Consider the following 144,179-nt stretch of genomic DNA (forward strand, 5'->3'; position numbering starts at 1 on the left):
CAAAAGGTGCCTTCAAAGTCTTCAGATGAATGTCCTCATGACACCACCTGTGAAGAATAGGAACACCAGATCAAATTCTTCATACGGACCAAATTCCTCACGTGGATCAAATTCCTCAAAAGGATCAAAGTCCTCATATGAATATCATCGTGCTAACAACTCTGTTTGCAGGGAAGAGCTAAAGGCTATGAATATGAGCATTATTCTTCTAACCATTATGTTCATAAGTCCTCGAAGAATTTCTCTGCTTATTCATATGCTTATCCTAACTCCTCTTATGTGAAATGAAATGGACTGGCTTCTATGCCACCTTTCTCGTATGGAGCTCGCAGAGTGATGAACTCTTTGCCGCCCCTTCAGATGTGGGTGGTGAAGAAAAAGAATTAATCTGTTCTGCAGGGTCAGGTCTCCAGACGTGCTCAAACGTCTGAAGAATTTGCTGGAGACCTGAAAAGTGCCTGAAAGGACGCAGGCTAATCATGAAGAAATGAACTCTCATTTCTCACGTCCTCATACTGCTTTATCTGTTCTATTACTTGATGAAATTGATCTGATGAATTGATGTCATTTTCTTCACTGATGAAGTATATGAGTTCGTAAGCTGCACTAATTCATCTGCAGGATGATCAACCCAAAGCCACTGAGTGGGTCCTCGATAATGGATGTACAAATCACATGACTGGTGACAAGAATCTATTGATGGATGCTCCCTTATCACCATCGCATCTGAAGCATATCATCTTCGCTGACAAAGGCAAAAGTCAGGTGTTGGGTCTAGGTAAGGTTGCGATCACAAAGGATCGACGCATGGACAAAGTCGTCGAGTCCTTAGGATACAACCTCATGTCTGTCTCAATGCTTTGTGATCTTGATATGGTTGTTGTCTTTGGCAGGTATCGTTGTGTTGTGGTCATGGAAGCTGACAATTCCAAAGTCTTCGAAGGCTTTAGGAGAGGAGACTTGTATATTGTTGATTTCTCTACAGGACCACAACCAGCCGTGTGCCTACTTGCAAAAGCTTCAGAAGGCTGGCTATGGCATCGACGACTTGGTCATGCAGGCATGAGGAATTTGCACAAGCTTGCAAAGAAGAAGCATGTCATTGGCATTGAGAATGTCAAATTCCTCAAGGATCACTTATGCGGAGCCTGTGAAGCTGGAAAGATGACTAAGGCTAAGCATCCAGCGAAGACTATCATGACTACTACTCGTCCATTTGAATTGCTTCATATGGATCTCTTCGGTCCTAACCATTATTCTGCAGTTTCAAATGATGCATCTCAATATGGCTTTGTTATTGTTGATGATTACTCTCGATACACATGGGTACACATTGTTACTTACAAACATGAAGTGCAGGAAGTCTTCAAACGATTTTCCTCGAGGGCTTCAACCAACTTTGGTGTGAAGATCAAGCACATCAGAAGTGACAATGGAACTGAGTTCAAGAATTCTGGTCTTGATGACTATCTTGATGAACTTGGTATTACTCATGAGTTATCTGCTCCTTATACTCCTCAGCGGAATGGCGTCGTGGAGCGCAAGAATAGGACTCTTGCTGAGATGGCTTGCACTATGCTTGATGAATACAAAACGCCTCATCGTTTCTGGATTGATGCAATTGATACTGCGTGCCACATCATCAACAGAGTATATCTTCACAAATTCTTCAAGAAGGCTGCCTATGAACTCCTCACTGACAAGAAACCCAATGTGAGTTATTTTAAAGTCTTCAGTGCTAAATGCTGGATTAGAGATCCTCATCACAACTCAAAATTTGCACTGAAAGCACATGAAGGTTTTATGCTTGGTTACGGAAAGGACTCGCACACCTACAGAGTCTTCAACAACGTTCTTCACAAGGTTGTTGAAACTGTAGATGTGCGATTCGATGAAACTAATGGCTCGCAAAGAAAGCACCTACCTTCTGTGATAGATGAACCAGCACCTGAGGAAACTATCAAGTTCAAGGCTACTGAGGATGTCATTCCTACCGAAGAATCTGCTGAAGAATTCATTCCAGAACGTGAAGAACGTCGAGCTAATGCACCTGAAGAAAATGCTGAAGAAAATGGCGCTCAAGAAAATGCTGATCAAATTCCTCGACGACAGCCAGCTCATCCTCGCGTTGCCAACGAAGTGCAGATTGAGAAAATCATCAGCGACATCAACATTCCAGGTCCTCTCACACGCTCAAGAGCTTCACATTTGTCTAACTTTTGTGGGCACTTTGCTTTTGTCTCTATCACACAGCCCACTAAGGTAGATGAAGCATTTATGGAGCCCGAGTGGATTCAAGCTATGCAAGAAGAATTACATCAATTCGAGCTCAACAACGTCTGGGAACTGGTCAAACGTCCAGATCCTCGCAAGCACAATATCATTGGCACAAAGTGGATCTACCGCAACAAGCAAGATGAAAATGGCCTTGTGGTGAGGAATAAGGCACGGCTTGTAGCTCAAGGCTACACACAGGTTGAAGGAATTGATTTCGATGAAACTTTTGCACCTGTTGCTAGACTTGAGGCTATTCGCATATTACTTGCTTATGCTAACCATCATGATATCACTTTATATCAAATGGATGTGAAAAGTGCATTCCTCAATGGTAAGCTTGAGGAAGAAGTATATGTTGCTCAACCCCCAGGTTTTGAAGATCCAAAGCATCCTGACAAAGTCTTCAGACTCAATAAGGCCCTCTATGGCCTCAAGCAGGCCCCTCGGGCGTGGTATGATACTTTGAAGGAATTCCTCATGAAGAAAGGCTTCAAACCCGGTTCACTCGACCCTACTCTTTTCACTAAATCTTATGATGGTGAACTGTTTGTGTGCCAAATATATGTTGATGATATTATCTTTGGCTGTACTGACCAACGTTATAGTGATGAATTTGCCTATATGATGAGTGAAGAATATCAAATGTCTATGATGGGAGAATTGAAATTCTTCTTAGGTCTTCAAATTCGTCAACAACGCAATGGCATATTCATATCTCAGGAGAAATACCTCAAGGATGTACTGAGGAAATTCGGCATGCAAGATTGCAAAGGCGTCAAAATTCCTATGCCCACAAATGGCCATCTGTGCACTGATGAAAATGGTATTGACTTCGATCATAAGGTATACCGCTCCATGATTGGTTCTTTATTGTACTTATGTGCATCTAGGCCAGATATAATGCTTAGTGTTTGCATGTGTGCCCGATTTCAAGCTACACCGAAGGAATCACGCCATAAGGCTGTGAAGCATATTCTTCGATATCTAGCTCACACACCAACACTTGGATTATGGTACCCCAAGGGCTCGGCTTTTGATCTCATTGGATATTCAGACTCTGACTATGCTGGTGATCGTGTGGACCGCAAGTCAACATCTGGTACATGTCATTTCCTCGGACGATCTTTGGTCTGTTGGTCCTCAAGAAACAGAACTGCGCATCACTGTCTACTGCTGAAGCTGAGTACATTGTTGCTGGTTCTTGCTGTGCTCAATTGCTATGGATGAAGCAAACTCTCAAGGACTATGGCGTCAACGTGAAGAATGAGCCTCTCTTCTGTGACAATGAGAGTGCCATCAAGATTGCTCACAACCAAGTTCAGCACTCGAAGACCAAGCACATTCAGATTCTTCATCATTTTCTTCGTGATCATGTGTTGAAGGGCGACATTTCTATTGAGCATGTGAAGACTGAAGAACAACTAGCCGATATCTTCATAAAGCCCTTGGATGAGAAGAGATTTAGCAAGTTGCGGTGTGAGCTAAATATCTTAGACTCTTCGAATGTTCTTTGAATAGGACACTCATCCTAACACTTATGCAAGATTGATGACTTAGATGTGCAACACATGAAGAAACGTTTTTCTTCAATCAATGAAGAATAACACTCTAAGTGTGAATAAATTAACGAAGAATTTGATTCTCAGAACCCTACGACAATTGTACGCGGTGTCTCAAATCATCATTCTTATACGGTGGGTCACGCCACCACCAAAAGTTGAAAATCTTCAATTTGAGTTTTTCCTCAGTTTTTTTTTGAAATTCCTCAGTTGTTCATGTTCTTCAACTTTGCATTATCTTCACTGTTTCCGTCGTTTTTCTTCATTGGCAATATAAATATATGAGTTTATGTCCTCTACAGCATTCACTTACGGCTAATTCTTCAAGTTGTTTTTCTTTGCTAAGTGAATGTGATCGGACCCTTCCCCCTCTATGCTATACTCAACCTAATCTATTCACAAATTCTTCATGTGCGTTCTATTTGAAACTCGTTCAAATCTTCACTGTGTCCTTGTCAGCTGAAGAATTTGCGAATGGAACTTTTAACTTATCTTATCCAAAAATTTCGGCTTTGCTGCTCAAACCGTTCTGCATCCCACGAAATACTTATCTATTCACCCACGATCTCACACGATCTCCACTTCTCAGTACGTGGGTGACACATGTCAAGTGAATGAGAAGGGTCAGGGGCATGTTCGTCCAAATTCTTCGGGCGAACAGTTTTTCACCATGGCTATAAATACCCCTCCCCTTCCTCACTTCTCTTTTACTCCGCTCGACCTCACTCCAGCTCAAGCTTCTCAAACCCTAGCGCCGCAGCTACTTCATCGTCGCCGGTGAGGAAGAGCTTCACTACCTTGACCTTGTCACCGTCGTACTCGCGCCGGCCGCGGATTTCTTCCCTCCGCCGCCGCCGTAGCTGTCTTCCTCAGCCGAGTTAGGGCGTGGAAGATCTGCACTGACGAACTTCACATCTCCACTTCCCAGTTCGTCGTGTTCTTCGTCCAGGGTAATTAAAAGTTACTTTTACTGCCCTCTTTGATTCAAATGATTTCTACAAAATCCTCAAAGGTGTTTTTCTTCAAATCTTCACACACTAAACACCTCACATGTCGTCTGTTCTTGATTCATTTCTCTAAGTTATATTTTTCTTCAAGATTCCTCAATTGTGTGGATTTCTGATCTGTACAACTCTGAAACCTAAGACAAAGAATGCTTAGTGAAATTCTTCAAGACTCATCTGGTCAAATTCCTCAAACTTGTTCTTTTTACAAAACCTTCTGAGAACGCATATGACCTCTCCAAATTCCTCGCAACTATACTCTGTTCACAGGTACTCATGTCCGCTGCTGAATCACTAGGTTCTCATGAACTTAACTCATTTGCAACGTTCCTCGAAGAAAAGTTGCATACCTCTTCAGAAAATTCCATTGTTCAAATTCCTCATCTGAAGAAAATGGCTGATGGAAATAAGCCACAAAAAGGAGGAAAGAGGCCTGAGGTCAATACTGCTTTTGAAATCCCTGATGACATATATGCGGATTACTGCACTCCTGATGAGGACAAGTTTGGAAAAGAGGACAAAAATCAGCGCAAGGTGCGCATCCAGAGGATAGAGAGGAGATGGGCAAGAGAGTGGAGGGAGTACAGATATGTCACTCCCAAGTACATGAAGAAATTCGCACTCAATCCTCCATGACCAAGACCTCCATTGGCACCTGGCCAAGTAGCTGATCCCACCAGCCTCAAGCACGGTGAGGATTATCCTGATGAATGGGCCAAGCGCCAGGCCAAGTTGGCTAGACAAGCCAGAGAAGCAGTGAGGAAATTCAACGAAGACTCTCCTGCTGCTGCCACTGCTGAGGCCTCTGCTAGCAAGCCGAAGAAGGCCATGGCAAAGAAGCCTGCGCATAAGCCAAGTGCTTCACCCTCAATGCCCTCACGGCCAGATTCCTCAGCAATGCCCTCACGGCCAGATTCCTCAAAGCCCCCATGGCCAACTCCTCAAACTGCTCCTGCTCCTCCAAAGTCCTCAGCTCCTCCGCCAAAGTCTTCGGCTGCTCTAACCAAATCCTCTGCACCAGTGCATCTCGCCACGTGCCAAAGGACCACAGGCATATCTATTGCCTCAGGAGCCTCTGCAAGTTCCTCAGCTGCTCCAAGTTCCTCAGCTGTCCCCTCTCTGCTGAAGAAGAAGACCACTGCTGGACGAGGTCCTCGACCAAGTCCTCACAAGAAGCAGGTTGCCTTCCAAGTGCCCTGTGATGATGATGAGGCTGATGATGAAGAACTAGCCGAAATCATCAGAGACAGACAAGTCAAGGCCGCTAGAGCCAAAGGAAGCAATGTGCCACTGCTTCTGGATCCGAAGCTGATCCTAGACTTCATCGATCTCTGGCACAAGGATCCCAACACACCTTTGCCTGAGATGAACCTCATACCTGGTCAAAGTCATGTTTTGACTGCCTTCATTGAAGAAGAGAAATGGAAATTTGAGAAGGCAAGGCAGCTGAAGAAAGCTCAGTACAGGAAGGAGTGCTTCCTGAAGAAAAAACGTTGTCTCTATGACAACTGAAGAACTAGTAAAGATCCAGGCAGAAATCAAAGGCCTCAACGATGACTTCAATGCTTACTACGATGATTGGCAAGGAGCCAAGGTCAGGTTTGTAAAACTGACTGAGAAATTCACTTCAAAGGTTGCAGCTCCATCGCAACCAGAAATTCCTCAAGCCGAAGCATCTGCTCAACCAACTAAAGAGCATGCCAGCACCGCTGATGAAAATTAGGCTGCTGAAGAAAATGTGAGTTCCAGGGCTGATGACTGCATTCCAGCCGCTGAAGAAATTGCCAGGGCATCCACTAGTGGCGTGCCTGAAGAAAATGAAGAAGTCAGGGCAACTGCATCAGTTGTGCCTGAAGAAACTCAACCAAATTCCTCTGCTCCTCCTGCGCCTACCCCAACTCCGATTCTTCCATCTGCATCAGATGTGAAGAAGACCAAGGCTGTAGAGCGTGCAGCTGTAAGGAAAAGGAAAGCATCAGCTTCATCAGATTCTTCAGCTCCGAAGAAGATGAAGAAATTGACCAGCTCATTTGAAAATCCAATTGATGCTCTTCCTGTTTCCAGCATGCCATCAAAGGAAATCGTCCCTTTTGATGAAGAATATGTGATCCCTAGCGGATCCGATGAAGACATTCCCTCTGCTGCTTCCTCAGAGCAGATGGATGAAGCAATTGAAGTGGATGCAATCCCTTCAACTCCAATTGTCTCCTCGCCTATGCCTCAGTTCACTACTGAAGAGGCTGGCGTTGAGGAATTGGATGAACAAAACTCTGACATGGACATTGGGAGTACTACTCCATTGATGAATGATGAGTTTTGGGATAGTCAGCATCCCAACTCCCCTCTGTTCACGCCATTGCAACAAATCCCTCAGTCCCCAGCACAAACTGTTCCAATGGGCTCTGAAGAAAATCAACCCACTGCATTTGTTCATGAAGAAATTCCAGCCACTAGTGCTGAAGAAACTGCTGCTGCTGAATCATTGAAGACACAGACTGCCACTGAAGAGGAACCAGAAATTCCTCAGCCTGAAGAACCTGAGATTGCGATTCCTGAGGTTGTGATGCAACTGACTGACACTCCTCAACCCAAGCCAAAGGATCCATTCTCAAGGAAGCAAAAATTCAAAACTGATGATTTCTTCGGCGAGCATGTATTCTTCACTGACTACAACCCCTATGACTCTGCTCGCATTAGGAAGAGGCGTTTCTGGACTGCAAGCCAGGCCAATTTCTATTCCTCAGTGATGTTCAACAAAGACAAAGTCTTCGATCATGAGCACATTCCTCACGTGGACATGGAATCTCTGCCGTGCTTCATGCCAGTCCTTAGTGTTCTTCACGACGCTGGACTGTTAAATTTCTGCACTGACATCTGTGATTGGAATGAAGAACTCATTCTTCAATTCTATGCAACGCTGCACATCACCGGAGACTCTGAAGATGTGAATTCATGGGTGTTGGACTGGATGACCGAAAACACTCACTACAAAGCACCAACTACTGAATTGCTTCGTGCTTTGCCTCTCAGTCCTCCCCTTGAAGCTGCTCGTTACATGTACCACGAGCCTGAGATTACAGATCATTATATGCAAGTGCTGATGAAGCCATTGAAGCCAGGTCAGGCCCCACGAACCAAATTCCTCGTGAAGGAATTGCTATATGTGCCTAAAACTGTCTATCGCATTCTGACGAAGACATTGAGTCCTATCAAGGGCCACGACTCGAATGAAGAAGAAGTCGTTGGCATCATGAAGAATCTGCTTTTCAATATCATGCATGGCGTTCCCGTCAACTTCCATGATTTCTTCATGAGGACTCTAGCCAATGTCACAATGTCACCGTTTGAGTTGAAGCCTTATGCTCCGTGGATTATGAGATTCATCAGAACAAGGTCTTCCCTCAACTACAAAGCTAATACACTGAACCATTGCAGCTACTTGCTCCCGATTGAAGTCCTCAAACGGACATTTTCCTCAGATGACAAGGGCAAGGCTTCTGCTGTTGTTGATGAAGGCATTCGTCCATTGGATGGTCAATTCCGCAAAGCTGCATCCTACTCCACCAATGACGACTCTGCCACACATGACTCTGCCGCCAACGCACCCAAGCAAAAAACTCAAGGCACAACACCCAGGGTGATGACTGATCGTGAGCTTCTCCTCAGTCTTCACCAGAAGGTTGATCGCAATCACAAATGGGTTAAGCGCCAGTTTGGTTCAATTCTTCACAACATGACTGCTACCCACAATGCAGTGAAGAAAAACCATTACTACCTCCATGAAACCTTCAACCGTACCTGGGTTGTTCTGTCCCACATTTATAGCGCAGAAGATCTGAAGAAAATGGGTCTCAAGGAAGATTTTGACTAGTCTGCTCCTCCACCGAAGAAATACAAGAAGGTCAAGGTTCCTTCCTTGGTGGCCAGTTCCTATTCTTCATCGCGCGACACCGACAAGCATGAAGACTTGGACGACACTGCGGCAGGCCCTACATCAACAATCGACCCCAACAACGCTGGCGCTCCTTCATCAACTTGATATTCTTCAGGGGCGTTAGTCCTCAATTTCGATCCTTTTGGTCATTCGATGACAAAGGGGGAGAAATTTGAGGTAGTCTTCAAACGGTCTATCCTATATGGGCGTTTCTGCTAAGTTACAACTCTCGTTCTTCTGATGACTTTGCTGGATCGAGTTGTAAACTTAAACTCTATGTGGATCCAACACAGATGACCATCCTCCGAGGACTTTGAGCGAAAATCATCAAGTGAGGAAAACCCAAACCCAAACACCTACAAACCCAAAGTGATTGAGCATCACTGAAGAGATTGATCCTACGTGGATCCAACGCGTGTTACATTTGAAGACTGTGCTTCTTCCAGAAGGTTAGGCGTCATGGTCTAGAGCATCCAAGAGGAATTGTGGATCGCCGAGTGACCGAGTTTGTGAAGGTTCGGAAGTCACCTGAAGACTTACCACGAGTGACTGGACGAGGTCTGTGTGACCTTAGCTCAAGGAGAATATGGTGAGGACTGTGTGTCCTCAGGTTTAAATACCTAGCCGCTCCAACCAGATGTACAACTGAGACAGCAGTTGGAACTGGTCTACCAAATCATTGTCTTCACCAAGCTTACTGGTTCTATTTCCTCAACTCTTTCATTTCCTCATAACTATGTTGTGCACTTTTTCATATCTGTGTTTGAAGACTTTGGCTGAAGAGTTTCTCAATTTCCTCAGATCAATTTCTTCAGTCTATTTGTCTTCATCCTGTGTTATCATGTGTTTACGCTTTCTGTACTCTGTGCTTGTCTTCATTTCATCATGATGACCATGCTTGTGTTCTTCTATGTTTACTTTTGAGTACTTATTCAGCTGCAAGTAGTTCTTCGCTAAGGAATTTCCTCACCTGCAAATTCCTCCCAGTGAAGAATTCATAAAAATCGCCTATTCACCCCCCCTCTAGTCGATATAACGCACTTTCAGGGATATATATAATTTTGTGCAAATTGAAGAAGAGAGTCTCCCAGAAGCTTGGGGGAGACTTCTCCAATTACTTAATGCTTTGCCTGATCATCCTCTCAAGAAAAATGAAATACTTGATATCTTTTATAATTGACTAACCGATGCTTCCAGAGACCACCTGGATAGTTGTGCTGGTTGTGTTTTCAGGGAAAGAACTGTTGATCAAGCTGAAATTCTATTGAATAATATGTTGACCAATGAAAATAATTGGACACTTCCTGAGCCAATTCCTAAGCCAACTCCGAAGAAAAGAGGTATTCTATTTCTTAGTCCTGAAGATATGCAAGAGGCGAAGAAATCTATGAAGGAAAAAGGTATTAAAGCTGAAGATGTTAAGAATTTACCTCCTGTTGAAGAAATACATGGTCTTGATTTACCGCCTATTGAAGAAACACATGGTCTTGATAACCCGACACAGGTAGTAAAGGTAAACTCTCTCTATAGATATGATAAAGCTGAAATCCCTCCTACTAAGTTTGCTAGCCAACGTTTGGATGAGTTTGATAACTTTATGGTTAAGCAAGAAGATTTTAATGCTTATTTTGGTAGACAATTGAAACACAATGCTTATATGATTGAACACTTGGGTGATTATATGTCTAGAGTTAAAGGTGAACTTAGACTCATTAGTAAACATGCTTCTATGGTTACCACTCAAGTAGAACAAGTACTTAAAGCTCAGAATGATTTGCTCAATGAATTGAATAGTAAGAATAATGACTTTGCTGTTAGAGTTGCAACTAGAGGGGGTAAAGTGACTCAGGAACCTTTGTATCCTGAGGTCCACCCTAAGAGAATTGAGCAAGATTCTCAGAGAACTAATGTAGATGCACCTAGTCCTTCTAAAAAGAAGAAAAAGAAAAATGATAGGACTTTGCATGCTTCTAGTGAACCTGTTGTTGACACACCTGAGAATCCCAATGATATTTCTATTTCTGATGCTGAAACACAATCTGGTAATGAACATGAACCTAGTGATAATGTTAATGATGATGTTCATGTTGATGCTCAACCTAGTAATGACAACGATGTAGAGATTGAACCTACTATTGATCTTGATAACCCACAATCAAAGAATCAACGTTATGATAAGAGAGACTTTGTTGCTAGGAAGCACGGTAAAGAAAGAGAACCATGGGTTTAGAAACCCATGCCTTTTCCTCCCAAACCATCCAAGAAAAAGGATGATGAGGATTTTGAGCGCTTTGCTGAAATGATTAGACCTATCTTTTTGCGTATGCGTTTGACTGATATGCTCAAAATGATCCTTATGCTAAGTATATGAAATATATTGTTACAAATAAGAGAAAGATACCGGAAGCTAAAATTTCCACCATGCTTGCTAATTATACTTTTAAGGGTGGAATACCAAAGAAGTTAGGAGATCTAGGAGTACCCACTATACCATGCTACATTAAAAGAAATTATGTTAGAACTGCTTTATGTGATCTTGGAGCCGGTGTTAGTGTTATGCCTCTCTCTTTATATCGTAGACTTGATTTGAATAAGTTGACACCTACTGAAATATCTTTGCAAATGGCTGATAAATCAACTGCTATACCTGTCGGTATTTGTGAGGATGTGCCTGTTGTGGTTGCAAATGTTACTATTTTAATGGACTTTGTTATTCTTGATATTCCCGAGGACGATAGTATGTCTATTATTCTTGGAAGACCCTTTTTGAATACTGCAGGGGCTATTATTGATTGCAACAAAGGCAATGTCACTTTTCATGTTAATGGTAATGAGCATACGGTACACTTTCGGAGAAACAACCTCAAGTTCATAGTATCAACTCCATTGGAAAAATTCCATCGATTATTATTGGAGGTTTTGAATTTCCTCTACCTACTGTCAAGAATAAATATGATATTCTTATTATTGGGGATGTGTATATCCCCGTTGAGGTAACATAGTGTTATTCGAAATTTCTCCGGTTCCATGTTATTCGGAATGAGTTTGTTAACAAGACTTGATCAACCTTGTTAGTGGATTCCTTTTGATGAGCATGAGATGGATGAAGTTAGAAAGCACAACCTTCTGTACCCTTCTTTTACTTTCTGTTATTTAGTTGAAATAAAGCAAAAATAGTATTTTCTATCAGTTTCCTGAATTATCCGTGCAATAAAAAATACCCCAAAAATAAAAGTTCTCCAAATGCCCCGAAATTGAAATATGATTTTTTCTGGAATATTTGAGAATATCTGGCACTGAGAACACATCATGGGGAGCAAGCACCTGGCCACGAGGGTCCAGGACGCGCCCACCCCCCTGGGCGCGCCCCCTGCCTCATGGGCCCACGATGGCTCACCTCCACTTATTCCAGCCACCACACACTCCTTCGTCCTCCCAAAAAAATCACCAACCAGCTCAAGCACGAGTTCTTGCTCATTTTGCTGCGATTTTCGATCTCCTTGCTCAAAGCTCCACTCACAAAACTACTTTGGGGGATTGTTCCTTGGTATGTGACTCCTCCAATGGTTCAATTAGTTTTTGTTCTAGTGCTTTATTCATTGCAAAATTTTGCTGCTTAGGTGACCCTATTCTTGAGCTTGCATGTCAAATTTATATGGTCCCAAGTAGTTCTAATGCATGATATAGTCTCTAGGCACATGTGGGAGTAGTTGCTATCAAATTTTGTTGAGCTTGGTTCACTTTTATTTGAAGTTACTAAAATTTTCAGAAATTTTCACAGGAAGAAATATGTTTAGGAAAATGTATCAAGGTGGTCCTTCAAGGAAGCGAGGACCCAGGCCTGCAATACGCGATGCAGACGATGAACCACTGAGGGAAGCTCAAGTGCGGGCTTGTGAATGGCTTTCAGAGGACTTTATGGATCGAGCGGGAATCAAGGAAGAATTTAACGCATATGTGCGTAACGCTGATCTTGAGAGCTTCGAGGTAGATAAGTGCCGTCAGTACCACTTTCTCACTGATTCCTTTGTGACAAGGTTTGAATTTTCATCATCACGAAATTCTCAAACTATCCTATTTGATCTTTATGAAAATTCTTATACCATGGACTTAGAGGATTTTAATACTGCCTGCAAACTTCCACAATGGGGTAGCCCTAGTGAACCTCGCAAATCTGAATTTAGAGATTTTCTTGCTAGTATAACAGTGGGGGAATCTAGAGATATAACACAAGCTACCATAGGGAGCATTCGTTTTCTTGCTATACATTATTTTGCTCTCTTCATAGGTAGGTGCATCAATGGTAAGGATGAAGCATGTCACATGTGTGTCCCTGATCTCAGTGTTCTCAGGAGTGCTGTATTAGGAGATAAACATTATAATTTGGGAGCCATTATTGCACGTAGGTTGCATAATAATAGAATAAATAGAGATTTCTTTGGTGGAATTTATGCAACCCGTTTAGCTAATTTTCTTGATATACCCATACGTGAGTATGATGTTGAGTTGCCTCCTGTTTATTTAGATTATGAGGCTATGGTTCGTCATCAGTTTGTTGAGAGGAACGATCAGTTCCTCCAGTACCGACTAATCTTTGACAGACGACGCACCTATCACGTCGCTCTCCCTGCTCCTACTTTCTTTGACTTTCAGGCAAAAGGGAGACATGTTATAACCAGGGAGGAGGCGGACGAGTACGAGAGGAGGCGGACGATTACGAGAGGAGGGCTGAGACAACTCGCCTCCAAGCTGCAGCCCACGATGCAATAGCCGCTGCATCTCAGTACGACCCCAGCTACAACTTCGGATATCCGCCAGGCCAGTCGTGGCAATAGACCAACTTAGGCCAAAAGCCTAAGTTTGGGGGAGTACGTATTTCCCACCGACATTACATTCATATTCACACACTCATGCTAGTTGTCGGTGCTCATACTTTTTCATTGTACTATCCATGCTAGTTTATTTTCCTTTGTCTCGCTTTCTTCTTGTGTGTTTGAAAACCCTTAAGAAAAACAAAAAAATTAGTTGTAGCTTTTAGCTAGTTTACCTTTCTTGCTTGTAGTAGTATTAATTAAAAAGAAAACCCAAAAAGATTTCTTGTTCTTCTTTTGCTTGTTGGGAGCTTTCCCGTGTAAATAGTTTTACTTCTTTTCTTTCGGGGTCGATAGGAGAAGACCATAATAAAAATGTTGAAGTGGCTCTTATATGCATTGTTGTTGATTTAACCAAGATCCCATATTATATTGTCTTCTCCTTTGTATTGAATGCTCGTAGATTCCAGCTTAGTCCAATGCGCGTGCATTATTATTATTATACACATCATTCGGTCGTGCAAGTGAAAGGGAATAATGACGATTTATGATGGACTGATTGAGATGAGAGAAGCCGGTATGAACTCGACCTCTCTTGTTTTTTGTAAATATGATTAGTTCATCGTTCCTGATTCAGCCTATTATGAATAAACATGTTTGCAATGATAATTAGAGATTATAGTTGCTTATGCCATGATTAATTAGCTAGGAGTTTATAATGGTTTACCTTGCATGCCAACATGCTATTAAAAGGGTTGTGATGTGGTATGATAGGGTGGTATCCTCCTTTGAATGATTCAAGTGACTTGACTTGGCACATGTTCACGCATGTAGTTGAAACAAAATCAACATAGCCTTCACGATATTTATGTTCATGGTGGATTATATCCTACTCATGCTTGCACTCAATGTTTATTAATTTTAATGCATGTTCATGACTGTTGTCGCTCTCTAGTTGGTCGCTTCCCAGTCTTTTGCTAGCCTTCACTTGTACTAAGCGGGAATACTGCTTGTGCATCCAATCCCTTAAACCCCAAAGTTATCCCATATGAGTCCACTATACCTTCCTATATGTGGTATCTACCTGCCGTTCCAAGTAAATTTGTATGTGTCAAACTCCAAACCTTCAAATGAAATTCTGTTTTGTATGCTCGAATAGCTCATGTATCAACTAGGGCTGTCTGTATCTTCCATGCTAGGCGGGTTATTCTCAAGAGGAGTGGACTCCGCTCCTCACTCACGAGAAAATGGCTGGTCACCAGGATGCCTAGTCCCATGCTTTATGCAAACCAAATCAAAATAATTGCAAACCAAACTCCCCCGGGGACTCTTGTTAGTTGGAGGCACTCGTTGTTTCGAGCAAGCCATGGATTGATGCTTGTTGGTGGAGGGGGAGTATAAACTTTACCATTCTGTTTGGGAACCGCCTATAATGTGTGTAGCATGGAAGATATCGCCATCTCTTGGTTGTTATGTTGACAATGAAAGTATGCCGCTCAAAATATTATTTATCTCTATTTCAAAAATCGAGCTCTGGCACCTCTACAAATCCCTGCTTCCCTCTGGGAAGGGCCTATCTATTTACTTTTATGTTGAGTCATCACCCTCTTATTAAAAAGCACCAGCTGGAGAGCACCGCTGTCATTTGCATCCATTACTGTTAATTTATATTGGGTATGACTATGACTGGATCTCTTTTACCATGAATTACAATGTTTAGTCAGTCCTTGATCTTTAAAGGTGCTCTGCATTTATGTTTTGCGGTCTTAGAAAGGGCTAGCGAGATACCATCTTGTTATATCATATCATGATTGTTTTGAGAAAGTGTTGCCATCCGAGATTTATTATTATTGCTCGCTAATTGATTATGCCACTGGCATGAGTAAACATGAGACCTAAGTGTTATTGTGAATATGGTTAGTTCATAATCTTTGCTGAAAACTTGAATGCTGGCTTTACATATTTACAACAACAAGAGCAAACCGAGTTTGTAAAAGTTTTTCTTTATCACTTTCAGTTTATCAACTGAATTGCTTGAGGACAAGCAAAGGTTTAAGCTTTGGGGAGTTGATACGTCTCCATCGTATCTACTTTTCCAAACACTTTTGCCCTTGTTTTGGACTCTAACTTGCATGATTTGAATGGAACTAACCCGGACTGACGCTGTTTTCAGCAGAATTGCCATGGTGTTATTTTTGTGCAAAAACAAAAGTTCTCGGAATGACCTGAAACTTCACAGAGATTACTTTTGGGAATAATAAAAAATCAAGGCCAGGGGGCCCACACCCTATCCACGAGGGTGGGAGGCGCGCCTGCCCCCCTGGGCACGCCCCCTGCCTCGTGGGCCCCCTGGAGCTCCACCGACCTCAACTCCAACTCTATATATTCACGTTCGGGGAGAAAAAAAATTAGAGAGAAGGATTCATCGCGTTTTACGATACGGAGCCGCCGCCAAGCCCTAAACTCTCTCGGGAGGGCTGATCTGGAGTCCGTTTGGGGCTCCAGAGAGGGGAATCCGTCACCATCGTCATCATCAACCATCCTCCATCACCAATTTCATGATGCTCACCGCCGTGCGTGAGTAATTCCATCGTAGGCTTGCTGGACGGTGATGGGTTCGATGAGATTTATCATTTAATCGAGTTAGATTTGTTAGGGTTTGATCCCTAGTATCCACTATGTTCTGAGATTGATGTTGCTATGACTTTGCTATGCTTAATGCTTGTCACTAGGGCCCGAGTGCCATGATTTCAGATCTGAACCTATTATGTTTTCATGAATATATGTGAGTTCTTGATCCTATCTTGCAAGTCTATAGTCACCTACTATGTGTTATGATCCGGCAACCCCGAAGTGACAATAATCGGGACCACTCCCGGTGATGACCGTAGTTTGAGGAGTTCCTGTATTCACTATGTGTTAATGCTTTGGTCCGGTACTCTATTAAAAGGAGGCCTTAATATCCCTTAGTTTCCATTAGGACCCCGCTGCCACGGGAGGGTAGGACAAAAGATGTCATGCAAGTTCTTTTCCATAAGCACGCATGACTATATTCGGAATACATGCCTACATTACATTGATGAATTGGAGCTAGTTTTGTGGCACCCTATGTTATAACCGTTGCATGAATAATCACATCCGGCATAATTTTCCATCACCGATCCAATGCCTACGAGCTTTTCACATATTGTTCTTCGCTTATTTACTTTTCCGTTGCAACTGTTACAATCACTACAAAACCCAAAAATATTACTTTTGCTACCGTTACTGTTACTTCCATACTACTTTGCTACTAAATACTTTGTTGCAGATACTAAGTTATCCAGGTGTGGTTGAATTGACAACTCAACTGCTAATACTTGAGAATATTCTTTGGCTCCCCTTATGTCGAATCAATAAATTTGGGTTGAACACTCTACCCTCGAAAACTGTTGCGATCCCCTATACTTGTGGGTTATCAGCAGACTCCTGCTCCAACTCAGCCACGTCAACCGTCTCCGCCACCTCAGCAATCGCAGAAGAGAGCCGCCGCAGCTATGGTGCGTAGCGGTACGAGTCGAGGTAGTATAGGAGGTACATGCGGAGGCAAGCGATATAAATATGGTCCAAGCCTCACTCCTCTTCCTCAGAGGCCTTACGACATGACCGTGGAGCAAAACGCAGCCATGGTGCAGGCCCAAGTGGACGCCCATTTTGGACCGAAACCGACACTGCCACCAAGGGAGAAAGTGCCTGAGGAAAAGATTGACCACTTCATTCGTATGGCTAGACCACCAGCTCCCAAGCCTGTTGACTCAGACTATGAGCGCCAAATCAGGAAGGCACATCGAGCACGACTACAGAAGGAAGCGAGCTCGAGCCAACAAGCAGCTGGCAAAAAATTCGGGAAAACCGTTCCCCAGCTGGGAGAACAGGCGGCGCAGTCGATCCCCCCGCTTGTTGTGCCAACAACACATGAGAGTACGAGCGCCCTATATTATTGTGGGCAAACCGTTCCCCAGCTGAACAATCTGGTAATAACCGAGGAGCATATAAGCCAGGCTAAAATGCTCAATATCAGTGTTGGACAACTCCTCGAGATCGAGCCCATGTCTCCGCTTAGAGAGGAGGAAATAAAACGGAAATATGTCCGGGGCCAACATTTGGTCGAGCCCGAGGAGGTCAAGAACCTCCCAACGAGAATGTATGAATTGCATCAGTGGTACATGAACATTACCAAGAGTTCCAATCGAGAATCCCTCATGGTGAAAGTCAAGGAAGAGCATTACTTCCATAAGCTAGCTCTGTCCGTTGAGTATTCAGAACTATTTCAGTTATTCAATCAAGATGCACTCGACAAATCTATCGTCAGTTGCTATTGTCTGTAAGTGATTTCTTTCTGTAATTTAAGTCTCAAGCTAGCTTTAGTGCTCATTGATCGATCATTACCTGTAATTATCCTCACTATATTCTTTTCTGTGGTATTATGCAGGATGAAGATGTATGAAATGAAAAAAGCTGGACGCTATGGCATTGGGTTCATTGATCCAAATATCGTTAATGAATACACATGGACATTGGAATGGTATAAACAAGATGTAGAGAATAAAATGCTAGAGTTCTTGAAGCGTCTCAATACCAATGAAGATATACTACTTCCTTACAACTTCATGTGAGTCACACTGTCTTGTACTACAAATTCTGTTTTTGCTTACTAGCTAGCTAGATGTTAATAATTAAGTGTATAGGGTTTAGGGTAGTTGATTAGTGTTATGCACATGCCCGCTTAATTAAGACATGCAAACGTGTGCGCATGTAGTTACCACTGGATCTTGTTAGACATTAAAGTTGAAGAAGGAAAAGTTGAAGTACTGGACTCACTACTTAAAAAAGAAAGTGACTACACCATCGTGAAGGGGATAGTCAACAGGTAATTTCAATCATTATTAACTATATCTCGGCCTATTTAGTTCGTCATTTTCTGATATGAACTATTTAATAACCCCTTTATTAATTTTCTTTGCCGGCGGGCAGGGCTTGGGCAAAGTTCATCAAGGTGACTCCAGGAAAATGGGCAGAAAAACTGTTTTGGTATCGACCCAAGGTAAGTAATTAAGTAGTACTAGCTAGCTAGCTACCATCTCTTTAATTCTTGTTTCAATACCATTAATTAATTATCATGCTTGATTAATTATTACCTGATTAAATTCAATTCTCGTAATGGCCCTGAAGCAGACGCCGGGGACTGATGTGTGTGCATTCTACGTTTGCGAGAACATTCGCATGATGGCGTCCGAAAGGAGAAGATCTGATAGACAGCAATGGGTACGTTTGACAGAACACTATTCACAATTTTTACATGATTATCGATATCTGGTCACACAACTAATACACATGCATGCATATTGATCTCCTTCTTAACAGTTCCATGACGTGCGGGGGAAGCTCCTACCAACGGAGTGCATACGAGCACTTCAAGAGGAAATAGCGGGATTTTTACTCGACCAGTTCATAGATCCCAAATGAGAATACTATTACCCGCTACCGCCCCCATGAACCACTTGTCATCGTGCTCCGAAGGCACCAAGGCAACATGTAGGAGAAATTGTATATATACCTAATTGTGTGTGTATATATATATACATGCATGTGTATGTGTGAATAATGGTGGTTGTGAGACATTCGATGATATATTTATATATATATATATATGCATAACGTGTACAATATGTAGTATCGTAAAATACCAACAAACAAAAAAATATTAAATGGAAAAAACAAAATTAAAGGAAAAATAAAAAATAAAACCAAAACCCCTCAAATATTGTAGTACCGGTTGGTGTCACCAACCGGTACTAAAGGGCTCCCCGCCCCCGGCGCTGGCTTGTGCCACGTGGGTGCACTTTAGTGCCAGTTCGAGCACTAGTAGAAAACAGGGCTTTCGTTCGGGCCTGGCCAGCCCATTAGCCCGGTTCCGCACGAACCGGGACCCATGGGGTGCATTAGTCCCGGTTCGTGAGCCCAGGGGGCCGGCCGGGCCACGTGGGCCACTGGTCCCGGTTCGTCTGGACCTTTTGGTCCCGGTTCAACGCACTAACCGGGACCAATGCGCCTCGCCCCTGGCCCATGACCATTAGTCCCGGTTTGTGCCACAAACCGGGACTAAAGGGTTGGTCCTCGTTGCGGCCAGAGTTTAGTCCCACCTCGCCAACCGAAGGGCGCTCACACCGGTTTATAAGCCCGTCCCTCTCTGCCTTGTTGAGCTCCTCTCAAAATGAAAATAGATGCCCTTATACAGGGAATTTGACCTAAATTCATAGTGAGTTTCTCTGAAATTCATAGAAATTTATTATGAATTTAGGTTGAATTTTCTCTATAGGCGCATCTATGCTCATTTTTTTATGTTGGGGTTGGCGATCTTTACAGACTTTTTATGTGTTGAATATGCACCATTCAAAATCAGTCTCTGCTTTGAATGGTGCATTTTGAACACACAAAAAGTCAGGAGTTCAAATAAGTTTTAAAAAATGAAATCCCTTTGTAACAGACGAGTTTCCGTATGAAGTCCTGATACTTTGAAAGAGATTGTCCGTTTTGTACACGAAGTGCATCCAGTTTTTGCCGGGACCCTCTCAACTTTCTTGCACATGCTATGTGGATGAAATGACGATACCATGCCAACTTTCAACCTTTTCAGAGTTCATTTGAAATGCTTTTCAATTTTAGGGTCTTATAGCTCGAAATAATTAGTAAATGCATGAAAATAACAAATGAAGTCAGAAAGGATTGAAAAATGATGATGTGGCTTTGAATGGTGCATTTTGAACACACAAAAAGTCAGGAGTTCAAATAAGTTTGAAAAAATGAAATCCCTTTGTAACAGACGAGTTTCCGTATGAAATCCTGATACTTTGAAAGAGATTGTCCGTTTTGTACACGAAGTGGATCTAGTTTTCGCCGGGACCCTCTCAACTTTCTTGCACATGCTATGTGGATGAAATGATGATACCCTGCCAACTTTCAACCTTTTCAGAGTTCATTTGAAATGCTTTTCAATTTTAGGGACTTATAGCTCAAAATAATTAGTAAATGCATGAAAAATAACAAATGAAGTCAGAAAGGATTGAAAAATGATGATGTGGCTTTGAATGGTGCATTTTGAACACACAAAAAGTCAGGAGTTCAAATAAGTTTTAAAAAAATGAAATCCCTTTGTAACAGACGTGTTTCCATATGAAATCCTGATACTTTGAAAGAGATTGTCCGTTTTGTACACGAAGTGCGTCCAGTTTTTGCCGGGACCCTCTCAACTTTCTTGCACATGCTATGTGGATGAAATGATGATACCATGCCAACTTTCAACCTTTTCAGAGTTCATTTGAAATGCTTTTCAATTTTAGGGTCTTATAGCTCAAAATAATTACTAAATGCATGATAAATAACAAATGAAGTCAGAAAGGATTGAAAAATGATGATGTGGCATTGAATGGTGCATTTTGAACACACAAAAAGTCAGGAGTTCAAATAATTTTAAAAAAATGAAATCCCTTTGTAACAGACGAGTTTCCGTATGAAATATTGATACTTTGAAAGAGATTGTCCGTTTTGTACACGAAGTGCATCCAGTTTTTGCCGGGACCCTCTCAACTTTCTTGCACGTGCTATGTGGATGAAATGATGATACCATGCCAACTTTCAACCTTTTCAGAGTTCATTTGAAATGCTTTTCAATTTTAGGGTCTTATAGCTCAAAATAATTACTAAATGCATGAAAAATAACAAATGAAGTCAGAAAGGATTGAAAAATGATGATGTGGCTTTTAATGGTGCATTTTGAACACATAAAAAGTCAGGAGTTCAAATAAGTTTAAAAAAATGAAATCCCTTTGTAACAGACGTGTTTCCGTATGAAGTCCTGATACTTTGAAAGAGATTGTCCGTTTTGTACACGAAGTGCATCCAGTTTTTGCCGGGACCCTCTCAACTTTCTTGCACATGCTATGTGGATGAAATGACGATACCATGCCAACTTTCAACCTTTTCAGAGTTCATTTGAAATGCTTTTCAATTTTAGGGTCTTATAGCTCGAAATAATTAGTAAATGCATGAAAATAACAAATGAAGTCAGAAAGGATTGAAAAATGATGATGTGGCTTTGAATGGTGCATTTTGAACACACAAAAAGTCAGGAGTTCAAATAAGTTTGAAAAAATGAAATCCCTTTGTAACAGACGAGTTTCCGTATGAAATCCTGATACTTTGAAAGAGATTGTCCGTTTTGTACACGAAGTGGATCCAGTTTTTGCCGGGACCCTCTCAACTTTCTTGCACATGCTATGTGGATGAAATGATGATACCCTGCCAACTTTCAACCTTTTCAGAGTTCATTTGAAATGCTTTTCAATTTTAGGGTCTTATAGCTCAAAATAATTACTAAATGCATGATAAATAACAAATGAAGTCAGAAAGGATTGAAAAATGATGATGTGGCTTTGAATGGTGCATTTTGAACACACAAAAAGTCAGGAGTTCAAATAATTTTTAAAAAAATGAAATCCCTTTGTAACAGACGAGTTTCCGTATGAAATATTGATACTTTGAAAGAGATTGTCCGTTTTGTACACGAAGTGCATCCAGTTTTTGCCGGGACCCTCTCAACTTTCTTGCACGTGCTATGTGGATGAAATGATGATACCATGCCAACTTTCAACCTTTTCAGAGTTCATTTGAAATGCTTTTCAATTTTAGGGTCTTATAGCTCAAAATAATTAGTAAATGCATGCAAAATAACAAATGAAGTCAGAAAGGATTGAAAAATGATGATGTGGCTTTTATTGGTGCATTTTGAACACATAAAAAGTCAGGAGTTCAAATAAGTTTAAAAAAATGAAATCCCTTTGTAACACACGTGTTTCCGTATGAAGTCCTGATACTTTGAAAGAGATTGTCCGTTTTGTACACGAAGTGCATCCAGTTTTTGCCGGGACCCTCTCAACTTTCTTGCACATGCGATGTGGATAAAATGATGATACCATGCCAACTTTCAACCTTTTCAGAGTTCATTTGAAATGCTTTTCAATTTTAGGGTCTTATAGCTCGAAATAATTAGTAAATGCATGAAAAATAACAAATGAAGTCAGAAAGGATTGAAAAATGATGATGTGGCTTTGAATGGTGCATTTTGAACACACAAAAAGTCAGGAGTTCAAATAAGTTTGAAAAAATGAAATCCCTTTGTAACAGACGAGTTTCCGTATGAAATCCTGATACTTTGAAAGAGATTGTCCGTTTTGTACACGAAGTGGATCCAGTTTTTGCCAGGACCCTCTCAACTTTCTTGCACATGCTATGTGGATGAAATGATGATACCATGCCAACTTTCAACCTTTTCAGAGTTCATTTGAAATGCTTTTCAATTTTAGGGTCTTATAGCTCAAAATAATTAGTAAATGCATGAAAAATAACAAATAAAGTCAGAAAGGATTGAAAAATGATGATGTGGCTTTAAATGGTGCATTTTGAACACACAAAAATTCAGGAGTTCAAATAAGTTTGAAAAAATGAAATCCCTTTGTAACAGACGAGTTTCCGTATGAAATCCTGATACTTTGAAAGAGATTGTCCGTTTTGTACACGAAGTGCATCCAGTTTTTGTCGGAACCCTCTCAACTTTCTTGCCCATGCTATGTGGATGAAATGATGATGCCATGCCAACTTTCAACCTTTTCAGAGTTCATTTGAAATGCTTTTCAATTTTAGGGTCTTATAGCTCAAAATAATTACTAAATGCATGATAAATAACAAATGAAGTCAGAAAGGATTGAAAAATGATGATGTAGCTTTGAATGGTGCATTTTGAACACACAAAAAGTCAGGAGTTCAAATAATTTTAAAAAAAATGAAATCCCTTTGTAACAGACGAGTTTCCGTATGAAATATTGATACTTTGAAAGAGATTGTCCGTTTTGTACACGAAGTGCATCCAGTTTTTGCCGGGACCCTCTCAACTTTCTTGCACATACTATGTGGATGAAATGATGATACCATGCCAACTTTCAACCTTTTCAGAGTTCATTTGAAATGCTTTTCAATTTTAGGGTCTTATAGCTCAAAATAATTAGTAAATGCATGAAAAATAACAAATGAAGTCAGAAAGGATTGAAAAATGATGATGTGGCTTTTAATGGTGCATTTTGAACACATAAAAAGTCAGGAGTTCAAATAAGTTTTAAAAAATGAAATCCCTTTGTAACAGACGTGTTTCCGTATGAAGTCCTGATACTTTGAAAGAGATTGTCCGTTTTGTACACGAAGTGCATCCAGTTTTTGTCGGGACCCTCTCAACTTTCTTGCACATGCGATGTGGATAAAATGATGATACCATGCCAACTTTCAACCTTTTCAGAGTTCATTTGAAATGCTTTTCAATTTTAGGGTCTTATAGCTCGAAATAATTAGTAAATGCATGAAAAATAACAAATGAAGTCAGAAAGGATTGAAAAATGATGATGTGGCTTTGAATGGTGCATTTTGAACACACAAAAAGTCAGGAGTTCAAATAAGTTTGAAAAAATGAAATCCCTTTGTAACAGACGAGTTTCCGTATGAAATCCTGATACTTTGAAAGAGATTGTCCGTTTTGTACACGAAGTGGATCCAGTTTTTGCCGGGACCCTCTCAACTTTCTTGCACATGCTATGTGGATGAAATGATGATACCATGCCAACTTTCAACCTTTTCAGAGTTCATTTGAAATGCTTTTCAATTTTAGGGTCTTATAGCTCAAAATAATTAGTAAATGCATGAAAAATAACAAATAAAGTCAGAAAGGATTGAAAAATGATGATGTGGCTTTAAATGGTGCATTTTGAACACACAAAAATTCAGGAGTTCAAATAAGTTTGAAAAAATGAAATCCCTTTGTAACAGACGAGTTTCCGTATGAAATCCTGATACTTTGAAAGAGATTGTCCGTTTTGTACACGAAGTGCATCCAGTTTTTGTCGGAACCCTCTCAACTTTCTTGCACATGCTATGTGGATGAAATGATGATGCCATGCCAACTTTCAACCTTTTTAGAGTTCATTTGAAATGCTTTTCAATTTTAGGGTCTTATAGCTCAAAATAATTACTAAATGCATGAAAAATAACAAATAAAATAAATAAGTAATTAGAAACAAAATAAAATAAAATAAATAAGTATTTTGTTGTAAGTAGAAACAAAATAAAATAAATAAAGCAAAAAAAGAAAACAAAAACTAGGAAAAATAAAAAATGCCACCTACTTGGCCACCATAGCCTGAATACGACTAGAAACCCATCCATGGGCCAGGATTCAGGCCCGCAGAAGGCCCAGCAGGCCCACAGGCATAGCAGTGCAAGATTAGGCCCGGAGGCCTGCAGTTCAGAGGAGTTCAATGAAGCTGGCGGAGCAGGGCTTATAAACAGGTCACGTCGCTCCTCGGCTAGCGAGGTGGGACTAAACATCCCACCGCACCGCGGCTTTGGCAGGCGCAGGACATTGGTCCTGGTTGGTGCCACGATCCGGGACCAATGCCCCCCTTTGGTCCCGGTTGGTGGCACCAACCGGAACCAATGCCCAACCTTTAGTCCCGGTTGGTGCCACCAACCGGGGCCAAAGCCCTCTGCTTCCTGCCCTTTGGGCTGCTGAAAAGAGGCCTTTGGTCCCGGTTAGTGGTACCAACCGGGACCAAAGAGGGGCATTTGTCCCGGTCCGTGACAAGAACCGGGACTAAAGCTTCATGTATATAAGGCACACTTGTGAAAATTTTGGTTTGCATCTTGTAGTTCGCCCCCGACGACGCGCGCGGAGAGGACACCGCCAGGCTGCCGGACGCCGTCGCCGTCGCCCCCGCCCCGGAGCCCACGCCGACGCCGTGGCCGTCCGCCGCCCCCGCCGTCGCCGTCTCCCCCGCCCCGGAGCCCACGCCGACGCCGTCCGCCGCCCACGCCGTCGCCGTCCGCCGCCAATGCCGTCGTCGTCGCCCGTGCCCTGCTCCGCGCGCCCGCCCGGATCCTCTGCACGCCGACGCCGTCCGCCGCCCCCACCGTCGCCGCCCCCGCCGTCGCCCTAGCCGTCCGGCCCCGCTGTGAGCCGCCGCCACCCCGATCCTTTTTTTCATTTTTTTTTTGTATATGTACTTTTCCATGTATATATACTAGTAAGCGTTTAATAAAATTAGTTAGATTAGTTGAATTAGATGTTTTCCATGTATTTTAGATTAGTTGAATTAGATGTTTTTTTGTCAATTTATGTATATATATGTGCATATTTAGAAAAAAAATTGTGTTGAACTAGTTAAATAAGTTTATTTTTAGTAAGTGCTTAGTAGTTGAACTAGTTGATTTAATAAAACTACTTTATTTTACTATAGAAGTAGTTTATTTTAGTAAGTACTACTTTATTTTATTTATAGTAAGTGCTTAATTAGTAGTTGAACTAGTTGATTTAATAAAACTACTTTATTTTACTATATATAGAAGTAGTTTATTTTTAGTAAGAACTACTTTATTTTATTTATTTATAGTAAGTGCTTAGTAGTTGAACTAGTTGAACTACTTTATTTTAGCAAGAAAATTAATAGAACTAGTTTATTTTTTTAGTTCAAGCAATTAATCCCGCATCGACGTTGACGATGCCTATCCCGCATCCTCGTCGTCGACTCGGCAGAGGAGGCCGGCTTGATCAGAGGGGCCATGTCCGGGACTGGTGAAAGATCGTGGATGTCGCCTAGAGGGGGGGGTGAATAGGCGCTTTAAAATAATTATGGTTTAGGCTTGAACAAATGCGGAATAAACCTAGCGGTTAATTTGACAAACACAAAACCTACAACAACTAGGCTCACCTATGTGCACCAACAACTTATGCTAAGCAAGATAAACAACTAAGTGATAGCAAGATATATGACAAGAAACAATATGGCTATCACAAAGTAAAGTGCGTAAGTAAAGGGTTCGGGTAAGAGATAACCGAGGCACGCGGAGACGACGATGTATCCCGAAGTTCACACCCTTGCGGATGCTAATCTCCGTTTGGAGCGGTGTGGAGGCACAATGCTCCCCAAGAAGCCACTAGGGCCACCGTAATCTCCTCACGCCCTCGCACAATGCAAGATGCCGTGATTCCACTAAGGGACCCTTGAGGGCGGTCACCGAACCCGTACAAATGGCAACCCTTGGGGGCGGTCACCGAACCCGTACACTTTGGCAACCCTTGGGGGCGGTCACCGGTACCCGTCAAATTGCTCGGGGCGATCTCCACAACCTAATTGGAGACCCCGACGCTTGCCCGGAGCTTTACACCACAATGATTGAGCTCCGAACACCACCAACCGTCTAGGGTGCCCAAGCACCCAAGAGGAACAAGCTCAAGGGCACCAAGCACCCAAGAGTAATAAGCTTCTCAACTTGTAACTTCCACGTATCACCGTGGAGAACTCAAACCGATGCACCAAATGCAATGGCAAGGGCACACGGAGTGCCCAAGTCCTTCTCTCTCAAATCCCACCGAAGCAACTAATGCTAGGGAGGAAAAAGAGAGGAAGAACAAGAAGGAGAACACCAAGAACTCCAAGATCTAGATCCAAGGGGTTCCCCTCACAAAGAGGAGAAAGTGATTGGTGGAAATGTGGATCTAGATCTCCTCTCTCTTTTCCCTCAAAAACTAGCAAGAATCCATGGAGGGATTGAGAGTTAGCAAGCTCGAAGAAGGTCAACAATGGGGGAAGAACACGAGCTCAAAGGATAAGGTTCAATGGGGAAGAAGACCCCCTTTTATAGAAGGGGAAAAATCCAACCGTTATGTGCTCAGCCCGCACACGAGCGGTACTACCGCTCTGGCGGAAGAAGCAGGCAAAAGGAGCAACCAAACATGAACCTTGGGGCGGTAGTACCGCTTATAAGCGGTACTACCGCGCACCCCAGCGGTACTACCGCTGGAGGAGCAGAACACGGGACAAAAATGCAGTAGCGGTACTACCGCCCGACCGGAGCGGTACTACCGCTTATAGGCGGTACTACCGCCCATCAGGGCGGTACTACCGCTTATAGGTGGAACTGCCGCGCCTTACTGCCGTGCAACTACTGCAAAACTCGACACGAAAAATGCAAGACCCAAAATCGAGGCGGTACCAGCGCGGAACCGTAGCCGTACTACCGCTTATGGCCATAGGCGGTACTACCGCTTTGGACAGCGGTACTACCGCTTGGGGCGATAAGCGGTACTGCCGCTCTGGCCGCGGTACTACCGCTAGGAAGCCAAAACTGCCATAACTTCTGCATATGAGCTCCGAATTGAGCAAACTCAAGCTTGTTGGATTGAGAAAGACGAGTAGCATCAAAACAGCAAAACTCCTCTATTTGTTGGCAGGGAAGGTATGCCAACAAATAGAGGAGTGAAACCTCCAACCGAGAAGAACCGGCATAACCTCCAACATCGAAAACATCATAGAAGATGCGATTGAACTCCGTTTTCGATGAACTCGAGCTTGTCATCAAGATGACCATAAGCTCCAAAACTCACAAAGAGAAGAACCAAACAAGAACCAACAAAGATGATGCAAGGATGCAATGGTTTGAGCTCTCTATGAACGATACGATCAAGCTACTCATTGAGAGCCCCCCTTGATAGTACGGCAATCGATCCTATAACCCGGTCTCCCAACTACCATCATGAGACCGGTAAAATAGAAAACCTATCAAGAGCAAACCTTTGCCTTGCACATGGTCCACTTGAGCTAGATGATGACGATCTTGACTCCCTCAAGTTGGACCACCTTTCTTGGTTGTGTTGGCTCGATGAAGACTAGTTGATTGCTCCCCCATACTCCACTATGGGTGAGCCACTCTTCCGCACATCTTCACCAGTCCATTGTCACCACAATGGACGGCAAGCTTCAAGCATTTGATCTCGTCATGATGCTTCACTTGAACTTGCGCACCGCAACCTAACCTCACAAAGAACTCTCACGAAGATCATGGGTTAGTACACAAAGCGTAATCGACAATGCTTACCACACCATGGGATCGCTTGATCCCTCTCGGTACATCTTGTGCGCTTTGTGTGTTGATCAACTTGATTCACTCTTGATTTAGTCTTGATCAACCTTGACTCTTTCCAACTCTCTTCATTTGGATGATGTCTTGAAGGTAAACATGAATGATCACACAATCTTCTTCTTCAAGACATGCTTGCAATAAGCTCTACTCTCACATGACCAATCTTTGGATAATTCCTTAATAACACCTTGGTCACCACATAAACTCCTTGAAACCAACACATGGAATTCAAGAAAAGCCTATGGACAAATCCTTCAAATATAACTCAAGGCAACCATTAGTCCATAGAGATTGTCATCAATTACCAAAACCAAACATGGGGGCACCGCATGTTCTTTCAACTGGGCTCCGCCGGGCTGATTTTGGGAGGTGCTACCTTCCGATGGGCGTAGGTTGGTGAGGAGCCAGCCCGTCGTTGACCCGATCCTTGTTTGGTGGCGGTCGCGTGGGCCACTGACGGTGCCGAGGCTTCCGGACACCGCAGAGATGGTACGTCACCGTGTCAGCGAGGAGGACCAGCACGTCCGTCGCTACATGGTTGCGTTGGAGGGCAGGTTCGACAATACCTGGCAGGTTCTTCAGGGATCTCACTGGAGCTATGATCCTGTGATGGTTCCGTCCCTTTGGGTGTCCACCACCCGCGCCGATACCTGTCGGGCGCTACTGTTCTAGATGTACTAGCGATGCTATATGTATGATAGTATTCGAGGTGTATTAGTGATAATATTCGACAATGTACGGACGCATGAAGATGATGTAGTTTTGCTTATAATTGAATGCATCCTAATTTGAATACTACTTTATTTTGTGATTTGATTTTGCTTATTGAATGCTCAAAGTGGAAAACTACTCCTACTTTGAATGCTAAAATTGGAGAGCACTATGCAAGGCGTATGCATATGATTAGTTGATAGCTTATAGGGTTTTTGTTTTCGCAGAAATCTAGGAGCCCCCGGCCCCTCCATCATCCCCGATGTCGTCCCTGTCACCGCCCCCTCCGATATCGAGGTGAGACTAGCCAAATCCTCTTTTAGAAAGATAATTAAACGATATTTCGGGTTGACTGTAAGTCTATCGAGTCTCCACCATATATGAGAGGACGAAGAATCCCGACTGTTGTCGTGGGGGTAGCTTCTCCTTCGTTCCCGCGTGCTAGACAATTTGGTGTAATGCACTCGAGAACGAAAGGAGGAGCTACCATACCATCACCGACGGTCGCAAATGTTAGAGAGGAATCAGTGAGGGAGAGTTCCACCATATATATATGAGAGGATGAAGAATCCCGACATTTGTCGTGGGGGTCGCTTCTCCTTTGTTCCCGTGTGCTAGACATTTTGGTGTAATGCACTCGGGGACAAATGGAGGAGTGACCATCACCAACGGTCGAATGTATACACCACGTGAGCTGAGAGTTTTCAAGAAAAGACTCGACAAACCGATAGTCAACCCGTGATGAATAATAATGATCTAACTTAGGTTTTTAGTACATATATTTAATTGTAGACGTTTAATATTTGAATTATGAACATAGGAAATGTCGTACTCGGACGACGAAAGTTTCCCGGAGTGCGACTGGTGCCACGACGACCGAGGTCAGTGCGACAGGCCTCACCTGGACGAAGATCGGCGCTTCAGTGTTAAGCTGGAGGAGACCTTCGATGTTGAAACGGTACGCAACGATGACAAGTGTTATTTTTTCATAATTAAGCATGACTTCAACTATTTCAACGTGTACTTTTCATCAATTCGGCTAGCTTATCACATGCCAGGCAAGACGCTACGTCTTGGAGAGGATGGGTTTTGAAGACCATGAAAGTATGGAAACAAAGAAAATTCACCTAAGGACCCATCATGATATAGGTTTTGAAGTAAATCTGTATAATTCTGAGAGCGTAACCCATTTTGGTTGCAAAAATTGGGAAGCATTTTGCAAGATGTATGGTTTTGATGAGGGTATGCTTGTCACCATGGATCTTGATGATCCTGACATCGAGCAAGACAATATGGACATTTGGGTCCTTGTTGATACGCCTCCAATTCTATCGCTATGTGAGTTTCTCAAACATAGTTATTAGCTAATTTATATTGTTCATTTCAAAATAGTTGACAGCTTATTTTCATTGACAGTTTATTTTGATTGTTCAAACAATGTGCGGAACATGGTAGACAGAACCTACTACACCGATGGCTCTGAGTTAACTTATAAGGAGAAAACTCATCTGGTCGGATTTTGTACTGATCTTGAGAATTACAATATCTATTGTAAAACTCCTCCACATTATGGTCAATACGTGCCACTAGTGCACGTGTTGAACTACGGTAACTACTATGAAGATACCCTGGTAAGATTTCTTACTATTACGACATCCGTGCATCTTTTGCATACTTCTAAAACTAGTACATCATTGCTAACTATGAAGTTATTACTATGTTTTCCAACAGATAATCCCAGAGGATTGTGTGCCTCATTTGATGTATCAAAATGGTAGGCTTGATGTTTTGAACATACAACCAGGTCATCCTACGAATCTCAACTGTCCATACCGGATTTCTAAAAGAAGTGAAGACATGCAAATCAAAGAATGGAAAAAATGTATGGACAGTCGCAAGGAGGTTCTTGGAAGCAAAAGGAAGCGAAGCGCAAGAATTGGAGACAGGATGATCTCCATTCTCCATAATGGAGAGTCAGGGTCTATATTGTTTTATGTTATTTACCTTAAAGAGGGTATTTCGGTCCTACCTAATACCGATGATCATGTGCTAAGAACAATTAAGTAGGGTTGGTTCGATGACTATGAGGATGATGATCGTATGACTGGTTATTAATAACGGGTAGAAGTTGTATGATGATGATTAGTAGGACTTGTTATTATATATGATGATGCATGATGCGCGCATGAAGAGTTATTATATATCAGCGGGTGAAATGAACATGGATTGGATTGAAGTGAAGGCAACATGCATGTGGTGCATGTCGAAAGTAGTACAATCCAAACTTGATCAAGTTAGGATTAGTATTACTTTCGACATGCACCACATGTTGCCTTCACTTCAATCTAAGCCATGTTTAGGCATAGCAGTACGTAGCGTTGGTAAACCAAGCACGGAGATATAAGAGAGGACACTTCTCTCTAATAGCTACCTAATAACAACCTAAATTAACCCCCAAAACCCCTAAATCAGCCCCTTTCAAAAAAAACCTCAGCTCCAGCCAGATGCTGACGCGTGGATGCCTATTAGTCCCGGTTGGTGTCACCAACCGGGACCAAAGGCCCCCCGGCCTGGGCTGGCCGCAGCGGCCACGTGGAGGCCCATCTGTCCCGGTGTGTAAGAACCGGGACTAAAGGGTTAGGGCATTAGTAACGATCCTTTAGTCCCGGTTCAAAAACCGGGACAAAAGGCTCTTACCAACCGGCACAATAGGCCTTTTTTCTACTAGTGGAGCCGAACCGGTACTAAAGGAGTCGACTTTTAGTCCCCACTCTTTAGTGCCGGTTGCGGAACCGGCACTAAAGGCCCTTACGAACAGGTGATAAATTCCGGTTTTGCACTAGTGCCCGGGAAAGGGATTCGAGACCCACTGATTAAGATGGGTTTAAAGCCCACTGGTATAAATACCAGAGTATTTTTTTAGCAATGTATAAATACCGGAGTAGGGAGTGGACCCATCAAACTAATTTGGTGGTCACGTACGCGCATCGGTTGCAGGCCCCAAGTAACTGGGTGTTTGCTAGAGTAGCATTAGATTTCACTTAGACGCTGACTGCGCGTCCATAGGATGAGGCCACTCGATGGCGCCGTCGCGCTCTCACTTCATCAGCGGGTCGGTGTTTATTATGCCACCCCACACATGAGTGGTATCCGCGTCCAACCACTGCAACAAGCAGCAGCTAACCACAGAAAGCTCATCTACCAGAGAAAGTTCCAGCTGTTCCGAAACTATACGTGGACAAGTCGCCTGAAGAGTACGTATAAACTGCAGGTTTCAGCAAGCTCCAGCAGGTAGTCAGTCTGCATGCCATAATGGTGCCATGCAACCGCGGGAGATGACGCCGCGCCAACCTTGCCGGCTTCCCTAGCTAGTAGCTAGGCATATATATACAGTTAATCACAAGGCACTGTGTTGTGTGTTCTCATTTCTGCCACCGACGCCTCCCGTGATCGGCTAATGGCTCGCTCGGTCCCTGGCCGGCTAGCTCTCTTCTGCGTCTTGGCCTCCTGCATTGCGCTCGCGGCCGGCACCACCGTCGCCACCCGTCCGAGCCGGCGGGGCCTCGGCGTAAGCGACAGCCACGACGGAGCGGTCGCAGTCGGGGTTGGCGGTGGCGGCGGATACGATGACAGCTTGATGCCCCGGCCGGCGCCGTCGTCCGAGCCGAGGGCGTGCCAGTTCGAGAACGAGCGGCTCTACAGGGCGTACCTGGTGATCCAGAAGTTCAGGAAGACGGTGATCTGCGACCCCAAGGGCGTCACCGCCACCTGGGCCGGCACCGACCTCTGCGGCTCCTACAAGGGCTTCTTCTGCGGGCGGCCCATCAACGTCAGCGACCGGACCGTCGCGTCCGTCGACCTCAACGGCTTCAACCTGCGGTCCGACTCGCTGCAGGGCTTCGTGGACGGCCTGCCGGACCTGGCGCTGTTCCACGCCAACTCCAACAACTTCGGCGGCGCCGTGCCCAACCTCCGGGGGCTGCAGTACTTCTACGAGCTGGACCTGAGCAACAACAAGCTGGCGCCGGCCCCGTTCCCGACGGACGTGCTGGGGCTCACCAACTGCACCTTCATCGACATCCGGTTCAACAGCTTCTTCGGCGAGCTGCCGGCGGGGCTCTTCAGCTCCTTCCCGGAGGTGGAGGCCATCTTCGTCAACAACAACCACTTCTCCGGCCAGCTCCCGGACAACCTCGGGGACTCGCCCGTCAACTATCTCTCCCTCGCCAACAACGACTTCACGGGGCCCATCCCCTCCTCCATCGGCCGCGCCGCTGACACGCTCCTGGAGGTGCTCTTCCTCAACAACAGCCTCAGCGGCTGCCTCCCCTACGAGATCGGCCTGCTCGCCAGGGCCACGGTCATCGACGCCGGCACCAACCACCTCACCGGCACCATCCCGCTGTCGTACGCGTGCCTGCGGAGCGTGGAGCAGCTCAACCTGGCGGACAACCTGCTGTACGGCGTGGTGCACGACTCGCTCTGCCGGCTCGCCTACGACGGCCGCCTCGCCAACCTCACGCTCTCCGGCAACTACTTCACGTGGCTGGGGCCCTGCTGCTGGGACCTGATCAGGGAGGGGAAGCTCAACGTCGACCGCAACTGCATCCTGTGGGCGCCCAACCAGCGGTCCTTCCAGGAGTGCGCCGAGTTCTTCCACGACAACTGGGCCAGGATGACGTGCCCCGTCAGCAAGTACGTGCCGTGCCACCCCAAGTGGTACGGCGTGGACGCGGCCAGGGAGGAGGCCGCGGCGGCGGAGGAGTACAAGTACCGGACCTACTCGGCGTTGCACCCGTAAGGGCCAGCCCTGCCGGCGAGGGCAGCCCCACGTACGCGGCCGGTACACTTGTTAAAGAGGGCGAAAGCACTGCGCGTCTCGTGAGCTTACCCGCACGACGCAGCTACTTGGTCGTTGCGACTGCTGGTCTCTGTCCCACATTGTTGTTGTTTGTACTTTCTAGTGTTCCCTTTCTCATCGACTATTACGGTCCGCTTAATTCAGGTGCTTGCATGCCCGGCATGTCTGGCTAGGTACGTACGTGGTCACAAGTGACTGTTTTTTTCCTCCTCTCAACGAATCATAATGATGTAATAATTCAGATCATTTTGTAGCAAGATAAAAGATTTTGTCATTTTCACTGATTAAGAAAGTAGTTCAAGACAAAGGCCGCTTTGAGGCGGTAAATTATTAGTAGTGCTCATACGGCATTAAATTGCGCAAATGCTTAGCACCCGCGCGCCCGTAAGGAAACTTCCGCTTTGATCTTGTCACGATGACGATCGTTGGGGCGAAGGCATTGCAGAAAACCTTCGTGTTGCGTTCCTTCCAAATTTCCCAAGAGATTAGTGCCTCTTTGATTCGTAGGATTCTAATCTTTTGGGATTGGCATGACATGTCCATCTCAATCCTACAGGATTTTGGTTTGTTTGATTGCATCATAGGAGAAACAAAGGATTCTCATAAAGAGGTTTGAATGGATGCTAGAAATCCTATGGGAAGTAGTATAATGAAATCCTTAGAAAATATTCCTACAGGATTCAATTGAAGGAAATATGCCCTAGAGGCAATAATAAAGTATTATTTATTTCCTTGTATCATGATAAATGTTTATTATTCATGCTAGAATTGTATTAACCGGAAACATAATACATGTGTGAATATATAGACAAACAGAGTGTCACTAGTATGCCTCTACTTGACTAGCTCGTTAATCAAAGATGGTTATGTTTCGTAGCCATAGACATAAGTTGTCATTTGATTAACGAGATCACCTCATTAGGAGAATGACGTGATTGACTTGACCCATTCCGTTAGCTTAGCACTCGATCGTTTAGTATGTTGCTATTGCTTTCTTCATGACTTATACATGTTCCTATGACTATGAGATTATGCAACTCCCGTTTACCGGAGGAACACTTTGTGTGCTACCAAACGTCACAACGTAAATGGGTGATTATAAAGGTGCTCTACAGGTGTCTCCAAAGGTACTTGTTGGGTTGGCGTATTTCGAGATTAGGATTTGTCACTCCAATTGTCGGAGAGGTATCTCTGGGCCCACTCGGTAATGCACATCACTATAAGCCTTGCAAGCATTGTGACTAATGAGTTAGTTGCGGGATGATGTGTTACGGAACGAGTAAAGAGATTTGCCGGTAACGATATTGAACTAGGTATCAAGATACCGACGATCAAATCTCGGGCAAGTAACATACCGGTGACAAAGGGAACAACGTATGTTGTTATGCGGTATGACCGATAAAGATCTTCGTAGAATATGTGGGAGCCAATATGGGCATCCAGGTCCCGCTATTGGTTATTGACCGGAGACGTGTCTCGGTCATGTCTACATAGTTCTCGAACCCATAGGGTCCGCACGCTTAACGTTACGATGACAGTTTTATTGAGTTTTGATGTACCGAAGGAGTTCGGAGTCCCGGATGAGATCGGGGATATGACGGGGAGTCTCGAAATGGTCGAGACGTAAAGATCGATATATTGGACGACTATATTCGGACTTCGGAAAGGTTCCGAGTGATTCGGGTATTTTTCGGAGTACCAGAGAGTTTCGGGAATTCGTATTGGGCCTTAATGGGCCATACGGGAAAGGAGAGAAAGGCCTCAAAAGGTGGCCGCACCCCTCCCCATGGTCTGGTCCGAATTGGACTAGGGAAGGGGGGCGCACCCTTCCTTCTTTCTCCTTCCCCCTTCCCTTCTCCTACTCCCACAAGGAAAGGAGGAGTCCTACTCCCGGTGGGAGTAGGACTCCCCCCTATGGCGCGCCTCTCCCCTTGGCCGGCTGCCTCCCCCTTGCTCCTTTATATACGGGGGCAGGGGGGCACCCCAGAGACACAACAATTGATCCTTGAGATCTCTTAGCCGTGTGAGGTGCCCCCCTCCACCGTATTACACCTCGATAATACCGTTGCGGAGCTTAGGCGAAGCCCTGCGTCGGTGGAACATCATCATCGTCACCACGCCGTCGTGCTGACGAAACTCTCCCTCAACACTCGGCTGGATCGGAGTTCGAGGGACGTCATCGAGCTGAACGTGTGTAGAACTCAGAGGTGCCGTGCGTTCGGTACTTGATCGGTCGGATCGTGAAGACGTACGACTACATCAACCGCGTTGTGATAACGCTTCCGCTGTCGGTTTACGAGGGTACGTGGACAACACTCTCCCCTCTCGTTGCTATGCATCACCATGATCTTGCGTGTGCGTAGGAAATTTTTGAAATTACTACGTTCCCCAACAGTGGCATCCGAGCCTGGTTTTATGCGTTGATGTTATGCACGAGTAGAACACAAGTGAGTTGTGGGCGATATAAGTCATACTGCTTACCAGCATGTCATACTTTGGTTCAGCGGCATTGTGAGATGAATCGGCCCGGACCGACATTACGCGTACGCTTACGCGAGACTGGTTTCACCGTTGCGAGCACTCGTTGCTTAAAGGTGACCGGCGGGTGTCTGTCTCTCTCACTTTAGTTGAACCGAGTGTGGCTACGCCCGGTCCTTGCGAAGGTTAAAACAGCACCAACTTGACAAACTATCGTTGTGGTTTTGATGCGTAGGTAAGAACGGTTCTTGCTAAGCCCGTAGCAGCCACGTAAAATATGCAACAACAAAGTAGAGGACGTCTAACTTGTTTTTGCAGGGCATGTTGTGATGTGATATGGTCAAGACATGATGTGATATAATGTGTTGTATGAGATGATCATGTTTTGTAACCGAGTTATCGGCAACTGGCAGGAGCCATATGGTTGTCGCTTTATTGTATGAGATGCAATCGCCATGTAATAGTTTTACTTTATCACTAAGCGGTAGCGATAGTCGTAAAAGCAATAAGTTGGCGAGACGACAACGATGCTACGATGGAGATCAAGGTGTCGCGCCGGTGACGATGGTGATCATGACGGTGCTTCGGAGATGGAGATCACAAGCACGGTGCTTCGGAGATGGAGATCACAAGCACAAGATGATGATGGCCATATCATATCACTTATATTGATTGCATGTGATGTTAATCCTTTATGAATCTTATCTTGCTTTGTTTGACGGTAGCATTATAAGATGATCCTTCACTAAATTATCAAAGTATAAGTGTTCTCCCTGAGTATGCACCGTTGCGAAAGTTCTTCGTGCTGAGACACCACGTGATGATCGGGTGTGATAGGCTCTACGTTCAAATACAACGGGTGCAAAACAGTTGCACACGCGGAATACTCAGGTTAAACTTGACGAGCCTAGCATATAACAGATATGGCCTCGGAACACGGAGACCGAAAGGTCGAGCGTGAATCATATAGTAGATATGATCAACATAGTGATGTTCACCATTGAAACTACTCCATCTCACGTGATGATCGGACATGGTTTAGTTGATATGGATCACGTGATCACTTAGAGGATTAGAGGGATGTCTATCTAAGTGGGAGTTCTTAAGTAATATGATTAATTGAACTTGAATTTATCATGAACTTAGTACCTGATAGTATTTTGCTTGTCTATGTTAATTGTAGATAGATGGCCCGTGCTGTTGTTCCGTTGAATTTTAATGCGTTTCTTGAGAAAGCAAAGTTGAAAGATGATGGTAGCAATTACACGGACTGGGTCCGTAACTTGAGGATTATCCTCATTGCTGCACAGAAGAATTACGTCCTGGAAGCACCACTGGGTGCCAGGCCTGCTGCAGGAGCAACACCAGATGTTATGAACGTCTGGCAAAGAAAAGCTGATGACTACTCGATAGTTCAGTGTGCGATGCTTTACGGCTTAGAACCGGGTCTTCAACGACGTTTTGAACGTCATGGAGCATATGAGATGTTCCAGGAGTTGAAGTTAATATTTCAAGCAAATGCCCGAATTGAGAGATATGAAGTCTCCAATAAGTTCTTCAGCTGCAAGATGGAAGAGAATAGTTCTGTCAGTGAGCATATACTCAAAATGTCTGGGTATAACAATCACTTAATTCAACTGGGAGTTAATCTTCCGAATGATAGCGTATTGACAGAATTCTTCAATCACTGCCACCAAGCTACAAGAGCTTCGTGATGAACTATAATATGCAAGGGATGAGTAAGACAATTCCCGAGCTCTTCGCAATGCTAAAGGCTGCGGAGGTAGAAATCAAAAAGGAGCATCAAGTGTTGATGGTCAATAAGACCACCAGTTTCAAGAAAAAGGGTAAAGGGAAGAAGAAAGGGAACTTCAAGAAGAACAGCAAACAAGTTGCTGCTCAGGAGAAGAAACCCAAGTCTGGACCTAAGCCTGAAACTGAGTGCTTCTACTGCAAGCAAACTGGTCACTGGAAGCGGAACTGCCCAAAGTATTTGGCGGATAAGAAGGATGGCAAGGTGAACAAAGGTATATGTGATATACATGTTATTGATGTGTACCTTACTAATGCTCGCAGTAGCACCTGGGTATTTGATACCGGTTCTGTTGCTAATATTTGCAACTCGAAACAGGGGCTACGGATTAAGTGAAGATTGGCTAAGGACGAGGTGACGATGCGCGTGGGAAATGGTTCCAAAGTCGATGTGATCGCGGTCGGCACGCTACCTCTACATCTACCTTCGGGATTAGTTTTAGACCTAAATAATTGTTATTTGGTGCCAGCGTTGAGCATGAACATTATATCTGGATCTTGTTTGATGCGAGACGGTTATTCATTTAAATCAGAGAATAATGGTTGTTCTATTTATATGAGTAATGATAGTGCAACTTATTTGTGGCACTGCCGTTTAGGTCATATCGGTGTAAAGCGCATGAAGAAACTCCATACTGATGGACTTTTGGAACCACTTGATTATGAATCACTTGGTACTTGCGAACCGTGCCTCATGGGCAAGATGACTAAAACACCGTTCTCCGGAACTATGGAGAGAGCAACAGATTTTTTGGAAATCATACATACAGATGTATGTGGTCCGATGAATGTTGAGGCTCGTGGCGGATATCGTTATTTTCTCACCTTCACAGATGATTTAAGCAGATATGGGTATATCTACTTAATGAAACATAAGTCTGAAACATTTGAAAAGTTCAAAGAATTTCAGAGTGAAGTTGAAAATTATCGTAACAAGAAAATAAAGTTTCTACGATCAGATCGTGGAGGAGAATATTTGAGTTACGAGTTTGGTCTACATTTGAAACAATGCGGAATAGTTTCGCAACTCACGCCACCCGGAACACCACAGCGTAATGGTGTGTCCGAACGTCGTAATCGCACTTTACTAGATATGGTGCGATCTATGATGTCTCTTACTGATTTACCGCTATCGTTTTGGGGTTATGCTTTAGAGACGGCTGCATTCACGTTAAATAGGGCACCATCAAAATCCGTTGAGACGACGCCTTATGAACTGTGGTTTGGCAAGAAACCAAAGTTGTCGTTTCTTAAAGTTTGGGGCTGCGATGCTTATGTGAAGAAACTTCAACCTGATAAGCTCGAACCCAAATCGGAGAAATGTGTCTTCATAGGATACCCAAAGGAGACTGTTGGGTATACCTTCTATCACAGATCCGAAGGCAAAACTTTTGTTGCTAAATTCGGAAATTTTCTAGAGAAGGAGTTTCTCTCGAAAGAAGTGAGTGGGAGGAAAGTAGAACTTGATGAGGTAACTATACCTGCTCCCTTATTGGAAAGTAGTTCATCACAGAAACCAGTTTCTGAGACACCTACACCAATTAGTGAGGAAGTTAATGATGATGATCATGAAACTTCAGATCAAGTTATTACTGAACCTCGTAGATCAACCAGAGTAAGATCCGCACCAGAGTGGTACGGTAATCCTGTTCTGGAAGTTATGTTACTAGACCATGACGAACCTACGAACTATGAAGAAGCGATGGTGAGCCCAGATTCCGCAAAATGGCTTGAGGCCATGAAATCTGAGATGGGATCCATGTATGAGAACAAAGTATGGACTTTGGTTGACTTGCCCAATGATCGGCAAGCCATTGAAAATAAATGGATCTTCAAGAAGAAGACTGACGCTGATGGTAATGTTACTGTCTATAAAGCTCGACTTGTTGCGAAAGGTTTTCGACAAGTTCAAGGGATTGACTACGATGAGACCTTCTCACCCGTAGCGATGCTTAAGTCTGTCCGAATCATGTTAGCAATTGCCGCATTTTATGATTATGAAATTTGGCAAATGGATGTCAAAACTGCATTCCTGAATGGATTTCTGGAAGAAGAGTTGTATATGATGCAACCAGAAGGTTTTGTCGATCCAAAGGGAGCTAACAAAGTGTGCAAGCTCCAGCGATCCATTTATGGACTGGTGCAAGCCTCTCGGAGTTGGAATAAACGCTTTGATAGTGTGATCAAAGCATTTGGTTTTATACAGACTTTTGGAGAAGCCTGTATTTACAAGAAAGTGAGTGGGAGCTCTGTAGCATTTCTGATATTATATGTGGATGACATATTACTGATTGGAAATGATATAGAATTTCTGGATAGCATAAAGGGATACTTGAATAAGAGTTTTTCAATGAAAGACCTCGGTGAAGCTGCGTATATATTGGGCATCAAGATCTATAGAGATAGATCAAGACGCTTAATTGGACTTTCACAAAGCACATACCTTGACAAAGTTTTGAAGAAGTTCAAAATGGATCAAGCAAAGAAAGGATTCTTGCCTGTGTTGCAAGGTGTGAAGTTGAGTAAGACTCAATGCCCGACCACTGCAGAAGATAGAGAGAAGATGAAAGATGTCCCCTATGCTTCAGCCATAGGCTCTATCATGTATGCAATGCTGTGTACCAGACCTGATGTATGCCTTGCTATAAGTCTAGCAGGAAGGTACCAAAGTAATCCAGGAGTGGATCACTGGACAGCGGTCAAGAACATCCTGAAATACCTGAAAAGGACTAAGGATATGTTTCTCGTATATGGAGGTGACAAAGAGCTCATCGTAAATGGTTACGTTGATGCAAGCTTTGACACTGATCCGGACGATTCTAAATCGCAAACCGGATACGTATTTACATTGAACGGTGGAGCTGTCAGTTGGTGCAGTTCTAAACAAAGCGTCGTGGCGGGATCTACATGTGAAGCGGAGTACATAGCTGCTTCGGAAGCAGCAAATGAAGGAGTCTGGATGAAGGAGTTCATATCCGATCTAGGTGTCATACCTAGTGCATCGGGTCCTATGAAAATCTTTTGTGACAATACTGGTGCAATTGCCTTGGCAAAGGAATCCAGATTTCACAAGAGAACCAAGCACATCAAAAGACGCTTCAATTCCATCCGGGATTTAGTCCAGGTGGGAGACATAGAAATTTGCAAGATACATACGGATCTGAATGTTGCAGACCCGTTGACTAAGCCTCTTCCACGAGCAAAACATGATCAGCACCAAGGCTCCATGGGTGTAAGAATCATTACTGTGTAATCTAGATTATTGACTCTAGTGCAAGTGGGAGACTGAAGGAAATATGCCCTAGAGGCAATAATAAAGTATTATTTATTTCCTTGTATCATGATAAATGTTTATTATTCATGCTAGAATTGTATTAACCGGAAACATAATACATGTGTGAATATATAGACAAACAGAGTGTCACTAGTATGCCTCTACTTGACTAGCTCGTTAATCAAAGATGGTTATGTTTCCTAGCCATAGACATAAGTTGTCATTTGATTAACGAGATCACCTCATTAGGAGAATGACGTGATTGACTTGACCCATTCCGTTAGCTTAGCACTCGATCGTTTAGTATGTTGCTATTGCTTTCTTCATGACTTATACATGTTCCTATGACTATGAGATTATGCAACTCCCGTTTACCGGAGGAACACTTTGTGTGCTACCAAACGTCACAACGTAAATGGGTGATTATAAAGGTGCTCTACAGGTGTCTCCAAAGGTACTTGTTGGGTTGGCGTATTTCGAGATTAGGATTTGTCACTCCAATTGTCGGAGAGGTATCTCTGGGCCCACTCGGTAATGCACATCACTATAAGCCTTGCAAGCATTGTGACTAATGAGTTAGTTGCGGGATGATGTGTTACGGAACGAGTAAAGAGACTTGCCGGTAACGAGATTGAACTAGGTATCGAGATACCGACGATCAAATCTCGGGCAAGTAACATACCGGTGACAAAGGGAACAACGTATGTTGTTATGCGGTCTGACCGATAAAGATCTTCGTAGAATATGTGGGAGCCAATATGGGCATCCAGGTCCCGCTATTGGTTATTGACCGGAGACGTGTCTCGGTCATGTCTACATAGTTCTCGAACCCGTAGGGTCCGCACGCTTAACGTTACGATGACAGTTTTATTGAGTTTTGATGTACCGAAGGAGTTCGGAGTCCCGGATGAGATCGGGGATATGACGAGGAGTCTCGAAATGGTCGAGACGTAAAGATCGATATATTGGACGACTATATTCGGACTTCGAAAAGGTTCCGAGTGATTCGGGTATTTTTCGGAGTACCAGAGAGTTACGGGAATTCGTATTGGGCCTTAATGGGCCATACGGGAAAGGAGAGAAAGGCCTCAAAAGGTGGCCGCACCCCTCCCCATGGTCTGGTCCGAATTGGACTAGGGAAGGGGGGCGCACCCTTCCTTCTTTCTCCTTCCCCTTCCCTTCTCCTACTCCCACAAGGAAAGGAGGAGTCCTACTCCCGGTGGGAGTAGGACTCCCCCCTATGGCGCGCCTCTCTCCTTGGCCGGCTGCCTCCCCCTTGCTCCTTTATATACGGGGGCAGGGGGGCACCCCAGAGACACAACAATTGATCCTTGAGATCTCTTAGCCGTGTGCGGTGCCCCCCTCCACCATATTACACCTCGATAATACCGTTGCGGAGCTTAGGCGAAGCCCTGCGTCGGTGGAACATCATCATCGTCACCACGCCGTCGTGCTGACGAAACTCCCCCTCAACACTCGGCTGGATCGGAGTTCGAGGGACGTCATCGAGCTGAACGTGTGTAGAACTCGGAGGTGCCGTGCGTTCGGTACTTGATCGGTCGGATCGTGAAGACGTACGACTACATCAACCGCGTTGTGATAACGCTTCCGCTGCCGGTCTACGAGGGTACGTGGACAACACTCTCCTCTCTCGTTGCTATGCATCACCATGATCTTGCGTGTGCGTAGAATTTTTTTGAAATTACTACGTTCCCCAACATCAATCATGTGAATCAAACAACCAACATAGAAAAAATACCTAGGGGTTTTAATCCTCCAAAGTTCCTACGAAAATCCTTTGAATCATTAACAAAAGGGAGCACCTTACCATGTTAAGATCTTCTGAGAACGGTACTGGTCCACCACTCCCTAACCGAGCCTAGCCGATGGGGTCCTGGACTACGGGGTACCACAATGTCGTCTCCTATCCAGGAGTGCTGGGCTAAGGACCCCCCGCGGCGGTTAATTACTGGGCCTCTTCGGGCAGCCCATGACGTATACAAGGAAGATTCCACAAGACTTGTCACACAAGATGAGGACTATTCTAAATCATAGGCCTCTGGTACACTATATAAACCGAGGTGAGGCTAGTCAATAGAACATAATTTTTAGATAAGAGACATTCACGTACAATCGAATAAATCATCATGTACATTGTACCCCATCCAGAATCAATACAACAGAAGCAGGACGTTAGGATTTACCTCTTCGAGCGGGCCCGAACATGGGAAAAAATCGTTTCCCTCTTTGTCCTTTTATCATCTAGCCAAGATCACCAGCTTGGGACCCCTTACCCGAGATCCCCCGGATTCAACCCCGACATTGGTGGCCCATACAGGTCCCTCTAGTACTCATCGTGGCCCATACAGCTCCGGTACGATCTACGCCCTGGAACGGATCTTCGTCACCAACTCGGCTGGCCACCTCGGCCAGGCTGAGGACTATGCTCAGGTCGTATTTGTAAGAGATCGGTGGGCATCTCCATCAACATAAACTTCAATATCAACCGAGATCATGGAAAAAATGCATCCATGGAGCCCCGGGGCTCAACGTCAACATTGCCCTCACGCAGTTTCTTGACAGCAGATTCGTTTCGGCTCTCCCCGCCTTCTCGAGTATCGCTTTGACGATTGCTTTGGTGTAATTGTGTGGAACTGAGCCTACAACGACCCTATAAAATTTCATCGCGTTTTGATGGAGGAATCTCCGACAATCGCTGATATACCGAAGCCCTGTCGGATCTGGACAGGAATTTGCACGAGTTTGGGGCGAAGAGTCCAGCACTCAACTCAGATATCTTTTGGAAGATCCAACCGTTCTGCGGAATTCCTATGTCGACAACCCTTCAAAATTTCAGCTCGATCGGACGGTTCAAACTCCACCGACCATCCGAGGAGTGCATCAATTCTATAATAGGTTTCTACGCGAAAACGAATCCGGCCAGTGTTTATCCTTTTTTATGAACGTTTACCGGACATCCTTTTTTGAGGATTTTTTTATAAGGTATTGTGCTTTGTTCTCAAACACGTGCTTTCAAATTTGAAGACTTTCCCGAGGTGATCTTCATCGCCGCACCGATGTCAAACGGTCCGACCTTGTTGCTCCACGGATGCTGGCCTACGCCAACATCTACTGTGTCGTCGCTCCATCGAGCCGACATCAACCACATCGCATCTCCACCTCGGATTGCTGACTAGGAGTTCAACATCGCCAAGACCACATCGGCGCCCCATCGATTGAGCAGGCAGGGAGCGCCGGCATCTCCGCACCACCAAGCCGGCATCGACCGCGTCACAAATTCTAACCTGCGTCGGCATCGCCTCGCCGTCGCCTCATCGAGCCGCGTCCACCTCGCTGACCTATTTCAACATGTCAGATGACGTGGGGGCTCCGATGTCACCTCACAGACCTGCTCCGTCACCTCGTCGGACCGGTGGCTTCACCATCGCTTCATCAACCTACTCCGGGGACTTCGGCATCGCCCTGCCGACCTACTGCATCACCTCGAATGGGCTGAAGGCTTTGCTTCACCTCATCGACAGTGCTATGAAGCCACTGTGTCAAGCCGAGCTCTTCACCCGGCCACCTCGGGACCAACTTGGGGGCTGGGACCTTGTCCCGCCGCAAGCTCGGACTGCGTGATCGACGCCTAGAACATAAACCAGCTAAGTCACTTTCATGCTTAAAGTTTTTCAAAAAAATATTTTTTCGGTTCGTCCAAGCATTATATGTGTTAAACAAAAGCGTTGTTTGTTAAAAACAACTTTCTTTACCCAAGTTAGCTGGGGCGCTTAAATTAGTATGTGTTGTTTTTTAAGTGTTTTCTTCTTAGTCATTGCAAAGTCTTTTTTTAGTACTCCTTTTTTCAGCTCGAAGAATGATCAACTAACTGGGATGCCTTGCTTCTCTATGTGACACTCGAGTTTAGTTTGCTAAATTGGCCTAAGAACCACTCTTTATGCGCCTTCGGGGCAAGGAGATTGAAGCCGAAGGCTGGCCCACTCGAAGCCTAGACATCGTGTTGGGGAACGTAGCAGAAATTCAAAATTTTCTACGCATCACCAAGATCAATCTATGGAGTAATCTAGCAACGAGGGGAAGGGGAGTGCATCTACATACCCTTGTAGATCGTGATGCGGAAGCGTTGCAAGAACGCGGATGAAGGAGTCGTACTCATAGCGATTCAGATCGCGGTTGATTCCGATCTAAGCGCCGAACCACGGCGCCTCCGCGTTCAACACACGTGCAGCCCGGTGACGTCTCCCATGCCTTGATCCAGCAAGGAGAGAGGGAGAGGTTGGGGAAGACTCCGTCCAGCAGCAGCACGACGGCGTGGTGGTGATGGAGGAGCGTGGCAATCCTGCAGGGCTTCGCCAAGCACCGCGGGAGAGGAGGAGGACATGGAAGAGGGGGGAGGGCTGCGCCAGAACTTGGGTGCGGCTGCCCTCCCACCCCCCACATATATATAGGGGCAAGGGAGAGGGGGGGCGGCCCCCTCAGATCCAATCTGAGGAGGGGGCGGCGGCCAGGGGGGTTGCCTTGCCCCCCAAGGTAAGGGGGGCGCCTCCCCTTAGGGTTCCCCCAAACCCCCAGGCGCATGGGCCCTGGGAGGGAAGGCGCCCAGCCCACTAAGGGGCTGGTCCCTATCCACATACAGCCCATAGGGCCCTTCGGTGCTGGTGGCCCCTCCCGGTGGACCCCCGGAACCCTCCGGTGGTCCCGGTACATTACCGGTGACGCCCGAAACTCTTCCGGTGGCCAAAACGGGACTTCCCATATATAAATCTTTACCTCCGGACCATTCCGGAACTCCTCGTGACGTCCGGGATCTCATCCGGGACTCCGAACAACATTCGGTAACCACGTATATCTATTCCCTATAACCCTAGCGTCATCGAACCTTAAGTGTGTAGACCCTACGGGTTCGGGAACCATGCAGACATGACCGAGACGTTCTCCGGCCAATAACCAACAGCGGGATCTGGATACCCATGTTGGTTCCCACATGTTCCACGATGATCTCATCGGATGAACCACGATGTCGGGGATTCAATCAATCCCGTATACAATTCCCTTTGTCTACCGGTATGGTACTTGCCCGAGATTCGATCGTCGGTATCCTGATACCTTGTTCAATCTTGTTACCGGCAAGTCTCTTTACTCGTTCTGTAACACATCATCCAGTGATCAACTCCTTGGTCACTTTGTGCACATAATGATGATGTCCTACCGAGTGGGCCCAGAGATACCTCTCCGTTTACACGGAGTGACAAATCCCAGTCTCGATTCGTGCCAACCCAACAGACACTTTCGGAGATACCTGTAGTGCACCTTTATAGCCACCCAGTTACGTTGTGACGTTTGGTACACCCAAAGCATTCCTACGGTATCCGGGAGTTGCACAATCTTATGGTCTAAGGAAATGATACTTGACATTAGAAAAGCTCTTAGCAAACGAACTACACGATCTTGTGCTAGGCTTAGGATTGGGTCTTGTCCATCACATCATTCTCCTAATGATGTGATCCCGTTATCAACGACATCCAATGTCCATGGCCAGGAAACCATAACCATCTATTGATCAACGAGCTAGTCAACTAGAGGCTTACTAGGGACATGGTGTTGTCTATGTATCCACACATGTATCTAAGTTTTCTATCAATACAATTTTAGCATGGATAATAAACGATTATCATGAACAAGGAAATATAATAATAACCAATTTATTATTGCCTCTAGGGCATATTTCCAACACATCGGATGTATCATGTTAAAGCACGACAAAAGCATAAATTAATTTTAAGACCAAATTTATATTGGCACCAAGAAACTTAATTTAATTCAGACGTAAAGTTTTTACGAATGTATTTTGGTTTCCCGAGTTTATGACACATTTAACCTATTGCATGGTTTTCTTCCAGGAGGCCGGACATCCTCTTGATCGAGGTGTCATGCGTAATGGTTATGCTCGGGAAAATCTTTTTCAACCCTCATCTTCCTTGCCAAGTTGTACCTCGGTGTCGACAAAATGCACACGACGGTTGAACTTGTTTCCAAGGAAATACGATCCTAAGGTCGGCCATGGGGCCCAACCCAAGTCTCGGGGGCTACTACATTGATGATTCAATGAGGAAAATTCAAAGTGCAAAATTGTTTGTGAGGAGATTACGATCCTCAGGTTGGTCAGCCACACACAACCTGAGTTTCGGGGCCTACGGCACACCGCGTTCTTTTCCTAAAGTATGCTACCAAGCAAAGACTTGATCCTCAGGCCAATTTCGTGAATCAACCTAAGTCTCAGTGGCTACTTGGATTAAACGTTTTATGTTATCCTTCATGTGCATCTCGGATTTTAGGCCGGCGCGCACCTTAACGGCTACTAGTTATACATTTCGGTAGAGAATAAATTGTAGTCGGCTCAGCGGAAAACTTTTTTCCACCAAGGGCGACATCTTCAACTCAAGACCGAGGTGGTGCACTACTTCGGAGGTAGTCCGGTGCTGGAGATTGACTGCAAGAAAATAACAAGACATTTGATAAAGGCTGAGAACTTAAAGGGGCTCCTCAGAGGTCCGACATGTGAACTCTACGGATATACCTCGGCGATCCTCGAGATCAGAGATGACAAGATTTGTTGAACCAAATTTCAAGACCGCGACCGAAGACGAAGAATAGGTCGGAAGAACCGACAAGGGCCCCCAACTTGAAGACCGGTTCAGGGGCTACTGACAGTGTCCTACATTAGGGGGTACTCACCATGTCGCCTCCTGGCCAGGAGAGATGGGCCGAGGACCTCCGTGGCAGTTAATTACTGGGCTCTTCGGGCAACCCATGGCGTATATAAGGAAGATTCCACAAGACTTGACGCACAAGGCGAGGACTCTTCTAAATCCTAGGTCTCTGATACATTATATAAGTCGAGGCCAGGCTAGTCAATATAACATATGTTTTACTCCCTCCGTTCCGAATTACTTGTCGTAGAAATGGATGTATCTAGAACTAAAAAATGTCTAGATACATCCATTGCTACGACAAGTAATTCCGAACGGAGGGAGTAGATAAGAGACATTCACATATGATCTCGAGGTAGACCATCATGTACTTTTTACCCCATCCATCAATACAACAGAAGCAGGACGTAGGGTTTTACCTCTTCGACTGGGCCCGAACCTGGGTAAGACGTCGCGTGTCCCTCTTTATCCTGTTACCATCTAGCTAAGATCACCAGCTCAGGACCTTCGTCTCCGCTGGCTTTGGTTTCAGTGGGTTTGATCCTTCCAAGCCCTGGATTGGGTTGGGGTCTCCGTGTGATGACGATGACCGGGTCTTGCTTGCGGTGGTGCGGCCGCCTCTAAAGTGTGTTGGGGATGGTAATTATGCAAAAAATTGGAATCTCCATGGCTTCATGGGAGGAGGACGAGGGACATGACACCCAAGGTTTTTGAGCTTTCCCGCAAGAAAGGTTGCACGGTCAATAAAAGCGTTACAAAAGAACTATTGGATCCCCATGATTGACATCCACCATGGCATCTCCATTGACCACATTAGGGAATTCACTACTCTTTGGGAAATGTTGGCCGACATTGCCCTTGTGCCCCAGTTCCAATGATAGCATCTCATGGAAGTTCGCGACCAACGGAGTATACACAAAGTCCTTGGCATACAAGGCGCAATTTGAGTTGAGGGCTCAACGCCATGCTTGTGGTCAAAATCGTTTCAAAGGATTGTGCTCCCCTGATGTGCAAACTTCGCTTGGTTTGTGATCCACAATAGAGAGTTCAGATGACCGGTAGACTTCACCGTAGGGGTTGGCCTAATTGCAGTTTAATAAGCCCCTTTGCAAACATGTTCAAGAATCGGTAACCCATCTTCTTCATCAGTATTGGTACACCACTAGAGTGTGGAATAAGATCAAATCTTGGCTTGGGTGTGATGCCATCATGACTTACGTGTGGACTAACATGGCTAGTGTCGGGGTTGAATCCGGCGGATCTCGGGTAGGGGGGCAGCAGCGAATTTTTTAAGGCTGAGCAACTCGAGGGCCCCACATAATTCAGATCATGAAAGGTACGGCCTCGCCTTTGAGAAATACTCTTCATAACTTTTTTTGAAACTGTACCGTTCATAACTAGATGACTTACTAGTAACGTGTAGTCACAATTTTAAAACTTTGGCTGCAAAGCGATACAAAAAATTTGGATTGGCAAAATGAAGTACCATTTTATGATGAGAAATATTTTGACAATATAAACTGCTATGATGTCTATCACATTCTCTATTTACAAGTGCCCATGTATAAACTCTTTGTGGGTGTATCATTTTGATCCGACGTTTGAGTCAGCAAAATTCCCAATTTTCGGGAAACTAAGGGTGCATGGGTAGTTTTGTGCTATTTACACTGATAATCGAGGCCGCAGCCCTCCCTGAATCCTATTCACAGAAACCCCTTGTCATGAGACCTGCTGGACTTTAATTTCCACATCAGCAAGAGAGCATCAGGTAGATATATCCCCTGTACTTTGTCCATCGGTGATCAGTGTTCTCGAGCCAGAAATGGAGACATTTTGGTCCAACATGATTTGCCTTTTCATGAAGAGGGCGTAGAGAAGCTCGTTCCAGACATCAGGGACTCCAGGCAGGCACCAGTGGCTGCAATCCTCTACCTCTTTAACTTCTGATGTCTTGTTGGTAAGGGCTTGCCTTGAACTCAAAGGACTTCTGAACACTGAGAGGTGGCCGTCTTTTCGTTGGGCCGTCATCCGGGTCACGTTCAGTATATCCAACCCAGGCAGCTTGGGCCTGTGATGGCTCCCTAGAATATCCCTCACGGGTTTCAGCATGTCGGCCCATAGCTCCAGCGATTTGAGCGGTGTCATGTCTGGAAGTGTCTCTTGCTGACAAAACCCTCCAGAATTCCAGTCACCACCGCTGCAGAAAAATTGACAGTGGTCGATCATGGAGAGTGAGGATCATTTTGCAATTTAATCAAGTGCCACAACGAACAACTTATTAAAACTAGCTATGTTTGTTGTCAAAGGAAAAAAAAACTAGCTGTCTTGCTAGGGTACAGACCTGAAGTGCGTAGGAGAATAGGTACGGAAGATGGCCTGGGTCTTGTTTGCATTAACATTTTTCTGAAGCCAGTCGAACAGTGTTTTTATTGATCTTCTGTAAGCATCGCTGACGCTCATATCCATCTTCACCTCATTCCCTTCTTGGAAATACGCACCCCTGGTGTATAAATGTAAACCTGGTTTCAGAAAGATGACGGGTGCAATTATGATGAACTAACAATTCTGATTAACAAAAGCAGAATTACAAAGAAATGTTTATCAGTCGGCACAAAAAACACAGGTGAGCCATAATGAGTCTTCCTCGCAAGAAAAAGAAAAGAAATTAATAACAGATTGAACCTGTGGTATGTTATTGTCAACGTGATAGATACAGTGAAACTAATGAGGACACTATTAAATTAATCTTGATCACACGGAGATGGTTATTTCTCTAGGCATACTAAACAAGAAAATAGCTACTAGTACATAGAAAGGGCCAGATGAGAGTGTCGCTAACAACTAATTTGAATGAACAAAGAATATAAGTTTCAGTAAACAGGGAAAAGCTATTAATAATCCAACATAAATATGCAGATATATATGCTAACTTGCTCACCATCCAATTGTTTTGTCTTTTGTCCACCAATGCCCAGAGTTGAAGATTAACAGATCAGCATCCCTCCACTTACGCCGGCCAGACATCCAATCCATGGAATCCACCCTGACCGTACTCTTAACAAACTTGGGGGCTCCAGCCGGTCCATGACCTTGCGGGACTAGAAAAGGGGACCTGTAATACTCGACGGTGCAATTGTAGTCTTTAAACTTGAATATGAAGAATCCATCATGCTTTGTGATGGGTCTGCCATTGATCTCATAGATGGAGCTTTTGTCTGGAACAGCAGTAGAGAGCATACAAAGCAGAGACTCCCATTGGTTCCTTCCAATCGAATCGCCAACGAATACTACTCTTTTGTTTCGTAGCCTCTCTAGCATACCCTTAGCATCAAACCTAAGAAATCACAGAAATACAGATTATGACATAGAAAATGACGTAAGTTGTGCGAGAATACTTGAATAAAGTGTGGATATTCAGATAATCCCTAGGCACAAAACCACAAACATCAGATATTCAGATAGACATGGTTATATTGGCAGTGACAGGAAGCCCATTTGCTATTCTAAAACAAAGGGAAGTCCCGTTGCTCAAAGCTTATCTTCTCAGTAATAACTAGTGCTAGAATTCATTTCTAAAAAAATTAGTGGTACAATCTCTCGAGTAGATTTAACTTATCAACATCAACCGACTATAAACCTTTCAGTTTCAATACAGAGTTGCTTCGGCACAAACTTACGACCGAATCAATTTGATTTTATTTGGCCTGGTGCGTAACTAAATGAGTAAGTAAAACTGTAAAATGTCTCCAAAAAAAGTAAAATTGTAAAAGACGACGCGCGAGAAAAGGGGTCAACCGACCGACCTGGGGAGATCGCAGCACGACGGCTGCCACCGCCATCTGGTGTAGGAGGCGTCGGGGCGGCCGTTCTCCGAGCACCGGAACCCGCCGTCGAGGAACGGGCAGTCCTTGGACGCGTAGAGCGGGTAGCTGTCGTCCCGCACCCACTCCCCGTCGAAGAAGTCGCACTCCCGCGCCACCGCACCGGGCGCCGACGCGGAGGCCCCGCAGCCCCAGAGCTTCCTGGGCGCCGACAGGGCGGACCCGACGGCCGTCGAGCAGCGGGGCGACGCGGGGCAGGCGAGCAGCAGCAGCGCGGCGGCCGCGGAGGCCAGCGTCGCGGCGAGGACCAGCGCCATCCCGGCCTTCTCCAGCGGCCTCGTGGCAGCCAGCCGCGCCAGCCGCTTCACCGACGGCCCTAGCATGCCGCCGCGCCCGGCCGGCGCTTAATTCGCTTCCTGGTCGAGGTCGTCGACGATCGAGCAGCGGGCTAGCTTTCGCAAGCGTATGCCTGTGAGAACAGACATGGAGGATGCAGCGGGGGAAGGTTGGGTTGTGATCGGGACGGGAATCGAGCATACGTGTCCCCGACTAGCTTCGATCGACAAGCGATGCGTGTGATCATCGTTCGAGGCCCATGTATCGCGTACGCGCCGCGATCGTGGGGTCTACCTGAAAAAGGGCGTCGTTGATCAGCCCTTAAAGCGTGATTTTGAAGCTTCGAGTAAAAATCATGTACACATCTCAATTGCAAACAAAAAAGGTAAAATCCTCTGTTTTGACATTCTTGATTGGGATTACCTCGTTTAACCAAATTTGTGCCATTTTTACTTTTCTGTATTTATCATCGCATTCCGTCGGGCCGATCTCACTCCACGGGTTTTTCTCATCAACTGGTTTCTCCATATGCTATTCTCCTACCGTGGATGGCTTTCTCGGTTAAATTTTGCTACACAAGGGCATCTTCGACATGGGCGCCTAAAACGGACACATTATTTGTCTGCATACTGGTCCGAACCATTTCACGGACACTCGTGCAGAAGACGGTCATCCAACCATGTACGTATACATTTCAAACTAGATTTAAACAAACCGGACGACTTCGTGCAAACCCGATGAGTTTTATCTAAACCAGACCAAATACATAATATTTTTGGCATATTTAATTAAACAAAAGTGTCCGGAACTTAATCTAGTCTAAATCTTCGCCGGCGGCCATGAGCCCAAAAAAACATCCAACCTCCAAGTTCTTGTTCTTCCCCTTGTGTCCATGTCCAGTGGTCGCGATCCCCGAGAAGTGAAGGTGCAGTCGCCGGCGAGGAAGAGTAGAACATGGGACGCAGGCTGACCCATATGGGACACGAGGCGGCGACGTCTTACATGCCCTACTCCTCCTTGTCGGAATCCGCGACCTGGCCGTCACCGATGGAGGTGAGTTCGACGATGGACGTGGACGAACCGGCATTGTCATCGAAGCGGCGCCAACGAGGACCAGTTGCTGGCGTGAATGATGTGCAGCTGGCGGTGCTAGCGTTCGTGGCCGGCTGCAATGCCAGCGCCGCCTGCGCGTCCAACCGCTAGAGTATTAAGTCCTCGCTCATGTGAAGGGGGTAGTGGAATGCAACCTCCCCCACCCTATACCGCCCTACCGGGTTTTTTTAGAAAAGGAGGAGTACCCCCGGCCTCTGCATCTGGGCGATGCATGCAGCCATTTTATTAATTATTCTCAGTGACCTTACAAAGCATTACATCGGTAAGCCTGAAGCCACCATCTAGGAGACACATGTCGCTACTCCTATCCCCTTGATGCAAGGGTCCCGAATGTCCGAGCCTAATACCAAACCGACATCGCACCAAAGCCTAACATCTAATGCCGGATGCCCCATCCCAGCCACATGCCGGGAATGGGTCACGCACCGGTCCGGCGCACTCACCGAGGCTACCGCCGCCGTAATCCACCTAACCATCTTCAGAGCAGGTACTGACGCAAAGACCTTGCCAGGTCAGCTGTCGATGCCACCATGGCGCCAGACAGCGCCACCTCCCTGCGCGAGGCCATCACGCCACGTCCAGCGTCGAGACCCCGCTGCTCCATGCCGCCGAGACCCGTCGTCGACGCGAGAGAAGGCACGCCACACCACCTCACGCCTCTTCCATCCGGCGCCGCTCCACAAACGATGCCCCCAATAGGGAACACGACACCGCAGCACCGCCATCGTCCGATCCGGTGATCTTAGGATTTCTCCCTGAGCGGCACGAGCAGGTTGACGATAGTTGCTTGACGATACCTTCATCAAGGTAACGACGTAGACGCCGCCATCGCCCGCCATGACCGGAGTCGGCTCGGTTTTCACCGGCGACTATGTCTCCCCAACTCGCCGCCGGTGCTAATAGTGGGATCCAAGATCCGTCACTACCAGTCTGGCCAACCGCCTTCGGTGGAGAAGGCAGCCACCACCACCATGCCCGAGCCAAGAGATCCAAACGTCCTCGTGCCGCGATTACCCAGGGGGATCTCCTCTTGCTGTTGTCGAGACGAGGCACATCCGCAGTGGATCTCGATCTAAACCCCTCGGACCCAAATCAGATCTCATCGCAGCCAAAATCTCATCCGCCAACGGCCGCCGGAGATCTCTTGACCACCGCCAACCCGCTGGACACTGCCGTTGTAGGAGGAGGGGGATGGACGCCGCTGCCCCCACGCGTTACCACCGGCCGAGGACTGCGCCGCCGCCGCCGCCTCACCACAGGGGCTTCGCTCTGCGGCGTCCTTAGCGACGACGGCGGTAGTGGGAGGCGATGGAGGGGGAGGGCTGAGGGCAATGTGGATGGCGACTCCCCAGGGGCGGCGCGGCGCCGCCGCCTCAGGGGAGAGAGGTCGGGATCTCGAGCAAATGATGAATTGACACTTGGCGCAGGAGGGTGGCTGGCAACAGCCAACAGGTTGTCAATCGCACTAGATTTACTAGTTGCAACAAGCTGTGAGTAGATAATGATATATGAAGTACTTTTGCATTTTATAAATAAGTAATAGTTGAAAGTAGAAGTGCCAGTAAACGAGAGTTTCAAGGTTTGCTTATGCAGGAAATTGGACCGGGTTTCATAGGTTCGCTGGCAGCGTCTCTTATAAATGTGCGCATAATAAACATAAACATGTGAAACTAGACAATCATACAGTCATGACATGTTATTTTCATAAACTGAGATCATACTATATGCCGGTATGTTCGTAAATCCTCTAGACAGACACACGCCAAAATGTATGGCCAATATTGATCGTAGCCCCCACGTGCACAATATGAGTTTCTCTACTCCTAATGAAGCAGTTGGTAGTCTCCGCCGGTCAATTTTCGTCCCACCAGAGACGGTTTTTTTCCGTCCTCGATCCCACCTCCCGCATCCCATCGAGAAAAAAGGTAGGCTCCCACGATGTCCAGTGCTAAACCCTCCGGTTGATTGAAAAAAAATCGTTCTGAAAAAATCTACGAAAATTAACCTACGAAAATTAGCCAGACGTTACCCATGCGTTGCGATTTGCGAACGAGCGAGCGAAGCCTTTGCCCTCGAGCGACGCCACACTAGATCCTTCGCCCTCGCAGCCGCCGCCGATCCCCTCCCTCAAACGCCGCCGCCCCCGTCACGGCCGCCCCCGCCACCTCCCGTCGCGAGCAGGCGGGAGGAGCCCTGCCCGGCCTCCTCCTTCCCCTCACCTTCTCTCCCTCTCCCAAGGGAGGGAAGGGAATGGAAGGGATCCGGCGGCAAGGGGAGGCAGCGGCCAGAACCGCAGCCGCACCGGCGGGCCGCCGTCCCTCGAGATCGTCCATGGAGGTCCGACCCGGCTACAACCATGGACTGAGACGCCCGAATCCCTAGCTACCCGTGGAGGTCCGACGCCTCAACCTCCAAGGAAAGGACGCGCGCCGGCTGCAGGCCATCTCCGGCGACCTCCGACCATGGTGCGCGCGCCTCCTTCCCTTGTCTTGTCGGTTTCTTCATGCCCCTCCTTGTGATTCCTTTCCTTTCCTTTCCTTTGTTTTCTGTGCAGGTTGCTCGGATCTGGACCAGCTGCTGCTCCTACTGCTTCAGGTGGACGAGGACGAGCCCTCCCTCATTGCTGCTGCGGCTGCCTACTCCCTCCTCCTACCATTTGGCCTGGTGTGGTGAGCTCCACCCCCTTCCCTGCACATCTCATCTTTTGATTGCAAATGGTCTGGACACAACTTGGTGGTGTTTGCTAATGTGCACGTATCCATCCAGTTTGAACATGTGTGCAATCAAATTGTTGTATATTGTGTTGTTTGATTCTTGCTTGCTTGCTTGAGCAGAGGAAAATCGTGTATAGATAGGCACAATCATTGTTCTTTATTTTTAACAGCCCAAAGTCATTCTTCTGCACCACATAATTCTAATTGCTCGCTTGTATGGATTTCAAGTAATCTCTCTAGCATCCTTATTCTAACAAGTGGTTTGGTGCATGTTATTTATTAATGAACTTGATCAAAACTTCTTTATTTTAAGTACATTTGTACTTCCAGTTTATTCATCCAATTAGATTTGCAAACAACTTGCTTTTCTAGCATGGTCATCCCGGCTTCAGAAAGTACATCAACTTATGCAACATCTGTACCTACTACAGATCTTACGAGTATTGATCAGCTTTTCGAAACAGTATATCATTGTCAGAATCAATATTTAGCATGTGAAGTCATTTTTGTTCTTTGTTCTATAGAGCATAATCAATATTTTGTGTGTGCGCTAGAGTGGTGGAGTTAATGAGCCGGGATGAAGTTCGAGAAGTTGCATTACGCCGTGTAAATATTAATGAGCTGTGGAAGACAAGTGCACCGGTAAGTGTTTGAAATTCTAAGTGTGTTGGTGGAGGTGGAAGGGGGGATTGTGAGTTGGATATGTCATTAACAGAGGTGGTGAACTTGGATTGGTCATGCAGATATAGTTGTTAGAGAAATAAGAAGATGATGTAGAGTGATTTATGGGTAAGTAATATAGCGAATAGATTTGCACGGGAAGTCAAGTATATGCCGAGACTCGAGCAGGTTCATTGTTATTGTTGTTCTTGCGTGTCAAAGCTTTTGGCTAGATCTGTAGGTATACATATGAGTCGATGCTTAATTTTTGTCACGTTTCTTACTTACCACTGTTATTTCTAGCAGACCTAACCTGATATAGTAGTTAATTTTGGCACTAGACACAACAACTTTGACATTGATAATTTCCTCATATTTTTAGTAGGACAATAAACTTGTCTAGCATTTCATAGTTGCAGGCTCTGAAAACAAATGTATCTGCCCCCTAAATGATTAAACGTGTGGTTTCTGAATTATGCATGCTGACATGCATTGGTAATCATTATTCAATGGTATTCCTTTTCACTGAAATAAGAACCATGTAATGCTTATGATTTAATCTGGTTATCTAGACAACTAAATGGGTTAATGTTATGCTTAGTATCTTTTGGCAAATGTAATGCAGGGAAGTAAACCACTGTCTTTTGATAGGGATTTCTGGAGGTAACATGCCTCTGATTGTATGCACTGAATTTCAGATGCTATCTTGCGTACGACTGAGCAGTCTCGCATATACTTCAACCCAGACATCAACGCAACAAATAACTTGATTATAAGGTACAATCATGATTACCAATGCCTAGCTATTTTTTGATCTTGACTAACACAAAGGGTATAATGTGTAGTTTCAGGGAGCCGTGTAGTTTCATGGAGCCCCGTCGCTTTCTCATAGAATTTGTTCAGATATAAATTTGCCTATTGCCAACAATACATGATATTATAATTATAATATTGCAGGAACAAATGTCATGTGAAGCAAATAATTTCCTTAGAAAAAAGTAAGCTCCGTTTGCACTATTAATTAGCTTCCTGAGTTATTTTGCTCGACAAGAGAAATGGACTTGTTTTTTCTATAGCCTAATTGAATAGTAAGAGTCTCTCCTACTTTCACTGCTAAGAAAACAAATAAACCTACATACGGACATGCACCTCAATCTCTTGTTTCGAAGTTAAACTGTTTGTAGATACTTTTTGATGTACCTTTCGAACCCATAAACTTAATGTTGTGCTTGTAGTGTTGGTTCTGGGTTTAGAATCAATTAAATATGTGGATTGATGTCCCACCAACCAAAAACCAGAATTTCTTCTTTGATATTCTGCTGGTTTAGAAAATGTACATTCTGGTTGGGGATTTCCATCGAGAGTGAATGTATAATCCAGCCAACCAACCCAAGATGTGTTTACCAGCACCATCACGATGATCTTTCTCAGCCTTCTCGGCCCAATCAGTCTTCTAATATTCATCTCATGGTAGGCATGCTCTGCAAAAATGCAGCAACGGCATTTTTTTGTCATGTATGTTAAACTTGTGCTATGAACTGTTAGCATATTGGCCCTCCTTTGCTTCGACTTTACTTAGGATATTTACTCCAAGGATAGGAAAATCACATACAATTTTCCGCATTTACCCCGCCGAATTAATTGCCTAACTGTTTAATGATTTTTTAGGAGGGCCAAGAAAAAGACGCAAAAGCATAGCTTGCTCCTTGATTCCAGTTTCTGCAGCCACCATTGATAAGCATGGACTGAGCAAATGAGTATCAAAAGGAAGTGAAGGAAGCTTCGTCCTCTGGGTTGCTTGCGATGTAGTTCTCCAGCAGCTTCAGCGCCAAGGTAAGACTTCATCAATTTCGCAAACTGGGATAACACCCATTATTTTCACTTATTTTGAATTGATAGATCCTGTAATGGCATGGATAATTGTGATGATGCCATACACAGAAATATACTGCATTTCTGGACATCTAGAAATCTTGTTGCTGGTAGATACCATTGCTGTCTGAAATTAAAATTTCCTTGAACATGTGACCATGAGGCTCCAAGATAAAAATAAAATGAAAGTGAATGTTATTATATTATTCAAGGTGGATGATATTAGAAATTTTATTAGTTGTCGAAGGTGAAGCCGCATGGGTGATGTAGCCGGTTGGCCGTAGTGCAGAGTTATAATATATGTTGTATATTACTTTTCTTCTTCTACGATTACTGGTCTATTTCGACAAATGAAATTAGTTATTATAAATCTATTTTGACCAATGAAATGAATATATGTTTGTGATCTTGTTCCCACGCACGACTTGTAGTTGTAAACTTATGCATTTGGGGCTATTAAAGGGAGGCAATTGACGTGCATTTCAAGAGGAGTTATTCTGTGGCAACCCACAGGTATTTAGCTAGATCATCTTACTTGGATACTAATATATATTATTGTTGTCTTCACCTAGTTCTTGTTTTGGTGCCTTCAAAATCATCTTAATCGGATACTGATATCACTTATGCAAGAGTCATGTCTGATCATTAAAAGAATTGGCCACGGATCCCCACGGACGCCGCCGCCGCTGCGGATCCCCACGGACGACGCAGACGCCGCCGAACAGAGCAGGGCATGGTCGCGTTGCACTGATTGGAGGAGACCGTGCCGGCCGTGCCCTGTTTGGAGGATGAACACAGGTATTAATCTGTTCGAGTATGCATGGGCCTCGAAGAACCGAGCAAGGCATCCCATTCATTTCAGTCATTGCATGTGTTTGCTCTGCAGGTTCACCGCCATGGCTATGAGAGGACGCATTTGTGGAATCCCCTGCACGCATCGGACGGATCGATTGTTTGAACGGGCGCAAGGAAAGAGATCTAGGCCTGCTTGAGGGGGTGAGCTGACATGGGAGACCCGAGCTGCTGTTCATGTAATATTTCCTCCTTTCCCTCCCTCCATTTCTAGCATGCCATGGCCTCTGAGTTCTCAACATTTGTTCAGTTGTTCGGGCAGAGGAGACACTTTTTTGAAGCATCAAGTGAATTGAAATGTGCAAATGCTCTTGGTGCCCATTAATTCTGTGTGTGACTAAGAAATCGTTTTCTTCTCCGTAGCTGAGAAACCAGTAAAGAAATTATGTGTCAGGAGCAAGAATCTTTTTCGATGAAAGCCGCTACCTTTCATATATAAATTGTCTTCCTTTTCAAGAAAGAAATCTGTAGCCTTGAATCAATAGATATACATAAGTTTTATGCTGATGTTATCTATAATAAGAGTACTTGAAATTGATAGAGTTGCCATTAGATTTTCCGAGAAGAGGCAGACATTATATCACCTGTCCATTTAATCTTTCTCTGTTTATTATGTTGCTTCTCTTTTTTTGTCTTATTCTTATTCCAATCATTGCATTAGGATTCATTGCCAATTTATTCGGTCCTTATTTAATTTGGATGGCGCTGAACTATTTTTGTGGTACCTGGTACCTTTCATGATCAAGAAGAGCTCACATGTGACTAAATAGACATGGTGTATTGTTTAAGCATGCATACTTAGCCTCTTTGGACTATCAATAGAAGCTTGTGTCCCCTTTGGACTAGGGAAGGTATGTTAAATTGTACCAACCATGTCATTAGACCGTAACAGAAGAAAAAAAATGCATCAAATTATATGTTTTTATTTACTGCGATCGGTACGAAGGGCAGGTGACATTCATACTAAATTTTTGGCTATAATCTATTCAACCTGGATGTAAATCATTGCATGGTAATGTTTCTATGTGCATATTCTGGAATGCTCTATGCAAATGCATATGACAGGGACGGACCATGCCGTGAGCTTACTGATAAACCTGAGCAGCTAGCTAGGCTCTGTAGTAACATCTTAATTGTCTGCTTAGATTGCTTATCTGTTCAGTCATTCCTTCTTTTTGCCTGCTTAGTATAAATTGTATGTTCTACTATGCAGCTCCTGCTGCTGCTATATTGACCTCTACTTGAAGTCAGGAGCCAAATTGAAGATCAAATTCAGGTTAGTAAAAAAGGGCAGTCTTTTTGTTATTGGTGTACCATTTTGTATATTGTCAACTGTACGCTCCTTGCGATACTAAAAACTATATGTAATGTAGGGATTTGTTTCACCATCATCAGAAAAACTCCTAGACATGCCTCCTAAAAGACATGTCTTTTATGATAGTTCTGGATCTGAATGAGACCCTTTTATACTCAGATTGGAAGGTGATCTTGTGTTTTCTGCGAAGTTTAGAATCTCGTTGTTTGCTATGCCTGCCAGCTGCCGCTCATGTACTGCACATGCAGTGTGAGTAAATCTCTTAATATATCACACATTTGCACTTCAAATTTGCTAAAACAACCTGTATAACTGAAACTCAAAAGTGCTCGTGCTTAAAATATGTACATCCAATGGGGATAGATGCTTGATTCTGTGTCTATATGAGCCTTCCTATTCGTTTTATAGCATGTAGGCTTTATTTATTGGCCCAGCTCCCCAGGTGCTAAATATTGGTTGATCAAGAATTTATAATAAAAAATTCCATATATCTCTACTATTAAAGGGGAGTACATTGTCGTTTCGTGTCGTTAGCCTCCCTCACCCCATCGATCGACAGGGCATCGCATGCCCAACACGGCATCTCCCATAAATCAGGGAAGTCAGGAGCCACCGCGCGCATCCGTGCCAGATCCGGCAGGCGGCGCGTGCATTCATGCTCGATCCGGGCGCCACGGTTGAGGCTTGGTGGACGAGCATGTGGCAGTTGCTTGGTTGTGGAGGAGGGGAAGGGAGTACGGGATGGCCCCGTTCTTTTTTTGCCCGTTCTGGATGGTAGGGGGATGGATCACGGGCGGATGGAGGTCTAGGGAGCACAGGGCGGCAACTTCACCCTTGCCACGGTCAGGGAAGAGGAAGGAGCCTGAGCTCTCTATGCGGCTTCATAAGTGTGGCTGGAGCACGGGCGTTGCGACGAGGGTGCGGGTGGAGCACGGCCATCCGTTGATAGGAGGGAGCTGGGGGAGGGGTGACGCAAGCCACTTGTGGGAGATGGATGTAGAAGAGGAGGAGCAGCGCTGGGTGGCAGTGGCGGAGCGTGGCAAGCAATCAAGGGGGGAGGGGCAAATTTTCAACTCAAAGCAAATTTTAATTCAAAATAGCCTAGAAGTAAAATTACACTGTAATCGAACATATCTTGCTCCTTCCATCCTTTGGCAGCTTGGCTCATCAACGGTCGTCAGCTCATCGTCTTGGCAATTGCGCGCATAGCACGAGATGGCCGTGTAGGCGCAGCAGCAAGCAGGGGGCGAATCGACCTAATGCCAACATATGCAGCAGGCAGCCACCAGCCGGGTGAATCCATCTAATGTAGCAGTAAGCAAGCATTATGTGCACATGCAGCAGGAAGCTGCTCGTACAACATTCAATCAAGTTTCATGGAGTAGCTAGCTAGCTTCACACACGAATATGCATGTGTGTATCCTTCAAGGGTATTCATCTAATAATAATGGGGTTGGGAGGAGTATTATTCACTAATGGGTTGGATCAAACACTTAGTATGCATAGTAGTAATTTTTTGTTTGCAGTTTTGGAAGGCGGGGTCACGATCTGTTTGGCCTCTATGAGGCTCCGCCAGTGCTGGATGGTGAGGAGTGGTGATTGAAGGAAATATGCCCTAGAGGCAATAATAAAATTATTATTTATTTCCTTATATCATGATAAATGTTTATTATTCATGCTAGAATTGTATTAACCGGAAAAATAATACATGTGTGAATACATAGACAAACAGAGTGTCACTAGTATGCCTCTACTTGACTAGCTCGTTAATCAAAGATGGTTATGTTTCCTAGCCATAGACATGAGTTGTCATTTGATTAACGGGATCACCTCATTATGAGAATGACGTGATTGACTTGACCCATTCCGTTAGCTTAGCACCCGATCGTTTAGTATGTTGCTATTGCTTTCTTCATGACTTATACCTGTTCCTATGACTATGAGATTATGCAACTCCCGTTTACCGGAGGAACACTTTGTGTGCTACTGTGACGCCCCCGGTTTGACCGTACACTAATCATGCACGCAAATGTGTACGATCAAGATCAGGGACTCACGGGAAGATATCACAACACAACTCTAAAACATAATTAAGTCATACAATCATCATAATACAAGCCAGGGGCCTCGAGGGCTCGAATACAAGTGCTCGATCATAGACGAGTCAGCGGAAGCAACAATATCTGAGTACAGACATAAGTTAAACAAGTTTGCCTTAAGAAGGCTAGCACAAACTGGGATACAGATCGAACGAGGCGCAGGCCTCCTGCCTGGGATCCTCCTAACTACTCCTGGTCGTCGTCAGCGGCCTGCACGTAGTAGTAGGCACCTCCAGTGTCGTAGGAGTCATCGTCGACGGTGGCGTCTGGCTCCTGGACTCCAGCATCTGGTTGCGACAACCAGATAGAAAGGAAAAGGGGGAAAAAGAGGGAGAAAGGCAACCGTGAGTACTCATCCAAAGTACTCGCAAGCAAGGAGCTACACTACATATGCATGGGTATATGTGTAAAGGGGCATATCAGTGGACTGAACTGCAGAATGCCAGAATAAAAGGGGGATAGCTAGTCCTGTCGAAGACTACGCTTCTGGCCGTCTCCATCTTGCAGCATGTAGAAGAGAGTAGATTGAAGCCCTCCAAGTAGCATCGCATAGCATAATCCTACCCGGCGATCCCCTCCTCGTCGCCCTGTTAGAGAGCGATCACCGGGTTGTATCTGGCACTTGGAAGGGTGTATTTTATTCAGTATCCAGTTCTAGTTGTCATAAGGTCAAGGTACAACTCCGGGTCGTCCTTTTACCGAGGGACACGGCTATTCGAATAGATAAACTTCCCTGTAGGGGTGCACCACATAACCCAACACGCTCGATCCCATTTGGCCGGACACACTTTTCTGGGTCATGCCCGGCCTCGTAAGATCAACGCGTCGCAGCCCCACCTAGGCTCAACAGAGAGGTCAACACGCCGGTCTAACCCTATGCGCGCAGGGGTCTGGGCCCATCGCCCTATGCACACCTGCACGTTGCGAACGCGGCCGCGAGCAGACCTAGCAACCCACACGATCACGGCGGTTACGTCAAAGCGGTCCAACACGGCGCGCACCACTCAGTCGCTGACGTCACGAAGGCTTCGACTGATACCACGACGTCGGGATACCCATAACTACTCCTGCGTAGATGGTTAGTGCGTATAGGCCAAGTGGCCAGACTCAGATCAAATACCAAGATCTCGTTAAGCGTGTTAAGTATCCACGAACGCCGACCAGGGCCAGGCCCACCTCTCACCTAGGCGGTCTCAACCTGCCCTGTCGCTCCGCCACAAAGATCCACTTACGGGTACTCCTACGAGCCGACCCGACTTTAGTCACCACATGTGTCATGTATAAAGTACATAGTATAAACCCGTGATCACCTCCCGAGTGATCACGGCCCGATAGTATAGCATGGCAGACGGACAAGGATGTAGGGCCACTGATGGAATACTAGCATCCTATACTAAGCATGTAGGATTGCAGGTAAAGTTAACAATAGTAGTAGCAAGGATAGGCTATGCATCAGGATAGGATATCGGAAAGCAGTAACATGCTACACTACTCTAATGCAAGCAGTATAGAGAAGAATAGGCGATATCTGGTGATCAAGGGGGGGCTTGCCTGGTTGCTCTGGCAAGTAGGAGGGGTCGTCAACTCCGTAGTCGAACTGGGCAGCAGCAGTGTCGGTCTCGTAGTCTACCGGAGAGAAGAGGGGGAAGAAACAGTAAATACAATGCAAACATAAACATGACGATGCGTGACATGACAATGAGCAGTGCTAGGTGTGTCCTAACGCGACAGTAGGTGGTACCGGCGAAGGGGGGGAACATCCGGGAAAGTATTCCCGATGTTTTGCGTTTTCGGACAGATGGACCGGAGGGGGAAAGTTGCGAGTTCGATAGGTTAGGGAGGTGTGGTGGACGAACGGACTGCGTATCCGGATTTGTCTCGTCGTTCTGAGCAACTTTCATGTTGAAAATATTTTAATCCGAGTTACGAATTAAAAGATATGATTTTCTAAAGATTTTATTAATTTCTAGAATTTAATTAATTATTTAATTTAATTCGAAAATGGATTTATGACATCAGCATGATGTCATGCTGACGTCAGCAGTCAACGTTGACCGTTGACCTGGTCAACCTGACAGGTGGGTCCCACCTGTCAAGGGCTGTTACCTAATTAACTACTGTTTAGTTAAATTAATTATCTAATTAGATTAATTTAAAACAGGATTAATTAACTTAATTAATTAATTAATTAAATTTATTTTTATTATTTGTTTTATTTATATATTTATTAATTAATTTATTATTATTATTATTATTATTTTATTTATTTTTTAAATCTTTTATAATTATTATTATTATTATTTTTTTAATTATTTATTATTATTTTTCTTTTCGTTCTGTGGGCTGGGCCCCATATGTCATAGGGCCACGGGGTTCGGGCCTAGGGGCAGTGGCTCAGGGGGGGCGAGGCCCACCTGGCAGTGGCCCAGGGGGGGCGAGGCCCACCTGGCAGTGGCCCGGGGGGGCGAGGCCCACCTGGCAGTGGCCCAGGGGGGCGAGCGGGTTTGGTCCACGGGTGCGGGCGCACCCGAGCGAGCGCTCGCCCGCAGGGCGGGACGAGGACGCCGGGGCACCGATGGCGGGGCTCGCCGGCGCGGCCAGGGGCCACGGCGGGTGGAGGCGAGGGGTGGCGCTGGTGCGGTCGGAGTGGCGCGGAGGGGCAGGCGCGGTGGCGCGGCCACGAGGGGCGGGCAGCACAGAGGCGAGCGAGGGCGCAGGCGTCGGGGAGAAGCAGCACGGCGGGTGTGGCAGCGAGGTGCGTCGCGGGGTCAGGCATGGCGCGACGGTGCGTGAACGGGAGGAGCAGCGAGCGGGGCTTGGCCCGTGCACCGGCGCGGTCGGGCGCGGCGGATGGCGTCCGACAGGGGGAGAGGGGAGGCGCGGCGTCTCACCGACGGTTGCAGGGAAATGGCAGTGGGCGCGGGGAGGACGACGGGGACGAGGCGACGAGCTCGGGGGCGGTTCGGTGACGGAGAGGACGGCGGCGGTGGTGGTGCACGGCGACGACGAGCGGGTGGGGCCCGGTGACGAGGGGACGATGGAGAGGAGAAGAGGATGAGGCGGTCCGGCGGGTGGCGCCGGCGAACGGCGAGGCGGCAGGGACGAGCCGGGGCGTCGAGGACGATCCCGATCCAGGAGGGGATCGGGGGAGTGGGGGGAAGTGGGGATCGTGGGGGGGGGGTGTCGGTGGTGGCTAGGGTTGCGGGGGGGTGAGGGGATAAGGAGAGGAGTGGGGGCCAGCCTGGGCCGGCCTGGTGGCCCGATGGCCAGCTGGGCCGCGGTCCAGAGGGGGGGCTTCTTCCTCCTTTTGTTTTTTTTCTGTTTGTTTTCTCTGTTGCATTTTCTTTTCTTTTTATTTATTTTCTTTTCTGTTTTACATCATTTTAAAATAGTTAGGCATTTTCTAAAAATATGTTTTCTCCACAATAATTATCAGTGCAATATCTGGCACCCACCGAACATTTTTGTTTAAATTTTTGAAAACTTTTATTATTGACATTAATTTGAATTTAAATTTTGAAACGGTTTCGAATCATCGCGAGGTTAACAACAGTAACCGTGGTGATGTGGCATCATTAGCGTGGGATTACTGTAGCTTAATTATCCGGGCGTCACAGCTACCAAACGTCACAACGTAAATGGGTGATTATAAAGGTGCTCTACAGGTGTCTCCAAAGGTACTTGTTGGGTTGGCGTATTTCGAGATTAGGATTTGTCACTCCGATTGTCGGAGAGGTATCTCTGGGCCCACTCGGTAATGCACATCACTATAAGCCTTGCAAGCATTGTGACTAATGAGTTAGTTGCGGGATGATGTATTACGGAACGAGTAAAGAGACTTGCCGGTAACGAGATTGAACTAGGTATCGAGATACCGACGATCAAATCTCGGGCAAGTAACATACCGGTGACAAAGGGAACAACGTATGTTGTTATGCGGTCTGACCGATAAAGATCTTCGTAGAATATGTGGGAGCCAATATGGGAATCCAGGTCCCACTATTGGTTATTGACCGGAGATGTGTCTCGATCATGTCTACATAGTTCTCGAACCCGTAGGGTCCGCACGCTTAACGTTACGATGACAGTTTTATTGAGTTTTGATGTACCGAAGGAGTTCGGAGTCCCGGATGAGATCGGGGACATGACGAGGAGTCTCGAAATGGGCGAGACGTAAAGATCGATATATTGGACGACTATATTCGGACTTCGGAAAGGTTCCGAGTGATTCGCGTATTTTTCGGAGTACCGGAGAGTTACGGGAATACGTATTGGGCCTTATTGGGCCATACAGGAAAGAAGGAAAAGGGCCTCAAGGGTGGCCGCACCCCTCCCCTTGGTCTGGTCCGAATTGGACTAGGGAAGGGGGGCGCCCCCTTCCTTCCTTCTCTTTTCCCTTCCTCTTTTCCTATTCGATATGGGAGGTGGAATCCTACTAGGACTAGGGAGTCCTAGTAGGAATCCACACTTGGTGCGCCCCCTCCTAGGGCCGGCCTCCTCCTCCCTTGCTCCTTTATATACGGGGGCAGGGGGCAGCCCAGAGACACAACAATTGATCCTTGAGATCTCTTAGCCGTTTGCGGTGCCCCCCTCCACCATATTACACCTTGATAATACCGTTGCGGAGCTTAGGCGAAGCCCTGCGTCGGTGGAACATCATCATCGTCACCACGCCGTCGTGCTGACGAAACTCTCCCTCAACACTCGGCTGGATCGGAGTTCGAGGGACGTCATCGAGCTGAACGTGTGTAGAACTCGGAGGTGCCGTACGTTCGGTACTTGATCGGTCGGATCGTGAAGACGTACGACTACATCAACCGCGTTGTGATAACGCTTCCGCTGTCGGTCTACGAGGGTACGTGGACAACACTCTCCCCTCTCGTTGCTATGCATCACCATGATCTTGCGTGTGCGTAGGAATTTTTTTGAAATTACTACGTTCCCCAACAGTGGCATCCGAGCCTGGTTTTATGCGTTGATGCTATGCACGAGTAGAACACAAGTGAGTTGTGGGCGATATAAGTCATACTGCTTACCAACATGTCATACTTTGGTTCAGCGGTATTGTGAGATGAAGCGGCCCGGACCGACATTACGCGTACGCTTACGCGAGACTGGTTTCACCGTTGCGAGCACTCGTTGCTTAAAGGTGACTGGCGGGTGTCTGTCTCTCTCACTTTTGTTGAACCGAGTGTGGCTACGCCCGGTCCTTGCGAAGGTTAAAACAGCACCAACTTGACAAACTATCGTTGTGGTTTTGATGCGTAGGTAAGAACAGTTCTTGCTAAGCCCGTAGCAGCCACGTAAAACATGCAACAACAAAGTAGAGGACGTCTAACTTGTTTTCGCAGGGCATGTTGTGATGTGATATGGTCAAGACATGATGTGATATAATGTGTTGTATGAGATGATCATGTTTTGTAACCGAGTTATCGGCAAGTGGCAGGAGCCATATGGTTGTCGCTTTATTGTATGAGATGCAATCGCCATGTAATAGTTTTACTTTATCACTAAGCGGTAGCGATAATCGTAAAAGCAATAAGTTGGCGAGACGACAACGATGCTACGATGGAGATCAAGGTGTCGCGCCGGTGACGATGGTGATCATGACGGTGCTTCGGAGATGGAGATCACAAGCACGGTGCTTCGGAGATGGAGAACACAAGCACAAGATGATGATGGCCATATCATATCACTTATATTGATTGCATGTGATGTTAATCCTTTATGAATCTTATCTTGCTTTGTTTGACGGTAGCATTATAAGATGATCCTTCACTAAATTATCAAAGTATAAGTGTTCTCCCTGAGTATGCACCATTGCGAAAGTTCTTCGTGCTGAGACACCACGTGATGATCGGGTGTGATAGGCTCTACGTTCAAATACAACGGGTGCAAAACAGTTGCACACGCGGAATACTCAGGTTAAACTTGACGAGCCTAGCATATAACAGATATGGCCTCGGAACACGGAGACCGAAAGGTCGAGCGTGAATCATATAGTAGATATGATCAACATATTGATGCTCACCGTTGAAACTACTCCATCTCACGTGATGATCGGACATGGTTTAGTTGATATGGATCACGTGATCACTTAGAGGATTAGAAGGATGTCTATCTAAGTGGGAGTTCTTAAGTAATTTGATTAATTGAACTTAAATTTATCATGAACTTAGTCCTGATAGTATTTTGCAAATTATGTTGTAGATCAATAGCTCGCGTTGTTACTTCCCTATGTTTATTTTGATATGTTCCTAGAGAAAATTATGTTGAAAGATATTAGTAGCAATGATGTGGATTGGATCCATGATCTGAGGATTATCCTCATTGCTGCACAGAAGAATTATGTCCTTGATGCACCGCTAGGTGACAGACCTATTGCAGGAGCAGATGCAGACGTTATGAACGTTTGGCTAGCTCAATATGATGACTACTTGATAGTTTAGTGCACCATGCTTAACGGCTTAGAATCGGGACTTCAAAGACGTTTTGAACGTCATGGACCATATGAGATGTTCCAGGAGTTGAAGTTAATATTTCAAGCAAATACCCGAGTTGAGAGATATGAAGTCTCCAACAAGTTCTATAGCTAAAAGATGGAGGAGAATCGCTCAACTAGTGAGCATGTGCTCAGAATGTCTGGGTACTACAATCGCTTGAATCAAGTGGGAGTTAATCTTCCAGATAAAATAGTGATTGACAGAATTCTCTAGTCACCATCACCAAGTTAGTAGAACTTCGTGATGAACTATAGTATGCAAGGGATGACGAAAGTAATTCCCGAGCTCTTCGTGATGCTGAAATCGACGAAGGCAGAAATCAAGAAAAACATCAAGTGTTGATGGTTGACGAGACCACTAGTTTCAAGAAAAGGGCAAAGGGAAGAAGGGGAACTTCAAGAAGAACGGCAAGCAAGTTGCTGCTCAAGTGAAGAAGCCTAAGTCTGGTCCTAAGCCTGAGACTAAGTGCTTCTACTGCAAAGGGACTAGTCACTAGAAGCGGAACTACCCCAACTATTTGGTGGATAAGAAGGATGGCAAAGTGAACAAAGGTATATTTGATATACAGATTATTGATGTGTACTTTACTAGTGTTTATAGCAACCCCTCGGTAATTGATACTGGTTCAGTTGCTAAGAGTAGTAACTCGAAACGGGAGTTGCAGAATAAACAGAGACTAGTAAAAGTGAACAAAGGTATATTTGATATACAGATTATTGATGTGTACTTTACTAGTGTTTATAGCAACCCCTCGGTAATTGATACTGGTTCAGTTGCTAAAGAGTAGTAACTCGAAAACGGGAGTTGCAGAATAAACAGAGACTAGTAAAAGGCGAGGTGACGATGTGTGTTGGAAGTAGTTCCAAGATTGATATGATCATCATCGCACACTCCCTGTACTTTCGGGATTAGTGTTGAAACTAAATAAGTGTTATTTGGTGTTTGCGTTGAGCATGAATATGATTTGATCATGTTTATTGCAATACGGTTATTCATTTAAATTAGAGAACAATTGTTGTTCTGTTTACATGAATAAAACCTTCTATGGTCATACACACCAACGAAAATGGTTTGTTGGATCTCGATCGTAGTGATACACATATTCATAATATTGAAGCCAAAAGATGCAAAGTTAATAATGATAGTGCAACTTATTTGTGGCACTGCCGTTTAGGTCATATTGGTGTAAAGCGCATGAAGAAACTCCATACTGATGGGATTTTGGAATCACTTGATTATGAATCACTTGATGCTTGCGAACCGTGCCTCATGGGCAAGATGACTAAAACGCCGTTCTCCGGAACTATGGAGAGAGCAATAGATTTGTTGGAAATCATACATACAGATGTATGTGGCCCGATGAATATTGAGGCTCGTAGCAGGTATCATTATTTTCTGACCTTCACAGATGATTTGAGCAGATATGGGTATATCTATTTGATGAAACACAAGTCTGAAACATTTGAAAAGTTCAAAGAATTTCAGAGTGAAGTTGAAAATTATCGTAACAAGAAAATAAAGTTTCTACGATCAGATCGTGGAGGAGAATATTTGAGTTACGAGTTTGGTCTACATTTGAAACAATGCGGAATAGTTTCGCAACTCACGTCACCCGGAACACCACAGCGTAATGGTGTGTCCGAACGTCGTAATCGCACTTTACTAGATATGGTGCGATCTATGATGTCTCTTACTGATTTACCGCTATCGTTTTGGGGTTATGCTTTAGAGACGGCTGCATTCACGTTAAATAGGGCACCATCAAAATCCGTTGAGACGACGCCTTATGAATTGTGGTTTGGCAAGAAACCAAAGTTGTCTTTTCTTAAAGTTTGGGGTTGCGATGCTTATGTGAAAAAGTTTCATCCTGATAAGCTCAAACCCAAATCGGAGAAATGTGTCTTCATAGGATACCCAAAGGAGACAGTTGGGTACACCTTCTATCACAGATCCGAAGGTAAGACATTCGTTGCTTAGTATGGATCCTTTCTAGAGAAGGAGTTTCTCTCGAAAGATGTGAGTGGGAGGAAAGTAGAACTTGATGAGGTAACTGTACCTGCTCCCTTATTGGATCACAGAAATCTGTTCCTGTGACTTCTACACCAATTAGTGAGGAAGTTAATGATGATAATCATGTAACTTCAGATCAAGTTACTACCAAACCTCGTAGGTAAACCAGAGTAAGATCCGCACCAGAGTGGTGCGGTAATCCTGTTCTGGAGGTTATGTTACTAGACCATGACGAACCTACGAACTATGAAGAAGCGATGGTGAGCCCAGATTCCGCAAAATGGCTTGAGGCCATGAAATCTGAGATGAGATCCATGTATGAGAACAAAGTATGGACTTTGGTTGACTTGCTCGATGATCAGCAAGCCATAGAAAATAAATGGATCTTCAATAGGAAGACGGATGCTGATAGTAGTGGTACTATCTACAAAGCTAGACTTGTCGGAAAAAGGTTTTTGACAAAGTTCAAGGTGTTGACTACGATGAGATGTTCTCACTCGCAGCGATGCTTAAGTATGTCCGAACCATGTTAGCAATTGTCACATTTTATGAAATCTGGCAAATGGATAAACAAAGCTGCATTCCTTAATGGATTTATTAAAGAAGAGTTGTATATGATGCAACCAGAAGGTTTTGTCAATCCTAAAGGTGCTAACAAAATATGCAAGCTCCAGCAATCCATCTATGGACTGGTGCAAGCATCTCGGAGTAGGAATATACGCTTTGATAAGTTGATCAAAGGATATAGTTTTATACAGACTTGCGGTGAAGCCTGTATTTACAAGAAAGTGAGTGGGAGCACTACAACATTTCTGATAAGTATATGTAAGTGACATATTGTTGATCGGAAATAATGTAGAATTATTCTGCAAAGCATAAAGGAGTTTTTCAAAGAAAGACCTCGGTGAAGCTGCTTACATATTGAGCATCAAGATCTATAGAGATAGATCAAGATGCTTGATAAGTTTTTTCAATGAGTACATACCTTAACAAGATTTTGAAGTGGTTCAAAATGGAACAGTCAAAGAAAGAGTTTCTTGCCTGTGTTACAAGGTGTGAAATTGAGTAAGACTCAAAACCCGACCACGACAGAAGATAGAAAAAGAATGAAAGTCATTCCCTATGCCTCGGCCATAGGTTCTATAAAGTATGCCATGCTGTGTACCAGATCTATTGTATACCCTACACTGATTTTGGCAAAGGGAGTACAATAATGATCTAGGAGTAGATCACTGGACAGCGGTCAAAATTATCCTTACTGGAATAAGGATATGTTTCTCGATTATGGAAGTGACAAAAGGCTCGTCGTAAAAGGTTACGTCGATGCAAGTTTTGACACTAATCTAGATGACTCTAAGTCTCGGTCTAGATACATATTGAAAGTGGGAGCAATTAGCTAGAGTAGCTCCATGCAGAGCATTGTAGACATAGAAATTTGTAAAATACTTACGGATCTGAATGTGACAGACCCGTTGACTAAAATTATCTCACAAGCAAAACATGATCACACCTTAGTACTCTTTGGGTGTTAATCACATAGCGATGTGAACTAGATTACTGACTCTAGTAAACCCTTTGGGTGATGGTCACATGAGATGTGAACTATGGGTGTTAATCACATGGTGATGTGAACTATTCATGTTAAATCACATGGCGATGTGAACTAGATTATTGACTCTAGTGCAAGTGGGAGACTGAAGGAAATATGCCCTAGAGGCAATAATAAAGTTATTATTTATTTCCTTATATCATGATAAATGTTTATTATTCATGCTAGAATTGTATTAACCGGAAACATAATACATGTGTGAATACATAGACAAACAGAGTGTCACTAGTATGCCTCTACTTGACTAGCTCGTTAATCAAAGATGGTTATGTTTCCTAGCCATAGACATGAGTTGTCATTTGATTAACGGGATCACCTCATTAGGAGAATGACGTGATTGACTTGACCCATTCCGTTAGCTTAGCACCCGATCGTTTAGTATGTTGCTATTGCTTTCTTCATGACTTATACCTGTTCCTATGACTATGAGATTATGCAACTCCCGTTTACCGGAGGAACACTTTGTGTGCTACCAAACGTCACAACGTAAATGGGTGATTATAAAGGTGCTCTACAGGTGTCTCCAAAGGTACTTGTTGGGTTGGCATATTTCGAGATTAGGATTTGTCACTCCGATTGTCGGAGAGGTATCTCTGGGCCCACTCGGTAATGCACATCACTATAAGCCTTGCAAGCATTGTGACTAATGAGTTAGTTGCGGGATGATGTATTACGGAACGAGTAAAGAGACTTGCCGGTAACGAAATTGAACTAGGTATCGAGATACCGACGATCAAATCTCGGGCAAGTAACATACCGGTGACAAAGGGAACAACGTATGTTGTTATGCGGTCTGACCGATAAAGATCTTCGTAGAATATGTGGGAGCCAATATGGGCATCCAGGTCCCGCTATTGGTTATTGACCGGAGACGTGTCTCGGTCATGTCTACATAGTTCTCGAACCCGTAGGGTCCGCACGCTTAACGTTACGATGACAGTTTTATTGAGTTTTGATGTACCGAAGGAGTTCGGAGTCCCGGATGAGATCGGAGACATGACGAGGAGTCTCGAAATGGGCGAGACGTAAAGATCGATATATTGGACGACTATATTCGGGCTTCGGAAAGGTTCCGAGTGATTCGGGTATTTTTCGGAGTACCGGAGAGTTACGGGAATACGTATTGGGCCTTATTGGGCCATACGGGAAAGAAGGAAAAGGGCCTCAAGGGTGGCCGCACCCCTCCCCTTGGTCTGGTCCGAATTGGACTAGGGAAGGGGGGCGCCCCCTTCCTTCCTTCTCTTTTTCCCTTCCTTTTTTCCTATTTCATATGGGAGGTGGAATCCTATTAGGGCTAGGGAGTCCTAGTAGGACTCCACACTTGGTGCTCCCCCTCCTAGGGCCTGCCTCCTCCTCCCTTGCTCCTTTATATACGGGGGCAGGGGGCACCCCAGAGACACAACAATTGATCCTTGAGATCTCTTAGCCGTGTGCGGTGCCCCCTCCACCATATTACACCTCGATAATACCGTTGTGGAGCTTAGGCGAAGCCCTGCATCGGTGGAACATCATCATCGTCACCACGCCGTCGTGCTGACGAAACTCTCCCTCAACACTCGGCTGGATCGGAGTTCGAGGGACGTCATCGAGCTGAACGTGTGTAGAACTCGGAGGTGCCGTACGTTCGGTACTTGATCGGCCGGATCGTGAAGACGTACGACTACATCAACCGCGTTGTGATAACGCTTCCGCTGTCGGTCTACGAGGGTACGTGGACAACACTCTCCCCTCTCGTTGCTATGCATCACCATGATCTTGCGTGTGCGTAGGAATTTTTTTGAAATTACTACGTTCCCCAACAGTGATGTGTAGAGAAGAGAAGGGGCACCTTGCTTGAGATATCTCGATGGGGATTGGGTGCTGTTGCTACTGCTTTTTTTCTGAACGAGATGTGGCGGCACCGATATGGTTTGAGCAGGGGAGCACGGCAAAAATGCTAATTGCTCCCTGACTCTCTTTCATTTGACTGCAAAATATTGTGCTTACTCCCATCTCTCGCGCTCTTGCAGGCTTTCAAAAGTGAGGCTGGGGCGCGGAGGTGAGGCCAAATTGGCGTGTGAATGTAAGGATTGAAATGAGATAGTTATCTTCTTTCAGTTGTTTGCTTCTGCTTATTGATAGAGATAATTATTCCCTATTTAGTAGAGATGCTGTCACATATTAATATTGGGAATTATCTATGGTTCATTTGGTGTTCATATCTCCATCCTAGCGACCGCTTTGTCCATGGCGTTTTTATCGCATCCACCCAGGTTAGTATGAAACGAGAACGCACATCTATGTTGTATTTGCTGCCGTATGTTGTTTGCATCAAAAACGTTCTTTGCATGGTGAACACGGCAGCAATTCATTCTTCGAAGAAGTGAAGCGATGTAAAAAATGTGCATCGGCGGCCGTCGCGTGATCACCCGTCATTTTTCGTAGTCCTCTTAGTTATGTACTAGCACAGATGTTGCGTACGAAAGTAGGAGCAATCAAGTTGTTTTTTCTCTGACATGGAGGCAAGCTGGCCTTGTTGTGCTATGCTCATCTCAAATTTTATGCTACGTCTACTTATTTTAGCTAAACGTAGGGTTGGCAGCAAGAAACACTTGCAAATGTATGTCTTCCGGATATAAGTATCCGTTCTAGAAGATAAATATAGATGGCCGTCACAATAATCGGGGAAATAAATATTTGCACTAGAAGATAGATATTTATAGTGGTCACAATAACTGAATCTGTTGTGTACTATAATATTTTTATTCAGAAGAAGACATGATTATATGTTTTTATGTAGTTTTAGTATCTGAGTCGAACTTTCTTAATTTGTAAAAAGATAGTTGTAATTGATTGAAGAAGCTTGTTACCTGAGAACCGAGGATCTGAGATGTGTGGTAGCTGAGACATGCATTGTTCTCGGTTATTTTAGCACCATGAGTAGCATTTTTTTCTTCAAAAAGCCCGTGGCAACGCACGGCGTTCTACTAGTAAGTGATAAAATATAGATTGCATAGAGCATGATGACCCATATTATGTTTTATTCCATCTATTTCGTTAGGAGTATTTGATAAAAAAACTACCACATTAGGGGTTGTCGTCCCACTGAACTACCACATTCAAAAAAGTGACTGATAACTACCAAAATCTTCTAATTTTGTGACTAAAAACTACCACTTTCAGAAAATGACCAATTTAGATGATTTAAACACGTTTATGACATACATGACCCACACGTCAGGGCTGATGTGGCGACGAAGTCAACTCCGTTTATTTTGGCCGTTAGGTTGACCGTTATTACATCTGGGGCCCACATGTCAGCATCTATCTTCTTCTTCCTCCCCCCTCTCTCTCCGGCATTTCCCCGAACATCTTGTGTGCACCTGTGATTGAGCTCCGAACTCCTCCATGGCGATGCCTAGGTGCAGCACCTTCCCGGCGTTGGTCGGGGACTGGAGACGGCGGCGCAACCACGGCGGGCGGAACCGCCTCAGCCGTGCCGGCGACCACGGCCTCCTTGAACAGCTCGGGCGCGGCCACGAGCGTGCACCGCGCTGCGCTAGCTTGCATGCTAGCCGTACCCTAGCATGCAGCCGTAGCCCTCACGTGCACTGCTGGCTTGCATGCGTGCCGCCTGCGGCCTTGCGTGCGTGCGCAGCCGCCGCTGCGTGCTGTCCGGCTGGCCGCCGCTGCCGCGAGCGTGTGTGGAGCCGTGCGCGCAGCGCCTGCCGCCGCGAGCGTGCGTGCGCAGCCGCCGTCGCCACCGCGTGCTGGCCCGGCTGGCCGCCGCCGCCGCGACTGTGTGTGCAGCCAACGTTGTCGCGAGCGTGTGCGCTGCCGTGCGCGCAGCGCTTGCCGCCGCGAAGGTGCGTGCAGTCGCGTGTGCCGGCGACGGCCTCTTCCTCGGAGTGGTTGGGCAGCTCGGGCTCTCCGGATCCAGACGGGCTCGAGGCAGGGGGAGAGGCGAGCGCCGGCAGTGAAGTGCTGCGGAGGTGGCTGGCGGGTGCATATGAGGTGTTTGAAGAAATGCCAAAGAGAGAGAGGAGGAGGAAGATGAAGAAGATTGATGCTGATGTGTGGGCCCCACTCGTAGTAACGGTCAAAATAAACGGAGTTGACTTTGCCGCCACGTCAGCCCTAACATGTGGGCCCCGTATGTCATAAACGTGTTTAAATCGTCTAAACTAGCCATTTTCTGAAAGTGGTAGTTTTTAGTCACAAAATTAGAAATTTTTGGTAGTTATCAGTCACTTTTTTGAATGCGGTAGTTCAGTGGGACGGCAACCCGTAATATGGTAGTTTTTTGTCAAATACTCATTTCGTTAGCCTAGGTTGATTTTTATCTTTTTATTTTCTTGAGAATCTTAAAAAATATATAAATGTTTTTCCTTTTTTTTATCATGCTTTATTGTTTCTACTAAAAACAAAAAACACTAAAATGTTCTTATTTTGGTTATTAATTGTGTGCTATCATCTTAAAAAATAAAAAACATTTTCTTGTTCCTTTTTTACTTTTTTGTTTGTTGTCTTATAAAATTCAGAAAATCACAAAAATATGTTTTGAAGCTTCCAGGAGATATTAAAATGATTTTGCGGTTCTTTGTGCTATGCTTGACATTTTTTTATTGTTTTAAGGATTGGCTTTCCAACTTTTGCCTTTGAGATACAAGTGGTAAGTAAGAAAATATAATAAGTTGTTAGTTGCTGACCTTCTAACCACTTGGCGTCAGAGTTGGTCCAATTAGCATCTAGCTGGTTTTTCTTTTCATTGAGTTTTTTGTCTTTTACTACCATATATATCATGTAGACCAAAACAACAACGACACATAATTCAAGGCGTGAAATGGGAAGAAATTACCCCAAAAAATTTGATACTCCCACCGTTCACAAATACTCCTACAAATACAAGATGTTTTAAATATTATTAATATGGAATAAATATACATTAAAATAAGCGAACAATCACACTAAAACGTCCAGGACATCTTTTATTTGTAACCGAGAGAGTACCAAATTTAAAATCAGCTAGTCGCGTGAGAGAACCAGCAGCAGCTACCCACTCCTGCGGCCTGCCTCAGGCCGTGCAGCCGAACCCTAGCAACACCGCCGCCGCTATTGCCCCCAGGCCAGGCGGCACCGCCACTCCCGCTCCTCCCTCCCTATGGCACGTCCTGCTCCGCCTCCGTTGTCTTCTCCGTCGGCGGTTAGGGCGCAGCACTCTTCCTCTCAGTCGCCGGCGAGGGCGCCGCGCCCTAAACTCCGAGGTGCGATTTTTCCTCTTACAAATCTAGTTGAAAAGTCTGCATTATATGTTAGCTGAAACTGAAATCTTGTTAAATTCGAGCTGAAAGTTGGGGAATTCTGATTCCACCCGTCATGGCTACCACCCATGCGCAATGTACAAACTGTACAAAGCTCTGAACTCTTCAAGAGGTCAATATTATATGATAACGTATACTAAAAACACGGTTCCTCAGATGCTTAAGAGTACTGACGCTGCACTTGTTTCAACTTTCAACCCTTATTTAGAACTATACGGCTTCGCATCAGGCTGTACCATTGCTTGAATGGTTCCAAACAAAGTGTAAAAGCGACAAAGAACGGGGATACCTGCTAAGTGTGCATACAAGACTGAATTTGCTAAAAACAAAGTAGGGCGGCCGGCGATTCAGCACTAGAGCATATTTTTAAAAGCAATTAATGCTGTCAAGTGTCAACGTGTGCACGGCAATTAGATATTTTTTATGCTGCGTAACGCTAACGCCGTCTCTATTGCTACTTAATCCCTCTCAGAAGGGCCAACTACAACACTCATCTCCACCTAAACCAATATTAGACATGGTCCTGTCTCCTGTGATATGTTATGCTTCTGAAGACTAGAGGTGCACCGCTTCTTCTCTCTATGAATATTTTGCGCACTTTCATACATCGTACTTTTCGCTTCATTCAGATCTTTTACATGTGATTCAGGCGCAGTTAAGCTCCAGTATTGCATCACGAAATAGGGAGCGAGCGACAAAGTTATGTCATGAAGCTCTTCGTGCTCATAGTATGGGCACTGTTGCTATTGTCTCATGGATCTGGAAGCGTCATTTGTGCTGTCCTCCATGGGAACGATACAGATATGCTGTCGCTTCTTGATTTCAAGCGCGCAATCACCGACGATCCAAAAGGGCTCTTGAGCTCATGGAACACCAGTGTTCACTTCTGCAACTGGCAGGGTGTGAAGTGCAGCCTCGAAGAACATGAGCGCGTTGCAGAGCTGGACCTGTCGGAGCAGAGTTTTGTCGGGGAAATCTCTCCTTCCCTCGGAAACATGTCATATCTTACTTATCTTAACCTTTCCAGAAGCAAGTTCTCTGGTCAGATACCACATCTTGGCCGGCTGCAAGAACTGGAGTTTCTTGACCTGAGTCACAACTCGCTACAAGGGATTATTCCAGTGACGCTCGCAAACTGCTCCAACTTGAGGGTGTTAGACCTCTCAAGAAACTTATTGGTGGGTGAAATTCCAGCAGAAATATCCCTACTCTCCAATCTGACACGCTTGTGGCTTTCTTATAATGATCTTACCGGGGTCATTCCACCAGGCCTTGGCAATATCACTTCTCTAGAACATATTATTCTGATGTATAACCGGTTAGAGGGAGGCATTCCTGATGAGTTTGGGAAGTTGTCCAAAATGTCAAACTTACTCCTTGGTGAAAACAAGCTATCAGGTAGAGTCCCAGAGGCCATTTTTAATATGTCTCTGCTAAATCAAATGGCACTGGAGTTGAATATGCTAGTTGGTACTCTACCATCTAACATGGGTGATGCTCTCCCTAACCTCCGACTTCTTACGTTGGGTGGTAACATGCTGGAAGGTCTTATCCCAGACTCATTAGGCAATGCATCCGAGCTACAGCTGATAAACTTAGCATATAATCACGGGTTTAGAGGACGAGTCCCACCTTCTCTTGGTAAACTTCCGAAGCTCAGTAAGCTAGGTCTTGACACAAACAGTCTTGAAGCAAATGACAGCTGGGGCTGGGAATTCTTGGATGCATTGAGCAACTGCACTTCTCTAGAGATGCTTTCACTCTATGCAAATCGGCTACAAGGAAACTTGCCAAATTCTGTTGGCAACCTTTCGTCTAATGTTAACAACCTCGTGTTTGGTAGGAATATGCTATATGGATTAGTTCCGTCAAGCATAGGAAATCTCCATAGACTAACTAAGCTAGGACTGGAGGAGAACAGTTTGACTGGTCCGATTGATGGATGGGTTGGAAATCTTGCTAATTTGCAAGGTTTATATCTTCAACAGAACAATTTCACCGGGCAGATTCCAACTTCCATTGGCAATAACTCCAAGCTGTCAGAACTGTTTCTGGCAAATAATCAATTCCACGGTCCCATACCATCAAGTTTAGAAAACCTTCAGCAACTCTTGTATTTAGACCTCAGCTATAACAATCTTCAAGAAAATATACCCAAAGAGGTTTTTAGTGTAGCCACAATTGCCCAATGTGCGTTATCCCACAACAGCCTAGAAGGCCAAATTCCTCACATCAGTAATCTTCAACAACTCAACTATCTAGATCTTTCATCCAACAAGCTTACTGGGGAAATTCCACCTACTTTGCGCACATGCCAGCAATTGCAAGCCATCAAAATGGACCGGAACTTCCTCTCGGGAAGCATTCCCATATTTCTAGGCAGTCTGAACAGCTTGATCGAGCTCAACCTTTCACATAACAATCTCTCAGGCTCTATCCCAATTGCTCTAAGCAAACTGCAACTTCTCACCCAGTTGGATCTATCCGACAATCATCTTGAAGGAGAAGTACCAGTAGAAGGAATATTCAAAAATACAACAGCCATTTCCCTTAAAGGCAATTGGCGGCTTTGTGGAGGTGTACTGGACCTACATATGCCTTCATGCCCCGCTGCTTCTCATAGAAGATCTAGATGGCAATACTATTTGGTGAGAGTATTGGTCCCTATATTAGGCATCTTGTTACTCATATTAGTAGTCTGCTTATCCCTTCTCAGAAAGAGGATGCTGAGGATGCAGTTATCGTTGCCTTCTTCCGATGAGCAATTCCCTAAAGTATCTTATAAGGATCTAGCACAGGCTACTGGGAACTTCACAGAGTCAAACTTGATTGGGAGAGGAAGCTGCGGTTCAGTGTACAGAGCAAAACTAAACCCAAAACAGATGCTTGTGGCAGTGAAAGTTTTTGACCTTGACATGCAAGGTGCGGATAAAAGTTTCATCTCAGAATGTAAAGCGCTCAGAAATATTCGGCATCGGAATCTTCTTCCAATTCTAACTGCATGCTCAACAATTGATAATCGAGGCAGGGATTTCAAAGCTCTAGTCTACCAGTTCATGCCCAATGGCAACTTGGACACTTGGCTGCACCCGACAGGAGATGAAAAAGGCCCAAAACAATTGGACCTCTCTCAAAGAATGAAAATAGCTCTTGATATAGCCGATGCATTGCAATATATACACCATGACTGTGAGAGCCCTATTGTTCACTGTGACTTGAAGCCCAGCAACATCCTCCTAGATTATGATATGACAGCTCGTTTGGGGGACTTCGGCATCGCAAGGTTCTACATCAAATCCAAGTCAGCAGCAGCTGGGGGTTTGAGTTCAATGGGTACAATGACTCTGAAGGGCACGATTGGATATATCGCTCCAGGTAACAATATGTTTCTTGCTGTAAATTTGAATGCGGGCAACGAAGCGGTTGTTTACATGAACTTATGTTATTGAACGTTTTACTTGGTATTCAGAGTATGCAGGAGGCAGCTACCTATCCACCTCCGGAGACGTGTACAGTTTTGGGATAGTACTGCTGGAGATGCTGACAGGAAGAAGGCCGACCGACCCTATGTTCTGCGAGGGGCTTGACATCGTGAACTTTGTCAGGAGGAACTTTCCGGATCAGATACTTCATATCCTTGACGCTTCTCTCCGGGAAGAATGCCAAGACTGCTCCCAGGATAATCTGGAAGAAGAGAACGAAGTCCACCGGTGCCTGTTGTCCTTGCTGAAAGTGGCACTTTCTTGCGCGAGCCAGGATCCTAACGAGCGAATCAACATGAGAGAAGCAGCTACTGAACTGCACGCGATCGACGCGTCGTTTGTGTCTTGAAGTGGATGCTACGTACTAGAGCTGTATCATACATACATACCAGCTGATACGAAGCGTGTAACTAGAGCTGTACCATACATTCATACCACAGTGGCCGTGTAGAACTTTTGTACTCTAGAAAATTATTTGTTGGGCCGCGACTTTGCTCCTAGCCTTTGAAATGCTCATCTTTTTGCAAAGCACGGATCAGCCTTTGTGTTTTTTATAATTGCATAAAAAGATGGTATGCATGTTCCTTCAAGATTGCCCTGACATCATCTCAAAAACAAAAGAAAGATTGCCCTGACATTTAGCTTTTTGCCTGATATAAGGTGAATGCAGAAAACGGTATATTATTGTCAGGCTACTCCAGGGTTGCCTGGAGTGCACAACATTTGCACATGTTGGGTCCACTGCCAAGTTGATAATGGTATGATGCCCTTTATGCTCTGAATTAGGCATGGCACTAGAGCATATGCGTCGATGCTGGTCTGTTTTTTTTTTAATCAATTGTGGTTTCTTAGGGGAGAGCATCGATGCTGCTCACTGGAAGAACTGAATTGGTATCAAAAGGAAAAAGGGACCCGTCTGGGCGCTTCCATTCCATAGCTGTGTGAATGAAAGCCTTGTGGCTCCAATGCTGCACGCTAGGGGCCGAGGATGGATCCTGATGACTAGAGTAGAAGCATCATACGGATCATAGTGTCGTTATCTTCTCTTCAAAAGAAAATACGGAGATTGGCGCATCCGCGCATGTTGCTGAATGCTGATCTACTACGTCCAGATAAGAAAAGAGTTATGTATTCCCACATGTAACTGAGACGTGGAAGGACAGAAAACTTGCGGCCTTCCGTTCCTTCCACGTGTGGAAAACCTTAGAATCAGCCTCAAACAAGACTGACATTTGACCTTGCAAATGCTCAACTGAACAATTCTCCCTGGTCGCTAAAATTAAAATGTGTACAGTCATAAAATGTGCAGATGCAAATGCTCAATTGAACAATTCTCCACGACCATGAGAGCGTCCAAACCCCTCAAGATGTCCCAAGAACAGACGCTTAATACAATGCATTTGCTTATTTTTTGCCAAAAATATCCTTGTCCCACCAGAATCGAGTATGTATATTAACAGGATGCAACTCAAAGTGGGGAGAAGAGTTCTTCCTTGACAAGAGAACCAACCAATCAATCAATCAAAACTGTAATGCAAGCCAAGAAAAAAAGAATGTCAAACTGTAATCCAAAATCCACCTGCTGGAGCTGGAGGCTGGAGCTCGAGCTAAAGGCTAGGCCGGCGGGCGATAGTAGCTGTATGCGCTGTAGAAGGTCTGCATCATGGTGAGCAGCAGGAGGAAGACGCCGGCGACGACGGAGACGATGGCCCACGGGTTGGTGAAGTAGTTGTGCTGCAGGCTGGCCACCCAGGTGCTCCACTTGTGGTCGTAGTACCGGTTCACCTGGTCCGACAACCCGGAGAGGTAGCTGTCGTTGATGTCGAACACCACCTCCAGGCACAGCCGGTTGAACAGCTCCGCCACCTCGCCGTCGCTGCCCAGCCAGTGCTCGATGATGCCCCGGTCGTGCAGGTACTTGACGTCCTCCGCCGAGTTTATCAGGTTGTCCATGAAGATGGCGTAGGAGGTGATGTTGTTCCCGCCCGGCGTCGCGATGTCCATGTGGCACTGCTCGAACGCGATCAGGTTCAGGAACAGCGCCTTGGTGCCGTCGTGGATGAGGATCCGCGGGATGTGGAGCACCCCCTTGTCGAACCGGATGTCCCAGAACCGGTCCGTGTTGCGCCGCCGCCGGCACCGGATGCCCGCCTCACGGAGCTCCGACACGCAGTGCACGAACTGCTGCCGCCGCTTGTCGGCCACGCGCCGCAGCCCCGACCACTTCTTCAGCCACAGCCGCGCCGCCGGCGGCGGGGTGGGCTGCATCCCGGCGCGGAGGAGGCTGCGCCGGAACACGTCCAGGCAGTGCAGCATCGGGTTTGACAGCGGGTCGAACGCCGCCGCGGCCGCCGCGTCCGAGTCCACGGAGGATTCAAGCTTGAACCGGTCCTTCCGGTGCAGCGGCGTGTCCGTCGGCATCAGCGGGTCGAAGAACCGCACGGCGAGGCTGGCCACGGCCCCGGTCTGCTCCGGGTGGCCCAGCTGGATCCCGAGCAGCAGGTCCAGCACGAACAGCGGTATCTGGTTCTCGAGCAGGATCATGTCGTTGCGGATGGCGTGCATGGCGCCGCGCATGGCAAAGACGGGGTCGTGCCGCGAGTAGCCCAGATCGTCCACGAACCCCTTGGCGCCGTCCAGCGCGCCGCGGAAAAGCTCCAGCACGAAGGTCCCGTCCAGCACCAGGCACTGCGCGAAGTCGTTGGCCGGCATCCAGGCGACGCGGCCGTCGTAGCACGACCGCACCCGCTCCTCCATGGGCCGCAGCGCGTCCAGGTAGGCGGTGACGTCGTGGCCCGTGCGCTTGAGCACGTGGTGCAGCGCGCGCCACTTGTGGCGCTCCATCTCACGCAGCCGCCGCTTGCCGGCGTGGAGCGGGCCGATGGACACCACCTGCGGCGTGTAGGCGCGCTCGTCGCCCTCGCGGAGGGACTTGGGCACCCGGTACACGGACAGCCGCGCCCACGGGCACGCCGCCTCCTCCGCGCGCGCCTGCGCCAGCTTCCCGCGGATGGTCACCACCCATTCCGGGTCCTGCGGCTTGGGACTGTGCGCCGGTGACTGCGCCGACGGGACCGCGGCCTGCTGGTCCCGGTCTTGGCGCGTCAGTGTCTCCGCTGCCCCCGGCGTGCCGTTGGCGACGAGCAGGCTGCGGGGGAGCGCCTGCCAGTGCGGCGACGGGGACTTCTTGAGGTTGGCGTCGACGGTCTCCTTGAGCTTGAGCGTGATGAGGTACCAGCTCAGGACGTCCTTGTTGAAGACGGCGACCATTGGCGAAAGCTTGGCTTGGCTGCCCGGCTGCTGGGTCTCACTGGTCCGGTTATGGACAGATCAAGGAGTGCAAGCAACGTGCAGGATGATGATCTTTTTTGCTCGAAAATTTAATCGCGGATAATGATTGATGACTGGAGTTATCAGTGTTGCTTGTCGTGCTGTACTACAATTATTGGAATTTCTTCTATAAAAAAGGAGTTTGCTGCCGAGTACTCCTTCGTATGAGTATTTGACAAAAAACTACTACATTAAAGGTTACCGTCCCACAGAACTACCACTTTCAAAAAAGTGACTGATAACTATCAAAAATTTCTAATGTTGTGACTGAAAACTACCACTTTTAAAAAAGGCCAGTTTAGACGATTTAAACGTGTTTATGACATGCGGGGCCCACCCGTCAGAGCTGATGTGGCGGCAAAGTCAACTCCGTTTATTTTGACCGTTACGTTGACTGTTATTACAAGCGGGGCCCACCTGTCAGCATCAATCTTCCTCTTCCTTCTCCTCCTCTCTCTCTTTGGCATTTCGTTGAACACTTGCTGTGCACCCGGGCTTGAGCTCCGAACTCCTCCATGACGACGCCCCGGTGCAGCACCTCCCTGGCGTTGGTTGGGGACTAGAATGGCGGCGCAACCACGGCGGCTGGAACTATGGAAGCGGCCGCCGAAGCTGACAGAATTTCCTCCAAGGCCATCGGCGCCACCACCGGACGTAGCTCCTCGACGACGGCCTCCTTGAGGATCTTGTGCTCGAGCAACTCGGTGCGCAGGCAGGACTCATGCTCCTGCAGCTCCTCGACGAGGCGCGCAAGCTTGGCGGCGCCCGGCGCCGTGGCCGCGCGCGCCGGCTACACCTGCACGGAGTACGGGAGGTGGGCGACGAGGAGCCCCAGGAGCTCATGTGGGAGCTCGGACCAAGGCAAAGCCTCCTCCAGCTCCTCGACGAGGCGCGCGAGTTCGGCGGCGTCCGGCACCGTGGCCGTGCGAGCCGGCTGCACCTGCACGGAGGAGCAGGAGGCGGACGACGAAGCGCCCCAGGAGCTCATGTGGGAGCTCGAACCAAGGCGAGTATTAGCTAGGTTGGTCCGTGCATGCCGGTGGTGGTTGTCGCCGGCAGAGGTGACCTCGTTGGAGTGACGCGAGGGGGAGAGGTGGTCGCCGGAGTGGTTGGGCAGCTCGGGCTCTCCCTTTCCAGACAGGATCGAGGCATGGGGAGAGGTGAGCGCCGGCAGTGGAGGACGTCGAAGGAAGCTCGCGGGTGCACACAAGGTGTTTGAGGAACTGGCAAAGAGAGAAAGGAGGAGGAGGAAGAAGAAGAGTGATGTTGACAGGTGGGCCCCATTTGTAATAACAGTCAACGTAACCATCAAAGTAAACATAATTGACTTTGCCGCCACGTCAGCCCTGATGGGTGGGCCCCGCATGTCATAAACGTATTTAAATCGTCTAAACGGATCATTTTTCAAAAATGGTAGTTTTTAGTCACAAAATTAGAATTTTTGATAGTTATCGGTCATTTTTTAAAGTGATAGTTCTGTGGGACGATAACCCCTAATATGGTATTTTTTTGTCAAATACTCCCTTCGTAGTGGAGTACTTTGTTGCCACCTTGCGGTGCTCAGCTGTGTCCGCGTGCCTGTATGAATTCATCTCATTCGCAAAGAAGTAAAATCGTAGGCCACGTAGGAAGTTGCTTACTTCAAGGCATTCAAACATCACTTTTACTGTAAGACTAGCCACAATGGATGGTAACATAGACTAGTAACATGTACATGTTACTAATCTATGTTACAATCTCTATAGTGGGGAGTAACATGCAACACTTCATTTATTAGGCTATAGACTCATTTTGCCTTGATATGTGTGAACTAGCTATGTTACCACTTTTCCCCATTTCTTCATTTATTGTTTGCCACATCATCTATTTTATCTAGATACGTGTGATGTTACTACCTATGTTACTCCCACTGTGGGTAGCCTAAGAACAACTCTAGCAGGATTTTTTTTCAAAACTATGACGTATTTTGTAGCAAATTCGGAAACTACGGCATGCTTTGGAGAAAAATCAAATCTAGCACCCCGTCGGCCAGGTGTTGGTCGAAAAGGGTGTTTTCGGCCACCTGTTGGCCGAAATAGGGTTTTTGGCCTTGCCTTGGCCGAAAATGCGCGGAGCTGGCTGAAAAGGGTGTTTTCGGCCACCCTTTGGCCGAAATAGGCATTTTGGTCAAGTGTAGGCCGAAGTTGCATGGCTCGTGCATTAGGCGTAATTGTATTTTCCCGCCACCCGTTTCCCGCCAACCCCTTCCCGCCATATGTTCCCGCCAACCCTTTCCCGCCATATCACAGTCATTCTTTCCCGCCATTTTCCCTCTAGGGACCGGTCAATCTGTGCCTCCGACAACTGAACATCGGGATATCCTAACGAGACAATCTACATAGAAATGTAATGATTGTATGAACATCGGGCAACTAAAAAAAAACATTTGTTTAAGTGGCCGTGATGGTTACCTGAAACTGGCTCAACCATCTAAAAAGAGGTCCGTGAGGATCGTTGTCTCTAGCCCTAGTAGTCGGGAGCGCAGCCAAAAAACGGGTCTACATCGCTGCTTGCCAACCAGATTCTGCCTCTAAGGGACCTATGGCAGCACCGGCCAGAGGTAATCCCAATAAGTAAGACACATCCTGTAAAGTAGGCGCCATCTCTCCCCAGGGAAAGTGAAACGTATGTGTCTCTGGTCTCCATCTATCTACTAAGCAGGTAAGGAGTGACTTGTCATAAGAGAAATGTTTCACTTGCCTCTTGTGTAACTGCAATGGTTCACCTGCCTCATCTAAGTCCGGACCATCAATCCACTCATCCAATGTACCCTCAACCAGCCGTGCCAAGGGTAGAAGTCCAGCCCAACTTAACCTATAAAATAAAGAGATTGTTAGCGGCTATGAAAAGTATGTCAAACATAGTAAGTCATTATATGGACTCCATTATATGCACACATACCTATCAACCCATGAATCGTGTATCATCCAGTTAGTCTTTGGGGTACGAGTGACCAACACATCTAAGTTGTTGCCCGCTTCCGTAAGGGTGCCCCGGTGCTTTCTATCGATGTTACCATTAAGCAACGGATACGAAGACATATCTGCAATTCAAACAACAAATGTCAGGTGCAAATAAAACATAGTATGACATATTACAAATTAAAACATAGTCCTGACATATTACATATTAAAACATAGTCCTGACATATTACATATTAAAACATAGTCCTGACATATTAAGAATTAAAACATAGTCCTGACATATTACAAATTAAAACATAGTCCTGACATATTGCAAATTAAAACATAGTCCTGACATATTACATATTAAAACCCACTACGACACATTATATAGCTTGTGAGTTATTTCTTCCTCGTCCGCTCCTTCGGCTTCGACTGCCACGACCACGTTCGCCTCTTGCTCCTGTTGTCGCAGTCGTCGATGTGCTAGCACTCGTCGATGTGGAAGCACCATCTTTGTTCAGGTCGGGACAATATTTCATCCTATGCCCATAAGCCGCGCATAACAAACATTGTCTGGTTGCTCCACCAACTTCAGACTGGTCCATATCGTTCCGGATGCGACGGGCCTTTCGTCTGCCCCTACTTGTTCGCCGAAGGTCTGGATGCGGGATGTATACTCTCTCACCGTCGTTTACCTTGTTGAAATTGCCGACGACTCTAAACCCTGTCATCTTGCATGTCCATGTGTTGAGCACTGCCTCTTTTAAATAGTATGGGGACACGAAGGAGATAGCATCCAACTCAATCTGGCCACAGGCAGCCAACACATGAGAGCAAGGTAGGTGCAACAACTTCGGTTTGTTGCATGTACACTCACACGTTGGATAAAATTCCGTTCCAATTTTTACCTCGTGTGTCTTCACCTCATGTCCAGAACCAAAACCATCGGTAGGAAGCTGAACCTCATACCTCCTTTCTTGATTCCCTATGAGTCTGACAGTGTGCTTCTTTGCTTTCTCTATCTTCTTTGCCATGTATTTCATGACACGGCTACAATAAGGTGTGTTCTGATTATCTTCAATATGCTTCTTTGCTAACCCGTGCCTTTCTCTGAAATATCTCAAAGTGCCATGGAATACAGCCTCCACAATAGCGGTGAGTGGCAATGCTCTATTCCCTCTCAGCACAAAGTTATACACCTCTGCAAGATTGGTTGTCATGTGGCCATACCTAGCTCCATGTGTGTCATGCAGCAAAGACTAGTTCACTGGAGGCTCTTTCTCTATCCACTCAGAAAAATTCTTTATTGCCCTTCCCTTCTTTCTCTTAGTATTAGGAGGGTCAATTGCTGGCAAGTCACAAAGACCTACTGGCTCCTCTAGCTCCGCGATGAGTGCTGCTAATTTAACCTGATCTTCTTCCATTTTCTTCCTCGCACGGACCTGCTTCTTAGTAAACTCATCTAGTTTTGACCAAATAAATCCGTATTTGCGCTGCTGGCTCTGCTTGCATAATTTTTTGAACAAGTTCATCAACCGCTTGTTCTTGAACTGTGAGAAAAAATTAGCCCCAAGATGGCGCATGCACCACCAGCTCTGCAAGTCCCTCCAAGGTGTTGGTTCGTCAACTGTTGGATTACGTAGTGTCTTCACGGCCTTAAATATACCAGCATGTCTGTCATGAATCACACACGTTTGGTAGGTCCTTCACAATGGCAATTTTCACTTGCCGGAGGAACCATACCCGGCTGGGAAAGTTCTCACCCTCCACAAATGCCATGGCAAGTGGGATGATTTGATTGTTCCCGTCCACACCAATAGCAGTCAGGATTTGCCCTCTATACTGACCGGTCAGGAATGTACCATCCACAAACATAACAGGAGGACAATGCCGGAAAGCTTCGATGCACATAGCGAAAGAGAAGAACACTCGTTTCAACACCTTGAAATCTGGTATACTCAGCAACCTCATGTGTTGTACGTTCACATAAGTGCCCGGATTCCTCTCCTTCAGTATGCCAAGGAGACGGACAACATTATCATATGAGTCAAAGAACGTCCCAAACCTTTCCTCCATAGCCTTCTGCTTAGCCCTCCAAGCCTTCCCATAAGGAATGACATAATTCCATCTGACCTTCACTGCTGTCTGGATGTGTTTTGCTTCCATATCTTTCTTCTCTACTATCTCTGTATACATGAGTTGCGCAATGAGACTAAGTCAGGTTCGGATGCTTCACCAGCAGGTTCTTCCTCACACAATTATGTGGGACAACAATGGTGACAACCCAGTGGATGTCATACTTCGGCACGTGCCCGTGCACCTTCCCAGGACAACCTGTTTCAACACATTTCACGGTATAGTTTGTTGGACTTGATATGTGTGTCCGGAAAACCCTTTGTGTAGACATAGCCCACTTTATCACCGCATACTTCAATTTTTTTTCTTTGTATCAAACATAGCCCCTATTTGTACTTGGTTCAGATTATACTGCCATGGAGTCGCATGGCCATCGTTGACCGTAAGGCCGGTGGATATGTCCTGCTCCCATGCAGAAGGAATCGGTACCTCAACTTCATCCTCAAAATTTTTAGAATCCAATTCCTCCAGCAATCCATCCTCGTCCTCTTCCTCCATCACCCTCTGCATTTCATCCCCTTCCTCATCCCCATCAGCAAAACCAGAACCAGCTAATATTATCGACTGGCTACTCTGCCCAGTATTAGGACCACAAACATTGTGTGGCACGTAGTCCGACTCTTTCTCGGGTTGGCTAGCATCCACATCTTGTGGTTGTGACCCGGATAAAACAATCTCGTTAGCCACTTCACTGCCTTGGCCGGGTTCATACTCCCTGTGGAGTTGTACGGTATTCTCCTCCTTCGGCACAGGTTGCACAAGTGCCTATGGGTGGATTCTTCGGTCTCGGCAGCGTCTTAACAGGGACAACCAATGCTGACTCCTATCTACCGGCATCAACTCCCACTTGACATTTTTACAGGATTTGGTCCACAAAGCATGAATACTGACGGAACATACTTCAGGATCCAGCCTGAAACTCGTTGTCAACCAGTACTTCAACTGTCTAATGTCCAGTCTGTCCGGGTCTGCTAGTGTCATGACGCCATTTTTAAACTCTAAGATCAACCCCCAACTCATTATATCGAACATTACCAGTGCCGTAGTTAAACAGTCAGATTTACCGATTCTGACATTTTCACCTGTCAGACATTGTCATCTTCTCATTAATCACAACGAACACTAATATTACCCACTACACGAACTATGCGCTAAAATGCCTCCACAAATATATTAGCACTAAAATTCGCAATATGACTTATATACACTAATTAAACTATACAATTTAGATAAAATAAATTTGTGACGACATGGTTATACCTTTGAAGCGTGTGTCCCTAGCTTCTTGCTCCTCTCTTCGACTCAGCGGCACCGGCCACCACGCGGAGTTCTTGCACCATCGGACAACGACACCGCCGCCCCCTCGACGATAGGAGGTTCAACTCCGGTCACCCCCCAAGCCGCACCTCCTCCTCCACAGCTGCTGCTCCTCCTCACCACCACCTACTGCCCAACCCCACGTCCTCCTCCCCACCATGGCTACTCCTCCCCAAACGCATCAAAAACTATCCCATAGCAAGAAATAACACCGTAGGCCGTCGAGGATTGCTACGATCTATGAATTCTATGGCTTGGATGTGAAAATGGGTGGCAAATGGAGGAGATCGGAGTGGGGTGGCGACCTACAGAGAAGAACTGAGAGAGAGAAAGAAGAACAGAGGCGACAGGAAGAAGACGGGCGCGGCGCTGGCTTATCCAGCCTTTTTCGCCGATGGATGGCCGAAAACTAGTTCGGCCTATGCGTGGCCGAAAACGGCCCAATTCGGTCAGCTGGTGGCCGAGGCTACTATTATCGGCTGGGCCACCGCCGACGCCATGTCTTCGGCCCAGAAAAGCACGTCTTCGGTCAACCGCGGGCCGAAGACCCCTTTTCGGCCAAAGTTAAGCCGAAAACCCCCTTTTCGGCCCAAGCAAGGCCGACAGGGTCATACTTTTGAATTTTTTCCATTCTGTCCTATAGTTTTTGAATTTGCTTCAAAAAACGTGATAGTTTTGAAAAAAAATCCTCTAGCAGACCCCGCATCCTCCCGACCCGCAAAACGTTTTTGCAGTTCACGGAAAAACGCCTTTGCGGGCCGGCGCGGACGGCCGCAGTTGCAGACCCCGCATAATGGACCCGTAAAAAAGGATATTCCCAGAATATGCTTTTTTACGGGTTGGGGTTGCGGCGTCTGATCTGGCGCAGGTCCTCCCGGCCCGCAAAACTTAAATTTACAGCGTAATTTGATCTAGCATATTGCATTGCTTTGCTTTATTATAACAACATTGGATACAAAAGGCATCACCAAATCTTTGCTAGAATAGCAAGAGCAAAGAAAACAAGAACTACAAGTATGCATTTTAGAAGATTTCCAACTTCCGTAATTGCTCCCACTAGTTGGACTAATATCTTCTCCATGCATTCGTTGTTGATCTGTGGATTCTTGATTTTGCATTCTTCTTTCTTCATCTTTGGTTCGGAAGAAGTAGATGTTGCTTCCCCTCTAGTTGCACATGCAGCCGCATCATTGCCTTCGATTGTACTAAGGAGTGCACTAACATCTATTAAATTTCTTTCTATCAACAAATCAATGTATTGCCCTTCCCAAAACCAAAATGAGCATCCATCGTCCTATACAAAAGAATGAGCAAGCTCGAAGTGAGCCACCGCAATTGAACTAAAGAATGAACTATGAAACGAGCTACCGCAAGTGCACGTACCCCGTCGTTTTCGCATTTGAAGAACACCCATCCGGGGTGCTTCGGCGTGCTCGAAGTGAGCCGCAGCACTTTCCGCGTGCAATCGTCGCACTCTATGAGCGGCATCAGCAAGCCACAAAGACGCTGCGCGAGCGCCGAGCCCGGTGGACGGCCGGACGAGTTCATGCCCGCAAACCTTCGGCGACGGCGGGCGGACGAACTCGTACCTGCATGCGGCGATGCGCCCTTGCCTAGGCTGCGGGAGAGGCTCCCCGACCACTCCATCGCTTGGGGCAGCAACCGGCGGCCAGAAAACGCCAAATCCAGCGCCCCGCGATGAAGTGCCGCAGATCTGCAAATTCGGGGGCCCACCGACGCAGAGGGGAGGCCTCGTGCGCGTGGCGGCCTTCCGGCGTGCTCCTGCCGGCTGCGGTCACCGGAATCTTGGGTGGCGGCCGGCGGCAGCACGAGGGGGAGAGGAGAGGTGGTTGGTGGGAGAAGCGCGGGATGAAATGTCCCCCCACCAACCGCTTCCGCTTATATGCAGGGCACCGCAGCCACGAGGGGGAAACCCGCGTTTTTCCGGGTTGGGCTCGGGATTTTGCCGCGCCCCCTAGAATTTTTTGCGGGCCGTGGCGGGATGCGGGGTCTGATCGGACTGGTTTTTCCGCCCCGACCCGCATTTTGGCGGTTATTTTACGGGTCGGGACGGGATGCGGAGTCTGCTAGAGTTGCTCTAAGCGATTAGCATGGCTTTGGTTTCTGCAAGATTCAACCAATCACGTCATCCTAATCATGCTCCAACCCCATGATGCTCCGACGTTTCCATCCAAATAACGGATACGTTTAACTAATACTCCATGCCGTGTTTGACAAGCTCTTGACGGTGAGCCTACAGATGATCATTTGTTTTTTCTTATTGTTGCATGTCAACGGTGCACCAATGAAATGGTCGGCGTGATGGGCGATTTGCCAGTGGAGGTTAGTGCGCGACATAGAGCTCAGGTTAACAGATGCTTGGCTGAGGACCAAAAGTTGGCTAGCCACCCGGCACAAGACGGGCATCAGCTCCTGCCACCTCACAACGTGAAAAGAAAGAAGTTTTGTGTCACATTTCGGGGATGGGGGCAGCATAAAGACGGCGACGGCGAGGAGTGTGGTTGCACACGACAGATTTGTGATTCCTAGCCGTTGGGCGTCCTTCGGGACTGTGGAGTGACGGGGTAGTGGAGCGCACGCACGAACCCCATCGCAAAGCTGAAAAAACTGCAGATCACTCCGTCCCCATTACCGGCGAGGCAAGGCCCACCTCGTGTGGAGATTAAAGACTGAATAGTCACTGCAAGGAAGTTGATCATGGACTGTGGTGGCCGGAGCCTGCGGCAATAACTTGGCACGATGACGACCAGCCTGTGTCTCTCTCCAGATCATTGTCCATGGCAGGGAATGATCGGCCGCCATTGCGGTTGGCTGCAAGCTGCATCGTCGACTTCAGAGTAATTGCCTTAACGTGTTTCAGTCTTAAATTCTTTGTGGAGTGCTCGCTCCTATGTAGACATAGACATAAATTGCTCGTTTCTTCCTGCATTCTCGACTTTTTTTTCTCTTTGTCTTCTGACAAGAGAAGCACTCTCAACTTTGATTTCATCACAGGGTATCCTAGAGCTTGGGCCGTGGATTATGTACTATATAGGGATGGCTTCAGCTTCCATTTTCGTTATGGGCTGGGCTGGGCTGGGCCGTGAACGCACCAGGCCTGTGATTTGACAAAGGATCCTCTTCAACAACAATGAAGGAAAGGGTTTTCAAGAAGAAAAAAAACGAAAGAAAGGGTATGGTATACTCCCTCCGTTTTTCCTAAATATAAGTCTTTCTAGAGATTTCAACAAGTGACTACATACGAAGCAAAATGAGTGAATCTACACTCTAAAATATGTCTACATACATCCGTATGTTGTATTCCATTTAAAATGTCTAAAAAGACTTATATTTAGGAACGGAGGGAGTAGCACTCATGATTGTAAATTCCCACAAAAAAACCATTATCAGAAAATCCTATTTACCGCTTGTTGCGGGGATTCATTCAGAAGTGAATCCCTGTAATACATCTTGCCTTCTGGATTCGAATTAGATTTGCGAACTGTATAGGATTATTTGCTAGGATGCATCAATTCCTAAAATGATCATCTCATTATTTTTTGATTGTCTACTATAACAAGATTTGCCCGACTACGATGAGGGACGGGCGATGACAACGGTGTGCCTTTGGCGCTTCAGTGATTGTAGTTGTCACTAGATGGTCTATGGACATCGATATAAACATTGTTACTTCTTGTCTTCATTCTATTACCATGATGTCTAATGAATAGATCGGAAGTTTTTACCACAAAAAAAGGTCTCACAAAACAATCTTTGAAACATGCACCCTTGACGTAACGGGGCACCACACCACTATTTGTTCCAATTTTGAGAAGGTCTTTCTCTCATTTTTTTTTACTTTTCTATGTGTTTCTTTGTTAGTTTTATAAGTACTCTTTCATTTTTATTATGTTTGTTTTTTCTTCCCTTTTCTATTTCCTTTTCCATTTTTTAAATTTGGAACATGTATTACAAATTCTTGAACATGTTATAAATTAGGAAGATTTTTTTAATTCGTAAAGAATAATATTCATAATGTTTTAAATCACGATCATTTTTCCAATTTGTGAGCCTTTTAAAAATTTGTAAATATTTTTCAAAAATTCATGAACATTTTTTTTCATATTTTTGAACAATTTCTTTATTAAGTTCCTGAAGATTTAAAAAAAAATTCAGAAACCTTTTCAAATTCCTGAATATTTTTTCAAAACTATAGGGAAGTACTCCCTCCATCCCATAATATTTTTCAAAACTAGTGTAAAAAACGCTCTTGTATTATGGGACGGATGGAGTATTATAGTAGAAACCGGGAAAAATAAAAAAAGACTGACCGAAAACCCGACTGGAAAAAATCGTCAGCACGCGTAGCGCGACATGGGCCACAGCGCAGTGTGCATTATGGCAACATTTCGACGCTTAAGGCGCAGAATACGAGGTCCTGCCATTTGATCTCTCAGGACAGACCAACTGCCTTCCTCGCCCGCCTGCTCCGACCAAGTTGTCTGACGATCTGCAAGATACATGAAGGTTTGATGTTTCATGCACTGAAATATGCTGCCACCAAGGCACAAAGTGCCATACAAGGTTTTGTATACTTGTTCGTGGAACGTCAAGGTTCTGTATACAGTGTTGGAAACTGGAATAGTACACTCATAACTCATTTTGGTCGAAATGATAACTTTCCACATGTTGACCATGATTGTATCTACCGGCAAGAGGAATCATGCAGCCACGAATTTGTTCAAAAGTAAAAAAGATGGATCCCAGTAGCTTCAACTTTTCCCGGTCTCCGAGACACCGAGATGATGCTCCATGGTGGGGGTTCTTTTTCAGAGAACCCACAAGGAAACCAAGGGACGACGAAGGCCTCCGCCTGCATCCGGTGCAGGGTACCGGTGTCGTCCATCGTCCTTGGCGTCACAGAAGATTTCCCCGCGTAGCTTCTGTTTCTGGTTTACTTACTCCAGGACGTCACCACTTCACGGGTTCAGACCTACTCCTCCGGTCCTACCTACCAAGCTCGTACCAACCCAGAACTAGCTAGGCATATCACGTGAGAGACGCAACGAGGTAACACCGGCGGTTGAGACTTGGGAGTAAAACGCCTTCATCACATGACCTGGATACCCAATTTCGTCAAGCTTTGGTTGGTTTTCGCTACCCAATCTCGATCGGTCTCGACATTTTTGAAACAAGGCAAAGGACTTGCCATTTTCATTTAATAAGGAGAGGTTTGAGAACAGACATCGCCAAGCGACGGAAAAACAAAACAATTACTCTCGCGGCATTACATTACGCAAATGCTTAGCACCTGCATTGGCCCAAATCGAAACTTCCTCTTTGATGCCTCGCATGACAATCGCCACCGGCGCCACTTTGCTCCTGAATACACGAGCATTCCTTTCATTCCATATCTGCCATCCCACAAGAAGTAACAGAGAAGATAGGGCCTTCGTCGGGAGTGTATTATCAGAAAGAACCGCATCCCACCAAGATTTCACCGAATAGGTCTCGACATGAAGTGCAGCTCTGAGACGCTGCATTCATGACGGGGTCAAGAGGCCAATAATACATTCTTGTCGATTGTCATCCAGCAGACAATGCAGTACGGCCACACATCCATGCCACCGCCTGCAGACATCATGACGGTTGACGGAGCAAGGATCAGATCAGTCTGGCACCAGATGACCAGCGGAATTTTGGCTTTGGAGCCACGGGGTGCTCAAAGAAAATGGCAGGGCAAGGCAACAGATACACAACGTTTTACCTGACACGGCATTGTCAATTTTGTCACGGTGTCACGGAGCTGCTATCGTGAAGCATAGCATAGCACGCATGTGTAAGTCACGCTGGCTTAACTTATAAAAAACCGGAGAAATGGCAACGTCTTATTTGCAGAGCAAGGGTCCTCTTGGCGGCCACGAGCACCAACCACACATATACTTGGTGTGCAAAATATCAAACGGGCCAAGAAATATCATCAGGGGCGTGGTGAGGCAGGAAGGAGAAGGAACGGCCAGCGAAAGCAGGCGACAAGACATCCACATACACTCGCACTGAATTTTAATAAACAAGTTTCGCGCAGGACCTAGCTACAGGTCGGCGTGGGCCGTTCAGCGAACACGTCCCGGTGAGTTCTCTTCAACCTCCATAATGCATATCCATAGACTGTAGGAACGGATCGGGGGGGAAATAATGCAATCGATCGAGATGAGAGCGACGGCTAAGATGGTGGCAGGAAGAGGAAACTGCAGCCAGCAGCAGCTCGATTATCAGTTTTGGAATCTGATCAGAAATGAGGTATAGTAGTACTGGAATTCACGAGCGGCGCCAGAGACCTATAAAATTGAGAGTGGTGCCCAGCCTCCCAGGAAGACAAAATTTGAAAAACGGGCGCGCAGTTCCCCGGGTGTGGTGTGGGTGTGGGCGGATCACCGGGGTCAGAGGGCATGCATCGTGCCCCAGTTTCCGTGCAGGCGACGAGCATCCGAAGCAAAGCGCACAGCGAAAGATGTGGTAGCGGACAAAATGACCGACAGGCTTCACGTTTCGGATTAATGGCGCTCACGCGCCCGGCACAGTAGGAGCACTGTTCCATCAGTGGCTGCGGCAGCGATCGACCAGCCGGAGAGGGCACCATTTCGAACGTCCAAGATAGAGGTGCTTCGTGTCGACAGACTGGGCAGCATGACCCGCAAATTCAAATTTTCACTACCAGCATATGCAATGTTCTGTGGACTTTGGTTCCTCTGGGAGCATTTTCTCAAACAAGCTTTGCATCACCCCTTGGCTGTATTTTATTTATATACTATGTCAGTTGTTATGTTTGGTTAGTTAAGCAGATGCCCTAGTTTGACCAACTACCCCTACATTTGTGCTTAGTAAAAGATCTTTCTCCCCCACTTCACTATCTGATGGTTTTCTGTCAGGCTGATCCGCTGAAAATATCAGAAAGAGTATTGATAAGCACTCTATTACTTTTATTGATAGCTACACTGATTTTTTATAGCCCTCCATGTCAAGGCAATGAAGCAGATAAAAGAACAACATTGACTACATCCTCAAAGAATCTGTCGAGGTCCAAGACTAACCTGTAACGCGTATGCAAGACTTGACACATGCGCATCATCATCACACTAACCCTTGAAAGCTCCTACTAATAGTTTTTCTTAAGGACCAGACACAAGTACAACAAATATCTAACTTTTATTCACCCAGGAAGATATACCCCAGTGACAAGGCATTTACTGACAACTGACTATGATGTCTTTGTGACAAAAGGAGGAGAGCTACTCTTATATGAACTTATATTTGCTTAACTTGTACTCCAAACACAACAAACCTACAAGCGCACTTTCAAATGTAGCGTGCTACACATTTGTTACAAGTTAATTCTCAGCACCAACAAGGTTGTTACCAGTCATATGACAACAACTAACCAAAGTCTCGCAATATAAAATTTACGACTCAAAAGTATCGACAGGCACAGGCACGGACTAGATATTATAAACTGAAACACAAGAGAATAAGTAATCACCGACTTTACTCTGTTTCTAGATGTGAGTTATCATGGATTGGTTAAGATGACGATTCAATTAACATGCCAGCGTAAACCGATAAGACACGTATACCACTTTACACGATATGGAATCCTTCACAATCAGCATATCACTACCACTGCTAATTAAACTTCCAAGCAACAACTAGCATATCGCTATCCAAGACCTTTATAAGTAACAACAGGAAATGGCACCTGGTTTAAAGTATGCATTTTCTTTGATTGTTTCCGTGCACCATTTCATTTGCATACTTTATGGATGACAAGTTGGACAAACTGAATAAGAATCGTCTATGCACAAAGAAAGATATCAAATCTCAATTCCGCATGTTCTTGCTACAAGCCTACAAGACTAACTCAAACTATTGTGCGTAGTTGCATAGCATGTGCCAACATTGTATGCCGACAATCGACAGTGTTTGGCATCGATATATTGACTAAATGTATGTGTTCGACAGTGAAGGTTAATGTTTAAGTACTGATCTAGAAATGCAAACACGGAGTTGCAGCTTGATGCAAACAAACAAAAAAAGATTTTCCTGGATACGGATGGAAGCATGTTGATCACCAGCAGTGCTGTACCATAGCAAGGTAAAATCAGAACAAGGGGGAGACTACTGATGATGCTATTAGCTCCACAGTAAAACACGGAATTATCCATAATGGAGGTTTTGCATGGACTGGATATGAAATGTAACAAGCTAAGGAACACGAACATGAGACTAGAAACGATCAATAGCAAAGGAGTTCATGGATTTCCATATCCCACATCACGCTGGTGGAGGGTTGCCAAATCTCCTTCTAAGTGCCGACATGACGCTCCGCATCCTACTGTTCGCCTGAGCAAAAGATTGTGCACCAGCAGCATTAGTGGGAAGGTCCATGGCAGCCATCTGACCAGTTAGCTCTGTAACCTGTGCTTGTTGTCCAGTCTCTTGCACACCATTTTCACTTGGAGCGACCGCATCATGCTCCAACACAATATCCAGGCTGATCGAGAAGGAATCCCCCCTGGCCATCTTCAGATGCTCAACGCATTCATACGATACTCCGCGGCACCTCTTCAACTTCACCTTGACCAAACTGGGGCAACCCCCATTCAGTGCTCCCATCCCGCGATCTGTGACCGGGCATCCCTTGATGCAAAGCTTCTTGAGAGCAGCACATCGCTCTGCCAGGCAGATAATCTCGGTATCCCCTACAGTCTCACAGCCACAAAGCGCAAGACGCTCCAATGCGCGGCAGTGCTCACCAAGCATCCGGAGACTCTGCACGGTGGGGTTGACCCCTATCAAGACAAGCTCCTGAAGGTCCGGGCATCCTCGAGCAACAGCCATGAGGCCGCAATCACCGATCCGGTTTGTGCGCCAGCCATCGATATGCAGCTTGCGCAGCTTGTGGCAGTTCTGCGCAACACTGATTATGCCTCCATCGGTGCATTCAGGGGTCTTGACAAGGAAGAGCACCTCCAGATTCGCACAGGCCGAGACAGCACTCAGACCACGGTCACCGACCTGGAGCTTCTCAAGGTGAATCTCAACGAGGCCAGGAGCACGGGCGGCAATGACCTCTAGTGGCAGGTCCCAGCCACCGGAGCACCGCAGGATCTTGAGCGAGCGGAGATTCGGCGAGGACGAGACGAGCGGCACAAAGCAGAGGGCGCTGTATAGATCCTTGAGGCAGACCGAGCGCAGCGACATGGCGAGCGGGAACAGGATGTCCTCGGTGATGGCGGTGGCGGTGATTGCGCCCGAAGTGTCCGGGAGGCCGCGGAGGCGCTTGACGGAGAGGTCCTCGAGGAGGGGGCAGGACTGGACCACGGCGACGAAGGCCTTGGGGCCGAAGGTGCAGGATGCGACGGAGAGCTTGCGGAGCACGGGGGCCGCGGCGGCGAGGGAGGCGAGGCCGGCGTCGGACAGCTGCCTGAGGCCCCTGAGCTTGAGCCTGGCGAGGCGGTCGGAGGGCAGCGTGGCGGCGACGGCGGCGGCCCCGCCGTCGTTGAGGCTGTCGGCGCCCGAGCCGCGCGCGCAGCGGAGGGCGAGCTTGGTGACGGCGGTGAAGCGGGAGAAGATGGCGGGGGTGTTGTAGCCGAGCATGGCGCGCGCGTCGAGGGAGAGGCGGTGGCGCGTGGCGGCGTCGACCTCCTTCCAGCGCGCGCAGGTGAGGGAGCAGGCGTTGCGCTCGGCCGGGGTGAGCGAGGCGAAGACGAGCGTGAGGATCTCGTCGGGGAGGTCCTGCGTGTAGTCGCGGGCCGGCGGGGGCGGCGCGAAGGTGGAGGGGGTGGGGTCGAGGCTGCCGCTCCCCGCGCCCGCGGGCATCGGCGGCGCCATGGAGGAGGGGGAAGGGGAGGGCGGGGAGGGGATGGGGGATTTGGAGGGGTGGGGGGCGGAGGGGGACTGGCCCATGCTAGGCGGGCGCCCCCGGGATGCGTGGGGAGGCGCTGGCCATGCGGGTGGATGGGAGGGAGGAAGGATGGATCTGCCTGCCTGCCTGCCGATCTGTTCTGGGGCTGCGGCTGCGGTGGGGAGGGGAGGGAGGGGATGACTCCTTTGGTTGTTCGGAGTTGGAGGAAAATGGGGAAAGTATACATACGGAGGAGGTGCGTTTTGCAGGTGCTTCATGGTCATGTCATGTGGTGCCGCGGGCCGCGAGGCTGGGTTTGGTTGGTTGGTTGGGTTGGCCCTGGAACTCGGTCGTTTGTTGATGAATTTCATTTTGTGTTCCAGGTATTTCTATGGAGTCACGCTTATACTGCGTCACGGTCATGCCAACCGTATTTCTCGACACTGTACAAATACAAACGCTCATACATACATACATACATACATATATACACATATCAAAAGAGAACAAACGAAGGGAGCACCGGACGCTCACAGAGATTAGCAACTTTTGGCCGTCCAATCGAAAGTCCCTCGCGATACCGACTGACCGATCGAGCCCGATTGCCGTGAGCCATCCGATTTTGACCCCGATCGACCTGGGCCGTCAGAAAAATTCCAGTTGCAACAAAATGTAAATACCGTGTCCCCGCCAGGACATTTTGGTCATTTCACTTGTGTGTGTGTGTGGGGGGGGGGGGTATAAAGGGGGCCGCTGCCGTGGGAGACCTAAGCCGCCGCCTCCTCCCGCACCCGCCCACTCTCCTCTCTTCCCTGATCCCCTCCCAACCCTAGCAGCCGCCGCCGCGCTCTCGTCCTCCTCTCCTCCCGTCCCGTCCCGTCCCCCCCCCCCCGATCTGAATCCTCCCCCAGAACCCAACCCATGGCGCCGCCCAGCTCGCCGCCCTCGGCCGTGGAGCCATAGCGGGGCTCCTCGTGCAAGCGCACGGCCTCCGCCTAGGCCGCGCCCTAGGCCGACCAGGAGCCCGCGCAAGGGCACCGCATTCGGGAAGATGAAGTTGGCTCCCAAGGCGGCGACGGGCAAGAAGCAGCAGAAGTGGTGAGAGGCTAGGGTTTGTCTTCGTCCGGGGAACTGCAGGTCGACCCCTTCTCTCTCTCTCTCCTTTCTCTGTTCTTGTTTGTTTGTAGCATGGGCTTGTAGATTTTTTGTCTTATCTGTCTGGAGATGCTGTTGGATTCGGACTATATTCCAAAGACGGGGGCCTTTTGTGCTCTCTGGTTTGGCTAGATTCCAAGTGTTAGGAGTTTTTTTGGCTCGATGGTCTGGCTAGGTTCCAAAGATGGCCACTTTTTTGGGGCCTTTTGTGCTACCTTGCTTGGAATCGATGGGAGAGAGAAGGGTTTAGGTAGGTTCCAAGTATTGGGATCTTTTGGATCGGTGGTTTGACTAGGTTCGAAAAAATGGACTTTCGTTGCTGCCTTGTTACCAAGGACCAATGAATCGATGGGAGAACAGCGAAAGGGATGCATTTCAAGGACCGTATTGTTTTAGTTACTGCTGCAGATTTTCATTTTGTTGAATATGGGAGAATAGCGAAAGGGATGCAGTTTTAATATTCTTACAAATGTTTTGATGGGAGTCTTTCAGAGATTATCCAATTCATCTCTATACCCTCAAGGTTTGTTCCCTCTTATCCAGTCTTTGTTTCTAGCTGTATATCTGTTTTGACCTGACATGATTTAGAAGAGGAAATGGAAAATATGAGTGGGTTTGGTTAGAAGTGCTATGATGCTTACATGATTGTATAAATAGATTTTTCCCTCACCTCCAGTGCGCGTGGGTTATTGCATATCTGGCGTCCTCTTAATTTTATATGCCTTGGTGGCGTTCAGTTGTTTCTCTAACTCTTTATATGTTTATTTGGTAAATACTTGCTTCATTGGAGCCATTTTGTTTTTGTTCTGTATAGTGCCACCTGATTCTAAATTATTATGCATTTGCTCACAAGAAAAGCAGTTAGGACTAGAAAGCTGCATTGTTATTCCTTTTCCTTGGTTCAGACTGTAGTGTCAAGTTTAGAGATGGTTGCAGCAAGGTTAAGTTCCTTTTTTACTACACATGGATGTTCTGAATATGTTCTACCAAAACATTTTCTAACTAAAATATTGATTTCATATTGTTGTTTTCTGTGACCTTTGGTAGAAGGATCTGCTCATGTATTTTTCCTGTGTATATCTTTGTACTAAAAAAATGCATTTTTGCTAAATAGTAATTCCTAAATAATTGTTTCTGATAAACAACGATGCCTTTCTTACACAGGTTGTTTGATGCGTTCATGCTCGTCGGCGGGACGGTGCAAGGCGCAACTCCGACGCGGTTCCTCGCCGGTTAGACGGCGTTTAGGCGCAACCCCGGCTCGCACTGAGTACTGGCTCGGCTACAACCTCCCTCGGTGAGGTCCATCTTCCTCCTGCTCCTCTGCTTCGGCTACTGTATGGGACATGGCCATGGCTATATTGATGTGGTGCTCGTCTGGTTGATGCTCTATGCCCTACTCATGCATCGGTTCCTACTTGAGCTCTGTAGTTGTGGATCCATGCCATTTTAGGGTTTGCAGGCTGTTGTTCATGTTTAGTTGCTATCATAGGATCTCATGTGATGCTCTGGTTTACAGGTGGATGCCCTGGTCCCTATAGCTATGCTCCTGGATTTGCTAGATTGATCAGCGGGGTTCGTGCTAGGGTGATGATGATTTTCATTTTGTTGAATATGGGAGAATAGCGAAAGGGATGCATTTCAGTTTTAATATTCTTACAAATGTTTTGATGGGAGTCTTTCAGAGAATATCCAGTTCATCTCTATATCCTCAAGGTTTGTTCCCTCTTATCCAGTCTTTGCTTCTAGCTGTATATCTGTTTTGACCTGACATGATTTAGAAGAGGAAATGGGAAATATGAGTGGGTTTGGTTAGGAGTGCTATGATGCTTACATGATTGTATAAATAGATTTTTCCCTGACCTCCAGTGCGCATGGGTTATTGCATATCTGGCGTCCTCTTAATTTTATACGCCTTGGTGGCGTTCAGTTGTTTATCTAACTCTTTATATGTTTATTTGGTCAATACTTGCTTCATTGGAGCCATTTTGTTTTTGTTCTGTATAGTGCCACCTGAGTCTAAATTATTATGCATTCGCTCACAAGAAAAGCAGTCGGGACTAGAAAGCTGCATTGTTATTCCTTTTCCTTGGTTCAGACTGTAGTGTCAAGTTCAGAGATGGTTGCAGGAAGGTTAAGTTCCTTTTTTACTGCACATGGATGTTCTGAATATGTTCTACCAAAACATTTTCTAACTAAAATATTGATTTCATATTGTTGTTTTATGTGACCTTTGATAGAAGGATCTGCTCATGTATTTTTCCTGTGTATATCTTTGTACTAAAAAAATGCATTTCTGCTAAATAGTAATTCCTAAATAATTGTTTCTGATAAACAACGATGCCTTTCTTACACAGGTTGTTTGATGCGTTCGTGCTCGTCGGCGGGACGGTGCAAGGCGCAACTCTGACGCGGTTCCTCGCCGGTTGGACGGCGTTCAGGCGCAACCCCGGCTCACACTGAGTACTGCCTCGGCTACAACCTCCCTCGGTGAGGTCCATCTTCCTCCTGCTCCTCTGCTTCGGCTACTGTATGGGACATGGCCATGGCTATATTGATGTGGTGCTCGTCTGGTTGATGCTCTATGCCCTACTCGTGCATCGGTTCCTACTTGAGCTCTGTAGTTGTGGATCCATGCCATTTTAGGGTTTGCGGGCTGTTGTTCATGTTTAGTTGCTATCATAGGATCTCATGTGATACTCTGGTTTACATGTGGATGCCCCTGGTCCCTATAGCTATGCTCCTGGATTTGCTAGATTGATCAGTGGCGCTCGTGCTAGGGCGATGATGATTAATCGTGGATGAAATAAGTGTGCCTTTGAGCAATCGTGGCACCTGTGCGTATCAGGTTGGATCCTCCCTCTTGTCTCTAGAATCCTTTTTGATCCTGTGATACTTGTTGTTGTCCTTGGATGGTCATTCTTCTTGAGTGATAACCAGGGTAGCTCCACTGTATAAACAAATTGATCTGGTGATAAGAGATGACGGGGGTAGGTTATATGATCGAGGAAAGGTGAATCTGATCCCACTATGCAATGAACCCTGAATCGAGAAAGATGAGACGAAGCGAGCTACCTGGCTCCTCAAAGCTCAGCGACTCTGGGCCGTTCGATCGAAAGTCCCTCGCGATGCCGACCGTCCGATCTCGAGCCCGATCTCCGTGAGCCGTCCGATTTTGACCCCGGTCGACTTGGGCCGTCGGATAAAATCCTAGTTGCAACAAAATGTAAATACCGTGCCCCCACCAGGGCATCTGGGTCATTTCGCTTAGGGGGGGGGGTATAAAATGACCGCGGCTTCCTGCGATTAAAACCTAGCCGCCGCCTCCTCTCTCACTCGCTCCTGCAGCCACCTCCCTCCCTCCCTCCCATGTAGGTGGCTCCCACCGACCACGGCGACGGCGGCAGCGGCCACGGAGGAGAGCGGCATATCAGCGGCGCCGGCGATGGCGTCCGTGGCGGCTATGCAATGAACCCTGAACCATTTTTATTTGTATTTAAAGGTGTTGCTAATTTATGCTCAAGTGGTGTTCGTGCTAGGGCGATGATGATTACCTTGGCTGGAATTAGTGTGCCTTTGAGCAATCGAGGCACCTGTGGGTATCAAGTTGGATCCTCCCTCTTGTCTCTAGAATCCTTTTTGATCCTGTGATACTTGTTGTTGTCCTTGGATTGTCATTCTTGTTGAGTGATAACCAGGGCAACTCTACTGTATAAACAGATTGATCTAGTGATAAGAGATGATGGGGGTAGGTTATATGATCGAGGAAAGGCGAATCTGAGCCCAGTATGCAATAAAACTGCAGCTACCTCCTCTAATGTGTGTAATATTGAAGGCAAAAAAGAACTTTTCATGTCTTGCTACTTTAAAATTCCAAAAGGTTCATTCTTCCTTTGCTGGTTACTTAACCATGATTTTTTTTGCTTTGGTTCTGGTTGAGATACTAAAGGTTGTTTATATATGAAAAGAACAGACACTTATAGTTTTGTATGCCTCAACTGTAGCTTAGGATCCAGTGTTGTAGTGCTTTGCCTAATTAAGAATAACTCTAACAATAATAGTGGTTCTTTCCTTCTGATTTGAACTGAGAGAGGGCCATTGATTCTTGATATTAAGGTGACCCCATTTTTCTATGCCTCATGATCATGCTGCTCTATGCTCCCTTTTAAAAATCCCGTTGGCATGCCTCGCCTCCACCTCCCGTGGCCCTGACCCAGGGTTTGATTGGCGAGCTCGCTGCCGTCGGCCTTGGACGAGGAGATCCGGCACACGCACAAGAAGGAGCTCCGCCTCTGCTGCCTCTGCACGCCCCAGGTATAGCAGATCCCCATCCCTGCCTTTTCTAATTTCCTCATTAATAATTTCTAGTGGTTGTAGTATCGGGGAGACAGTGGGTTCGTATGATATCATTTTTTATATCCTGAAGGGAGCCTGTGCCGTTGAATGCTATAAAGAACATGATCAATTGGTTTCACAAGGAGATGAATATGGACTGGTTTAGGAAAAGAAAATATTTTGTATATATGCATTGGTAATTATTCCTCAAAAAGATGCTGGTTAAACTGAGTCATGTTTTGTATCTTGGTCTGTACCCTGCTTGATATCCTAATATTGAACGTGAACTTCAGATATGGAGTATTGGTTCTCCTGATCCTAACTTCACATTAGATGGCCACTCAAAAGGCGTGAACTGTGTTGATTAATTCACCGGTGGTTATCGACCATTTTTAATTACTGGATCTGATGATCAAACTGCAAAGGCGTGTCTTCTACGATGAATTGTGCTATTGTGAGGGTATATTGGGATTGATCTAACTTATTACCTGATTTTTTGGATCAGGTTTGGGATTACCAAACCAAGAGCTGTGTTCAAACACTTGAAGGATATGCACACAATGTGCCCATTGTCTGTTTCCATCCAGAACTACCTACTATAATTACTGGCTCAGAGGATGGCACCATTCGGTTGTGGCACTCTACAACCTACAGGTACTCTCTCTCATACTATGATATTGCTTGGAGATGATACTAACAGTGCGCTGTCTGAAAACCAGCTTTGTTTTACTAAAATCTATTTAGTTACACGCAATACAGTTACTGGCTGTAATTTTTTTCTTCTACACGTTTTTTGTTTGCAAGTAATATCTTCTGCACTGGACTATACACATTCGTTGTTTCCCAACTGATGCAAGTTTATTTCTTTAACTTGGTAGTGTAGATAGTGCCTTTTTCATGAATCATGAGCAAGAATGTGGTCTGTTCTTAATTCTTCCATTTCTCCCAAGCATTTAATTATTTCTTTTCTTGTAGAACAAGTGAATAACACTTTGCTTGATGCACTTACAGGCTTGAGAACACTCTTAATTATGGTCTTGAGCGAGTTTGGGCTTTAGGATACATGAAGGGGTCACGAAGGTAATGAATATTTAGCTCTTGCTCTATTTCAGTTCTATGGTAATATGCTCAATGTGAAGGGCCAATACACGAATATGTCTTCTCATCTGCTACTGAAGCTCCACACGGACTGACAATCCATTTTCTTTCTCTGCGACACAATTTTCTATATTGTGACAACATTGTGTATTTGCTAAACTACTTCTTCCAAAAAGAATCTTCACTGAAAATGTAGAGTTCATGCTTTTATTTACTTGTTCTTTCCTTTCAAGTTAAGGCAGTGATATATAATATTTTAATTTTTATAGGATTGTGATTGGATACGATGAAGGGACAATTATGATAAAAATGGCTGTGAAGTTCCGGTTGTTAGCATGGAAAACAATGGAAAAATCATATGGGCAAAACATAACGAAATCCAAACTGTTAATATCAAGGATGTTGGTGCAGGCAATAAGGTTCTTCTTCTTTGCCATGTTAATGTGTTGAAGGCTTGTTAATTTTGGTTCATTTCTTCTTTTGATGACCGGTTGAGCTGATTTAGCTCTTTTCTTCTTTATCTGTTTCAACAATTGGATGCTTTAAAGGATTTGAATGGAGTTCACGGTGTGAAACTGAACCCTGCTGCCATGTCGCCACGTTCATGCAGTGGTCCTTGACCTTCTGGTTTTCTCGCTGGACACTCCATGCGCCACAAGCTGGTACCCTCGCTGGATATAGGGACTGCTACAATGCACAGGTATTGACATTTTAGATGGAGTTTTAAAATCTTTTTTCTTTTCTTCGGATTTTGTATGCATGCTGGACGTATCCAACTCCATTTTCTACAAATTAAAACATTCGCCTGCACTTTATTGCGAAATCAGATTCTATAGTTGCTTAGAAAAAGCATATGCATCACTAATCCATTTTTAGATTCTATGCTTGTTGTACGTCTACTGAAAGATGGTGAATTCAAGTTAGATGTTCCTATTGTAGTCAACATATTTACACACTTATATATGCATATAGTTGTGCATAATTACTTACGTGTGCATACTGTTTAGACTTTATTGCTATTAAAATTGGCTATTCATTCTTGTTTTCCCATTGCTTCTGCAGGCAATGCATGGCAATCCGCGCTTCTACGGGCAACAACAAAAACAGGGTGAAACAAAGCAAGCACAAAAGAAGAATTGAGATGCTACATACAACCAATGAGATCCTTTTAACACCGCCACGGGTCCTTCCACCTCAGGCAGGATCTCTTCTACCCTGCACCGCTACTGTGAACTCATCCATGCTACAACTGCCGCAGCCTGCAGGTAGCATATCTGTTCTTCTTTTTTCTCTACCTTAGTTTGTGCTTGCTCTATTCCAGTTTTTGTAGCAATATAACCAATGTCTTGGGAAAACCTTCAAACTTTATTTTATATATTACTGAATTCTGCTTGAAGAATTCATGGCCCACTCCCTTTCTAAAGCTTAACCAAATAAATATAATATTCTCCTCTACCCTTGCTACGAGAAAAATCTTCTATGTTAAATATACAATCTTTGCCTTGTGTTGTGTACCACTTCTTTCAGAATATGACCCTTATTTCCCTTTAGTTTGCATGACTTACTTCTTTGCTTGAGCGACGGTTGTAGATACTTCTCTTAAAAAATAGTTTTAGATGCTTGATGCATGTTCAATTAAACTGTTTATGATGGTGGTTTGGTTACCAAGCTCTATTCTAGGTTTTCATTTTTCCATTGATTGTGCGTCGTTTTTTTTGCAGGATTGTTGCTGCCTCCAGTTCCACGAATTCTCGTACATGCCAGCGTCTGATTTGTGCTCGTGGTCGCCTTCCTACCATAGCTATGTCCATGAATTTACAAGTTTAGCCCTCCTCTCTTTAACCTTCCTATCTTTAACCCTCTATTGTTTTTGTCCGTTCGAGTCTGTGAATGATTTTTCTGCATGGCAGGCGTAGGGTTGTTTATTAAAGGCTAGGTGATTTCATGTGTCTTGGTTGGTGGTCTATCTTATTTTGGTTTCTCATATTGATCCTGAGAGACCAGGCCTGCTGTTCTCTTTGCAGGAGAGACTTTTGTTGCCTTGCTTAATTTTGTTTGGTAGTTCTCTTTGTGTTCGGTAGTGGGACATGTGTTGGTCTACACTTGTATTTCTTTTGTCCGTCAAATGCTACCAAACAAACCAGTGCCATGCTGGCTAGGATTGGTCCTCTTTGATGTCCCTTCCGACTACAAATTATGGAGGGACCGGTCAACATTTTTAGTATTTTACTACATGGCTGCTAAGTATACATAAATTTAGGAAAACTACATGTGGTAATTCCTGCTCTGGCATGTGTTTCTCTTAATTCTTGTTTTATGAATTCCGACCAAGATTTATGAATTCAAATCCAGCTGTGTATGTACAGTTGGTTGCTGATGTCTACTACGCAACCTTCTCCTTGTAGACGTTGTTGGGCCTCCAAGTGCAGAGGTTTGTAGGACAGTAGCAAATTTCCCTCAAGTGGATGACCTAAGGTTTATCAATCCGTGGGAGGCGTAGGATGAAGATGGTCTCTTGCAAGCAACCCTGCAACCAAATAACAAAGAGTCTCTTGTGTCCCCAACACACCCAATACAATGGTAAATTATATAGGTGCACTAGTTCGGCGAAGAGATGGTGATACAAGTGCAATATGGATGGTAGATATAGGTTTTTGTAATCTGAAAATATAAAAACAGCAAGGTAACTAATGATAAAAGTGAGCACAAACGGTATTGCAATGCTAGGAAACAAGGCCTAGGGTTCATACTTTCACTGGTGCAAGTTCTCTCAACAATAATAACATAATTGGATCATATAACTATCCCTCAACATGCAACAAAGAGTCACTCCAAAGTCACTAATAGCGGAGAACAAACGAAGAGATTATGGTAGGGTACGAAACCACCTCAAAGTTATTCTTTCCAATCAATCCGTTGGGCTATTCCTATAAGTGTCACAAACAGCCCTAGAGTTCGTACTAGAATAACACCTTAAGACACAAATCAACCAAAACCCTAATGTCACCTAGATACTCCAATGTCACCTCAAGTATCCGTGGGTATGATTATATGATATGCATCACACAATCTCATATTCATCTATTCAACCAACACATAGAACCTCAAAGAGTGCCCCAAAGTTTATACCGGAGAATCAAGACGAAAACGTGTGCCAACCCCTATGCATAGGCTCATGGGCGGAACCCGCAAGTTGATCACCAAAACATACATCAAGTGAATCACGTGATATCCCATTGTCACCACAGATACGCACGGCAAGACATACATCAAGTGTTCTCAAATCATTAAAGACTCAATCCGATAAGATAACTTCAAAGGGAAAACTCAATCCATTGCAAGAGAGTAGAGGGGGAGAAGAAACATAAGATCCAACTATAATAGCAAAGCTCGCGATACATCAAGATTGTGCCAAATCAAGAACACGAGAGAGAGAGAGAGAGAGATCAAACACATAGCTACTGGTACATACCCTCAGCCCCAAGGGTGAATTACTCCCTCCTCGTCATGGAGAGCGCCGAGATGATGAAGATGGCCACCGGTGAGGGATCCCCCCTCCGGCAGGGTGCCGGAACAGGGCCCCGATTGGTTTTTGGTGGCTACAGAGGCTTGCGGCGGCGGAACTCCCGATCTATTCTGTTCCCCGAAGGTTTTAGGGTATATTGGTATATATAGGTGAAAGAAGTACGTCAGGGGAGCCACGAGGGGCCCACGAGGGTGGAGGGCGCGCCCAGGGGGGTGGGCGCGCCCCCTGCCTCGTGCCTTCCTCGTTGCTTTCTTGACGTTGACTCCAAGTCTCCCAGGTTGCTTTCCTTCCAAAAATAACTTCTCCAGAAGGTTTCATTCCGTTTCGACTCCGTTTGATATTCCTTTTCTTCGAAACACTGCAACAAGGGAAAAAATAGGAACTGGCACTGGGCTTTGGGTCAATAGGTTAGTCCCAAAAGTAATATAAAAGTGCATAGTAAAGCCCATAAAACATCCAAAACAGATAATATAATAGCATGGAACAATCAAAAATTATAGATACGTTGGAGACGTATCAGTTGCAGGTAATATTCCCACAGTATCTCAGATAATAGGACATGGTAGAATCACAGAAAGATCCATATTCTGAAATTCCTCAGTTGTAGAGGTCACATGGTACTAGCAGGAGCCCTTTGTCATATGAATTATGCAGAGAGAGAGAGAGACAAAGATTTTAAGGATGTTTCAATTTTTTACTGTAACACAATATTTAATGCAAAATAGTTTTATATCTTATATCTTGATGCTTATATAGTTATAGTAACACAATATTTCTCATTCAGTTTTTTACCGTTTTCTTCAGGATATCCCTTCTTTAGCAGCAGAAGCCTCTAAAGAGCACTCTAATGTGGCTTACATTGTCACTCCTCCTCTTGGATTGCATGAGCTTATGGTGATATGTACAGGCATCCTCAAGTACATGTAAAACCATGGCATCCTCGAGCCATGGTTGGGGAAGGATAAAATTAGAAAAGGAATAGAGGATCCTAACATTTTTGTCATCTTATGGGTTGATTTGAGGCCACAGATCTGTAGCACACTAGCGCGTGTTCTGCTAAGGCTTTCCTGCTTCTCTTTTAATTTGTCCTCTGTATATGATGATGTGACCTGCTTTCTTCAGTTCATTGATTTTTAGTCATACTTTTCTGCTAAATCTTCAGTTCTCTTACTTCAAATCATGTGACCTGCTTTCTTTTCTTCTCCATACAAGCTACATGTTACTGTTACATACATGTGGGAGCAGATTAAATCTGTCCATTGAATTTTAGTTATACTTTTCTTAAATGGATTTATTTTAAGGCCTGTTATGTATTGTTCATGTCTTCTGCCTTTCAAGTGTGTTGGTAGCATACCTTTAGTTAGTAACCAATACATGTATTGTTGATGTCTTCTGCATTGTTCATTGAGCAGAAAAGTATCACTATTTAGGTAATATATATGATGGGTTATAGGACTGCATGAACTGCTAACCAATTTGTCCTTTTAACAGAACATGATCTACTCTAATCTCTACCAGGATTGTGTCATGTTGGGAGCGTGATGGATGCGCCATGGGGCAAGTCCGTCTGATAGGCGTGGACGGAAGAGCGACAATAACTACGGGGTTCGTCAAAGATTGAAAGAAATCTCTTATGTGTCTTCGGTTTTGACACTACGCATAGGTAGCTGTCGTTGATAATCCAAACTTTGAGAAGTTTAGTTCAAGGTTCATAACTCTGTTGTCGATGGGGAAAGTGTTATCTGTTTAAAGTGACTGAACAAACTACTCATGGCAGGTTCATGTGATGTGGCGTACGAAAGGTCGAACGTCAAGACGATCAGGTGGATCTATCAAAAAATATGCTTCCGTGGAACTATGTAGGCTCTTTGTCTCACATTGCCACTGTGGCTTGCTTTTGCTGTATGAAAAGTATGCTATATGTATCGAACTTGATGTAGATTGATCGACCTTGCTCGCTTTTGGCACAATCATATATTTCCCATTTCCTATGAACTTGCTGACGAATGGTTCTACTGACAAAATTCCTCATTTTTTTCTTTGCGTTTGGTAAATGCGATTGCCTTGCCTTATGCCATGACTTTGACAAATGATCCAATACCATGTAGCAACAATATCGTGCTTTGTTTAAATGCTGGGACAACACGTTCAGCCAGGCACCACGCGCCAAGGCGCATTTCCGATCTAGTCTCTATGAACACACGAACACACACCCACCCAGATGAGGATTTCACATCGCTTTGTCCTTCCGCCGTCGTCCTTCGACGGCTCCTCCCCATCATCATCGATGGTGAATGGCGATCCCCGTGTATGGATCATGTAGATTTAGGTTTTAGGCCCTAGTAGCTTAGGTTTTTCGGTCCCACGTCGTCTTGGCTTCGACGACGGCAATGGCGATGCTCAATAAAGATGCTTCAGATCCTTCCGCGACGAGGTGATCGGTTCTATTGTTGGGGATGGACTTGAAAATCAGTCTGTTTAAGCGAGAAGGGCATTGCGGTGGCAATATCCTCATGGTGGACGTGTGTCCTCAGGCTCCGTCCTTGTGACGACGTTTACTCCAGCACCGGCACGAAGCTTGGGAGGTAGTCCAGGAACGGATCCAGATTGTGGTCTGCATCGATGATATCTGGAAGATGATGGATCGTTCGTGGTTCGTGTCTGGCAGGTATAATTTCCTCCTCCAACGTCATAGTCATGCGGGGTGTCAAATTTGGAGTTCGATGGCATATGTCTAGGGTGTTGCCCCGGTCTGGTTCATTCAATGGCAATGGCTTCGCCTTTGGTCAACTACCTTGGAGGTCCGTAAAACTGCATATCACCGATGGAACCGCGTCGAGCTCGGATGGGGAGGTGATCTGTCATATTTTTCTCTTTGGTGGCTGCTATGGTGGTTCTAGAGACAGGTGACGAACGTTGGTGTCGAGCTCGGGGGTTTCTTCAGTCTTGATTGTAATTTTCCTTCCTTACATGTTTTTTTGTTGCAAATACTAGCATTTTGCTGTCTTGTCAGTTTTGTCGGGTCGGTGTGGCTTATATTATGATCTTTTAAATGTATGATATAAATGAAACATGTAAATCACACCCTTATGAGCATCCCGAGAGACCGAGCCGGTACATCATCTTGATATTGATGAATTTGCCACATACGCCTTTGTTTTTTTAAAGGAGGTTAAACCCCCAGCCTATGCATCAATCAATGCATACGACCATCTTTATTAATTATTCCACGAAGGTCTGATAAAAACATACATCAAGCCACCCGAAGACACCACTCACACCTACAAAGTTGATAATGTGTAGTGCTCTCACTCCCCATATCTATAACTGATGTCACCGTCGATCCATCCATATAACGTATCGGAACCAACAATCGGTCCGACAGACCTAAAGCGTACACCACATGCACACGTTTTAGAAGCAGCCATCATCATCGAACCACTGTCCCATCTTCAGGAGAGAGATTCGCATCATCCTTGTCAGTCTGACCAACCGTCAACGCCACCACGGCGCCCAACAACGCCACCGCCCTGCGCTTGTCTATCTCTAGGCGGAGACTCTGGAAGATCTATCATGTGTAGCGCCTGCCGACCAGGCATGACAAAGCGTAGCACATGTCGGCTAGGCATGACTTGACATCTCCACCGAAGCTCCATTCAATACGAAGGCGCTCCGCCTCCTACCTCTGCCTTCCAGCGTTGCTCCACAAACGATGCTCCCAAGAGAGAAACGACACCGTAGTGCCGCCATCGTCCGATCTGAAACACCAGATCCTAGGGTTTCCCTGGGAGAAACATGAGTGGGTCGATAGTAGTTACTCGATGATGCCTTCATCAAGGTAACGACGCAAAACGTCGCCATCGCCTGCCGTCGGCTTGGTTTTCACCGGCAACTATGCCTCCCCGACTCGCAGCCGGGACTAGATGACAGATCTCGGGATCCGACCACCCAGCTGATACGTCTCCAACATATCTATAATTTTTGATTGTTCCATGCTGTTTTATTATCAATTTTGGATGTTTTATAATCATTTTATAGTCATTTTATATTATTTTTTGGTACTAACTTATTGACATAGTGCCAAGTGCCAGTTAATGTTTTTTCCATGTTTTTTACATCGCAGGAAATCAATATCAAACAAAGTCCAAATGCCACGAAACTCCATGATGATTTTTCATGGGCCAGAAGGAACACATTGGGCCCTGGTTGCACCTGGGGGGAGTCCTGAGGAGGAGACAACCACCAGTGCGCGCCAGGAGGCGCAGGCGCGCCCTGGTGGGTTGTGCCAACCTCGGGTGCCCCCGTACCGCCTCTTTGCTCTATAAATACCCCAAAAATACCAGAACCCTAGGGGAGTCGACGAAATATTCATCCAGCCGCCGCAGAGTCCAGAACCACCAGATCCAATCTAGACACCATCTCGGATGGGGTTCACCACCTCCATTGGTGCCTCTCCGATGATGCGTGAGTAGTTCTTTGTAGACCTTCGGGTCCGTAGTTAGTAGCTAGATGGCTTTCTCTCTCTCGCTGAATTCTCAATACAATGGTCTCTTGGAGATCCATATGATGTAACTCTTTTGCGGTGTGTTTGTTGGGATCTGATGAACTTCGAGTTTATGATCAGTTATATCTTTTTATACCCGTGAAAGTTATTTGAGTTTCTTTGATCTCTTATATGCATGATCTCTTATAGCCTCGTATTTCTTCTCCGATATTTGGGTTTTGTTTGTCCAACTTGATCTATTTATCTTGCAATGGGAAGAGGTGCCCAGTAGTGGGTTCGATCTTACGGTGCTTGATCCCAGTGACAGAAAGGGAAACAACACGTATGTATCATTGCTACGAAGGATAAAAAGATGGGATCTATATCTATGCAGTAGATAAACAGATCTTGTCTACATCATGTCATCGTTCTTATTGCATTACTCCGTTTTCCATGAACTTATTATGGTTGATGCATGCTGGATAGCGGTCGATGTGTGGAGTAATAGTAGTAGATGCAGGCAGGAGTCGGTCTACTAATCTTGGACGTGATGCCCATGTGATGATCATTGCCTGGATATCGTCATAATTATTTGACGTTCTATCAATTGCCCAACAGTAGTTTGTTTACCCACCGTTTGCTATCTTTCTCGAGAGAAGCCACTAGTGAAACCTACGGCCCCCGGGTCTTCTTCCTCATATATTTGCTCGCGATCTACTTTTCCTTTGCATTTTTATTCAGATCTATTAAACCAAAACTACAAAAATACTTTGCTGCACTTTATTTTATTTGCGATCTATTATTCCAATCTATTACCAATTTCTGGCATCGTTACCCGAAAGGGATTGACAACCCCTTTAACACATCGGGTTGCGAGGTGTTATTATTTGTGTGCAGGTGCTGTTTACGTTGTGTTGCTTGGTTCTCCTACTAGTTCAAAAACCCTGGTTTCTTCACTGAGGGAAATACCTACCGTCGCTATGCTGCATCATCCCTTCCTCTTTGGGGAAATACCGACGTAGTCCTAGCAGACAGGAGCTTTTCTGGCGCTATAGTCAGAGAGCGATCAAAAGGAATTTCTGGCGCCGTTGCCGAGGAGGATCTTCAACATAACCAGGTTCCTAATCACAAATCTCATCTCCTCACAATTTACATTATTTGCCATTTGCCTCTCGTTTGCCTCTCCCCCAGTTCACAAAAATTTGCCGTGTTATTCGCCTCTCTTTTTCCGTTCGTCGTTTTCTTGACAGATCTATTCTCTGCTTGCAATTATGAGTGATTTCGGTAGGGCACCAACGGATGATGGCCTGACTCCTAAGATTGGACGTACATGCAATCTGTATGCTAAAACTTTTATCTTGGGGCAAGGAAACGTTATGGGAAAAGAACGTATCCAAGAATTTTTCAATTGTGTTGGAAATCTGAGTCTTGATGATGCTCCTATACTTAAAACTACTAGATCTTATGCGGATGCTATTTCAGCATTAGTTCTGAAACTTGAAAGTAAATTTATCCGCACTCATCCTACTTTGCAAAGATGGTTTTTTGAGCTTCCCGAAATAAAGAATCCTAGAGCCAAAAAGTTGGCCACTCTCGTTCTTATGAACGAGTTTGACTACATAATTCGGGAAGTTAGGGAAATGTTTGACTTTTATGGTATGAATCGTGAAAAAACCCGTGATAGATGAAATTCTTTACAATAGTGATTATGCACTAAGACATTTGCTTGGGGATAATAATATCTTCGATGATAATCTTAAAAAGGAGGTCCCCGTTCTAGAAATAATCCAACAAGTTTTTAATAATGTTAATCAACACTACTCTTGGATTGTTGCGGGAAATCAAAGGGGTTATGATGAAAACCAACTAAGGAATGCTAAAGTTTCCATGGATAATATGTTTTATGTTGTGTTTACAAAACCCCATGATGAAAATACCTCTAAGAAAATTAAGAAGAAACAGGACAAAACTTAGATCCTTGCTTTATGCCTAGCTATGGGCGTAAAACAATAGGCTTGTTGGGAGGCAACCCAATGAATAAAATTTATTTTTGCTTTTTGCTTTCTGTTCTTGTGTGTTTACGCAATTATTCTACTGGTATGATTGTGTTTTTTTTGTTTTAATTAGTGTTTGTGCCAAGTAAAGCCTTTAGGATCTTCTTGGGTGATAGTTGTTTGATCTTGCTGAAAAAGACAGAAACTTTGCACTCACGAAAATAATTTTCATAAATCACAGAAAAGTGATTTTGCCCTGATTCTTTTTTCAGAAGATTAATATACAAATTACCCTGGCCGTCCTAATTTGGTAGAATTGTTGGAGTTCCAGAAGTATTCGCAAAAGTCAGATTACTACAGACTGTTCTGTTTTGACATATTCTGTTTTCTTTGTGTTGTGTGCTTATTTTGTGGCTCTATGGTTTTCTTTGATGAGTTTTTGCCATAGAAAAGTTGGAATACAGTAGATATAATACAAAAACAAAATAAGAATTGGTTTGATACAGCACTTATAGTAGTGATTTATTTTTCTTACACTAACGGATCTTACGAAGGTTTTGTTGAGTTTTGTGTGATTGAAGTTTTCAAGTTTTGGGTTATCTTACGATGGATGAAAGAAGGATAGAAGAGCCTAAGCTTGGGGATGCCCCGGCATCCCAATCTATTAACCAAGAATGAGCAACCAACTAAGCTTGGGGATGCCCCCGAGTGGCATCCCCTCTTTCTTCTAACGACCATCGGTATTTTACTCGAGACTATATTTTTATTCGTCACATGATATGTGTTTTGCTTGGAGCGTCTTGTATGATATGAGTCTTTGCTTGTTTTATTTTGTGTTTGAAGTCATCAATCCCTGCTGGAAACACCTATTTGAGAGAGCCAAAATTATATCATGACTTGTTAGAATTGCTCTCTGTGCTTCACTTAAATCTTTCATGAGCTAGGACTTGCTCTAGTGCTTCACTTATATCTTTTTGAGCACGGTGTGCTTAGTATTTTTTGAAGAAATGCTCTCTTTATTCACTTAGATTTATTTGAGAGTTAGTAAAATTTTAAAGAAATTCTCTCTTGCTTCACTTAAATTATTTTGAGAGAAAGAAAAAGAATTATGCTCATGATCTTCACTTATATTTGTTTGAGCTTATGAAAAGCAACACATGAAAATTAGTCCCAAAGTGATAGATATCCAAGAAGGATAAAGAAAAAGAAAAGAAAAAATGTCATGAAGATCATTGGACAAAATAAACTTGATTCTTAGTAATAGTTTTGAGATATGATGATGTGATATGTGAGTTATGTTGATGAGTAATTGTGCTCTAGTAAGAATATTGGTGTTAAGGTTTGTGATTCCCTATGCAAGTATGAAAGTCAATAGTCATGCAATGAAAATTATATCCTACTTGTGGTGCATTATTCGGTGTTGATTATGCTTAATGCTTGCTTATGAGATTATTCGTTTCTTGGTTGGTCGCTTCTCAATCTTTTGCTAGCCTTCATTTTGCACTAAGTATGATCTCTACTTGTGCATCCAAAATCCTTTAAATCAGTTTTGCCACATGACTCCGCTATATCTACCTATATGCGGTATTCTTTTGCCGTTCTAAGCAAATTTGCATGTGCCATCTCTAATTTTCAAAATAAACTTCTCTTTTGTGTGTTTGTTTCGCTCATGGAATGATAATGGGTGGCTAATATTTTCCATGCTGGACGTGTTATTCTCACGATGAGTGTTTATTCACTTGTCATTGCACGAGAGTAAGGCAAAGGTTTTAGGGATGCCCAGTCCCGAAATGCAAAAATGAATTTACTTTATGTTGTCAAATAATATATTCCTTGGAAAGTGTTGGTATGGAGGGCACCCGTGGGTACGGTTAGCCATGGAAAGTGAAAGTATGGTGGAAAAAGGAATAAACTTTATTTTCTGTTTGGGAACCGCCTATGGCATATCTAGCATGGAAAGTGTTCGGAACTCTAAGTGCGTTTTCGTTGGTGGGATGGATACACCTCCCAAAATGTTTTTATCTCTATTTTTTCGCTTTGAGCTCTGGCACCTCTACAAATCCCTACTTCCCTCTACGAAGGGCCTTTCTTTTAATTTATGCATTTTTTTGAGTCTCCATCTTCTCTCATAAAAAGCACCAACTAGGAGGCAATATGTGTTGGGGAACGTAGTAATTTCAAAAAAAATCCTACGATCACGCAAGATCTATCTAGGTGATGCATAGCAACGAGAGGAGGGAGTGTTGTCTACGTACCCTCATAGACCGAAAGTGGAAGCGTTATGACAATGCGGTTGATGTAGTCGTACGTCTTCACGATCCGACCTATCCTAGTTCCGAAGGTACGTCACCTCCGCGATCTGCACACGTTCAGCTCGGTGACGTCCCACGAACTCTAGATCTAGTTGAGATCGAGGGAGAGTTTCGTCAGCACGACGGCGTGGTGACGGTGATGATCAAGTTACCGGTGCACGGCTTCGCCTAAGCACTGCAACGATATGACCGAGGTGGAAATCTGTGGAGAGGGGCACCGCACACGGCTAAGACAACTGTCAAATTGTGTGTCCATGGGGTGCCCCTCCCCCGTATATAAAGGAGGGGAGGAAGGGGCCGGCCGGCCCTCATGGTGCGCCCCAAGGGGGGATTCCTACTCCTACTAGGAGTAGGTTTCCCCCCTTTCCTAGTCCTAATAGGAGGGGGAAGGAAGGGGAAGAGGAGAGGAATGAAAGGAGGGCCGCCCCCTCCCAATTCGGATTGGGCTTGGGGGGGGGGGCGCGCCCCCACCTCTTGGCCGCCTCCTCTCTCTCCCACTAAAGCCCATGTAGGCCCATATAGCCCCCGAGGGGTTTCCGTAACCCCCCGGTACTCCGGTATATGCCCGAACTCATCCGAAACCTTTCCGGTGTCCAAACATAACCTTCCAATATATCAATCTTTATGTCTCGGCCATTTCGAGACTCCTTGTCATGTCTGTGATCACATCCGGGACTCCGAACTACCTTCGGTACATCAAAACACATAAAATCAGAATACCGATCGTCATCGAACGTTAAGCGTGCGGACCCTACGGGTTCGAGAACTATGTAGACATGACCGAGACTCATCTCCGGTCAATAACCAATAGCGGAACCTGGATGCTCATATTGGTTCCTACATATTCTATGAAGATCTTTATCGGTCAAACCGCATAACAACATATATTGTTCCCTTTGTCATCGGTATGTTACTTGCCCGAGATTCGATCGTCGGTATCATCATACCTAGTTCAATCTCATTACCGGCAAGTCTCTTTACTCGTTCCTTAATGCATCATTCCGTAACTAACTCATTAGTCACATTGCTTGCAAGGCTTATAGTGATGTGCTTTACCGAGAGGGCCCAGAGATACCTCTCCGACAATCGGAGTGACAAATCCTAATCTCGATCTATGCCAACTCAACAAACACCATCGGAGACACCTATAGAGCATCTTTATAATCACCCAGTTACGTTGTGACGTTTGATAGCACACTAAGTGTTCCTCCGGTATTCGGGAGTTGCATAATCTCACAGTCATAGGAACATGTATAAGTTATGAAGGAAGCAATAGCAATAAACAAAACGATCATAGTGCTAAGCTAACGGATGGGTCAAGTCAATCACATCATTGTCTAATGATGTGATCCCGTTCATCAAATGACAACTCTTGTCCATGGCTAGGAAACTTAACCATCTTTGATTAACGAGCTAGTCAAGTAGAGGCATACTAGTGACACTCTGTTTTGTCTATGTATTCACACATGTACTAAGTTTCCGGTTAATACAATTCTAGCATGAATAATAAACATTTATCATGATATAAGGAAATATAAATAACAACTTTATTATTGACTCTAGGGCATATTTCCTTCAGTCTCCCACTTGCACTAGAGTCAATAATCTAGATTACATTGTAATGATTCTAACACCCATGGAGTCTTGGTGCTGATCATGTTTTGCTTGTGAGAGAGGCTTAGTCAACGGGTCTGCAACATTCAGATCCGTATGTATCTTTCACATCTCTATGTCTCCCTCCTTGACTTGATCGTGGATGGAATTGAAGCGTCTCTTGATGTGCTTGGTTCTCTTGTGAAATCTGGATTCCTTTGCCAAGGCAATTGCACCAGTATTGTCACAAAAGATTTTCATTGGACCCGATGCACTAGGTATGACACCTAGATCGGATATGAACTCCTTCATCCAGACTCCTTCATTTGCTGCTTCCGAAGCAGCTATGTACTCCGCTTCACACGTAGATCCTGCCACGATGCTCTGCTTGGAACTGCACCAACTCACAGCTCCACCATTTAATAAAAATGTGTATCCGGTTTGTGACTTATAGTCATCCGGATCAGTGTCAAAGCTTGCATCAACGTAACCGTTTACGACGAGCTCTTTGTCACCTCCATAAACGAGAAACATATCCTTAGTCCTTTTCAGGTATTTCAGGATGTTCTTGACCGCTGTCCAGTGGTCCACTCCTGGATTACTTTGGTACCTCCCTGATAAACAAAAGCAAGGCACACACCAGGTATGGTACAAAGCATTGCATACATGATAGAACCTATGGCTGAAGCATAGGGAATGACTTTCATTTTCACTCTATCTTCTGCAGTGGTCGGGCATTGAGTCTGACTCAACTTCACACCTTGTAACACAGGCAAGAACCCTTTCTTCGCTTGATCCATTTTGAACTTCTTCAAAACTTTATCAAGGTATTTGCTTTGTGAAAGTCCAATTAAGCGTCTTGATCTATCTCTATAGATCTTGATGCCTAATATATAAGCAGCTTCACCGAGGTCTTTCATTAAAAAATTCTTATTCAAGTATCCTTTTATGCTATTAAGAAATTTAGTATCATTTCCGATCAACAATATGTCATCCACATATAATATCAGAAATGCTACAGAGCTCCCACTCACTTTCTTGTAAATACAGGCTTCTCCAAAAGTCTGTATAAAACCATATGCTTTGATCACACTATCAAAGCGTATATTCCAACTCCGAGATGCTTGCACCAGTCCATAAATGGATCGCTGGAGCTTACACACTTTGTTTGAAGGAAATATGCCCTAGAGGCAATAATAAAGTTATTATTTATTTCCTTATATCATGATAAATGTTTATTATTCATGCTAGAATTGTATTAACCGGAAACGTAATACTTGTGCGAATACATAGACAAACAGAGTGTCACTAGTATGCCTCTACTTGACTAGCTCGTTAATCAAAGATGGTTATGTTTCCTAGCCATTGACATGGGTTGTCATTTGATTAACGGGGTCACATCATTAGGAGAATGATGTGATTGACTTGACCCATTCCGTTAGCTTAGCACTCGATCGTTTAGTTAGTTGATATTGCTTTCTTCATGACTTATACATGTTCCTATGACTATGAGATTATGCAACTCCCGTTTACCGGAGGAACACTTTGTGTGCTACCAAACGTCACAACGTAACTGGGTGATTATAAAGGTGCTCTACAGGTGTCTCCGAAGGTACTTGTTGGGTTGGCGTATTTCGAGATTAGGATTTGTCACTCCGATTGTCGGAGAGGTATCTCTGGGCCCACTCGGTAATGCACATCACTTAAGCCTTGCAAGCATTGCAACTAATGAGTTAGTTGCGGGATGATGTATTACGGAACGAGTAAAGAGACTTGCCGGTAACGATATTGAACTAGGTATTGAGATACCGACGATCGAATCTCGGGCAAGTAACATACCGATGACAAAGGGAACAACGTATGTTGTTATGCGGTCTGACCGATAAAGATCTTCGTAGAATATGTGGGAGCCAATATGAGCATCCAGGTTCCGCTATTGGTTATTGACCGGAGACGTGTCTCGGTCATGTCTACATAGTTCTCGAACCCATAGGGTCCGCACGCTTAAAGTTTCGATGACGGTTATATTATGAGTTTATGAGTTTTGATGTACCGAAGGTTGTCCGGAGTCCCGGATGTGATCACGGACATAACGAGGAGTCTCGAAATGGTCGAGACATGAAGATTGATATATTGGATGACTATATTCGGACATCGGAATGGTTCCGGGGGTTATCGGATATATACCGGAGTACCGGGGGTTACCGGAACCCCCCCGGAGGCTATTGGGCCTCATGGGCCCAATTGGTGGAAGAGGAGAGGCGGCCAAGGGGCAGCCGCACGCCCCTCCCCCCAAGTCCGAATTGGACAAGGAAGGGGGGCGGTGCCCCCCCTTTCCTTTCCCCCTCTCTCCTTCCCTCTCCTCTCCTAGTCCAACAAGGAAAAGGGAGGGAGTACTACTCCCAGTGGGAGTAGGACTCCTCTTGGCGCGCCCCTCCTGGTCGGTCGCACCTCCCCCCTTGCTCCTTTATATACGGGGGCAGGGGGCACCCTAGAGACACAATAATTGATTTGATCTTTTAGCCGTGTGCGGTGCCCCCCTCCACCATAGTCCACCTCGATAATACTGTAGCGGTGCTTAGGCGAAGCCCTGTGTCGGTAGAACATCATCATCGTCACCACGCCGTCGTGCTGACAAAACTCTCCCTCAACACTCGGCTGGATCGGAGTTCGAGGGACGTCATTGGGCTGAACGTGTGCTGAACTCGGAGGTGCCGTGCGTTCGGTACTTGATCGGTCGGATCGTGAAGACGTACGACTACATCAACCGCGTTGTGCTAATGCTTCCGCTTTCGGTCTACGAGGGTACGTGGATAACACTCTCCCCTCTCGTTGCTATGCATCACCATGATCTTGCGTGTGCGTAGGAATTTTTTTGAAATTACTACGTTCCGCAACATTGTTAGCACCTTTTGGATCGACAAAACCTTCTGGTTGCATCATATACAACTCTTCTTTAAGATATCCATTAAGGAATGCAGTTTTGACATCCATTTGCCAAATTTCATAATCATAAAATGCGGCAATTGCTAACATGATTCGGACGGACTTAAGCATCGCTATGAGTGAGAAGGTCTCATCGTAGTCAACCCCTTGAACTTGTCGAAAACCTTTCGCAACAAGTCAAGTGATGTCTACTATGCAACCTTCTTCTTGTAGACGTTGTTAGGCCTCCAAGTGCAGAGGTTTTTAGGACAGTAGCAAATTTCCCTCAAGTGGATGACCTAAGGTTTATCAATGATGAAGATGGTCTCTCTCAAACAACCCTGCAACCAAATAACAAAGAGTCTCTTGTGTCCCCAACACACCCAATACAATGGTAAATTGTATAGGTGCACTAGTTCGGCGAAGAGATGGTGATACAAGCGCAATATGGATGGTAGATATAGGTTTTTGTAATCTGAAAATATAAAAACAGCAAGGTAACTAATGATAAAGGTGAGTGAAAACGGTATTGCAATGCTTGGAAACAAGGCCTAGGGTTCATACTTTCACTAGTGCAAGTTCTCTCAACAATAATAACATAATTGGATCATATAACTATCCCTCAACATGCAACAAAGAGTCACTCCAAAGTCACTAATAGCGGAGAACAAACGAAGAGACCTAGATACTCCAATGTCACCTCAAGTATCCGTGGGTATGATTATACGATATGCATCACACAATCTCAGATTCATCTCTTCAACCTACACAAAGAACTTCAAAGAGTGCCCCAAAGTTTCTACCAGAGAGTCAAGACGAAAACGTGTACCAACCCCTATGCATAGGTTCATGGGCAGAACCCGCAAGTTGATCACCAAAACATACATCAAGTGGATCAATAGAATACCCCATTGTCACCACGGGTATCCCACGCAAGACATACATCAAGTGTTCTCAAATCCTTAAAGACTCAATCCGATAAGATAACTTCAAAGGGAAAACTCAATCCATTACAAGAGAGTAGAGGGGGAGAAACATCATAATATCCAACTATAATAGCAAAGCTCGCGATACATCAAGATCGTATCACCTCAAGAACACGAGAGAGAGATCAAACACATAGCTACTGGTACATACCCTCAGCCCCGAGGGTGAACTACTCCCTCCTCGTCATGGAGAGTGTCGGGATGATGAAGATGGCCACCGGCGAGGGTTCCCCCCTCCGGCAGGGTGCCGGAACAGGGTCCCGATTGGTTTTTGGTGGCTACAGGGGCTTGCGGCGGCGAAACTCTCGATCTATTCTGTTCCCCGATGGTTTTAGGGTATATGGATATATATAGGCGGAAGAAATACATCAGGGGAGTCACGAGGGGCCCACGAGGGTGGAGGGCGCGCCCAGGGGGTGGGCGCGCCCCCTGCCTCGTGCCTTCCTCGTTTCTTCCCTTACGTACACTCCAAGTCTTATGGATTGCTTCCGTTCCAAAAATAACTCTTCCGAAGGTTTCATTCCGTTTGGACTCCGTTTGATATTCCTTTGCTGCGAAACACTGAAACAAGGAAAAAAACAGAAACTGGCACTGGGCTCTGGGTTAATAGGTTAGTCCCAAAAATAATATAAAAGTGTTTAATAAAGCCCATTAAACATCTAAGATGGATAATATAATAGCATGAATACTTCATAAATTATAGATACGTTGGAGACGTATCAGCATCTCCAAGCTTAATTCCTGCTCGTCCTCTAGTAGGTAAATGATAAAAGAAATAATTTATGAAGTGTGAATGCTAGCAGGTGCATAAGTTTGATCAATGATAATTTCAATCACCTTTTCTAGCATCATTATATGTCATAACAATAGCTCAACTCATAGAACTTTGCATGATCAAGTAACAAACTATTCACATGTTAAAGTATAGATCATAAACTTTCTTGAAAACTAACAAACCGTGTTATTAGTCATCAAACAATTACAATTCATCTTATTTTCAGGAAGAGTCTATGTCAGAGCTTTGATTCCGCAAACTTCACATACTCAACTATCATTTAGTCTTCCATGATTGCTACCACTCAAAGCATATTTTTAGAACAAATAGTATTCATCAAACACAGAGAAAGATAGGGGCTTAATGTTTTGCCTCCCAACCTTTTACCTCAAGGGTAATGTCAACAATAATAATTCATGCTCAAATATATTTGAATGACCATAGATTCTTAGATCTTTCCATCACATGATGCTTGCCAACTAAAGAGTAGGTTGGAATGAGAAGGAATACTACTGACTCTTGAATAAAAGTAAAAGATAGGCCCTTCGCAGAGGGAAGCAGGGATTTGCAGAGGTGCCAGAGCTCGAAGCAAAAACTGAGATGAAAATAATTTTGAGAGGTATGCTTTCATTGTCAACATAACCACCAAGAGTTCCCAATATCTTCCATACTACATACATTATAGGCGGTTCCCACGCAGAAAGGTAAAGTTTTTACTCCCCCTCCACCAACATTCACACTCCACGGCTTGTCCGAAACAACGGGTGCCATCCAACTATCAACATTCCTGGGGGAGTTTTGTTTAAATTATTTGCGAATTTGTTTTTGATCTTTTGATCATAGGACTAGGCATCCCAGTTACCAGCCATTTTCTCGTGAATGATGAGCGGAGTCCACTCATCGTGAGAATAACCCACCTAGCATGGAAGATACTGACAGCCCCTAGTCGCTACATGAGCGATTCGGGCATACAAAACAGATTATTATTTGAAGGTTTAGAGTTTGGCACATGCAAATTTACTTGGAACGGCAGGTAAATACCGCATATAGGTAGATATGGTGGACACTCATGGAAGAAACTTGGTTCAAGGAATTTGGATGCACAAGCAGCATTCCCGCTTAGTACAGATATTTTGGCTAGCAAAGGATTCTAAATAGCAAGCACCACATGTTAGAGGATCCATAACAATATAACTTCTATACAAATATACCCAAGCATAACTCATTATGTTGTCTTCCTTGTCCAACTTCAACTAATTTGCTCAGGTTTGAAAATAATTAATGGGGCTCACAATCATAGAAGATTTCCAAGATAGTATATTTATATGTGAAATCTCTCTTCCTTCAATATTCTTTCATGAATTGTTCAAGTGACCAATACAATGTTTGCTAACCTTCAAAAAAATTACCACCTCTACTTCTTATATGTGAAGGCATTACTCCCCATGGGAAAGGCATATGAAACATATATAATTTCAGATTTATGACATTCAAATCATTCAACCATTTACTCATAGGATATAAGTGAAGCACACGAGTAAATGACAAACTACTCCAAAAAGATTTAAGTGAAGATCAATGAGTAGTTAAATAATTATGTAGCTATGTGAAGACTCTCTCTCATTTAAGAATTTCAGATCTTGGTATATCATTCAAACAGCAATCAAAACAAAATAAAACGACATTTCAAGGATAGCACTCATCATATGAAGAAGCAAAAACTTAGGCTCAACCGATACTAACCGATAATTGTTGAAGAAGAAAGGTGGGATGCCTACCGGGGCATCCCCAAGCTTAGATGCTTGAGACTTCTTGAAATATTATCTTGGGGTGCCTTGGGAATCCCCAAGCTTGAGCTTTTGTGTCTCCTTAATTCATCTCATATCACGGTTTCCTAAATCTTGAAAGCTTCATCCACACCAAACTCAACAAGAACTCGTGAGATAAGTTAGTATAAACCAATGCAAAAACCTTACCATTTTCTACTGTAACAAATCACTAAAATTATTATTCAACATTGCATACTAAATGCATCTGCATATTTAATACTCCTATCCTCAAATAAAATCATTAAACAAGCAAACATATGCAAACATAACAACAATCTGCCAAAACAGTACAGTCTGTAAAGAATGCAAGATTCATCATACTTCCCTAACTACAAAAATTATGAAAGAAAATTCCCACTGTAGTAAATTTATCAGATCTTATTATGCAAAAGGTTTCAACATTTTATCACATTCTGAATTTTCTAGGGAATTTTTGCAACAGCGGTAAACTTTCTGTTTTGAAACAGCAACATGTATACTTGCAAAATAAGCATGGTAAAAGCTATCCTTGACATTTTTATTGAAAATAAATATGCAAAACATTATTCTAAATAACAGAAAGAAAATCCTAGCAAAATAAAATGACGCTCCAAGCAAAACACATATCATGTGGTGAATAAAAATATAGCTCCAAGTAAAGTTACCGATGAACGAAGACGAAAGAGGGGATGCCATCCGGGGCATCCCCAAGCTTACGCTCTTGGTTGTCCTTGAATATTACCTTGGGGTGACTTGGGAATCCCCAAGCTTAGTCTCTTTCCACTCCTTATTCCGTAGTCCATCGAATCTTTACCCAAAACTTGAAAACTTCACAACACAAAACTTAACAGAAAATCTCGTGAGCTCCGTTAGAGAAAGAAAACAAAACACCACTTCAAGGTACTGTAATGAACTCATTATTTATTTGTATTGGTGTTAAATCTACTGTATTCCAACTTCTCTATGGTTTATAAACTATTTTACTAGCCATGGATTCATCAAAATAAGCAAACAACACACGAAAAACAGAATCTGTCAAAAACAGATCAGTCTGTAGTAATCTGTAACTAACGCAAACTTCTGGAACTCAAAAAATTCTACCAAAATAGGAAGACCTAGATAATTTGATTATTGATCTGCTGAAATTGTAATCAGCATTTTATCACGTTCTGGTGATTTTAAACAATTGTTTTCGTGAACAGAAAGTTTCTGGAATTTTCAGCAAGATCAAATAACTATCATCCAAGAAGATCCTATAGGTCTTACTTGGCACAAACACTAATTAAAACATAAAACCACATCTAACCAGAAGCTAGATGGATTATTTATTACTAAACAGAACCAAAAAGCAAGAAACTAAAATAAAATTGGGTTGGCTCCCAACAAGCGCTAACGTTTAACGCCCCTAGCTAGGCATGATGATTTCAATAATGCTCGCATAAAAGATAAGAATTGAAACATAAAGAGAGCATCATGAAGAATATGACTAGAACATTTAAGTCTAACCCACTTCCTATGCATAGGGATTTTGTGAGCAAACAACTTATGGGAACAATAATCAACTAGCATAGGAAGGCAAAACAAGCATAACTTCAAAACTTTAAGCACATAGAGAGGAAACTTGATATTATTGCAATTCCTACAAGCATATGTTCCTCCCTCATAATAATTTTCAGTAGCATCATGAATGAATTCAAAAATATAACCAGCACCTAAAGCATTCTTTTCATGATCTACTTGCATAGAAATTTTACTACTCTCCACATAAGCAAATGTATTCTCATCAATAGTAGTGGGAGCAAACTCAACAAAATAACTATCATGTGAAGCATAATCCAATTGAAAATTAAAATCATGATGACAAGTTTCATGGTTATCTTTATTCTTTATAGCATACGTGTCATCACAATAATCATCATAAATAGGAGGCATGCTTTCATCATAATAAATTTGCTCATCAAAGCATGGGGGACAAAAAATATCATCTTCATCAAACATAGCTTCCCCAAGCTTGTGGCTTTGCATATCATTAGCATCATGGGTATTCAAGGAATTCATACTAACAACATTGCAATCATGCTCATCATACAAATATTTTATGCCAATCATTCTATGTAATTCTTCTTCTAGTACTTGAGCACATTTTTCCTTCCCATCATTCTCACGAAAGATATTAAAAAGATCAAGCGTATGAGACAAACTCAATTCCATTTTTTTGTAGTTTTCTTTTATAAACTAAACTAGTGATAAAACAATAAACAAAAAGATTCGATTGCAAGATCTAAAGATATACCTTCAAGCACTCACCTCCCCGGCAACGGCGCCAGAAAAGAGCTTAGTTGACGGGGTGTGAGTGCCGCTTACCTAGCCTCCCCGGCAACGGCGCCAGAAAAGAGCTTGATGTCTACTATGCAACCTTCTTCTTGTAGACGTTGTTGGGCCTCCAAGTGCAGAGGTTTGTAGGACAGTAGCAAATTTCCCTCAAGTGGATGTCCTAAGGTTTATCAATCCGTGGGAGGCGTAGGATGAAGATGGTCTCTCTCAAACAACCCTGCAACCAAATAACAAAGAGTCTCTTATGTCCCCAACACACCCAATACAATGGTAAATTGTATAGGTGCACTAGTTCGGCGAAGAGATGGTGATACAAGTGCAATATGGATGGTAGATATAGGTTTTTGTAATCTGAAAATATAAAAACAGCAAGGTAACTAATGATAAAAGTGAGTGAAAACGGTATTGCAATGGTTGGAAACAAGGCCTAGGGTTCATACTTTCACTAGTGCAAGTTCTCTCAACAATAATAACATAATTGGATCATATAACTATCCCTCAACATGCAACAAAGAGTCACTCCAAAGTCACTAATAGCGGAGAACAAACGAAGAGATTATGGTAGGGTACGAAACCACCTCAAAGTTATTCTTTCTGCTCAATCTATTCAAGAGTCCGTAGTAAAATAACATGAAGGTATTCTTTCCGTTCAATCTATCATAGAGTTCGTACTAGAATAACACCTTAAGACACAAATCAACCAAAACCCTAATGTCACCTAGATACTCCAATGTCACCTCAAGTATCCGTTGGTATGATTATACGATATGCATCACACAATCTCAGATTCATCTATTCAACCAACACAAAGAACTTCAAAGAGTGCCCAAAAGTTTCTACCGTAGAGTCAAGACGAAAACGTGTGCCAACCCCCATGCATAGGTTCATGGGCGGAACCCGCAAGTTGATCACCAAAACATACATCAAGTGGATCAATAGAATACCCCATTGTCACCACGGGTATCCCACACAAGACATACATCAAGTGTTCTCAAATCCTTAAAGACTCAATCCGATAAGATAACTTCAAAGGGAAAACTCAATCCATTACAAGAGAGTAGAGGGGAGAAACATCATAAGATCCAACTATAATAGCAAAGCTCGTGATACATCAAGATCGTATCACCTCAAGAACACGAGAGAGAGATCAAACACATAGCTACTGGTACATACCCTCAGCCCCGAGGGTGAACTACTCCCTCCTCGTCATGGAGAGCGCCGGGATGATGAAGATGGCCACCGGTGAGGGTTCCCCCCTCCGTAGGGTGCCGGAACAGGGTCCCGATTGGTTTTTGGTGGCTACAGAGGCTTGCGGCGGCGGAACTCCCGATCTATTCTGTTCCCCGATGGTTTTAGGGTATATGGATATATATAGGCGGAAGAAATACATCAGGGGAGCCACGAGGGGCCCACGAGGGTGGAGGGCGCGCCCAGGGGGGTGGGCGCGCCCCCTGCCTCGTGCCTTCCTCGTTGCTTCCCTTACGTACACTCCAAGTCTTCTGGATTGCTTCCGTTCCAAAAATAACTCTCCCGAAGGTTTCATTCCGTTTGGACTCCGTTTGATATTCCTTTTCTTCGAAACACTGAAACAAGGGAAAAAACAGAAACTTGCACTCGGCTCTGGGTTAATAGGTTAGTCCCAAATATAATATAAAAGTGCTTAATAAAGCCCATTAAACATCTAAGATGGATAATATAATAGCATGAATACTTCATAAATTATAGATACGTTAGAGACGTATCATCAAGCTTTGTAGACCGTAACATTACCGTCAACGTCAGTCTTTTTCGGGGGTTGGGTGCGACATATGCCAATGGATGGCTTATCATGGTGGGAGCGAGTAGAACATCGCCGGTGCCTGGAAGCGGGATGAGGCGTAGACACGAATGCCGGCGGACTTTACCCAGGTTCGGGGCTCTCCTAGGAGATAACACCCCTAGTCCTGCTCTGCGGGGTATCCGCATGATCACTAAGGCTGTAGTGAGTACAATGGTGCTCCTTGAGCTGTATGCTAGAGGTGGAAGAAGGCAAGGCTTGCTCTCTTCTCCCCCTAGGTGTGATTATAATTCTATTAGGTTCCAACCCTTTGCATGGGTGCCCTGGGGGGTTTATATAGGCCTACCCCCCAGGGGTACAATGGTAATTTGGCCGGGTGTAGGACCCGTCAGTCAGTCTATCTGGTCGCCGGCTTCTCCGCCGACTGCTGGGGCCCGCCGCCTGGTGGGCCCCGCCGATTGGTCTGGTACGGAGCCGACAGGCCACCCCGCCGCTCGCGGGTCTTGCCAGCTGCTGATTACTGTAGCCGTGATGCTAATGACGCTTGCTTGGTCAGGGGAGCGTGGCTACAGTCCCACCGTCTGGCGGGAGATCGTTGTAGCCACTCCGCGTCTTATCTGGTTATTGGCGCGTGGGCCCCGGGGAAGGAGCGGGCCGACTGCTGGGAGCCGGCCTCCCTCGGGTCCGACTGGTAAGGCTCCCGCCGTCTTCCGGGCTCTCGCTGACCGGTAGGGCCCGCCGTCTACGGGCCGTACCGACAGGCGGTCGTGGGAGCAGGGCATCGCCTGACAGGAGTGATGTCAGGGGCGGGAGTGGCAATAGTGCCGCGCCGGGGAGCACTGTGGCCACGCCCGACCCTGGATAAGGGGGTGATGGGCTACACTGTAGCCTCACCCTGTCTTGTCTTCTTAATGGGGGCGTAGACTTTGAGGGCGCCATGGGCCGACTGCTAGGAGCCGGCCTCTCTGGAGGCCGCCGGCTAGGAGTCGGCCCGCCTTAGAGCCGCCTTCCTGTGCATGGCCGCCTTCTGGCAGTCGGCCGTTCGGCCAGCCGGCCACCAGAAGGCGGCGCTTTATCTTGACGTCTTGAGGGGCGCAGCCGGCCCCGATGTCTTGAAAGGTTCTGGGACTCGGGTTAGGCTACCCGTGGCCCATTACTCCGACAGTAGTCCCTGAAGCTGGTGAGGCGCCGCGGCTGAGGAGCCGAGAAGCCTCAACAGTTTCCTCCTCCGGGTGCTCTGGGTGGAAGCTTCATCCTACTCCTGGCAAGCCGCCTGAGGGGAGTCGGCCACGTCCAGTCGGATCTATCTGGAATTTCGAATGTTACGGCGGGAACCAGGTGGCATGCTAGCTAAGCTTCTAGGCCCGCTGCCTGTCGTGGGCGTGCCACGTGGCGCCAGCCAGCCAGGCCAGCCTGCCAGCACACGCGCGTGATGGGACGCGACTGCGGGCTGGGCCCGCCACCACCGGGCCTCGGCACGCGAGCGGATCCGCTGCGGCCGAGGCGGGCGGTTGAGTTTCCCCGCGGAGTTACTGCACGCAGTAACTCGCGCGGTAAAGGCGGGAGCGTGGGGTCGTGGGTGCAGTTAATCCCATGATCCCATGCCCGCCCCCTCGGCTTCATAGCCCGTAGGCTATAAGTAGGGAGAGGGGAGGGAGCGGAGAAGCACGCGCACCCCTCCACCCCATTTTCCCTCCTTCCTCTTCTCGCCGCAGCGCCCCCGAGCCACACCGGAGCACTGCCGCAATTCGCCTCCGTTGAGCTCGTCCGCCCGAACCCTCTTTGCTCCGCTCCATCTCAGCTCCCTCGCTGCGCCCTTTCTTCGTCAAGCTCTCCATGGCGCGTGAGCGAGGAGGGGACTGGGACGGGTCCAATGTCAACAAGGACCACATCACTTTCCTCCGTGAGATGCGGCGTCTTCCCGACGCGGGCTACGTGAAGGCACGCGTGCCGCCGGAGGGGGAGATCTCGCCGGCGCCCGGTGAGGGCGAGCGGGTCATCTTCCGCTCGCACTTCATCCGCGGCTTCGGCCTGCCGGCGAGCGGCTTCCTCCGTTCGTTTCTCGAATTCTATCACCTCCAGCCCCATCACATCACGCCCAACACCGTGATGCCCCTGGCCGCCTTCGTCACAATGTGCGAAGGCTACCTCGGCATCCTCCCCACCATCGAGCTGTGGGGAGCTTTCTTCTACACCAAGCTGGGCACCTCCGTCCGGGAGGTGGCTGCCCAGTGCGGTGCCTTTGTCGCGGTTCGCCGACCGTCGCCGAAGAATGCCTTCCCCACCATCTAGCTGCCACAGTCGGTCAAGATGTGGCAGCAATCTTACTTCTACGTGGAGAACGTGGACCCGGCCGTCTGTTGGGGATCGTAGCAGAAATTTAAAATTTTCTACGTATCACCAAGATCAATCTATGGAGTCATCTAGCAACGAGAGAGAGGGGAGTGCATCTACATACCCTTGTAGATCGCGCGCGGAAGCGTTCAAGAGAACGGGGTTGATGGAGTCGTACTCGTCGTGATCCAAATCACCGATGATCCTAGCGCCGAACGGACGGCACCTCCGCGTTCAACACACGTACGGAGCGGGGACGTCTCCTCCTTCTTGATCCAGCAAGGGGGGAGGAGAAGTTGATGGAGATCCAGTAGCACGACGGCGTGGTGGTGGAAGTAGCGGGATCCCGGCAGGGCTTCGCCAAGCGCAAGCGGGGAGGAAGAGGTGTCACGGGAGGGAAGGAGGTGCCAGGGCTTGGGGTGCTGCTCCCATGCGCCTCCCCACTATATATAGCGGTGGAGGGGGCTGGTTTCTTGCCCTTCAAGTCCATTGGGGCGTTGTCAAAGGTGGGGGAAAGAAATCCCATCATTTCCCTTCCCCACCGATTGTTATCCCCCTTTTTTAGGGATCTTGATCTTATCCCTTCGGGATATGATCTTATTCCTTCTAAGGTGGGATCTTGGTGCGCCTTGACCAGGGGTGTGGGGCCTTGACCCCACTACCCACGTTCATGTGGGTCCCCCATGCAGGTGGGCCCCACTTCAGAACCTTCTAGAACCTTCTCGGTACAATACCGAAAAATCCCGAACATTTTTCGGTGGCCAAAATAGGACTTCCCATATATAAATCTTTACCTCCGGACCATTCCGGAACTCCTCGTGACGTCCGGGATCTCATCCGGGACTCCGAACAACTTTCGTTAACCGCATAGTAATATCTCTACAACTCTAGCATCACCGAACCTTAAGTGTGTAGACCCTACGGGTTCGGGAGACATGCAGACATGACCGAGACGACTCTCCGGTCAATAACCAACAGCGGTATCTGGATACCCATGTTGGCTCCCACATGTTCCACGATGATCTCATCGGATGAACCACGATGTCGAGGATTCAATCAATCCCGTATACAATTCCCTTTGTCAATCGGTACGTTACTTGCCCGAGATTCGATCGTCGGTATCCCAATACCTTGTTCAATCTCGTTACCGGCAAGTCACTTTACTCGTACCGTAATGCATGATCCCGTGACCAAACACTTGGTCACATTGAGCTCATTATGATGATGCATTACCGAGTGGGCCCAGAGATACCTCTCCGTCATACGGAGTGACAAATCCCAGTCTCGATTCGTGCCAACCCTACAGACACTTTCGGAGATACCCGTAGTGCACCTTTATAGCCACCAAGTTACGTTGTGACGTTTGGCACACCCAAAGCACTCCTATGGTATTCGGGAGTTGCACAATCTCATGGTCTAAGGAAATGATACTTGATATTTGGAAAAGCTCTAGCAAACGAACTACACGATCTTGTGCTATGCTTAGGATTGGGTCTTGTCCATCACATCATTCTCCTAATGATGTGATCCCGTTATCAATGACATCCAATGTCCATAGTCAGGAAACCATGACTATCTGTTGATCAACGAGCTAGTCAACTAGAGGCTCACTAGGGACATGTTGTGGTCTATGTATTCACACATGTATTACGATTTCCGGATAACACAATTATAGCATGAACAATAGACAATTATCATGAACAAGGAAATATAATAATAACCATTTTATTATTGCCTCTAGGGCATATTTCCAACACCGTCGACTTCATCAACCTGCCGGCTTATGTAGCCGGCCCGCCGGCCGAGCCTCGGGCCAGCTGGGGCTACAAGCCGAAGCTGGTATCAGCAGACGGCGCCGCCGCCATCCAACGACTCCGGGAGCTGACCGACACAGAAGGCCTCAAGGCGTCCGACTTGCTGGTCGCTTTTGTCGCGTGCCGGGTTCTCCCGCTCCAAGGCTGGCTGCACTTGATCAGCCGGATGAGCGGGCATCACGGCCTGTGCTGGCTGAGCACCAAGGAGATGCCGGCTGCCGAGGTTGCGAACTTGGTGAACGAGTTCTCCGGCCTCAAGCAGGAGGGGTCTTGGAGCTTCGGCAAGCGGCCATATTCCCGCGCCGACCCGCCGCCTGCGGTAAGTTTTCCAATTCTTTCTTTTTGATACTCGTCTTAGTCTTGATCTTGGTCTTGATCAGCCGGCCTCTCATCATTTGAAACAGATCTACATGTCGGAAGCGACGGCCGCCATCGTAGGGGCGGGTGGCGATTACCAGCCGGACCGGGTGGTGAGCGACGTGGACGACCCCGACTTGGGGGCGGGCGCCTTGGAGGACACCGCGACAGGCGGCATTTACGAAGCAGGCGGCTCCGAAGAAGGCGGCATCGAGACCTGGCCCGATGACGACGAGGAGAAAGAAGAGCCGCGCCCTGCGCGGGGCGCCGGCAGGGCGGACGCGGGCCCCTCCGTCGAGCCGTCTGCTCGAGGCGGCACGCGCAAGCGTAAGCAAGGCGCCGTCTTGTTTGGCAGCGCGCCGAAGAAAGCCAAGAATCCGACCGCCGCGACCAGGCGGAAAGAGGCCGCAGCGAATGCGGCCAACTACCAGAAGCTCCCAAAGGCGCCTCCTATGGTGTTGGCATAAGTACCTTTCTTGCGCTTTTCTTCTTTCCTTGTCGATTCTTTCTGAATTTCCTTTGCTCTATTTTCTTGATTTTAGGGCTCTGCTCTCTCTCGAGAAGTCGGCCGCCGCCTCCATTGTTGGGTCGGCGGAGACCTCTACCACCACCCGGCGAATCGATCCGGCCGCCGACCTCCGGGAGGCGACGGAGCGAAACGCGCGGGAAGCGCGCGAGGAGTAGGAAGCCGCCCGCCTGGAGAAGGCGGAGGCGGACAAAGCGGAGGCCGCCGCTTTGAAGAAGCTGGCGGAGGCCGAGGCTGCTGCCGCGGCGAAGAAACAGGCTGAGGAAGCCGCATGCCGTCAGTCGGCGATATTCGTCACCCCCTGAACTCCGTGCCGCCGCCATCAGAATTCGTGGCGCCAACTGGGGGAGCCGGCGATGAGCACCCGATCATGGAGAGGGACGGCGGCGATGTCATCATGTCGGACGTAATCGTGCCCCCGCCACCACCTTCTGAGGAGGCGCGAGACAAGCATCCGATTGATCCACCAGCGCCACCAGCCGGAGACGAGATGACGACGGACCCAACTCCTGAGGTCCGCACCCCGACGCGCCGCCGCCTCGCAAAGGCGGCCTCGGCACCACGCCCGCAGGAGACCGCTGCCGCGAGCTCTTCAATCCCGGACACCGAGGCGACCAGCGCCGCGCCCACTGGGTGGGTGCAGGGAGGCGGGACGGGCCCTTTGAACAAGGCAATCCTGGACGTCCAGGCCAAACTCCGCGCTGAAGCCGACGCACTCAAGCACTGCAATAATGCGTTCCTGGAGTCACGAGCAGCCATCCGGGTATGCTTCTTGCTTCTTTGTTTTTAATTCTTGTATTGCTTCGTGGGGGCGCGCCAGCGCACCCACTGGGTGTAGTCCCCGAGTTTCGGGCCGGCTGCTGAGCAGGCGGCTCGGAACTTTAATTGGCAAGCTCCGAGTACTAACATTATCTGCTATCTTCATTGTAGGATTATCATAACCTCCGTGCAACCGCCTTCAACTCCAAAGTCCAGGAGTTGGATCAACGGGCCGTCAACTTGTCGGAGAGCTGGAGTAAGTCTTTTTCTTTCTCTGCGGGGGCGCGCTGGCGCACCCGCGGGCTGTAATCCCCGAGATTCGGGCCGACTGCTAAGCAGTCGGGTCGGATCTTCCTGGCAACTGCTCTTCTTCTCTGTTGATACTTGATAACTTCTTTCTCCGCGGGGGCGCGCTGGCGCACTCGCGGGCTGTAGTCCCCGAGATTCGGCCCGACTGCTGAGCAGTCGGGACGGATCTTCCCAGCAACTATATCTCTCTTTGTTGATCATTGATGTCCTTTTCTTCTTCTACCTTTGCAGAGGCCAACGCTACCCTGCAGCAACAGCTAGGCGAAGCTAACACCGCGCTGCGTGCCAAGGAGGCGGACTGCAGCAAGCTGGCCGAGGAGCATGACCGGCTGGTCACGCAACTGGCGGAGCAGGCGGAGCTTCTCAAGAAGGCCCAGAAGGAGGCGGAGGACAAGGAGGCCGATCTCCTTGCTGAGTTCGAGACCGAGCGCTCCGCCTAGACCGATAAGGAGGCAATGCTGACTGCCGGCTTCGGCGAGATTGAAGACATGGTCGACGGTAAGCTGCCCTTTTTACTCTTTCTTCAAGCCGCCGACTTCTGATCAAGCCGACTTCTTGTTTCTGACCTGACTCTTTTGCTTTTTCGTCCGAGCAGACTTCTTCCCAGGTCACTCTGGTGCTGCCAACCATGCTATCGAGGCCGATCGCGAAGGGCGGAGGGCAGAAGGCGAGCAGATCGCTGCCGACGCCCCCCGCACTCTTAGCGAGCAACTTCTCAGCATCCAGGCTCGTCTTCGGCCGGATCATCGGATGCTGCGCCGCCTCCAGCGTGTCGGCGCCCAGGCGACCGCCGCCCTGTGGCCAGACATGCCGGCTCCACGCACACCCAGCCGGACTGCCGACTGGCTGGAGGTGGCGGCCGGCCGCCTTGAGGCGTGGAAGGGCTCCTCGGCCCGAGCCGGACCACGCCGGGCCTTGGAGTTCGTCAAGGCGTGGTACCCTGGGCTAAATCTAGCCTAGTTTACCATGTTTTGACTGGAAGCCTAGGAGGAGCTGGTGGCGGTGGAGGGTGATCTTGTCAAGCGGGCGGCGGCAATCGCCGAGTACACCAACACCAGCATCTTCGTCCCGGAGCTGGCCGAGAACGGTGCCGAGGCGCCACCAGAGTGGTTCGGGCTGAACCCGGAGGATGGCGAGGACTCGGCCGAGGTGATCGACTCCAGCGACGAGAGAGAAGACGAAGAGGGGGAGGAAGGTGAAGAGGAGGCGCCAGAGGTCAGAACGGACGGCCAACCTCAACTCGACCACGCCTCCAGCAACGAGCCACGCCGGCTGCTGCTGAAGGCGACCAAGCAGAGACCGACCAGCTGGCTGCTCAACCAGCCGGCACCACCGACTCCACCATTCCTCCGAACCCGCCTGCCGCTTCCTAGGCTGCCATTTTACCTTTGTTTCTTCCTGCTTATCTGTCTCGACAAACTTTGTTAACTTCGCACAATTCCACCCGCGGGGTGTATTTCAAAGTCTTGTTGGATGTCGGCCAAGGGCCTTTGATGTGTAAATATTTTTGCGGAGTTCTATCTTTCCTTGCTTTCTGCTCTTTGGCTTTTTTTCCTTTGCCTCCTTCCCTCGGTTGCCGTCTTGCCAGCCGAACAGCTGCTCCGCGGACTGTGGCTGGGTCAAGTACTTAGCCACTTTCGGGGAGGCAAGTACTTAGCCTATTAGAGTTTTCTAGCAAGTTAAGTAGAAGCCGGCCGACTGGCTGCTTGACAGTCGGTCGGCAAGGCGGGAAGCCGGCTTGGACTATGTGTATGCTTTGGGTCCTTAGACATTTTTCATGTAGGCACCCTTTCTGCCTTAACTCCTGCCGACCGAATAGTCGCTCTGCGAGCTGCGGCTTCTGGCAGGAGAAAGCTTAACTGCCAACACATTACTTGTCCGGCTGCAGGAAGCATTTCATAGTACAAGGCGGCAACTCCCCGGGTCGACTAGTCGAACCCGGTGCCAGACGGACTAATGAAATAACATAATCACAGGCGTAATACTTATCATATAGATGAAAGAGGGCAGTCCCCGAGCTCTTCTCAGGAGACCCGGAGTCTTCGTACTTAATACAAAAGTTGGCGTGGTACATACTGCATCAACTGTAAAACCTTCGAAGGAGGTTCGCATTCCATGGTCGCTCCGTCTCCTTGCCGCAGTCATCTCTTTTGCATGCTCGAGGCTTCTGAGCGTCGATGAGGTAGTAGGAGTCATTGCCCAACACCTTGCTGATGATGAAGGGGCCTTCCCAAGGTGCCGAGAGCTTGTGCTGGCCGGCTGTTCGCTGGATCAGCCGGAGTACAAGGTCTCCTTCTTGGAAGGATCTTGGCTTGACCTTTCGGTTGTAGTATCGGCGCAAGCTCTGCTGGTAGATGGTGGACCGGCTGAGTGCCAACAGTCGGCCCTCTTCCAGCAGATCGACGCCATCTTGTCGTGCTTCTTCTGCGTCCTCCTCGGTGTACATGGTGACTCGAGGGGATTCGAATTCTATGTCCGTCGGGATGACGGCTTCGGCACCGTAGACGAGGAAGAAAGGCGTAATGCCGGTTGACTTGACTTGTTCGGAGTTGTGCGCAGGCTCCAGAGGACGGCCGGCAGCTCGTCGAGCCAACAGCCGGCCGACCGCTCCAGAGGCTCGACCAGTCGGGGCTTGATGCCGGATAAAATGAGGCCGTTTTCTCGCTCCACTTGGCCGTTTGACTGCGGATGGGCAACAGACGCTAAGTCCAGTCGGATGCCCTGCGTCGCGCAGAAACGGGCCAAGGCGCCTTTGGCAAAGTTTGTGCCATTGTCGGTGATGATGCTGTGTGGTATGCCATACCGGATGGTGATGTCGGAGATGAAAGTCACGCAGTCGGACCATTCAATTTCTTAATTGGCTTTGCTTCTATCCAGTTGGTGAACTTGTCCACCGCGACAAGCAGATGACTCATGCCGCCACGTGCCGTCTTGAATGGTCCCACCATGTCCAGGCCCCAGACGGCAAAGGGCCAGGCAATGGGAATAGTCTTGAGTGCAGAAGCCGGCTGATGTGGCTTTGAACGAAACTTCTGGCACCCTTTGCATTTCTGGACCAAGTCTTTGGCGTCTTCTAGAGCAGTCGGCCAGAAAAAACCGTGGCAGAAAGCTTTGGCCACAAGTGCTCTTGAAGCTGCGTGGTGACCACACTCGCCTTGATGGATATCTTTGAGGATTGTTTGGCCTTGCTCCGGCTCTACGCAGCGCTGATAGACACCAGTGACACTGCGCCTCACAAGCTCTCTGTTGACTATGGTGTACGCTGCTGCCCGGCATTGCACTTGCCGGGCCGAGATCTCATCAGTCGGCAACTCTTTGTTCACCAGAAAGTTGAGGATGGGCTGGGCCCATGAAGGTGCTGCAATTTCTTCGGCTGCTAGGACTGCTACTTGTACGAGGGCGGTTGGGCCGGGAGGCAGCGGGTTGGAGTTGGCTGCCGCTTGCTGAGTCGATGAAGTCCCCGGGCCGACTGCTCCAGTCCCCGGGCCGGGCTCTGAAGTCCCTGGGCCGGGTGCGGCTGCTGCAGTCCCCGGGTCGCCTGCCGAATTCCCCGTGCCGGCTGCTGGGGTCCTCAAGTTGGATCCGACTGCTTCAGGAGGAGCCGGCAGAAAGATGGAATCCGACTCTGGCGATGGCTTGACAGACGGCTTGAGGAGGCGCTGCAGGGCGACGCCGGCTGGTATTGCTTGCCGGGTGGAGCCGATTCGTGCCAAGGCGTCACCTTGCTCATTGTCATTTCTTGGCACATGGAGGAACTCGCACCCTTCGAAGTATCCGCTGAGTTGCTGGACGAGGAAGCGATAGCTTGCCATGTTTGCATCCTTGGCATCCCAGTCACTAGATGACTGCTGGACCACCAGGTCGGAATCTCCATAACACAGGATCCGGCGAATGCCAAGTTCCTTGGCAAGCCAGAGCCCGTGAAAGAGTGCTTCATATTCAGCAACGTTGTTGGAGGCGGCAAAGTGAATTTGCAGCACATATCTGAGCTTGTCACCTTTGGGAGAGGTGAGGACGATGCCGGCTCCCAAACCGGTGCGCATCTTGGAACCATCAAAGTGCATTCGCTAATGAGTGGAATCTGGTGCTGGCGGCAGGTACTGGGTCTCGGCCCAGTCGACGAGGAAGTCAGCCAGTGCTTGTGACTTGATGGCGGTGCGAGGCTGGTAGTAGATGGTGTAGGGGGCCAAATCTATGGCCCATTTGGCCACTCGGCCTGAGGCGTCTCGGCTTCCAATGATCTCGGCAAGGGGAGCAGTGCATGTTGGGGAACGTAGCAATAATTCAAAATTTTCCTATGTGTCACCAAGATCAATCTAGGAGATGCTAGCAACGAGAGAGAGGGAGTGCATCTTCATACCCTTGAAGATCGCTAAGCGGAAGCGTTACAAGAACGCGGTTGATGGAGTCATACCCGCGGCGATTCAAATCGCGGAAGATCCGATCTAGCGCCGAACGGACGGCACCTCCGCGTTCAACACACGTACAGCCCGAGGACGTCTCTTCCTTCTTGATCCAGCAAGGGGAGAGGAGAAGTTGAGGGAGAACTCCAGCAGCACGACGGCATGGTGGCGATGGAGCTCGTGGTTCCCCGGCAGAGCTTCGCTAAGCACTACTACGGAGGAGGAGGAGTTGGAGGAAGAGAGGGCTGCGCCAGGCAAAAGGGTTCGGCTGCCCTATCTCTCCCTCACTATATATAGGGGAAGGGGGGTGGAGGAGGCGCCCTAGGGGAGGGGCGGCGGCCAAGGGGAAAACCCTAGATGGGTTCTGGGCGCCCCCACCCCTAGGAGACTTGCCCCCCAAGCCAGGAGGGGCAGCTGCCCTAGGGGAGGCGCCCCATCTCTCCTGGTTACGTGAGAGGGGTTGGGAGGGGTGCACAGCCCCTTAGTGGGCTGGTTTGCCCCTTCCCCTTGGCCCATAAGGTCCCCCAACGCTTGCCGGGGCCTCCGAAACCCCTTTCGGACATGCTGGCCATAGCCTGGTACCCCCGGAACACTTCCGGACTCCAATACCCTTCGTCCAGTATATCGATCTTCACCTCCGGACCACTCCGGAGTTCCTCGTCACGTCCAGGATCTCATCCGGGACTCCGAACAACCTTCGGTAACCACATACTATTTCCCATAACAACTCTAGCGTCACCGAACCTTAAGTG

At 46.2% G+C, this 144,179-nt stretch overlaps 5 protein-coding genes and 1 long non-coding RNA gene across 17 annotated transcripts; 3 read left to right on the forward strand and 3 right to left on the reverse strand.

The window, feature by feature from the left end:
- Positions 1-32,696: 32,696 nt before the first annotated feature.
- LOC123049578 (uncharacterized protein At4g06744-like) lies at positions 32,697-34,488 on the forward strand. Its single transcript, XM_044472475.1, has one exon. It carries the CDS (start codon positions 32,811-32,813, stop codon positions 34,152-34,154), a length of 1,344 nt encoding a protein of 447 aa, XP_044328410.1. The 5' UTR covers positions 32,697-32,810; the 3' UTR covers positions 34,155-34,488.
- A 15,504-nt stretch (positions 34,489-49,992) lies between these two features.
- LOC123053841 (protein trichome birefringence-like 10) lies at positions 49,993-52,931 on the reverse strand. Its single transcript, XM_044477417.1, has 4 exons — positions 52,313-52,931; positions 51,448-51,843; positions 50,851-51,009; positions 49,993-50,706 (listed from the first exon to the last, which is right to left on the reverse strand). Exons 1-4 carry the CDS (start codon positions 52,711-52,713, stop codon positions 50,274-50,276), a joined length of 1,389 nt encoding a protein of 462 aa, XP_044333352.1. The 5' UTR covers positions 52,714-52,931; the 3' UTR covers positions 49,993-50,273.
- Positions 52,932-55,801: 2,870 nt separating this feature from the next.
- LOC123053842 (uncharacterized) lies at positions 55,802-75,668 on the forward strand. Of its 11 annotated transcripts, none has more exons than XR_006425899.1 (11): positions 55,805-56,244; positions 56,334-56,448; positions 57,048-57,135; positions 57,237-57,282; positions 57,852-57,930; positions 58,111-58,151; positions 58,822-58,986; positions 59,457-59,538; positions 59,656-59,823; positions 59,912-60,056; positions 61,091-61,381. It is a non-coding gene; the product is annotated as an uncharacterized lncRNA (long non-coding RNA). The 11 variants fall into 11 exon arrangements; XR_006425900.1 differs by lacking the exon at positions 57,237-57,282 and adding an exon at positions 75,423-75,668 and having other exon boundaries at positions 55,806-56,244; positions 61,091-61,153; XR_006425892.1 differs by having other exon boundaries at positions 55,802-56,244; positions 57,237-57,930.
- Positions 75,669-78,427: 2,759 nt separating this feature from the next.
- On the forward strand, positions 78,428-82,830 carry LOC123053843 (probable LRR receptor-like serine/threonine-protein kinase At3g47570). Of its 2 annotated transcripts, XM_044477419.1 has the most exons (4): positions 78,428-78,656; positions 79,186-79,274; positions 79,363-82,088; positions 82,183-82,830. In XM_044477419.1, the coding sequence occupies exons 3-4, from the start codon at positions 79,421-79,423 to the stop codon at positions 82,542-82,544; spliced, it is 3,030 nt and encodes a 1,009-aa protein (XP_044333354.1). In that variant the 5' UTR covers positions 78,428-78,656; positions 79,186-79,274; positions 79,363-79,420; the 3' UTR covers positions 82,545-82,830. The 2 variants fall into 2 exon arrangements, with proteins under 2 accessions (XP_044333354.1, XP_044333355.1); XM_044477420.1 differs by lacking the exon at positions 79,186-79,274.
- Positions 82,831-83,581: 751 nt separating this feature from the next.
- Positions 83,582-85,577, reverse strand: LOC123053844 (UPF0481 protein At3g47200). The gene has a single exon (XM_044477421.1). It carries the CDS (start codon positions 85,463-85,465, stop codon positions 83,810-83,812), a length of 1,656 nt encoding a protein of 551 aa, XP_044333356.1. The 5' UTR covers positions 85,466-85,577; the 3' UTR covers positions 83,582-83,809.
- A 14,496-nt stretch (positions 85,578-100,073) lies between these two features.
- On the reverse strand, positions 100,074-102,025 carry LOC123053845 (F-box protein At1g47056). Its single transcript, XM_044477422.1, has one exon. It carries the CDS (start codon positions 101,884-101,886, stop codon positions 100,252-100,254), a length of 1,635 nt encoding a protein of 544 aa, XP_044333357.1. The 5' UTR covers positions 101,887-102,025; the 3' UTR covers positions 100,074-100,251.
- Between the last annotated feature and the right edge of the window lie 42,154 nt (positions 102,026-144,179).

The sequence above is a fragment of the Triticum aestivum genome, chromosome 2D (genome assembly GCF_018294505.1).
Source record: "Triticum aestivum cultivar Chinese Spring chromosome 2D, IWGSC CS RefSeq v2.1, whole genome shotgun sequence".
NCBI classification, from domain to species: Eukaryota; Viridiplantae; Streptophyta; class Magnoliopsida; order Poales; family Poaceae; genus Triticum; species Triticum aestivum.

Coding starts and splice junctions, on each gene's coding strand:
- LOC123049578 (XM_044472475.1), top strand. CDS start 32,811: ATGGCTCGCTCGGTCCCTGGCCGGCTAGCTCTCTTCTGCGTCTTGGCC.
- LOC123053841 (XM_044477417.1), bottom strand. CDS start 52,713: ATGCTAGGGCCGTCGGTGAAGCGGCTGGCGCGGCTGGCTGCCACGAGG. Junction 51,010..51,447: donor AAAGACAAAACAATTGGATG/GTGAGCAAGTTA, acceptor TTTATACACCAG/GGGTGCGTATTTCCAAGAAG. Junction 50,707..50,850: donor TATTCTCCTACGCACTTCAG/GTCTGTACCCTA, acceptor ATTTTTCTGCAG/CGGTGGTGACTGGAATTCTG.
- LOC123053843 (XM_044477419.1), top strand. CDS start 79,421: ATGAAGCTCTTCGTGCTCATAGTATGGGCACTGTTGCTATTGTCTCAT. Junction 82,089..82,182: donor GATTGGATATATCGCTCCAG/GTAACAATATGT, acceptor CTTGGTATTCAG/AGTATGCAGGAGGCAGCTAC.
- LOC123053844 (XM_044477421.1), bottom strand. CDS start 85,465: ATGGTCGCCGTCTTCAACAAGGACGTCCTGAGCTGGTACCTCATCACG.
- LOC123053845 (XM_044477422.1), bottom strand. CDS start 101,886: ATGGGCCAGTCCCCCTCCGCCCCCCACCCCTCCAAATCCCCCATCCCC.